Source organism: Struthio camelus, chromosome 13 (assembly GCF_040807025.1).
Source record: "Struthio camelus isolate bStrCam1 chromosome 13, bStrCam1.hap1, whole genome shotgun sequence".
Lineage (NCBI taxonomy): Eukaryota > Metazoa > Chordata > Aves > Struthioniformes > Struthionidae > Struthio > Struthio camelus.
Window position 1 is genome coordinate 382,807 of NC_090954.1, and position 143,356 is coordinate 526,162.

Consider the following 143,356-nt stretch of genomic DNA (forward strand, 5'->3'; position numbering starts at 1 on the left):
CCGCGGCCCCGGCCCTCCCTCTCCCCCGGCGGGTGCCGGCTCCCCGGGCCCAGGCGCCGGCCCCGCCCCGCGCGGCGTCCCGCGCTCCGGGGCCGGTGCGGTGCGGTGCGGTGCGGGCGGGGCGGGGGGCGGCGGCGTTGCCATGGCGGCGGCGCGCGGCGCTGCAGCAGGGGCGGCGCCTGCCGCAGCCCCCGGCCCGGCAGCGCAGGCCTCCGCCGCGGGGAGGCGGCGGGGCGGGCGCGCCCGCCCTCGGCAGCGGCGGCGGCGGCGGCGGCAGCGGGAAGATGGATGCGGCTCGCCCGTCCCTCGCCCTCGGCATCCTCCCCTGGCCGCGGCACGGTGAGCGGCGGCGCCCGGGCGCCTTGTTCCCGCCGCGGCGGCGCGGGGCCGCGGGACAACGCCCGGCGGCGGCGGGAGCGGGACCGGGCCGGGCCGGGAGCGACGGCGGTGGGGATGGCGGAGGCGGTGGGGATGGCGGAGGCGATGGCGGAGGCGATGGCGATGGTGATTTTCCCCCTCCGGAGAGGGAGGGGAGCGGAGGGGAGCGGAGAGGACGGGCGAGGCGCGGCCCAGCCGCTCGCCGGGAGCCCCGCACCATTGTTGTGCGGCGCCGCCCGGCCTCGGCCGCTGCCGGCGGGCGGGGGCTGCGGTCGCGTCCCCCGGGGAGGGGTGTTGGCGGGGCTGCGCCTGGTGCCCCGGCTGCGCGGCCGGCAGGGCCGGGGCTCCGGCCGAGGGCTCCGGCCGAGGGCTCCGGCCGAGGGCAGGCGGTGCCGGCGGCTGGCAAGGCGCTTCCCCGGGGTGTTTCTGCGCCCGGTGCTGCCGCCTGCTCCGCTCTCCGCGCAGCGTCGCGCGAGGTTTCCTCGCCGGGGCCGCCGGGTCCTCCGGAGCCGCCGGGGCTGCCAGGCCACAGGCCCGCCAGCTGCGGCTCTTTGTACAAGCAGCACGTCTCTTACGCACAGCCGTTAACTGATGGAGCATCAGCGGTTTATTCTGAAGTTACCGGTTTCCTCTCCCTCAGTGTCATTACGACTGCTTCGGACAGATCCGGACCATCCGTTTGGGCTGCTTTATGGCATTGAGCACTCGTTTGTAGTCTGTCTCCGTTATTTTACTGTGAAATAAACGTATGAAAGACATTGAGCATACCTTATGGGCTGGGAACATCAAGTTAAACTTTTAAAATGTGTAATTCTTTAACTCTTGCAAGGGAGAAATGCATGAGGTGCATTATTAAGACGTTTGAATTCTGACAGTGTCCTGTGCATCGCTGTAAGGTGACGTGTTGGATTCTCGTTCTCAGTATTGCTCATTTGCTCAGCTTCTACCATGCCTGGTCTAGAAATCTGGATAGCCCATCAGCAGAGCGTGTAGTCTCTCTCAGGCGATAATGCTACGTTTACTGCTTCTGCCCCCATTAGGGTTTTGTTTCTATTGATCTGGCCTTGTGTTCTGTGTATGACTTTCAAATCCTGATCTGCTGTAAACACTTGCTTTGCCGGCGCTTGGTCAGGTTTAGATTCCTGCTTGAGTGAGGTGAATCTCAGCAGTTCTAACAGGTTCCCTGGGAGCGGCCGTGATACTGGTGAAGTCTGAGAATGGTTAGCTGCTATTCTTTGAGGAGCCCCTCAACTATGAGTGCTCTGCCAGTAGATTTGTAGTGTTCGAGCAGCACTGTGGACCAAACAGAAGTGGTCGAGGGAATGGACTTGCAGCCAGTGGCACCTTCACTTTCAGTGAGCAAAATCATGAGAAGGGGCCCCCAAGGAGGCGAGGCTGGGACGTTTCTGTGGGGAGTGCCACAGGAGCTGCCTGGCCAAGGTGCCAGGAGCTGTCGCACACGGTCGTCCCTTGGTCCTCGTCCCTTCCCAGAACTGTGGCAGTGCTGGGGACTGCTGGGGTTCCCTGGTGTCAGAAGAGCTCCTGGATGAAAGGAGCAGGCTGCCAGCGATGGATGCTACCACCTTTCTGACTTGCTGATCTTGGTTTGGCTGTACTATTAGAGCCCAAGGTAGGGGAACGTGACCCTGACCTTGGAGATGAATTTGACCCACGTGTTTGTACAGCACCTGCCCCAATCCTAACTTCAGGCTCTATGATACTACAAATGCTAATAAATTGCCTCAGCCTCCCTTCTGATAGACTTGTCCCTCTCATCTTTCAGTGGCTTTTGATAATCCTTCTCCTCCCAATAGCCACTTCTAACTAAATAACCTTTTGAATAAGATCTTCTGTATCCTACTTACTAGGAATGGAGCGTAACATATGGGGAAAATGTAATTATATGCTAAGGAGGTGATTGGCTGCTGTCATCTATAAATGTATGCGAGGATCTGCTTGACCTTTTATTATCAAGACTTTAGTTTAGCTAGAAAAATGCTGCATGATTTTGCCATCAATACAAAGGATAAGTGATCTCAGAGTGTTCAAGTCAGGCAAATGCTGTGAAACATAACTGGCAAAATGATGCCCAGATTAATTTTCAGTTTTTTTTTTTTCCAGTTTTGATTTCTATTTATCTATTTGATAGACAGTTAATATAATGATTTAAAAAGTTAATGAAAATACTCCTCTGACCATAAAAGGATATTAGGATGGATTCTATTGTATAAAGGCTGGTATATGGGCTGATATAACTCAGGTGTAACTTCAGTGAAGTCAGTAGTCCTAACATGAGTCTTACATGTTTTTATGCTGTAGAAGGGTCTACACCCCCATATTGACACCACAGCCTTTGCACGACTTTAAGCATTTTTTTAAGCCCTGCCTCCTGTGAAATAGGCAAAACAACAGTGGCTGATCAAGGCTTATTCAGCTATTTCTCTACAAATGAAGCTGTTCTGACTGTGTCAGGTGAACCAGGTGACTAGGTGTGCTCAGCCCAAACCACGCCTCTTCAGAGGGGGCCTGCTGACAATGGGGGGGCTCTAGGGATGATGAGAAATGCCAGCACGGCGTTCAAGTGGCAAATGGTATGGGGACTGCTTGACTCATGCACACTGAGAGCTCTGTCTTGCTGGTTCCCTGTTTGTGCGTTACAATCAAGCTGGCCATTTCCACCTCTGCCTGCCCCTCCACATCCTTCAGTAGACGTAGCAGAGTGTTGGGGTTTTTTTTTTCTTTTAACTCCTTTCTTTTCTTCCCACAAAGCTCTTGCCTTGGAACTGAAGCCCACAGGCCCTTTCCTCAAGCGTCAGGGGGAAGAGGAAAGTCAGAGGCTGGCAAATAGGAACTCTGAGCTTGGCAACAGCTTGGCAAATAAGCCCAGATTTCAGCTTGAGTCCAAAAGGACTCATTCTGATGGAGGAATAGAATACTCCAACTCCAATTTACTGTTGGTATAAATAATAGGAGAAATCCAGAGGCCCTAGTTGCAACGACAAACCATTTTTCTGCTGCGCTGAAACCCACAGCGCTGAAGAATTGCCAGCGGCAGGATCTGTCACCGCCGCTTGATTTTAAGAATGCAGAATAGGGCCAGACCATGACTGTGGAGCAAGCAAAATCTGCGAGTAATGTAGGCCACGCTCACATTCTAATGAATTGCATTGGCCATTCCTTACTATGCTTCTCAGGTATTACTTTATTGCTTAAGTGGAAATACTTGTAATTCCAAGTGATGCTTTGTATAAACTCCCTTTTTGTCAGGCTCTGCTTTTGGGCAAGAATATGACCCATTTATAAAAGCAGTATGTATTCTTCTTCTTTTAACTGGAAAGCTATTGAGACTGAAATTCGAGCACAATGTGAGCACTATTAAATAAAAATCAAAGCCAAATTCTTCGATGCTTCCAGGGAAAAGGTCTGCATATAGTAGTGCTAATTGCACCAAAAGGGAAGAGGGAGGGTGTCTTATTTTTGGAGAAACTCTCTAAAAAATACAGCTGTGGCAGACGTGTCACTCTAGAAGCATGGCATCTCTTGAGTCGCCGTGTGTCCTCAGCCACTGGATTGGGGTTTATGTGATCTATTGGTCATTACTTCTCAAATGTGTGCGTCTCAGCAGCTCGTTCTTAGAGGCATTTTCTCTTTGGCTCTACTGATCGTTACTCCCTTTCTCTCATACTGTTTGTTCATGTTCAGCAGCAAATATCCAGCAGGACGTTTTAGGTACAGGTCCATCTTTTGGAGTTTTGTTTAATTAGTAAACATAAGGTGATGCGTTATTAGATCAAAAAAGGTGATTTTTGTCTGATTTTCTGTTATTACTTTATTTGCCAGTAATCATTTTATTGTTTAGTTTTGTTTACGCTTGATGGCTTCTCCAGCCCAAGATTAGGAAGGATTACGTACCTCGTAGAGATTAACAGAAAAAATGTGATAGTTTGTGTTTTGAACGGACATAGGATGCATATCTGTCTCATTAGTATTCAGTACAATTATAATCCTTTTTCACAATAAAGGATTGAGCAGTTGAAATGGTTTGTAAATGATAACTTCTTTTGTTCTTTTTTCAAATCAAACTAAGGGAAGCTGAAGACGTTTACAACTTGGCTTTCACTACTGAGTCATGGTTATTTTGCATTGTGCTCAATATTTGTGCTTTGTATGTGCTTTGCGAAGTTGTGATGCAGCTAAATAGCCCTTATCAGATACCTGGATTTTGGATCACTTTCTAGTCAGTCATTTTCCAACATCTTTTGGGTTCAGTCAGATTTCTCTATAATCTTTGTGCATGGCAGTGCAATGTTAGGTTGCAAGAGTGCAAAACAAATGTTTCAATTCAGGTGAAAATAATTGTTTTAGTTGGGTTTACGAAGATATGTCTGTAATGTGCATTTTTTTTAAATCAATAGCCTGCTCAAATTCCCAGCAGCTAACCTCTTCAAAGTTCTTCTGAAAAAATATATATCACTTGAAGATCTGAACTTTACCAGATTATAACATTCTTATCTTCCCACCTTCAGAGATTGATTCTGTGCTGTTTTCTCTTTAGTTATCATCTACATTTGTGCAAAGCATCTGTGGAATTCTCCATGTCATCAACTCTCAGCTCTCGACATCCAGAATCCATAAGGGTAGAAAAATGTAGTTTGTATGCTACTTTTAGTTTCTGTATCTGTAAGGTCTTTTTGAATTTCTTCAAAAAATGAGAACTAGTAATCTTCTCTTCCCCAACTAATCTCGTTGCTCCAGGAGGAGGGGCTCGAAATAGAAAAATCAACAACATTTTGCAAGATTCATGAGAAGAATGCGTGGACTAGTGACACTGAACACTGTCAGGTTAAAATGAGCGCATTTAGCAGCTTCTTTGTAAATGACAGAAGGGCAGTTTTAGGATCACAGTCTGCCACTTGGGTTTTAAAATATCCAACAAACCTTAAAGAAAAAAACATAATATGTAAGCTTCTTGATTAAAACAGGTTTTCAGTTCATCTCACTAAAATTTATGGTGTTGTATTATTTATTTGCATGCTTTTAGAGGGCTGGTGAGTTAGCTGAGAAAATGTCACACATCCTGGAAGCTTTATAGATTTTAGGACCTGTGTTATTCATCTGGAAGATCATATTTGGACCTCGCAGCCAGTTCCCTATGTTAAATAGTTTGAATCAGCCGCTGTCAGAATAGAAGCAAAATGAACTGATTTGGGTGACCAGCCGCATAGCATAGTTAGACTAGAAATAGGCAAATGAATGCAGCAAATGTAAACAGCTGCATAACGGCAGTCCTCCTGGTTAACTGTTTAACAGACACCAACAAGTAGTGAATAGAGATGAAGACTGGATAAGCCACAATTATATTTCTAACTTTAGATGAAATATAATGCTATGATGAATAATACAGCAGCCTGATGTACCTGGAAAAGTTGTCTAGAGGGAACAGCTGCTATGGTATGCCAGGTCTTCTTTAATGTTAGAATTTGCAAAATCATTTTTAACATAATCTCGAGTTGAATTTATTTTATCAAAAATGACTAATTTGAAGTAGCTGAGAACAGCTGAGGATAAAATGCATGTTGTCTCCTATATACACTTTATGCATCCCTCCCATATACCCCAGGGAGCTAATATCTTTGAGTAACTGTTTGACACCTGTACTCCATTTATCAAACTCCATTTGTTGAATTTTGTTGAAATTGTTTATTATAACATTCTTCAAGTATCTTGGGGAAAGACTTGTTAAACCTTACATTGCATGGGCTGTAGCCAAGAAAAGGTCTAACTAACATAGAAATTAAAACTAAAAAGAAGCAGAAAGTTAGTTGCAGGGTTAAAAGAAATCTTTGTTCATCAGGGAAGGGAGGCTGGGTGAGACAGAACGCTAGAATTTCTACAGCATTTGTACTGAAATCCAGGTATGCTCCAGACAGTTCAAGAAACGAAGGAAGAGAAATAGGTCCTGTGGTTTTGTTGTTTTGTCTGGATTTGGGCATTTGTTGTAGTGAGTGAAGAGCAAGGATGTTGCAATGACTGTGACAAGCTTCTGCCTGTTTCAATAATGGGAAGTGGACTATGAAATCAGGATGTTTGATGCTCTAGAAACCTGAGGCGCCCAAAACAGCGGTGGTGAGTAACTTGTCCTGAGCAACTACAGGAAAAACTGCAGTGGATGCTTGGTGCAAGCGTTATATTGAATCCAAATTCTGTCCTAGCAATTTTGTTAGTAATATTAATAAAATTGAATAGCACTAGGTATAATTAGCTATACAGGTAGATTATCAGAGCAAGAAAGTGAGAATCAAGTCTCCTGGGTTTTGTTTCCTGCACTGATTTGCTAAAATTCACTAAGGTGACTTTCTTTTAAAATTGAGGCAGAAATATTTACCCTATTCATTTCTATGATGTATGTAAAATCCTTAGAACTCTTAACATTACAGGCAATAGAAATTAATTATAATCAGTACTTTATTATTTTGCATGTATTTGGTATACAAATGTTTTAGTGATGATTAAAAAGAAATTTAGAAGAACTTACATTAATAGATAATAGACATTTAATTTCTTCTCATATTTTCATGTGCATGAATGTTACTTTGTTCCTAAAATTCTACTATGCATAGACAAGTCATTGAGATTTTTTAAGCTATATTTATTTGTACTTAAAATTCAAGTTTCCATAAGGTACTGTTTTCTGCCTGTGTGCATCAGTGAGGAACAAACTGAAACGTGGTCATTTTTGGAGAATCGGCTAGGAGAATCTGCTTCATTTTCCTAGGACCCTTAGTAATATCCCCTTCCCATCTCCCCTTCCTGCTTGGAAATTATAATCAATTCCAGAAAAACAACAGTAAAGCATATTTGGGGACAATTGTACTTGAAGAACACTTTGTGATTTGCATCTAAAAGAGCAGTTGTATTATTTACTATTTGGCAGTTTATAACTAAAGGAATGGTCTGTTACTTAATTTGGATATGCCTTTAGAAAAGAACCTGTAATATTAGAGCGTATCCAGTAGTGTTTCAGAGGCACTGATAGCAAATAGACCTCCAGGCAGATTCACTGGTAAGTATTACTGACCTAGTGATATTTAGCCCGTGTTCACAAGGTTCTGTGTTAACAGATCCCTTTTGAATTGCTTCCTGTATTTTTTGTAGGTCACAGCATGACCTACATGTTGCCTTTTTCTTGGAATATGGAACCAGTATCTGCGATCTGTGTGGCAGCCTGTGTTAGGTTGACTCAATGAAGATGTAAACGTTGTGCTTAGAAATTGGTTTGAGTTGATGTACGATAGTTCAATGCCTATTAAAATCTTTCTGGATTAACTGTAAGATTTTTTTTTTTCTGGTTTCAGATGGAGCCGTAATGGAAATCTGTGTGTAGAGATAGTATCCCAAATATTTTATAAATGAGAGATTTTTATTTTTTATGCTTTGCCGTGTCATGTATGAACCAGTATCTCACTGGGGTTAATGGCTGATGTTTCATACTTACACCTTCACCAGCTGAGAGTCCAGCCCATCACCTATTCACGTATGAGGAGAGTGCTGCTGCCCCTGATCCATACTAGCTGATGCTTCTGTTTTTAGAGAAGCACAGTTCCATTGAAAATCATCATGTAAATTTCAGGAGCAGTTTTTAATAGTAAACTGTAAGGATTAATTCTAAATGCAAATAAGTTTATTTGTTGAGGTCTGTTTGTCCCGTATCGGTAGGACTACTGGAGGTCAGGATGTCACTAGGTGGGATGTTTTGGTTTGATATGTTTTATTGGGGACGGGAAGGGAATGACAGTTACACGTCCCTCATCTGATCAATGCACTGATGGAAAAGAAGATTTCTAGTATCACATTTTTGGTGAAAGTCTTGTTATGGACCATTGTTAAAGAGCTCGTAGACTCTAGGGATCTTGAGGGAACCTATCTCTAAACACATGATAAAAGAGTAAGAATCAGAACAATTCAGAAATGGAAAAGACCAACTCTGATAGCAGTTTGTGCAAACGTGAATCATTTGAATGTTTCTAGTGGATGTTGCTTCTAATGTTCAAAAGATCCTTCTTCAGACAATGGCTTCTGTCTTGTAGGCTGCACCTTGCTTCATGCGATTAAGAGTTCTTTGTGCCTCACCGTGATGGCTTCTGAGAGGAGAATTTTTCCTGAATTGCTGCTTGTAGATGCTCAAGGTGGAAGGGGCAGGGGGAGCTCACAGGTTGAAAGGTCTGCGTTTAGGCTCCTCATGCGGGAGTATAGCTGTGAAAGGCAGCTAGCACAAGCATATACATGCTCAGAACAGTTCTTCAAGAGAATGATGGTATTTCCTTGTGAGTTGATCAGCCTTGATCCTCCTGGGAAAAGATCTAGGGTAGGTTGTCTTGTTTTTGAATTCAGACACGGGAGACTATGTGGAGGCTCTAAGGCTGAAGCAGCTCCAAATCAGAAGCTCTGAAAGAAGCTGAATCTAACAAGAAAGCTTGAGCTGGACACAAGTTCTTATTGTTTTCTTCATTATTAATAAAACAAAGCCTCAGAAGTGGCAGCATGTGTGGATTTTATTTCACAGCATGGTGGGATAAACAGGTTAGAGTAGCTCTGTATCTCTAAAATGGCAGTATGAGAACTCTTTTTGCTGTGAATTTTACTGCTTGTGCAAGTGACATGTAACACGGGCTAAAGACAGGCAGTGCTGTCATAATTTTTATTATAAAAAAGTGGAATGCATTTTATCATTCAGGTTTCTGTTGTACATAAATATCCTCTCTGTTATATGAGCAATTATTCATATGACTATAGTAATACTTTTATTTTAGCACCTTTCTTTCAAATACCTTGGTGTCTTTCGGAATATAGTTCAAATATTTAAAAAGAGCTATGGGACTAATCTTACAAAGCTTACTCAGGTGAGACTGTATGTTGATAGGAAGTCAGTGGCTCTGCTCAGATGCACAGAGACTGTGTAAGTTAAAAGAAGAGACTTTCTAGTAACATGACATTTTTTTAAACATTGTTACATCCCAGTGTTCCTGCAGATAATTCAGTTGTTATACAGAAAATCTTGATGCAGCCCAGGTGTCATTCGGTTCATGTGCTGGAATTTGCTTTATCTGCCCAAGCGTAGTAGAACAACTGTCTGCTTATATTGTTCCACTAACTCTACAGAGAAAAACTATGAATTTTAGTTAAATTTTCGTTAAATTTGCAAGTGCCGTTTAAAGAGGGAGATGTTCTTAGTGGTCCTGGGAAGCTGAGGGAACAGCTGTTTTGTTTTTGTGTTACAGGTATTTTGACTCTAAAAGATGATATAGATGGCTAATGGGATTTTCACATACACGTTCACATTCCTGCTGAAAAGCTGCCCCGAAGAGACAAACTGTAATTCATATTGCCTTAGTTGCAGAATTTGGAGTATAATGACGGGAACATTCAGATTCGTTCCCCAGAAAGTGGGAGGAAAGGACAAGGGAGATGTAGGACATGAGAAAGTAGAGAAATGTGTACGTCATGTTCTGCAGTGCCTTGAGGGTGATACAGTGAGAGAAAAAAATACACGTTTTGAATTTGTACTAATAAGAAATCTCAAGAAGATAGTGCTCTGGTCAGAAATAAGATGTTCAAAAAAGAAAAAAATTCAGCATAGAGATCTATATTGTGAAATGCTGGAAGCGAAGCACAGCAGGCCAGAGCACAGCTTTTTCTTATTCACTGTCTAGTATCCTGTCAATATCTATTACCATCAACAGTATTAAGAGTTGAGCTAAAAAGGGTTAAAATAGTGTAATTTAAGTTTCTCTTCCATTTAATAGAAAAAATATTTAAATGTTTGACAGTCTTTAACAGTGAACATAAAATATCCTCCTCTCATTTGGCTAGGCAATGGGTAATCAGAGTTATGGCCTTAGAAAGAAAGAAAAGGAAGTGTTTCCAGGAAATACAAATGTTTCCCTCACATTAAGCTTTTTCTTATTTATTTATTTATATCTCAGTTAAATAAAACTCCTTTTTTCTCGCTTATTAAAATCAAAAGGAAAGAAAGAGGACCTGATGTTATAAATTTTGGGAACTACAGTGTTTCAGGCTGCATGTGTTGTCTTTGGCTGTGTTTTAGTGCCACCCCGCTTGCATAAAATACCCTTACAAAAACATCCTTTTAGTAAATTAAGAATGGGCCTAGAATAGCGCTCAAAGGCAAAGTCACTGAAATGCTTTCTTAGACCCCTATCTTGCAGTGAGCTGGATAGGTTGATGGAATTCATTATTTTCCTGACAAGTCTCCCTTTCTCAAACAGTGTGTCTATACTGTGTCCATGTATTTCTCACCGAAAAATACCGATTCTGGAAAATTTCTAGTTCCTTCCAGGGTAGGGTAGAATTTCATGTTTTCACTTCTCGTTGCGCATCATGTTATGGTAACTGCTAGAAAAAAGATGCATGAAAAGAGACAGATGGTATTTTAGCCACGGAATGCTAGAATATTGGTTTAACAAATCTCTTCAGCTTTGCTGCAGATAACAATAATGCTTCTGTCCCCTTTTCACTGTTACCATGGAGCTACCAGCAACTTGGATAGGATTTTTTGGTTCATATTTTAGAGCAAGGGCCAATGGTAATTTTAGCATGACTGGCCTAGCAGAACCGTATTCCTTGTGTGGAGCCCTGAATCTGAGGGATATTGTGAATTTAGTTCTGCAGATGTTTTGATATTCCTGAAAATTACAGTGGTACTGATTAAAAATCCAAGTATAATACTGTGATTTTTATACAGTCAAAAGCAGGAGATGGTCAAGATTTGTTTTGAAGATCTGTTAATCACCTTTTGGTGGAGTAAAACACACATAAGCTACTAGCATGTGAAATTTATCATGTTCTGGCTATAAAAAGAAATGTAGAACGGAATTGCGCAGATGCATGCACATATTTGGAGCAAGGTCTGAGCTAAGTTTTTGGGTTGTGCTTGGGATGCTGAATTATTATTTCATACTAACATAATGCAAATCTTAGTCACAGTTTCCATTACTTATTTTATTCCATGCATACAGCACAGAATTTAATAATTAGGGCTTGAATTTATTCTGAAGCAAAACAAAGCATAGATGAAACTTGGTAAAGAAATGCCAAAGCAAAAACTTAATTTTGATTTATTCAGATCCTGCAAGCAAAATAAGACAAGCTTTGGAGAGAAAGGGAAATGTGGCCAGTGCTCCCTGTACATCTAACCGGATTTTTGAAGCAATGGGAACTGGCTTATGGGGAAATGTTTATTTCCTGTGAATAGCACTTAAGACCTGATCAACAAATAAGCATAGATCTGATCTAGCCACTATGATGAAATTTTCAGCAGGCAAGCACTGGATTTACTCCCCTAATTCCAAGAGAGTTTCACCATTTTGTAGGAGTAGAGAATGCCTCTCTTAAAATTGTCGCCCTTTATTTGCAGAGATGGTAAAAAACCTTGCGAATCTGGTAAAATGAGGGCCACAAATACTTGCTGAAGATTAGAAACTTCACAGTGGTATTTGCATTGACTTGCATTTTTTAACTTGCACTCAGAACCTGCAAACCCAGGGAAGAACTACTAGCGGCCACAGAGTTTTGTTTGCCTAAAGCTTGCAGAAGAAGCTCTCTCTTTGTCTGGCTTATAAGTGGATATCAGTTTGCATCCCTGAACGGCAGTCAAACCTTCCTAATGTTTGAAAGGCAGAACAGCTTGATTTGGGAATCTCGACTGGGCGTGTTGTAAAGCATGACGTTCTTGGATCTAGAGCCAGAGTTGGGATCCAGCTCCAAGGTGCTTGGATCGGCAGACTTGATTTAGAAGCACCCGTGATGTGAGGGTTACCTAATCTGAATCACATCAACCTTGCCTGGTGGAAAGTTGGGTCAGTAGAGGTCTGACGTTTCATGCTAATCATTAGGCTGGCCGGAGTTCAAATGCTGGCTCTGGGCCCCAAGGAAAATAAGTTCAGACTGATTACAGTTCTTGCTTGTTCATGTAGTTAAAACCACATCACATTGGAGCGAATATCAGCCTGTCCTTGAGTGGGATCAAGTGTGTAGTAGTAGGCTTTGTTAGAGCTGGACCTGAGACCTCTCATGCAGAGCCAACCTGGGAGTGAGTGAGTCTTGACTTGGTTTTTGTCATCCCCTGCCTTCAGAAAGCAGAAAATTGAAGTGTGACTTAAGTTGAAGTATGATCCTTATAGTGAGCTCAGGTGGGGCGAGACCTTTCCTACAGAGGAAAAAATAATCGCTTTCTTTTAATTGCATTTTCAGATGCAGGCAACTTGTTTTGTAATAATAAAATAACTTGACTATGAGACAAGTTCTCTTTAGTAGAACATAGATGAGTGCAGGAATGACGCCCTTCAAGAATTCTAGATGTTCTCTCCCTAATATTTTAGGTGCTATGATATCACAGGAAACTTCCTCCTGAAACTCTGCAGATTTCAGAGAATTCAATCAGAAAATTGACAGTTGATTCATCTGCTCTGTTACAGATGATCAGCTCATCCCTAGAAATCAACAGAGGATATGGGCTATTGCTTGTAGCAACATCCTTTAAAGTATTTTCTCCTTTGTGGTAGGGCTTCTGAGAAAGCTGAATACAGCTCCTGGTCTGCTTGCTTCCATTCTTCATCTTACCATTGTGCAACTGTTCTCTTTGAACCAGAAACTGTTCCCAGCCCTTGGGATTTGTGGAGGGATCTCTGTAGTGATACATGGGTAACTGACTCAATTGAACCAAGAATCAGCCCAGAATAATGTCCCACCTCTGAAATACTGCGAGTATGTAAGCATTCTCAATTGGATATGTCCTGTTTCTCATCGTTCATGAAGCGGTTAATATTAAAAGTGCACTGAGCTAGTAGCTTTTAAATACTTTTGAGTGGTGATTGTCAGTTGTGCTTAACTGTATGATATTTTCTATTATTCTTTTATTTTCTATTATTATTTCATGCGTAGGGGAGCTGAAGCTGACCTTGTCCTCTGCAAACACTGAGTCTGTTGATGTTTCACTTTTTTCTTTTTCATAAGCCTCACAGGATCACGTATGCTGTTATGAATAGTGAGCAGATTTGTACCGAGCGCCTTACCCTGTCGCTAGAAGCGGAACATCAGTGTTCATAGAAATGCAGATGAGGTTCCAAACAGCAGCCTGGATCCAGTGAGATCACGAAATCCAAACTTAGCAAGGAGCCGGTCCATCAATAACTTATGGTGGCAGGGTCCTTTCCAAAGTTAGCATGCAGTGATGATATGGATTGCAATATATCTTTGTGCAATTAGAATCCAAGTTAGTAAGGGGCTGCAGCTTCCTCAGCCTATTCTCTTCATCCATGAGGGACAGAAGTCTTCCTTGCAACTCTGTAGATAAGCCTGCAAAGGGAAGTTGGGGAAATGTGTCCGCTGTTAAGGGTTTTTTTTTCTTTATGCTGTAAAAGCTGTTCTGCAAGGCAACTAATTGACATCAGATCTGGTAAATAAATCTTCAAAAATCCCGTAGGTTTTGTAACCCCCTTACTACAATTTCCAACACAATTTATTTAGTGTTTGGTTTAACCCAGTCATTTGATTTCAACAAAGCTGAAATACTATTTCAACTTAAATAATATGATGTACTGTATAAATCAAAATAGTAATCTCAATAATGATGAATCGATTTTACAATAACAAGACAATTTAATAAGACGGTTTCAATATTGCCAAGAGAGAAATATCAAAGTTTCCATTTCTTTTCTTTTTGTTAGGCATGGAAAATTTGAATTGTCAGGATCTTCCACACTACATAAATCCTATCTTTTTTTTCCATTTAGCCAGCTCTACATTTGGAGACTGTATTGAAATCTTCTTAGATTTGACCCCTTTTCTTCCCTCCCCCATCCTGCAGGACTTTCTCATTTTTAGTGCTGAGAAGGGGAGAGATTTAGAAATTACAGGGAGGGGATTTGTCTTACAGTATTAATCATGATCTGGTCTAGAATTTTGTGCGCTCAGACTGAACAGAGTCAGCCCAATTTTAGGGTGGGATGCAGCCCTGTAGTTAATTGTGTGATATTGTGAACTCATGTGGCTCTATGAACATCTTGATGTATTTTGCAAATAATTAGATCATACTTTCTTTATGGATAACGGTGGGGTCTTAGGGGAACAGGGCAGTAAATAATGTTGCCCAAGAAAACACAACATAGCACTGATAGATGTGGAAAGAATAATATGAGCCTAATGATTCTCGTCACTTTTAGTGATATGACCAAATGTTACACTTTTTTCTACAACATTTCAGTCGTATGACAGGGGACTTCCACGTGGCTTTTAATGTATAAAGAAATACATGCTTGTCTCTTGGTCAACAGTTTGTGTTCCTAATTCTAGCCTGATCTCTGCTTAGCACAACTTGCATCTTTGTTTACTGTACCAAGTCCATTGTCCTTATCTAAACTACTGCTTCCTAAAGTTTTTAAGAATACCTCCTATCTAAAAGGAACTATTATATATAGAACTACTCAATTTTTTTACATGTGCAAAGGTACAAAGATGTCTAATCCTCTTTTGCCCTCCTGGTAACTGGGTGCACTTTCCAATCGCTCAGGAATACATTTCTACCTTCCATGGGCACACAGGCTTCTGAGAAGTCCTAGAAGGGCCTTTATTTGCCATAAAGTCATTTATTGATTATTCATGTTTGAGGTGAGATTCATTGAGAGATTCGAAGGAAGAACAGTTAATAGCTACTCGAGCCATTTATTTTTGTTTTAAAACATCTCTGCCTGTATATAAAACATCATATGTCACTTAGACCTGGTGGAGTACACAACCTACCAAAAGGGCCATGTATTTTCCTTTGCATCTTTAAAAGTGGAGGTATGAAGAGAATGTTTACGGGTGACTGGAGGCCGTCTGTCTATTTCACATCTGTCTATTTCAATGGTACATATGTGGTGTCTAATAATTAATCTCTTAGTTGCCTAATAATGACAATTTCCTCCATGAATTGTAGTTTTATATTTGTTAGCAAAGGTTTTAGTCAGTAAAAAGAAATCAAATCTTAAAACAGAGCTTTGCTATGCCAGAATCATTTGTGTTAGAGATGTGCATAGGCTTAAGATAGTGATGCTGTTAGAAGGAAAAAAAAAAAAAAACCCTCCTGTGGCCCCCCTTTGCAGGTAAGAGGGACAGGAAGTGAAATAATAGCTTTTCATGTGTTGAATATTAAAATAGCTGTCATCAAAAGCCTGGGAAAAGGAGGTATGGGCTGTGGGGAACAGTCAAGGTATTAAGGTATTGGCAAGTAATTGAAACATTTGATCTAGTTCTAGAAAAACATTGCCATACCTGTCACTAAGACTTGGTGGAAGTAATCTATGTAGTGGTAAAGAAAAAAGGGTCAAATGTACCGTTTATAAATGGGAAGTGACAAACTCTATTGCCCGAATTAAGAGTCTGCAAACTTAGTGATTCCACTGGTGAAAAATGCAACACTGCCAAAGAGTTTTTGGGGCAACATGAAAACTTCAGGAAATCTTTTTATAGCTAACCAAAAATAAAAGCCACTGCCTCCAGGTCCAACTTTCCCATCTTATTACTGCAGTTGCATCTTAGCATTGTGGGAGGTGATGAAATTACATGGGGCACATCCTTGTCCTCTTTTTTTGACACCTGGATGTGGTCTTTCATTTCCAAGAAGCAAAATAAAAATCTTTTGAATGGAAGATGAAGAAGGGACAATGAGGATGTAGTACTACTTGTGCTAAAACTATGTCTGAGCACAATTGTTATTATTTTGCTCTGCAAGATTTTGAGCTGTTGCTTTTTGGCAATGTGATCAGTGTTGCATGCACCATGTTTCACTCCAGAAGTGACTATGATAGTGCATAAAGCAATCTGATATGCCTCATAAGACAGAATCCTGGAGTGAAGCAATTAGCCAAAATCCTTTAGTATATGCTTTGTGTGCATACATGCTTTTATTAAAACAAATACTTATTGTAAATGTAAATTATGATCCTGATTGGTTGTCATTTTTTCTTGATACATTTGCAAGGAATAATTGCGATGGATGAACAAGCCCATCCCGTGCAGGATGTATGATAAGGGTAAGATTTATGTATTAGTGAAATGCAGAAGATTACACAATATATAGTAAATAGTGAAATTCATTCTACTTCCAAATGTTCTAACGCTGTAAGCAAGTATGCCAAATTATCCCAGACTATAAAAAAAGTGGGAAATCACTTGTTTGTGTAGCCTGAATTTCAGCAGAACTAATTTATTATGGCATGGTTGCAAACCTACTTGGAAAAGATTTTCAAAGCTTAGATTACGTGCACGTAATGTGCTGCATGTAGAAAGTAATTGGTTGTAGTTTGGAGGATGCAGGAATCTTCAGTGATCTTCATTATTTTGATGAACTGTATGAAATGTCTTTTTAGCTACTTTGGAATGCAAATGAGAATTTGCTGAATAATTCAGGTTGGGACCACTGTGGGAAAGGAGTTCCTTTGACATTTTTCAGCTGAGAACTGCCTTTGGTCACACAAACATAACGTACAGTATTTGTAATCAGCTGTTTGTTATCACACACAAAAACAGCAATGCGGGGTTTCTCAAAAGCAAAATCCAGTCACTGTGGCTACATTCTAGGTTATTTATTTAGCCGAAGCTCTCTTTAACTTCAGAAGAGCAGCAGTTGTTTCACTTTTGCTTTGAATCCAAAGATACTTCATAGACCTCTTAGCTCAGATACCAAGCTCCTTTCCTATCTGGAAAAAAGAATTTCTCTTTTGAAAGGAGACTACTGAGTCTGTTCTCTATCTTCACAATAACACAAGGTGTTTTATCAGATCCAGCTATAACAGTCCTAAATCATCACTTTGAATCCTGGCATAATTATATTCTTCTCCCTCAAAAAAAGCCACTAGTCAACGTTTTTTATTGTACTCTCCAATTCCTATGCTCTGCATAGGAATGTGTGTGCTTTATTCTAAGTTATTTTCATTTGCATTGCAATCTAGTAGACATAGGCGTCTGTGATTACAATATGTCTTCAATCATTCAAGTCTGCAATGAATGATAGTTGGAGATCACAGATGTCTGTCGCAGAGGTGACTCAGGAGAGTTGGGTACTTATGACCATCCTCAGTATACATCTGGAGAAGGAAGATTCCTATATAACAAAGGGGCCTATTCGATTACATTTTAATTTGAACCTAATCTCATATGTAAACTGTGACTAGGCTAAATGATGTTTCTGCGGCCCTCTACTGGGAGAGGTAATTAAGATGTGTAACTGTGAATAAGCTGAATGCTGGTTAACACTACTGAAGAGCGTAGAGCCAAACTACAGCTATGAATTCCCAGCCTCCTGCCTACCACCAGTTGCCGCAGCATTCCAGTATGAGTGTGGCATCATTCAAAGAGCAAGAAAAAACATCAGTGCGTTAATTTATTCGTTCTTCAAGATGAAAGGCACTATGGCTGATTAAGATTCTAAGAGTAGGTTGAATCCTGTTTCATTATTTCCTAAATCCCCAGGCTCAGCTGTAAGTAGCATTTTATCAATTCACTTGGTCTCCTACTTTCAGCTTCTATTGCAATCAGTGGCAAAGTTCTTTTTTATTTTAGCACTGCACGGACATGCTAGTAAACAGTCTCTAACTGAAGGTGCTTTTTCATATTTCGGGTAAGGTTTTTGAACTGCAGCTTGACAGATAAGTGAATAACTACTAGATTAAAACACCTTGTTACAGAAAAGGAAAATGGAGAACTCCTCAGCCCCACAGTTTTTCAGTAGTTCCCTGCAAAGTTGTTTTACACAAGTGTTTTTCTGAGTTTGCTATGTCAGATACTTTTGTTGCAAGGCAGCTCTTGCATAATTAGCAGAATCTTTTTCTTCCTGATATAAATGTACAGAAAAAAGTGTATTTTTCTGTAATGAAGCCTGCTGGGAAATACATTAAAGACAGATTAAGTGACTATGCGTGTTGTTCAGATACATGCTGTGGACAGAAGCGTCGTGGTTTAGCAAAGGGGTAGTTTTTTCAGCCATTTGGAAAATACTTTGTTCACGGTATTGGCAATATGATTTTGAACAAGTCATTAAGATTATTGGGGCAGAGACTCCATCTTAATTTTGTCTCTGTCTTTTCCCTATGTTAGGTATAATCTAGCTGAGGAAGCCTTAATTCTGAGGATTTGGCGGTGTATGAGGTCTCTGGTCTGGATTTGGACTGAAATATTATTGCTGAAACTGGACTGTTTGCTCAGGACTGCAGATCTGAATTCTGCAGGTCATACCTGTACCTCTGTACTAAAAGAACTGATAGTGTATCTTGCTTGTTTTGCCTTGCACTGTTAGTGGCAATTCCATTTTGATTTTCTTGCTAAACAAGGTTTTCAGTTGCTCTGGGCTGTGCAAACAGCGCTCCACAGCTGGAGCATGCCAGGGAATGTGGTATACAGTTTGAAAATGACCCTTAGTATTAAGCTGCTGTCAGAATACCTTGATGGTGTCATTGCCATGCTGTAGAGAACAAAGAGGAGAGAAGGGCCACAAGAAATGCTGTACCTTTGAATGAGGATTTGGTCATGTTCACTGGAACAGTATCAAAATTCTCTCTCGGGTTAAAACACAAAGAAAAGTGAAGTCCCTCTCTCCCCCTCCTCCTATGGCTGCATGCAGGTTTTTGTTGAGTTAAATAGACTTACATATTTGGAGACCTCTTTATTTCTGTTTGAGGACAGAAGATTATGTTTTTGTTTGTGCTTTGTTGCTGAAGTAAGAAAATGCAAGTGAGTGTGCAGCCAGATAGCTAGGGAAATGAGTGTCCATTGAGCAATAATGCAGGAAAGCTTGCATAGCATTTAGCATCAGGGCACTGGTTGTTCCTGCAAACTTCGCCACTGTTGCTGCACGGTCTGCAGTACTCTCTTCTTTCCGGTCTTCATCTTTCAATCCTTTTTCCCTCTCAAAATGGATAAAATAGATCTTTGCCCCATCTCCAAATGTTCTCTCTGCTCGCAGTCACAAATGGTGGAAAAAATGCTGCAATCGGATGAAGAGGAATACAGGGATGATAATGTTGTTTTGTCTAACATCCTGAATTTATTTTATGCCATTCACAGCCAAAGATTAAAAATGCAGGGTTTTATTACGGTATAATCTTGCTATTTTAGAAAGACGTAGGCACTCATTTCTTGCCCTGTGGCAGGTTTTAAGATATTATACCATAAAAGTAAATCCTTGTGATTAACATCTTGCATCACTTGTGCCTTAGATCTAGTGGCCACTGTCTTGCTTTGTTCTGTAGCTAGAAAGCACAGTTTCTTTGGAAGTCTGGTAGCCTTAGAGACTTTTTAGAATTACAAATAGATGGGACTAGGTTCTCACAGAACTGCATCTTTTGTCACTTGAGCATCCAGCCCATGATGTGTAATTGCTAAGACATCAGCTGCTAAAACTCCTCTCAGAGCTGCACTGGAAAAACGAAGTAACTAGACAAAACACTGTGATCTTAATCTGCTGCTGCTGTCTTGATCTTTGCTGGGAACTGAATCCAAGGTGTCTAGTTTTGACACTTGAGCCGTTGAAGTGTAAACCCAGGGATTCATTGTCTGATTATTTATTTTAAAGCTATTTAGGCCATTAAGAATGACAATAGGTTTCATGTACTATTTTTAAAAACCCTTGGATAATTTTCCCTATTTCAAATGGGAGTTAGAGCCTAAGCATTGCGGAGAACTCCTTGCGAATATTTTGGCACATAATTACCTTTATAAATGTGGTCCTACATCCCCATAGATGGTTGCTTTGGAGCTGTTCTCTTCTATTCTCCGTAGATCAGGCACAGAGGGGAAAACATAATATGAACTGAACAGAGTAGGTTATACTCTGTTACATCCTATCAGAGCTAGCAGCGCTCTGATGGATGCGAATTTAAATGTTTTCTGTTTTCCCAGCACTAATGATAAAAAGGTTTTTGTTTTTGTTTTTCCAAGCAATGATAATTTTTTTAAAGGAAAATATTGCAGCTGGGATTTTTGTAGAGCCTAAGGGGCTATTTTCTTAGAGGCCCAAATTCCACTGAGTTATTTGGACACAAAATATGCAGGAGGCGGCGTTCTTGATCTATTTTTTTGGCCCATTTCTATTGTGGGTTAGAAGTCTAGATGATGAAGGAGTCACGGGTCAGTTGATTTTCCTGCCCTTGCAAAAGGCTATTATGAGCTGTTGTTTGGTTTTAGTTTTGCCTTTGCTAGATGCCCGGACTGTGTTCTCTGCAACTTTGACTTGAATGCAGGTTTCCTTGTTCTTCAGAAGGTATGGCAGCATGTGTTTTAATTTGTTCATCATTTTGTCAAGGTTATTCCTGTGCTGAGACGTACTGATTTTGTGTGTGGAGGCCAAACAGCCCAATACTATTATTCAAGAGTGAGTCAAATTTAGACAAGGCTCATGAGACACCTTGCTTGGCTGTAAAGGATTATACTTCATGGATAATGTTTTAAAGGGACTGTAAATGGTCTCTAAATTCAGTGGAAACCGTCATGTTACTGCTTTTCCAAAAAAAAAAAAAAAAAATTACTATTCATGCTTATATTTCTATCTGCTTGCTAAATATAGTTATAAAAACCTGTGTTCTTTGACCTTTATAAAGAATTCCAGCTGGGTTTCAGATGGAGCTCACAGCTATAGTCTTGTGTGTCATGTGCACTGAAACCGAAATCTAAGAAATGGCTTCCAGTGCTGAAGCGGCCAGAGGAACAGACTTAGACATGGCTTCCTTCAGGCTCCGTGACCTCTAAATTCTAAGTGCAGCTTGGATCTGGAATCTTACACTGTTCTCCTTCCTATGTAATGCAAATCAATTCTAATTTGCTGCATCTTTCTAAGAACTCTGAGGCCTTATTTCTCATCTGGCTGTGGTGCGTGGAGGCTTCCTGGGGTATGCGCGCACAGCTGCAAACCATCAACTTGACACAGCTCTGCTGATGGCTTGTAACCGGCTCTGCCGCAGTAACGCTGTTGCCTGTGAACCTTCCTATTCCAGCATGCTCGCGTTAAGAGATGACAAAAGATGTAGACAAAACTACCTGTTTATTTTGAAAACCATTTATTTTTGATACAGGAATAATGCCTTGGAAATAATCTTTGGAGCCTGACCCCTGTGTATTTCCATAGGCCCTTAGGACTCTGCCAAGCAGTCTTATATTGTTCATAATCTCTGGGATAACCTTTGCTGGCTTTGTCTCTCATGCTCAGTAGAAAGCTGGGCTCCAGTGACAGTAGCAGAAAGTGCTGCTCTGTCAGCACAAGAGCCTGCAGAGCTCATTAGTGCTCTCCTGGCCCGATATTTTGAAAAGTCAATTAAAGAAGATAATGAGGTGGATGGTCTCTGAGAAAATCCCCATGTAAGGGTTTGGCCAAGAGCAAGCAGTTGAGAGAGACGGAAAATAAAAAGGGGCCTATCAGATGCACAGAAATATGTTTGTATGAGCTTGAAGATAGCGCCTTTCCTTTAGCCACATCTGAAAACTGCAGCGCGCCTGACTGTAAGCTTTCTTGTTTCGGAAACATGGAACACCAAAGCTCATGTTTGATGGATATATTTCTATGTATATGTGATTAGCAGTTAAACTTTTTGCATATGCTGAGGTTCAGTTTAAAATTCTCTGCCCATCTTCCCCTGTGTCCCTCGGTCATAAACCAGATGTTCTGTAACTCCCTTACAGGCACCAAGCAGGGGTAACGCTGGCCGGTCCGTAGGAGTTGGGGGTAGAAGCATTGCTAGTCCTGGTGTCTCTTTACTTTTTATTTGAAACTGATTCCTCATAAGAAAAAAGATTTTCTCAGAAACCCAAGGAATTCCTGAAATACAGTGACAGGTTCTCCACCTGAGATAAGAGAGGACTTTTAAGTCCCAGAAGTGTCTATTTGTTATAATCTCATTTCTTTTTTTTTTTTTTAAATTATTTGCAAGCAGAAAGTTAGCTTTATACTGATTGATTAAAAATGGAATTTGTTATTTTCCCCCATTATTCTGATTTTGACTTCTCTGAGACCAGGTTTTGCAGGTACACAAGATGTTTCTCTTGCTCTTTAAAACAGCAATACACAAGAGCGATGGGAGCACACATACATTTTGTAATGCACGGTGCATTATGTGCCCTGGGTTCTTGCCTTGGGGCTAGAAAGAGTTGGGAACTGCTGTTTCAAAGGCTTTTTTGAGCAGATGTAGGTTTGGACTCTCAGCAACGTTTTGAAATTTGCAGAAACAAAGAGAAACTACCAAGTAACTACCACCTGCAAAAGGCATAGTCTGAGGTGATGTTATTAGATGTATGTTATGCTTGATTGTGTATAAAATACGGGCCTGTATATCTATCCACATATGCAGTGGTACGTAACATAGTATGTTTACTGAGATAGGAGTAAAACTTCCTTCTGTGCTTATCACTTTGTGTGCGGGTGACCTTGACCCTGTTTGCACCCACAGCCAGCTATGTCTGTCACGTGTAGTATGTTTGTCCTCTACGTGAGGTTCAGTTTTCATGCATAAATGGGGCATCCCATTTCAAACAGATCTTGCATGTGACTCAAGCAAAAAGGTAAATCCATAGTTTGTGAGACAAAAATGGTCTGGCTAGATTCCTTTAGGGTACTTTTATTACAATAAACCAGGATAAAATGGCTAAGATTCTTGCTACGAATAGTCAGAGTCAGAACTGTTACAGCTCCGTAAGAGAGCGATGGCCTTGGCTGTTTTCCTGACACGGCCCCAAGCAATTTCCGTAGTACAAATAGGGGATTGCTTGTCACACGTGCAAACAGGAGCACGTATGCCCACGGCTGCATGTTCGTGCCTCTCTGTACTCGGCTGAACTTCCCCTGCAAAGAGCATGCTGTTTCTTTTGTGTCTTTAATAGCACAAAAACTCACTTCCAGTGAGTCTGGGAAGGTGTTTTCTGGAACTTGTCTTATTCATTATAAGCCAGAACAGAGAAAGGAGCCCGTTTGGAGGCTTCAACACTTGTGACAAAGGCCTTCCCTAAAGACAGATGATTGTTTTGAAATAGCCTGACCCCAACTAGAAGAAGAAAGGGAGAAAAAGTGGACTTTCTATAGCTCATCTTTGGGAGCAAAGTTTAGAGCATATTCCTTTACCGCTTCTGATAACGGTGTTACCTGGTAGTGGGAGTAGATGGTTTTCCTCTATGCTTTTGCTAGCGTATTGCCAGAGTCTTAGAAAGGTTAACCTAGAACGCCACGGCAAAGAGAGCTAGAGCAAACAGCAAATAAATAAATAAAAAGGGAATTTAAAAATGAAAACGTGGAAGTCAGAAAGAAAGTAATAACAGTGGGTGAAGTTTGTAGGAAGGGAGGAAAATAGATGATTAAGGAGACTAGGAAGAAGCTTTCAGTAGATTTGCTCAGCCGGTCGTACTTGTCTTTTTACATTTGATGTTAAAAGATTACAGTGTGCTTTCCTCAAGGCATTTAAGTTTTTTATGGCTTCTTCTGCCAAGGGAGGCAGCACAGTGTTATCTGCACAGTCAGTGCTTGTCATGCTATGAGACTAATATTTGCTCCAGACCTATGAGAGTCCAAACACAAACAAACTTCCTCTGCCTGTTTATATCATGCAGCTAAACTTGAATGGATGTCAAAAGAAGCCTGGGATTCAAATGTGCCTTTTCATACAGCAGCAGTTCTAATTAAGTTTTAGTGTAGCCATGATCTCTTGCTGATAAATTCTCCACAGCCTGTAGCAGTGTATTATTTTTTCTCTGGAGAAGCGTGGCACGTTTTACAGGGAATTTATTTCTATTGAAGCTCCATCTCAACCAAAATGTGCATGGCTTTTTATCTGAGAATTTACTGGATGGATTTTTTTGGTGGGAGGAGCAAAATATAATCTTCCCTGTGAATTCCAAACTGAATTTATTATGCTTTAGGAGTGGGCTTAATCCTGTCATTGTGGATTTAAATCTGTCCACAGGATGAAGATGGAGATATATATGTGTGTGTGTGTGTGTGTGTGCGTGCATACGCATGCATGTGCATATATATACACATGTATATATATATATATATATAAATAAATAAAATATTTTTTAGCCCTTTTGCTTAACCAGATGTTTTCGTGGCTCCAAAGGGCTCCAGCAATAATTCCTACCGACTTTACTGACACATACCAGTAGAGGGCAAAGCTGACAGGAGCTGCTCCCGCTGCTACTGTGCTTGGCAATCATTTGTAGTAAATGATTCTACTGGTCTTTTTCCTTGCAGACATCTGATGGATGCTTCTTGCAATCTCCAAATGGTTGCGTTACCAAATGTACTACCAGAATGTGAAATGATTATTAGGGTTGCATATTTGCACAATCTGGGGATGCTATGATGTTTTTAGTTTCCTTGATTCGATATGTCTAATGACATCAGTATTGTGTGCTGTATACTTGACAGAGAGGGCTGTAAACCACAGCCTGAGTCACACTAAAATCAAGGGAATTAGAGGCATTTATTTATCTAGGGACCTGGAACTGTGTTTCTTCTCCAGCAGACCTAAAATCTAAGGTTTGATGATGCGTACTGCTGAGGACCAGTACATCTCCCTGGCTCCCTCCTTTGGAATTGAGAGTGCTCAGCACAGGACTTGGAAGCAAGGGCTGGGCAGCAGGTGAAAGTAGCTTCCTAACTTGCCTACACTCCCACAGCTCCCACAGCCGACTGCAGGGACAGTGCTCTTCAGTAATATGATTAGTGCCCTGTGGGGAATATGAGGCATTGCAAGATACTAGGGATTTGTATGAAATGTTGTTTCCTTCCTGCAGTCATTAAAGGCCTGTGAGGAAACTTGGTAAAGCAAATACTTGGAATTACTTTCATAAAAAGTTCCAGCTTCCTGCATTAAAAACAGTATGATGGGGAACGGACCGTGCCCTTCCCTCTCAAAGAGTACCCCACCTGGACAGGTGAAAAGGTGCAACCTCCGAAAGACAGTAAAGTAATCCTCTTTGGTTATGCTGGATGCTGCGAAAGTCAGTTTAGGGTGGCTGGATCCTTCCTCTCCCTTCCTCCTCCTCAGGCACTACATAAATCACACTTCTAATGAACTCTTAATCATACCTTTCTCATGCACTTATAAATTTGCTCAAACTAATGCAAAGAGCAGGCAATATTGCCTAAAGGAAGATGTTTGGAATTGCACATGACAAGGAGACTCTCGATGAGACCAGACACCTTGTTGATATAATATATAATATATTCCCCTCCTGCACTGAAAAACTGCCCTTCTTCAAGTACAAGTCCTGCCAGTGTATTCAACCACAGACCACTATCTGTTTGTCTTATAGAGGAGGCTGGCCAGAGGATAAAATTAAAGGCAGCAAAATCAAGGCCATAGACTGTCACGGCAGCTTGTCTTTTTACTTGATAATCATTGCGTGATTTTTTTGGAAGCTGGGCACCCCTGCCCCCAAGTCTGGTTGCCTGTGCCACGTGTTGATCCTAATTGGAATGCTGAATAGCGGAGTGGTAAGAAAATGGAACTCCCCTACTGCCAAAAATACCAGCAGTTTCAAAATCTGTTGTTGTTCTGTTTTGGAACAAAAAGTCCTAAATTACTACAGCATGATAACGCTGAAAGCTTTTCCTTTGAAACACTTTATTTTGCTATTTTTGAAATATTTCATTTTATAAGGTAAAGGTGTTCAAACTGAAAATAAGAACGCATAGTGGAATAACCAAAAATGAATTAAACACATGAATGAGATCTGGGTGAGACATTGTGACATCATCAGCATGGAATGAGAAGGTTGCCAAAAAAACCGTTGCATGGTTTTCCATGAAAAAAATCATTTTATTTAAAAAAAAGAAAAACTTCTCCAACCGGTTCTACCAAATTGTTTCTATGTTGTATATTCTGAACATATTCTAATTAAATGATACTGGATAAGTTGTGTGATCCAAAATTACTTGAAATGAATGGAGACCTCCTTTTTGACTGGATCAGTCTGTTTCCTAAAAAATGCTGTAGTCAACTGAAATTATTTCACTGAACTCACTGACCAGTTTATATTTTTCAAACTATTCCTCTCATTATGACACCTGAAGCCAAATGGAGCTCATCTGTTTTTGAAATTTATTACAGCTCTACAATTATCCAGAGACTCGCAATCTGAAAGGACTAGATCCAATTTGGAGCAACATAAGGCCATTTTATAGTCTTCGTGATTTTGAGGGAAAACCAGATAAAGTCCTTCAGTTTCCGCTATGTGTTCCTTATAGAGGATAGGGTTCAGCAGGATGAAAATAAAGATCAGGTCTGCGTGAACCTCTCTAAACAAAACTTGGCAAGTTTCCAGGGCCACTAGCCGTAACACTTTCGTGGTTTCTGGGGGACTGCATAACGCTTGCAGTGCTCTGCGATTCCCAAGGAAAGATGCAGCAGGACTGTGAATCAGCGGCCAGCTGAGCGCTGCGTTTGTCACTGCTCTGCAGGGCACTGAGCCTTCTTCCTTGGCAGAACGGACAGAAGGCAGATCCCTGCTGCAAGTGGACAGCTCCTGCGGCTGGAGGTAGAGGAAAGTTCTCCTCAAACCTTCCTGGGACTGCTACGTTGAGACGATTAATTCATTTCTCTTTGGTTTTTATTTTACAGGGCAATAGCAGTAATGAGACAAAGTATTTTGCAGATTGAGTTATGACACCCTTGTGTTAGCTAGCTAGTAGACCCCTGCTGACTTTAATTTGAGCAGCATCAGGTTTTAAATCTAAACAACTTTGTGAGGTTCTATTTTGAAATATCTTAATTACATCTACTATTTTCCTTTACTTTTCTTGAACCAATCTAAAGCACTGTGAAAATACTTCACTTTCAAAGAATCATCGAAAAATAACGCTAGGTACAATCTTGAAAAATATAGACCATTTTGTGTTGTACAAGAAACTTGTTTGGAAGAAAGTTAAACTTGAAATTATCCTAATGCTAACAAGGTACATCACTTTATGCTGTTAGTACTCGCATCTGCTAAAAAGGCTGGTTATTGCCCCTCTTCTTCGTTTGGACTGAAGTTCATTGCGTTGCTGGAATGTGACTGTTGGTTATGTTAATTGCCATTAACACAAAATATTAACTTTAAACAACAAAGGCTAAGGTGTATCTAGAAGTAACAGATTGCCAAAAGTGACTTACAGAAGTTACTCAAATTGTACTAAATGCTACTAACCCTGGCCCAATGTCATCTCACCTTCCTAGACTATAATTGACAGTACCAGAACTATTTTTTCTTAAAACAAGTAAATAATAGTTCTAATTCTCTTACCTTTAATTTTACATGTGTTCCTTAATGATTGTTTTTTAGTCTTTGCGTTGAGGGTTATGGTGAGTTGAAGCCCCCCACGAATGCAAATAGGCTTGTCTGTTTGCCAAACCAAGTATGTTTTGATTCTGAAATAGCATCATGGGACACTAAGGGAATTGTGTTTTCCAAAAGGCTTCCTTCTTGTATTTTACTTCCTGTGTTGCATTGTGATTTCTTTTGGGTGAGAGGTGAAGGGTGCCATGGGTGTGGTCTGCCGTGGGATGTGGAGACTGCCTGAGTGACATCCCAGAGAGGAAAACAGTCATGAAGCAACCAAAATCAAGTTCTCCTCCAGAATCATAGTGTTATTTCAAAACTGGAATATTTCAGTCTGGGCATCTGAAAGCTTTTTTGATGGGAAGGAATTCCATGGAAAGAAGAAAACTTTTGCATAAAATATTCACTTAGTCAAATTAAATGGGAATTCCAATGGAAAAAAAAGTTTCTGTCATACATTTTTGACCAACCTCACTCTGTCTATTTAGAGCTGCTCTACGTATCTTTACAGTTGCATATCTCCATGACTCAATGGGAAACTCATTCAAATAGTAGACTCATCAAATCAAAAAGGCTTATCCCTTCTCTCTTCCTTTTTTACTTTAAACCAGCGTCAATCCTTGGTTTAATTATAACTGGTCTAACCAAACCCTCTTTTGCTGTGATCTCAGAAAGAGAGGTTTATCTTTCTTTCAGACAGAGGTGAAAGAGCTTCGTGGTGTAAGGATTGCTTTTGCGTACTGTGCACCTAGCCCAAGATTTTGCACCAGTAAAACTGATTCCACACAGCACTTTTACTTGGGCGATGTGAGAAACTGGCTGAAAATCACCATTATGCTTTTTGGTTTGGTTCTTGAGCATTACCTTAATTTTCTGAGTAGATCTCTTGTTGCATCTAAGAATAAAATTTCTATGCAGGAGGTAAAACTTCCCCTCTGATTTCTATGGTTTAACTGGCATATCTCCAATGACTTCACAGCAATTATTCTATATTACACCAGTGCAGATGTGTCTTGACGTTATTGGAGGCATTTAAAGGGAGCTGCCAAATGCTTTTATTAAAGCAAAAACTGGAAAAATGTTTCTTAAAACCCTGGTATTGGGCAGTGAAAACCACCTTTGCACTGCAGAACAGGTGTGCCCCATGGCTTGCTGTGAAGTCTGGTTCTCTGATCTGCTCTCCAGATCAAGGGACATAGTAGGAGCATGCTGTAGTTCACGTCCAACATATGCAAGGTTTCCTTTCAGTGGAAACTAAGGTGGTGAAGGGATTATGTGATCCATGACCACTGTAGTTCTGTGTGGTAATTCCCATTAGTAGATCATTGCTGGTATAAAAGGATGTTCTTCATTGCAGAACAGAGCTGCAGCCAGTCTCACTAGCTAGAATGCTCTACCTGAAGTTAATTGCACTTGACACCTGAGAAGCAGTTCAGTTCTGGTACCCAGTTCAGAATCTCCTCTGTTAGATAACCTGACAAGGGGTGATGGCTGTGCTGTAACTGGAAGACTTGCCATCTGGTATCTTCCAAGGTGTGCGGGAGCTTTAGAGATGTTTAGGGCCTCCCTGCTGTTGCATTGTGATTTGGGAAATTATCTGTATCTCGTTTCAATTTACAAAACCATCAGGGGACTGATGAGGGCAGTACTGCTCGTGGGAGTATTCCTGTTTCCCAGCTCCATATTTGGGCAAATTGAAACATTTTCTTTGGCTGTTTCTCAGCGACAGTGCTGAAAAGGCAGGTGACAATCAGCAGTAGTTTTAGCAAGAGGAGTATTGAGTCCCTTTAGGATGCACTATCTACTGACTGATAAAGCGCCCTTGTCCATTCATCAATCATTCTGTCACCCTTGTTATCTGTTTCATCCTCATGTCCTACAGATTTTTTTTTTCATTCACCAGGAAACATGCACACAGCTCTGAACTCCTGTTCTGGTAACATTAGTTCCAGCTCTACCACATTCATTCTTTGCAAGCCAGGTAGAGAGAGCGAGTGCCTAAGTTTGCCATGCTTTTATATGGCTCTGGCACTTCCTGGTTCTCGGTTTGTTGTAAGTCAAAAGATTATTATGCAGGTTTCAGTGATTAAATGATGCCTTTTGCTTTCCGGAACAAATCTCCATATTTTGACTGAATATCAGTTGTTTCAAAAGGCAAACTGCACTCCAGAAGTTATTTATTTATTATTAGCAGCGTATCTCTGAGAGCTGGACTTTGCTGGAAAAGCCTGCAGGATAATATTAAACATGACAGTGCTGGTAGAAGCAATGAACCAGGTAGGCTTGGGATGAGGAAGCGGAGGGGAATCATCAGCCAAAAAAATTTTTAAAAAAGCCCAAACTGCAATTATCTTCAATTTCTAAACCACTGAGTTGCTGGTATTTTCTTACAGGAGACTGAGAATCATTTCATGCTTCATATTCCACTTTTTTGTGCGCAGGAGTAGAAGTGTTCTGCTTTGTCTACTAGCCCTTTCCTACTTTCCTTGAAGTATCATCTGCTCAGCTCATGATGAGCTGCTAAGCAGTGCTGTGATCGTTGTCAGTGCTGGAGTTCTGTGCTTAGTGGTCTCAAGGGTTCCTGGAAGACTCCAAAAGAACTGGAAGAGGTGAAGGGAATAGTACGGGCACTGGGATTCAGAGAGGACTGAGGAGGAGAGCGTAGCAAGCAACGAGAACAAAAATGTTGACTAGGCAAAGACTATCTAAAGCCTCATATTTGGACATAAGGTGCTTGAATTACAAATGAGAAGGATACTTCTTACAGTGATTGCAGCAATATGTCTATTTTTTAACTCGGAACATGGTGTACTGTAAATGCAGGTTTATGGTACGGTCCCAGATTCACGGGTGTGCATTTATCCCCCAGGTTCTGATTCTTAGAATTTGATCAATATTCACAAGTTTAGGGTATTCTTCCAGTGAGGAGGAGTCACAAGGTATTCCCAGGGCTTTCTGTTGTTCTTCAACTGTCCCTGCATTATAAAATATCATGTATAGCCACTTCCTTTCCTGAGTACCCTCTTTTGGATGCAACCCGTGCTTCCTATAGTGAATCTTCATTCCCCGCCCTTGAAGCCTCCAGGTGGTGGGGCTTTGTCAGCTAGTCCCCTTCAGTAGTATGTACAGAGAAAGGAAGGAATGGCCTTTAGAGAAGCTGGGAGATTCCAGTGACAGCAAGGGAATCCTAGAGACACTCTATGATCCTTTGTTTGCCCATGATGCCAAGGTGGAGGCTTCTTAAGGGACAGAAAGTCCAAGGGCTCAAATGAGAGCAGAAGTATACTTATGGCCCTGTGCTGTGAGAAGCCTTTTAGGGCAGTGATCTCAAAAAAGGTGCTGGAGCAGGTGAAAGCTGGAGAAGTGAAGGAATTTAATAGAGAAGCACAGAATGCTTTTTAGGAAGAAAATCTAAATAAGGAAGCAAAAATGGAGATGAAATGACTTACAGCATTGTAAGTTTTAAAGATAGATTTCGTTCTGAATTGGAGACTGTGACTCCCACGTTCATTACTGGCTGAGTAAATGTCTGTAAATAGTGTTTTTTCTGATGAACTGTAGAAAACATCTTCTGGAAGAGGAGATAAAAATGAAGCAGTCTGCTCTTTCTGCTCAGTGGAGTACATGCATATATAATGTGTGTGTGCATGCAGCTTCATATACATATTGTATCTACTGTAACATCAGTCTGTTAATGTATTCCAGACCTAATATCATTCCCAGCCAACTGAAATGCTGAGCTGGCATCCTGGGAGGTAATTACTTTATTTTAATAGTCACAGAAGCATGGCACTGGAAGATGGGAAGGACCAATTAGTCTTCTTTCAGCTCTTTTCCCTCTGTGATACTGTTCCTTACCTAGGCTCATAAACATTTCTTTCGTGTCCTCTGTTTCTATTGAAGCATTTTCCCTTGCCAGGAAAGTTTCCTGGAGCCCATCTTGCAGGTAACAGAAATTTTGCCTCAATTCCTTTTTTTTATTTTTTCCTTTGGATGTTTTCTCCCCTAGTCCATCCCTAGTTGATGACTTTTTTTCCCCCACAGTTTTCCCAGAGAGAAGTTTGAAGCCTGATAACAGTAGAGCTGTGGCTGAGCGCTGGCTCCATTTCTGGAAATAGGCAACATCAGGAACCACGAGAACTACCCAGTAAATAGTGCTCCAGGTAATATTTGGGCTGTTGGCAGTTGGTTTCTCTGTGTACATCTCAGAGGCTCGCATCAGTGGGTCAGTTGTAATTTTGGAGGCTTCTTTGAAGGAGCTTTAGAATTGTCATCTCAGCAAAGTATATTTAAGTGTGGAAATAAAGGCAAGAGCTATTTTGAATGCATCTACAGCATTGAACTCTGCATAATGATGCTGTGAGGGAGCCAGTTATAAAAAAATTAGCGTATGCAATAGCCTCCTCCTATGTGTTTCTCTTCTGTGTTACCCTATTTTAGACCATTAGAAAGCAACAAGGCTGGTGGAGTAGCATCAGGGTACTAGAGAGACAGTAGGCTAGAAAACAGGCTCCTTTTCCCCTTTCCACCAAAACAGGGAGTATTGCTTTATTACTTTATTTACTTGATTACATTATTTACTGTTGGAGCATTCCTTGGGATAGCAAAGAACACAAATTCATTTGCATTTTGCAGCTACTGAATTCAGATAAGCCTTACAATTGTTGCAAAAATCCATTTCTAAAAGAAGTGAACAGTGAGTGCTGTGTGATGACGCTGTACATTTTGGCTTGCAAAAATCAGATGTGGAGAGAACTGGTAGCTATACTACAAATTAATGGGGGCCATTCCAATTACCCGGCAACAAAAAAGCAGAACAAAACAGGCTTTTTGGGTTTTATCTTGAGGTACCATATTTCCACATAATTTGTCAAGATACAACTGCAGAAATAGTTGCTACTTCTCTTATTTGTTTCTATATTCATGTGGATACAGACTCAAAAGAGATGTACTTATAGTACTGTTGAATACTTTACTCTTCCTTGAGTCTCAGATGATACAGAGTCGCCTAACCTGCTAGAGTTCTTCCAAACTGTACAAAAACATACACTTTTTTTCCCCGGTTAATTAAATGCAACCTGCTATGCAGGAAACCTGTGGCTGGTCAGGCAACTTAAAGGCCCACTGCTTCTCTGACCTGAATCCTGTTCGCATCCTGAATCACTTCTTTTCCTGAGTTAAGCATGGTTCTGATACAGCAACTTTTCTTCCAAAAACAGGAAACTGAAAGTCCATATTAAATCAGAATAAAACTTTGCGCTTTTCTTGAACTGTTGACTGAAAGACCTTTCAAAGGTGAATATTGCCACAATGAGGAGTGTCTGCATGCATCTTCTTCCTCAAGGGGAGACCTCTGTCTGGGCCTGTGGAGACACTTTAACATTCCGTGTCGGTGCTGGTGTAGCTAGAACTCCTTCCAGCGCATAAATACTGAAGTAGTCTCTCGTATCCTTAGGCTGGTAAACAGTCTCTGGGACAGAAGGCGCAGTAGATACAAAGTAGAATAAGGTGATATGCCTGAGCATTTGTGCAAGGAACTGTGTGGCATCTCCCATAAACTGAAATGTCCCGTTCATGCCAGGGGACACATGCAGTTTGGTAAAGCAAAAAGGAACCATAGGCTTGAGTTCAGGGATTTTAAGAACTGCTGAAGCTTGAGATATATGGTTTTGTTTCAGTCACAAGACTGGGCAGCTACAACAGGCACTGCGTCCTCTTGGTGAAAAAATAGCAACCTGTTCTAGTGAAGGAGGATCATTTGAACTAAAAATTCTGGGTTGCGTTCTTTCCCTGCTCATACAGATACAGTGAAGATGGAGTTATTTCCAGCTGACTTTAGAGGAAGTCAGAATAGCACCTAGCCCTCTCAGTAAGGCTGCTGGTACTCTAAGTGATTATTTTCAGAATTCATCAGCCTTGACAGAGTCCCATTAGAAAGCAAAACATGTCTTTGTCAGCCATTGAATTATCGGAATGAAGGAGTTCTGCTTGCAAAGCACGAGTCATTCCAGAGCTTGGCTCCTTCGGCAGTATGCTTGTTTGGCATACCCCTGCAGTCAGCTTGGAGGGGAAGAGCAAAACCGCTGTGCCTTGTCAAGCTGCAGCTCCTCTGTCCCTCTAAAGCCTCTGCTGATGGAGGCAGATATTTCAGCAGTCAAAGAGCCAGCAACACTCATGGCCATTTATTTGTCTTTAAGCAAGACAGTGCAGCAATATGTCAACACTTGCAGCAAAAGACAGGAGGGCTATTGCCTTAAGCAGGCATTAATAGATGCAACAGGCACCTTCCTTGGGTGACATCTCTCCCAGTTAATGGCAGCACCGCTGCTATCCTGTATTGTGTAGGCTGCTATTCACTTCAAACTCTGCTGGATGCAAGCCTGAAATGTGCCTTCTTTGGTGCAGAGGGCTCTTGTAACAGCTCTTCAGCAGGAGGGCTTAGCCCTAACGTAGTTTTGGCCCATGAGTTCTCCTGCCTGGACTTGTGAGCAGGTGAGCGTGTGTGTGAGAGATGGACTATGATGTGAGCTGACTGGGGCAGCAGTCTGGCCCTATCACGAATGTTCATGATGATGCCGGTCCTTGTCCCTGGACACTACCAGGACAGCATGTGTGCTAGCCATTAACTTACTAGATGTCAGAGTCAAAGTGAGCTGACAGATACATAAGCAGATGTCTTCACGCTGCAAAGTCATTCTCTCCTCTTCCATTACTCATTGCAGTTCTTAGAGCTACAGTTTTCTGTCTGTCTTCATCTCTGAAGAACCTTGTTTTAGTGCAAGTTACAGCACACTTCTTAAAGAGCTGGCTTGAAAAGCAAATTCAGATGGATGGTTTTACTGGGTAACAGCGTTTTCCTCAGAAAAACAGCATTTCTTTGGAGTGTAATTTCTGATACACTTCTCAGTGAGAAAGGCTTGAAAGAGTGTTGATGTTCTTTAAATGAAATGCTTTACCATTTTGAAAAACAAATAATTCAGTAGTTTAGAATACTGGTTTTTCCAGGTCTCACTCTTGAGCTGAAGGGGACTGTGCTTGTCCTCCTGCTTGGGGAAGGTAAAGACCCACTTCCCTTTCTCCTTACCCTTCTGTTCTGTGAGAACTTAAAAGTGAACAAAAGATGCTCTTTTCTTTCCAACAGCGCTCATAAAAACCTTTCTCTACTGGCAGCTGGAGAATGGGGAACGGTATTGTTCCTTCTTGCAGACAGGAGGTGAATGCAGATCTGTAATGGCATCACCTGATTGTTACCAGTTCCTTCACAGACAAACACAGGGTACAAGACATGAGAAAAGGAACAAGTAATGAAACCGGTAATGAAAACAAGGCTCCAGAGCCCCTCATGTAATTGGAAGTGCAACAGGAGAGATACACCTTAGACCTAAAATGACCTACCTAATTTCTTGCCTGCAGAATATTCTTATTTCTTGCTGCAATATTCCTTCATTTTGTAATGTATTTGCTTCTTTTTAAATTTAAAATAGCTACTTCAGCACTTTCCCTCTTTAAATGCTGTGTTTAATGCCAGCAGCCCTGTCTTCACTGACAGTTCTTGTAATAAGCAGTACTTTTGGAACATGCCAAAAGAGGGAGTGAATGCTGACAGAGAAGCAGTTCCCTTTCAGACTTCTCTGGTGCAAATGTTAGCTGGCCTAAGAAACTGGACTACTTGGAAGGAATCTCTTTTCTGTTCTACTATACTTGCTAAAATAACTCTGAAACTTATTGCCAGCTTTTTCTTGTTTAGCAGAGATCCCTATTTGAACTGCTTATATCCCTTTCCAAATTGCCCTGTGAGAGAGATCATTGTCTTGTTATTGGATGTTTACTGCTTGGTTGTGATTGCAGACTACTTATGGTGAGGCAGGATGGATGGGGGAAACACTGCATGTAAATGGCTTTGCAAATTGCTATTGCTCCACATTTTTTCTCCTCAGTGGTATTCAAGAGGCATTTTAGACCACTGAGTGTGGAGTAGAACCATCTGCATCTCTTCTCATTAAGATGATTAGTTCAAGGACAGATGCTTCAATGCTTACCTGTCAAAAGCGAGTGGGTTTTGTGAGACTGGGTAGACAGGTGAGCTCTGGATAGCCAAAATACTTCAGTAGCCCAATTAAAAACATCAGTTTTCCTCCAAGACCTCTGAGGAAACAAGACCTTGAAAAGTTATTTTTAGTGGCCTGTCTCACTCTCAGCTATGGGAAATGGGGTTCAGTTCTGGGAGTCTGTCTGAGGTACACACGAGACACCTGTGGCAGGGCAGGGGTGTTGGTAGGTAGAGTGTGCCGTTAAGGCAAACTTGTAAAGCTTTGCCGAGGCACTTTCCCCATGCAGTTTTGGACTCCACCTGTGCTTATTCTGGAATAATAATGGATTTTTTTGTTTTCCTCCGGTATGACAAACAGAAAATGAAAGAGAGAGGAAAAAACTATTAACATATTCCCTTCTTCTCTTTCTGTAGTCAGAGTTATTACGTGAATGTGATCCTTATTCACAAACCACTGTTGACTCCCTCTGCTGCACTTTTTAAGGCAATTTACTACTTTCAAAAAAAAAAAAATTCACTTCAGCTATGAGCACATTTACAAATGAGGCCCTGACAGTGGGAATGCTTAGTTTGTAAATCCCAAGAGGGCTGAGTCACCAAAAATCTGAACATCTCAGGGCTATTAAAATGTAGGCTTATTGCTTTCAAACTTAAGCGCTGATGAGGAGGAACCAGGAGGAACTTGGGCCCTAAGTTTTCCTTGTGACTCTCGCACAGATCTCTTCAGGGGAAGGTGCAGTGTAGAGGTAAGCAACGCTCAGAGCAAACGGCGTTTGAGTTCTAGCACTGACTGAGTAATCTGCGATGAGTTTCTTCACTTTAAATTTGCTTTTTGTTCTTTGTCTTCTCTTGCTCGAACACCAGCTCGAGAAAAAGACTCCTCTTCCTTCCTCTGTGTTTCTGTACTGCTTATATTTAACAAAGCCTACTGAGATGAATCTATGTTTGCCACCGCTTTGACAATAAGCGAGAAGGAAGTCTTAAGTGCAGCAGATGTTAACATTAAGTCTAGAATGATGTTAATTGCATTTTTAATCCAAATTTTTGTTTCCTTGCATCAGAAGATAACTGCTCATTTGAAAAGTTCCATTTGCACTCCATTTGCATACCCCTAGCCTGATGGCATACCTGGCCTTAGAAAGTTATTCTTAAATTGCAGAAGTGGAAAAAGATGGACACAAGTGCATTAGTTTCACTGTCTCTTTAAACCTTTGAATGAAGACTAGGTGCTTTCCTGGAGGACCTGCGGTAGCCAGGCGTGAGTTACAGGGCCTGATACAGTGCTAACAAGATGGTGTTGCTGGGACTGCTTCCCAGGCAAGCAGAAGAGCAACTGTTAACGGCCTTTGCTCTGGTCTGTTTAGACCAATGCAGAGGTAGGTCAGTCAGAAGCGAGAGGTAATGTAATTTAACACAGAATTTCAGTCTGTACTTCAGTGGCCTCTGTCACTCTTGCATGGGACATGTGGAAGCCCAACTAGCAATGAGTGCTGTTTCTGTCAAAGACCCTATAGCTGAGAGACAGATAACGTTAAAAGCTCTGACAAAAGAGGCATTGTATTAATCGGTAACAGGGATCTGTCTTATTGCCTCTCCTTGTACTAGAGTTCTGGCAGAGCTTGACTCTTGCTCATCATTAATTTCACTTGTTCAAACTGAAAGGTTAGTGCTCTCCTAGGGAGAGCACCTTTTCACCTGCAGTTATTTTGTGACACGTGGGCCCTCACATATTCCAAATCAACCAGAATTAGACCTGTTAAGATCTCTATTTAAGAAGGACACATACTCTTCTGATCCTCTGTTTGTGCTCATTGACTTTGCTGGCTATTTTTACCTGGGTTAAAATCTGTAGGATTTACTCCAATAGTAATTCTGTGTGATTAGTTCAACAAGTAATAAAAACAAAAAAACTAGCTGTTTATTCAGAGTGTAAAGAACCACAAGGACTTGAGTTTATACTGATCATATAGTTCTGCTCATTAATTAGAAACCCCTGTAAGCCAGATAAAATTATCATTACAAACTAGTGAAGAAAGTCACTGTTGGCCAAGGTCACACACTAGTGAGTGGAAGGGATGAGAAAAGAACGTGGAAGTCCTATGTCAGAGTCCTTGCTCTACCCACAAGATCACATTGCGTTCTGTCAGAGCTGTCTTTAACCAGGATCATACTGCAATAGGTTTTCTTAAGTGCTCCTGCAGACAGTCAGTCTCACCACATTGTGATCTGCAGTATATATTCAATATATATTTATACCTATTTTCCTGGAGTAGTCTGGAGCAGAGCTCAACAGCCAAAACGTAGAACTGAATTAATAAAGTACCCTCACTGCAATTCCTCCCCCGGATCTCAATACTTGGATCCAGTAGCCCACACTCTTCTCTTCTGTGAAGTGTAAGTGACTCCTTGCTCATAAGTAGCCACAACTTCTATGTTATGAAAGAGCATCAGTCTATTTCAGATCATACATTCAAGGCTTCTTGGAAGAAAAAGGCTAGAAGCAGCTTAGCAAGAAGGCAGGGAGGCCCTTTTTGAACAGGCAAAGTGTGCCCACCACTGGTAGATCTATCAGTGAGGACTACATCTCCTGATGAGTGCTGTTGCTTGACACTCAACCATGCTGAGTTTCTTTTTACTCTGTAAGTCTGCAGCAGAGTCTCAGGAATGGCCAGAGAGCAATTTTGGAGACTCCCTGCAATGCTCAGCTTTTTAAAGCTCTTCTAAGTGCACTTGTGTGAGCTGCATGAAGACAGGGAGGATACAGAGCGCTGCCCTACAGTGGCGTAGAGAAGCTTCCAAAATGTTTTGAGCATACCGGCCATAAAATAGGATTACGCATAGGCGATCTGGGAGGACGTAGGTGCCTTTTGGAAGCATGTGGTGTCTGTGACATGTTGGAAGATGATGAGACAGATGAAAGCCTCCAAGAAAAGAGAGAGGCTGAGAAGTGGAGTTACAGGTGCAGTCTTTCACTTGAAACTAAATGTAAGTATAAAATTGCAGTCATTGTAAGTTGCGCTCGCCAGCATATTGACGTGTGCTGTACACGCTTCACAAATTGATTTATGGAGAATTCTGCCACAGCCTCTTTTATGATGAGTCATAATGGTAAAAGTGTTGTCAAATTATGAATGCAGCTGAGAAAATTGTGGGCTACTAAAGTGTTTGCTGTAAATCTATCCAGTGTATTCTTTGTTTGAGTTATATTTATACCTCCCCTTCATTTTGAAGATATATTGAAACTCCATCCCAGGACAACATTCTTTGGAGAGTCAATAGAGCAGCAGATTAAACGCAACAAACAAAACCAAATAAATTTGAAGACCTTAATGTTTTATTTGAATATCAGTAGTTTCCTCTTGCTTTTGACCTTCCATATTTGCTTATTCTATTGAGACAATCCTGATATTAAAGTAATATGCTGTATTTTGCCATTTTATAATTACTTCTTAAGTTTACTGACTCTAAGATAGATGCTACTAAGCTAAGGTCCATTAAGCCTTATTGATTGATAAAAATCCATATTATACTGCTGTTCACTAGTGATTATAGTCATGGGACACAGGATGAACGTACACACTAGCTTGCTGCCTGCCAAGCAGTGAATGATCTTCATATGCTTCTTTGAAACTATTCCCAACAAGTGCCAACTCCATTAAGTTCCTCAGAACAGAGTCTGCCTCTGGGAGCTACTCTTAGTTAAGATACTGTCACTTGTGCAGTGATGACGATTGTGTGACAGGACTCTGTTAATATTACGCCGGGATTATCTCCACTATGGTTGTGTGTTCTTATGTATCAGTTTATAATCTGTTTATTTAATAGCCTTGTAGCAGCATAGTTGCAAGTAAGCGAGCTTTGGGGAAAGTTATATTGCCAACTCAGCATGTTAAGGATTGTAAGCACCCTGAGCCCTGGTTGTTAGTACAAATTTCTATTATCTCAGCAGTTCAGCACGTAACAGCTGCCTCTAGAAAAGGCTTTGTATCCCAATACTAAACCTGTGTTTTACATCTACAGAGGAAAAAAATATAAATGCGTATTTGATTAGCTGTTAGGGAGCAAGTTACTCTTTTATAGGAGACTGAGAATGTACTTGTTGCACCCAATTCTACATTTCACCTTTACTTTGTTTTTTCCCTAGCTCAAGTGTGCATGCTCCATTGCTGTTTAGCATAGATTTTCCTTGCTGTACTTCCGGTCTGCTCCTTTGCAGTGGCTATTTGGGTAGCACTGAGACGTTCCATCTGTGGGGCAACGATATGTGTAATCATCTGTCTTTATCCTTTCAAGTCTAACATCCAAGGTATCTCATTTCTGAATGAAAAACATCTGTCTTTTATGAACAGCTGCTTGCCTGCGGGAGGCTGACCTGAGAGCAGGTCATTGCACGACATGAAGTAGTGCTCCCGCCTGTAGGGCTGCGGCTGGTGCCGAGTGCCATCTGCAGCAGTTACTGGTGCACGCGAGCGGGGAGCGCAGCCGCAGCCGATGAGAGCTGCAGCGTGTGCTCAGAGCCTCCCATGCCCTCTGCTCAACGGCCTCCGTGCCAGAGGAGTCTCTGCAAGTGCTTCTGCTTTCAGAGTGGCTGAGGATCTTAAACCACACTGCAAAGAAGCATTTTCCCTGTACAGGGAATCATCTCCCTTTTTAACCTGCTTTGTGCTTACTTCAGATGGCAATGCTGGGATTAAATGACCTGTGCTTTCTCGTCCTGTAGTCTCAGCAACGTTAGACCTTATGGTAAACAAACTTGTATCTTCTTTGTATAGTGCCCCTTTATGAAAAAATGAAAAGGGCCTAGCTGGAATCTCCACTGGTACGCCAAACGCACACACAGAAGTCTGATTGTGCTGGGATCTCCCTTGTAGGTTTTCAGACAAAGATTACAGTGTTTGGAGGAGTGAGCTGTCTTTTATGTCCTGTAACCATGTGAGCTGCTGTGCTGTCATGCTCACTGACAAATAACAGTATATCTTATTTCTCACAGGGCTTCCAAAGCAGCTGAGGACAGGACCTTAAGGACAGTAAGTGCTGAAGTAACTGGCACTGAGAGGAACGGAAAAAGATGGCAGTCCTTATTTGAAAGAATTAAACGCATGGACTCTCACTGATAAGAAACCATGTCAAAAAAAGGACGTAGCAAGGGCGAAAAGCCTGAGGCACTGATTGTTGCCCTACAGGCTGCCAATGAGGAACTCAGGACCAAGCTAACAGACATTCAAATTGAGCTGCATCAGGAGAAATCTAAGGTGAGTGAGGATTTGGTTTTAAAAAACAGTATCTGCACTGAAGGAAAAAAATCACATGGAAAAAACTATATCACAGAAATCAATAAATGCAACACAACTCTTCTCCAGAGCGGTGATCTGATTCTTTCTGCACATACAACATTTTCATACTGTGGATGCCCTGTTGCTTCAGTGGAAAAGCTTTCTTTTTACGGAGGTACAAGTTCAAGAAGCATCTGGCCCTCAAAGGGAGCAGTAATGTCTTTTGTAACGTCTTTGGCCGTGTTCCAGTTAGTGGGTTTCATCCTATCCACTCAAATTGTCTCTAACTATACTATTTTTTTTTAATTTCCAGTGTCTAGAAATTGTGTAGTGTTGCTGTTTTTTGAATGACTGCTTATTTCAGCAAGAGATGCCTTTATTTCAAAGTTGAGTGAAGTGGTCCTTAAATGTATAGCATGACAGTCCGTTTGGACCCTTGTAATCCATCTGCAGTGCAGCCGAACTGTATTTTGTACATTAAGGTATGTATACATTGTTTAAAGCTTGCTCAGGTACCAATGGTCTGCCAGAGTTACCATCTCTGATATCTAAACTTAGTCTAAAGCCAGCTGGGTAACATACACTCAGGGCATAGCCACACCCCTGCCTACAGCATAGACATACCTGTGAAGGTTTGAGATGCCACCCGTGTATTTTAGAAGCCTTTGGCACAACCTCAGGGCTGCAGCTTCAGCTCTTTCCTAGACCTTCTGTTGAAGTCTTCCCACTCTTTTCTTGCATTCTCTCTGCTAGGGGAGCCCTTGTAAAGAACATGAGATCCCTCTGTACTACTTCAGTCTTTTTAACGAGTGAAAAAGGCAACGGGCTGGGTGTTATCCAAATATAAAATACTGGCTGTTTTTCAGGTACTCTGCACATGTCCTGCTCACCTTACATTAAAATGCTTGCAAGCAGGATTCGCTCCTAGTGGTTTCTTATCAAGTGGGCTAGAGACAAGGCTACCTGAAGCCAAGCATCCCCCACCTGCTGCCAGGTGGCAGCCGCGTTTTCAGAGGATGATGTCTATTAATATATTTTTCTCCAGGTAGCTTATAGTTGAAGTCTATCAATCTGGCTCCAATTCCTTTGTAAATAAGCATATACCCTGGGCAAACAAACCCGGATTGACTTGCTTCTAGCTTCCAAATCTGAATAGCCACAAATTCTTCAGCCTCTGGGAAGCCTTTTTAAAAAAAATTATTTCTTTAGGGAAAGGCTTTCATGCCAATATATCAAGGTTAACCATACTGATAATCTCAGACAACCATCAGCCAGTTCAGTATAATTGTAGGAGGAGCCAGAGGAAAGTAAGAGTAGCCAGTTCTGTGTTATCTGATTTTCAGATGATGTCTGCGGGCATTGTTCCCTCACCTACCAATGAAATTTATAGGCATTAATTTACAACCTTTTAAACTGGACAGGATTTGCAAGCTGCAAGAAAACTGACACCATCATGCTTTCAAATTCACTCTGCATCCTTTTCTTTTACAGATGGCTGATGGCAGCCTTGGAAAGCAAAAATGTTTTTCGATTCTTTTGTTTCTTTTTTCTCTGCAAGCTTTGGCATTCGTGTCTTGCACACAGGCAGGGTTTATCTATTCTCCTAAAGAATTATAGGCTTGCTGCCAGAAAGCTGATAACCCAGGGAGTTTCCCTAATGCCTTTCTTTATATTCTGAGTCTTGCTGCTTTTCTTATCACTGCATCTGTGGAATTCTGCTATGGTAGCTGCCAATGCAGATTTTTGTTACTAGTCATCACTTCAAGGATGGCACAAAATAGCAGGAGTTACAAGAGTAGGAAAATCTTGAAAACAAAAAAGAGTTATCTGAAACATATGTAAATGTGCAGGAAGGAGATGAGCAGAACATGAACAAAATGATGAAATTGCTTGAGCTTCAGTAACTTCCAGGTTGCCTGTCCATAAATGCTCGCTACCATACCTGTGACCAAATGGGACTGGTACTCAAGGAATTGTCATTATGGAGTAATGAAGGGCTAAAAACTAGTCTCTGGAAGTAGATCACACTTGTGAATTTGTCTGTGGTTTGGATGCAGAGGAGCAGCCACCGCTGCAAATTTTACTTTGATCTGGAATTTAGATTTTAGGTCTTTCCCTTTTTCCTCTAGGCATAAGCAGGTTCAGAGTGGACGTTTTGGTACAACCTTGTCTCTAAATTCAGGTTAAAAATAGGATGCCAAGCCAGCCAATCACACAATATCAGAAGGAGCTTTAAGAAAGTGTTCATTCCACAGGAGGAGTCAAACAAATAGGATCTCTGGACTTTTCCTGTCTCTGCTAGCAATAAGTTCACTCTTCCAGTGAATCCAAAGAAGGTAGAAGGTAGAAGGTAGAAACCTCCTGAGGCATTATGGTCTTTTATTAAACAGGCCTCTAGTCTGTTTTTTTCAAATGTAGTTATCTCTTCTCTTCTCTTTTTTTTTTTCTCCTCCACAAAGGCTTCTTTCATCCTCCCTTTTTTCCCCATCATAATGATGCAGTATCTACAAGACAGTCTAACATGACTAATGACATTTCAATTATATAAAATAGGCAGCCTGGAAACTAACAGCTATAAAAAACAGGCATCCCAGAGCTCAGCTGGGTTTGTACTCAGGCTCTGGCTGGGTTTAGTCTTCATACTGCACTGTTGTGGATACCCAAACTACGTGAAAGTATTGTCATGCCAAAATAGATCAGTTACCATCATTGCACCTTGTTTTGCAGTGCATCAAGCTTACTTTTTAATGAACAGGAAGAGATATGTTAATGAGAGAAAGAAGGCATTGGGCTTATTTTTAGTCATGAATGTTCAAAGTCAAGGCTGGACTTAGAATGAAAAAGGAGTGAAGGCAAACCAAAAACCTGCCTTAAGGACATAGCTGGGGCTAAGATTAGGTATGGCTTTCTCTTCAAAAGTGTTTGGTGTAATAAGAGCATGTTAATGTCTCGCACAAATCGTATAACTATGACTAAAAGAGATTGCAGTGCACCCTGGCTGCAAAGTCTTTTTGTTGTATCTGACATTTATTATTGCACATATTTTTTTGTATCAATAACTTCCAGAGTCCTTGGGAGAAGTCAGTGGGAGTTGCAAGTGCAGACCACCTTTGAAAAGCATATATTTTTAATACTTTGCTTGGAAAAGTTCTTGTGCATTCCAGAGCCCTATGGAGGAAGTGTTAGGAGAATCTTATAGATTTGTTTTCCATGGAGCCCTCTGAGACAGGTGCATCTCATTTTTAGAATCTATTAATAATCAGAATGACTTTGGTGACTGAAAATGAAGTAGAAGTATGCTTTCAAACTCTTCTTCCTCAGCTCCCCTTGAAGGCTTCTTTTGGGGAAGATATATATGAAACCAGATGGGGATAACGTGAGAGGGGAAAAAACAAGTCAGTCAGCTCTGTACATATAGCTGATATACCCTACCCTCTCTAATTCCTATCTAAGTAATCAATTAGGCCTGCAGGCTAGACCACCTGTGTCTCTTGGAGGACCTTCAGATGACCCATTACTCCTTTTATTCATACTGATTTTTCTTTGCCTTGCTTTTTCCTTTTGAATATGAAAGGTTTGCTCACTCTTGTTCATTCTTTGTGGTCTTCATTTAAAAAGAAATTTACAAGGATATTCTTACAGTCTTTGAAATCCTCCTTTTCTTTTTCACTGTGAATAATAAACCTACTGAGTTTGCTTTGAACTTGAAGCATTTCCTTATCAGTTGTTTTCCTTTGGTGTAGGTTTACCCAGGTTTGTTGTTGTGGGATTGCTCAGGGGTATGAAGTTGCACCTAGAGATATATTAGTGTAAGTGTACTGAAGATTGGTGAGTTGCTCTGTAACTTGGATTCCAGAGTTATGGACAAAGAACTTTAAAAACTGTTTTTGATGAAGAGCAGCAAAGGGCGTATTTTAAGAAAAGCTAGCTGTTCCATAAGTATAATAAGGAATGAAGTGTGTTGTTCTGTAGATTTATGTCCAAGAAGTGACTACAAATGCCAGTTAAAGGCATTTACTTACAGGTAAGAACATCTATAAAAACCAAGATGTTTCCTGGACTTTCACACTTGCACCTTATGTCAGTTGGGATTGCTTAGAGGCACTCACTCTCCCTCCTCTAATTGACTGCCCACGTTGATGAAAGCTATAGGAACCTAGCTATTTCTGAGCCCTCTAATTTTCTGTTAAATTCTGCTGAAATTGACTGATGGGTTAGAGATAATAAACAAATGCACGCATATACAGAGAGTCTTATTTCCTAGGGAAATACTGGAAGTATGTGTGGTGTCACTGCGTGAGGCAGGACATTGGGAGAAGATAGTGATGTTTTGGCTTGAGTAAAGACAGTGTAAAATTATGTACATACTCCAGGATTTGGTGCATATTTTGTTGTAGTGAGGATGGGGGGGAGCATCTAGGGTCTGCAGCAGGGACTTCCTCTATTTAGCATGCCTGTGTGTCTGGGTGGGCTTGTTTTGACAACGTTACATTGGTGACAAGTAACTTTCTTCTCATCTCAACATAGGTTGCTAAACTGGAAAGAGAGAAGACTCAAGAAACTAAGCGGATCCGAGAAGTGGAGCAGCGCAAACAGACCGTGCAGATCACAGAGCTCAAAGCCAAACTCCACGAGGAGAAAATGAAGGAGTTGCAGGCCGTGAGGGAGAACCTCATCAAACAGCATGAGCAGGAAATGACGCGGATGGTGAAAGTGCGAGACAGTGAAATCCAGCGCCTCAAGTCAGCGCTGTGTGCACTGCGGGACGGGAGCAGTGATAAAGTAAGGACAGCGCTGACTATTGAGGCTCGTGAAGAGGCCAGAAAACAGTTTGACTCCGAGCGCCTTAAGCTGTTGCAAGAAATTACTGAACTGAAGTCTGCCAAAAAGCAGGTAGACGAGGCCCTTAATAATATGATCCAAGCTGATAAGATCAAGGCAGGTGATCTTCGGAGTGAGCATCAGTCTCACCAGGAAGCCATCTCTAAGATCAAGTGGGAGAGTGAAAGGGATATCCGCCGCCTGGTTAGTAAGAGTTCCCTGCATCAGAACAGTTCATGTGTCGTCTTATGCTGCAGTCCGTTTGCCTCTTCTGCCTCTTAGGTTTTTTGTACAAACAGAATTCAGCAATGCACCTGAATTTGCAAAAATACTAAAAACTTCTCATTATCATTTCTCAGCAGGAGATAGATTAGAGTCAGTAAGCTAGAGCAACCGCTATGAGGGCTACTAACACCTTTGAGTAAAAAAGTAATTTGTCTAGCCAATAAGGAATTGGCTTGCTGAGATGATAATACATCTGCAGTGCATTGTGTTAGAAAAAGACAACGTTTGCATCTGCATTTGCAGCTTATTAGTTTCTTTAACCTTTATAACGGTATCCTAAACACATTAAACCAGGGCAGGAGGGGAGATATCATTTGTTTTGATCTTGGCATAGCCTTCGGTAATTACTGGGGAAAAAATGAACAAAATAAGGCCCAAATCAGCAGAGGTGTAAGTAGCCATTGTTTGCTGACATCCAAGGAACTGGGCCTGCTTGCAACATTGGAAAGTTTGGCCTGGAAGCTGGAATTCAAGATTTGACAGTTAAGTAAAAGAAATGATGATTTGAACACTGTTAAAAGTGAACATTTCAGTTTGAAGTCTGTGGACTGGAAGTATATTCTTGCATTGCCAAATGATAAATAACATACATAGCACAGACTAGTAGTGGTGGGTTCTTCATAGCTGCCTTCTGAATTTTGATGCTTCCTGTTACTTTGACCCACATTTGCAATTCTGTGTAGCCATGAGGACTAACTACTTTTCTTTTTCCCTGTCTGAAATCCAGGACCAATTTTCAGGATTCTAATATAAAAAGGAAATGCAATGAAACTCAGGATAACACTGAGCCAGCAACTCAGGCTCTATATATCTATTGCATGATTTCGTCTTAAACAACTGATGAAAGGCTTATACAATGGTATTTACATGCGTAAGAGCCATGCACAAGGCCGCAGTTATTTTTATCTGACTTACACAAGTGGTTTACGCTTCCATTGCGTGGCCATCAGAGAGGAGGAAGTTATGCCAGAGTGACATTTGGCTAACAGAGACCAGAGTCTAGTCCCACTCATTTGAAAAAAGCTCTTTTGGGAGGATTTCAGTAAACCTAGAAGGCTGCAAGATCAGAAGGTGTCTTTGGCAGCTTCAGGCAAAATTTAGCATAGATAACATTTTTGTTTTGAGGAAATGATTTTCATCTTTCCCAGATAAAAATACTTTTATTTCCCAAACTGATTTGCAAATTCTGGTTCACTGACTTTTCTTGGCCTCAATGACATTAGCTGCTTTGTACCAGTCTTCATGGTTGCAAGGCTTGTGTGCACTCATCTTACACAAGTTGTAAATAAGAATTTTCCTTCTAGTCATCGCTCCTTAAAGCTGCTGTGAGATGAAATAAGAGGCGCTTCTTTATTGTCTTGGATAGTCCTGGGATATTAGGCAGAAATGAAGTAACAATAAAATGAATTGTCTTGAGTTTTCCAGTCAGCCTTAAAAAAAAATACTGAGTTTGCACAGATTTTCTGTTTGTGAGAGGCAGGTCTGCTAGCTCCACTAGCTACTGCTCTACTAGCAGGAGCTAGTCTAAACTTCTTTGGTCAGAGTTTATACTTAGTTTTCACAAGTATAAATAACTGACCAAAAGGCAATGTGAAAGCCTGAACTCTTTGTCTGATTTTCAGAACTTTGGGTCTCATTCTGCTATGTCTGTTGGGGTTACAAGAGCTAAGCAATTTAGCAAATCATACCATGTTCGGTTCCTGGGCTTCAGTCATCATAGGCTGATGAATCAGATGCTGTGATGGTGTATGGATATGGCTGCAATCTCAAAGTGCATTGTTTTATAACCGTGGTGCAGTATGGTGTAGCAGAGATAAGTGGTGAATATGAGTATTAAGTAAATCACATCCTACTAGATTGGACAAGGGTGAAATGCTGTTACCTTTACAGAGTGCAATTGTTGCCTTGGTGTTTTTCTCATTCAGATGGACGAGATCAAGGCTAAAGACAGGATTATATTTTCCCTGGAGAAAGAACTGGAGACGCAGACAGGCTATGTGCAGAAGCTGCAGCTGCAGAAGGAAGCTCTGGATGAACAGCTCTTCTTGGTGAAGGAGGCAGAGTGTAACATGAGCAGTCCCAAGAGGGAGATCCCAGGAAGGGCCGGAGATGGTTCGGAGCACTGCAGCAGCCCTGTACGCAGGTTTTACTGTCCCTTGCAAAACAGAAACATAGCTATGTTTCTCTTGCTAAATTATTTTCTTGGGCCCTGGGAAAGTGTTCCCACTTTCTTATATACTGTAGAGAAATTATGTCCACAGATTCTTCAGAGAAAAATGCCAGTGGGACAAAGCTACGTAAGGCTGTTTCCTCAGTTGCTATATTAACAAATATACAGCAATATATACAAATACATAACCAGGCCCCTTTGAAAGTATCATTCCCTTAACACAACTCTCCAGATAGCCTACATCCTCAGAAAGAAATGTGCAGAACTGGGAGGCGAAGCAAGGAGGGGCAGGGAGAAGGCTGGGGGAAATCAGGGACCTCTTAGAAGAGTCTCCTCTTTCTTTGTCTTATTCCCCCACATGTACTGGCCTTGCTGTCAGTCACAAGGCATGCAACTCCCCAGGGAGTAAATGTATATATTTCCACATTTGTTGTGATGTTACCATGAATCAGGAATACGAAGATAAATACAATTGATAATGAACGGGCTGTCCTTACTCTTCACCTAACATACTATTTTCAGAGTGGCTCAGAAAATAGAAGTGATGTATAGGAAAAGGCGATAAAAATTAGAATCTTTTAGCTTTTTATCCCCCTCCCCCCCAAAAAAAAGAGAAAATATAAACATGTTTAGTTGATTTTTACCTTTCTTAACAGTTGAAAATTTCTAATCTTAAAATATCCCCTGAACCAGATACTTTCTTCCAAAAAATAATATGTTTTTCCCAAAACACTCAATACTGTAAAAATCCAGAAATATCATTTGTTGATGATGACAACTTCAGATGACTAGTGTGTGGTTTGGAGAATTCTTTTTTTCATTTTTTTCCCAACCATGTATTTTGAAAAGAAACAGTAACTGTGTTATATTGTTACCAATAAACAGGACTTGCGCAGAAACCAGAAGAGGATAGCAGAATTGAATGCCACCATCCGGAAGCTGGAAGACAGGAACACGCTGCTCGTTGATGAACGAAATGAACTGGTGTGTGAGCTTTGCACTGTCAGAGAGAGAAGGTTGGAAGCCTTCGGGAAAGGCAAAAGGAGAAGGCTCCATGGGTGATACAGCCAATGATGAATATGCCTTTTCCACCCATCACGCTAGCAGCTCAGGCGGCTGAGGATGGGTTTTTCTCTAGAATTAGTCTTTTGTGGCAGCTTTGCAGCTGCCTGACTGTGCTCTTGGGTCGCTTTATCTCTGTGTCTCAGTTTTCCCATAGGTAACACCCTCTTTCAGAAACAGATGTGTAGAGTTATGCTTTGAGATTTATTGGTGAAGAAAGTTTATAGAAGCACCAAGCGTTACTATGATTGTTTTGCCAGTTCCATTTGCCACTTTCTTTGCCATTTTACTGGGACAGTGGTCAACAGGGAAGGTAAAAAACTTCTAACAAAGGAGGAAAAAATATCTTTTTTTTTTTTAAATTACTTACAATTATTAATTGTTGTCATCAATCCAGTTGAAGCGCGTCCGAGAAGCTGAAAAACAATGTAAACCTCTCCTGGAAAAGAACAAGTGCCTCACAAAGAGAAATGATGAGCTGATGCAGTCTTTGCAGCGCATGGAAGATAAACTCAAAGCAATCACTAAAGAAAATATAGAAATGGTTGGTATTGAAGAGCAAAGTGAGGATGACTGCATGATGTACATCTGTTTTGGTGGGCATGTCTGCACAGTGTATGCATATAAATACATAGAGAAAGTATGTGTACTATTGATAAGATAAGGCCTGTATATAGTAAGATTTAAGTACTGTAATGCTGTGTATTATGCATACCCATGCAAGATATTTAAGTGAATGCATAACCACAGTCTTTAATACTGTCCCAAAAATTAGATTTATGAGTCTCAGTTATAAAAAATTGTTGTGTCACTGGGTCACGTCCTACTGTGCAGTTTTGCATCTGGAACTCAGAAAGGAAGCTGTTAAGAGCTATGTTTTTAGCCAGCCTCATGTTCATCCTTGAATATATATGTTCTTGGTATGCCTGAAGCACATACAATCTTCCCATAAAACACAAGCATGGTAGATAGCTATTGGAAAGCGAGAAAGGTAGCATGGTGGCTGGGGTCATAAATTTCTCATAACAGTGCTGTGTGAAATGGGGTTAGAGCAGTTCTGTCTGCAGATGCCTCAAATGGAATTGTTCTGAGTCCCTGCATATGCACAAATGTTGCCTTGGCATTAATTTAAAAAAAAAAAAAAAAAGAAAAAAAAAGGAGATGGAAGTCCTGGGTTGCCCAATATAAGCTGGCAGGTGCTGAGAAGACTTCGCCTGCTAGGTGCGTGTGTTACATTTCTGGCTCCCGAGAGCCACTGTCCTCATCTTGAGCGGGCTGGCTGTTTTGCAGCATGGATGCAGCTCTCCCCCTGATTAGATTGAGATTCACTTTGTTGTTAAATGGAAGAAAGGCTTTAGTATTACAAGGTTAATCAACTTTAATACTCTGCAGCTCACACATGCCCAGAAGACAGATAAACTTATCACAGATGTTACAAATCAGAATTCTTCTTGCACAGCTGGGAATACAAATCACAACCCACTGGGCTCTCCCCCAGCAAATAGGAGGAACTTCAAAGTCTCTGTGCATTAGAAACGAGCAGGCAGAACCACCAGTGCATGTGTGCACACGCAGCAAGTTCTAACTTAACTCCCTGATGTTTGCCCTTTGCTGTAGAGATGCCCAGATGATGGCTGTTAACAAGCTGTGGGTGGCTATACTAACTCCTGTGGGCCGTAGCCATGTCCTCTTCCTCTGCCTGGGATGGGATGCATGTCATTCACATGCCTAAAACGTGTGCCTTTCCTCACTTCGTAGCAGGCCGTAGGATGGGTATGAGCAAGTGCATGGGGTCACAGGCGTGGATACTGCCTGCGTACCCTGTTATGTGACTGGGCACGTGGGCGTACGAGCATATGCCCCACACAAGGTGGATGTCCAGATACATTGTGAAGGAAGAGCTGTTCTATGTGACCTTTAAGGGCTGCTGTAGAGGTTGTGGCAATCCACACAATAAATACATTTAAAAAGCTTTGTCATTCTGCATGAAGAGCTAGGCCTGCTACGCAGTGAGGAAAAGCACATGTTGCCTTGCTGTGCTGCTTTTTTATTAGGAAATGCTAGTAGGTATTAATAAAGGTATAAAATTTTTGTAGCTGAAGCATATTTAAAGGGCTACGCAGCTTAAAAGAAAGATAATGCCTGATTTCTAATTGAAAGGTTGTTCCTTTTTTTTAGTAATTGCTGGATCTTATTTTATCTATTTCTTTCTCCTTCTTATCACAGAGAGAAAAAATGACATCACATCCTCCTCTAAAGAAATTAAAATCTCTCAATGACCTGGATCAGGCTAATGAGGAACAAGAAACTGAATTTTTAAAGCTTCAGGTTATAGAACAACAGAACATAATTGACGAGTTAACAAGGGTATGTCCAGAGCACCAGGAATTAGGACCAATTCCTGTGTACAGTTCACCTCTGTTAGTATTTCTTATTATAAACAGAGGTCTGAGGGTTACTATCTTACCTCACTTTTAACCCCTACAAATTTTTAGATGTAGAAGTGTATGGATGCTGTTTATATGATTTCATAAATGTGTTCAACTAATAATTGAATTTCTGATGGCGCAGCAGCCCTGCAATCCTGAGGTGTAACTCTTGTTGTGTGTAAATTAAGCTGTCTCTAAACTCCCTGGGTCAGCTCTAAAAATGAACACAGATTAAGAACCATGGAGCTCAGGAAGATACCTAGATATTCAGAAGGCATGGCTGTGCCGAGCTGTTTTACCATTATAACTAAACTACCATTGGAAAATCCCTTTGTAAGGAGGGATGTAGGACACAGTGCAATATCCTTCATGTACTGGAACAGAGCTTGCTGCTGGGTAATGGATCGCTAGTATTTCAGTCATAGCATTTAATACTAACAATCCCTTTTTCGGCTAACTTTGCAGTATGGTATTGAGGGGAAGGAGAAGGAGACTCCGAAACAGGTTGTTGCCTTTTCTAAGACATCACTTCTAGGACTGCTGAAACCATCACTAATATCATTTAAAGACTTGGAGACAAGAGGCAGCATCACCTCTGCATGGAAGGCAAGCTGTGCGCCTCAGATAAAAACGCCCAAACCAGTTCCCTGTAACAGATCTCCCAGTGATTTTAACAGGAAATTGATCAGCTCGTGGTGTTTGACAGCTTGTCAGGGCAACTATACAACAACTGGGATTTCTTTTCAGATATCCTTTCTTCCCTTCTTCAAATGGTTTTCGACTGATGCAGATACCATGTGAATGACTCCTCCCTTCCACCTGGAGTCAGCTTTCTGTTTGAACATACAAAGAGTCAGTGGAAGCCCAGTGACTTACTTCATCTCTAGATTTGCCTTTCCACAGCTGCATGGAAAAGAAGAGGAACACGAATTTTGACTTCAGTAACTTTTAATCTTGTTTTGCAGGATAGGGAAAAACTCATTCGTCGCAGAAAGCATAAAAGGAGTTCAAAGCCAATTAAGGTAAGAGAAAAAAGTTTTCAGCTTGTAAAAGTGCCAGTAGGCTTTGTAGGAAAATGCACTTTAACAATCTAATTACAGAGATCGTTTTGTATTATAACAAGCTTATTTAGTGATGGGGTTTATAAACGTGTTAGTTTCTTCAGGAAAACTTTTTAGGTGCTCTTTGAGATTCAGTTAAGGGTGCATAACTATTTTATTTTCAGCAAAATGGGGCTTTTTCCCCCCTCTCTAAGAAAGTTATAATCTATATTCAATCTGTTTTCTATAAATACTGGTCTTGAGGCCTAATTACACTGAGATGTATTTGCATTCCTAGAGACTTTCTTATCCATCTTCTGCTGTCTGATTTTCATAGCCCATCTGGGTCAATCCTGCAATTCACACTGAAGCATAGTTCTTATGTTATCTTTTTTCTGCAAGTGGCTCTAGTCCAGTCCCTGGTATAACTTAGAAAAATTTTAAAGCTGAGTGGTCAACAGTGATTCAAATAGCTCTTTTATCAGCTGGATTTAGGGAATGAGTTTGCAACAGCCAGATCTCGTCTCTAGAGAGTGGAGAGACTGGGCAGGAAACAGAGCTTGGTTGCTCTTTGTCCTCTGAGGACATCCCTTGGTAGGTCAGCCATGTTCCGTAAAGTAATGCAATGCTTTCCTAAACACAGAAAAGTTAGGACCAGTAAGTCCTAGGTGTATTCTCACATCTATATGGGTTTGAAGCAATATACAGCAAACAGAACTGAGAGCCAAGGACTAAAGAGTATTTCCATCGTTTAACTTTATTTCTAAGCCAGAAATTGTACCAGGTGGAAAAATATGGCTATTGTCTTCACTTGGAAAAATAATGACCAAAAAAAGATAATATATCCAAAAGTTTCTTGGCATCTTTGGTGTATGTTTTTGCATGATTCAAATTCCAGGTTTAGAAGGTTGTAATCTGACAGCATTGGAAGTTAACAATGTTGCTGTAGTCAGTGGTGTTCTGCTGATTAATTTTTCTAAGCTTGAGGATCTGGCTCAGTCTAAAACTGGGAAAATGTAATGGGAGTAGGAGCATGCTAAGGAAAAGTTGCTGCCCTTGCTTGAAGGCAGAAGAACAGGTTGTTAACCCCAAAGAAGACGTCTGTCAGCATGTAGACTGATCTTCAAAGGTAACCCTAAAGGACTAGAGATGTCTAAGGTGCAGAATAGAGACCCTCATTCTTCTCTCATGGACACTGCTGATATCGCTGAAAATCTCAGCGCTTCTCTACCTGATGCTTCTGTTACTTGGAGTAAGTCAATAAAAGCTATGCTAACACAAAACTAGTATGAAGAAGTGGAGACTTGTATTTTGCACGTCTTCTCGGTACTGTAGTAACTGCCACATGTTGAAAGAGACTGCTCACACTACAGTTTGGTTGCCTATCTGACACCTCACTGTCTCCAATCTAAATAATTGAATTAACCCATCAGATGAAAACTGTGAGTCATGTCCTATGAAAACAGAGCTGCTTGACCTGCAGGTTTGGGTTTCAGGGTACAGGTTTGAGCACTTGGCATATGAATAGTTATGCAGACGAACTGATCAATGAACATTTAAGATGCACTGCCTACAGCATTACTCATGTTCTCCCTCAGCACCAGATCTAGTCTGGGTTTGGTTGGAGATGGTATTTGCAGGGGCAGATCATACCTCTTCTTCCATGTCTGTCTGTCTGGTTTTTTTTTCCTTTGTTTTTTTTAGTATGTAGCAATGCGATTTTGAAGCTGACTAACCTTTTCCCCCTTCAGAAACCATACTATCTGTTTCCGAGGAGATTCAGAAATCACGTGTTTTTCCTTCTTTAGAGACATGTGGTAGATACAGTTTTTGGGTATGATGATGATTCCATGGACTCTGAAACATCCTCCATGGCCTCATATAGAACAGACAGAACACCAGCAACCCCAGATGATGATTTGGATGAGGTACGATATGAGTTCTTCCACACACAGATCCAGTTTTTCAAGAAACTTTGACTTCCAGATTAAGTGGCCAGGCTCTCAAAGACACTCAGGTTTTACTGGAGCATACTGAGTGATGCTTTTCTCTAAGTTTGGCCTCAGTTTTGATTACTGATACGCTAAAATGCCAGCTGGGAGGTTCTTTCAAAATCTAGTCCCTAGAGTCTACAGCTGTGATTTTGTTGCAATTTGAGAGGATTTTTTTTCCTCTCTCCCCTCAAGAAAATCAAACTATCACACTTCTTTTAGCTTGAAGACATATAAGCACGCTATAAATTTTACATTCTTACTACTTCATATTACAGCAATCTCATTTAAAAAGCTGTTTTGAATCAAGACCTGTAAATCAGCTACTGTTTTTAACCAATCACGTTTGCATTCCTTAGCAATGCTCTGGTGTCTGATGCTTAGACATGTCCTTTCTGTTCCCTCAGAGCTTAGCAGCGGAAGAATCAGAGCTGCGGTTTCGACAGCTGACAAAGGAGTACCAGGCCCTGCAGAGAGCTTATGCACTACTGCAGGAGCAGACAGGAGGCATTATAGACGCTGAAAGAGAAGCCAAGGTCAGTATTTGTTCGAGGAGGGGGAAAGCATTTCATTGCTACCAGTGTATGCAGACACCTAAAAGTGACATAAAAGGAAATGGAGTTAAATATCCATAAAACAGAGGGACATCTATTTCACTGATTTGCTGAGTGCATTTAAAGAGACTGATGATTAAGGATGGACAGAATCACTCAACTTACAAGGTGTTGTCCTCCAGCTGAACCTGAAAACTCTGCATTTAAGCAAGCATGCCAAAGCGTGCAATTCTACCACTTGCCACAGATTCACAAGGGATTTCCTGTCTTTTGCTCAGGGATACAGGGGTTTGTAAATGTAAATGGAAGACTGGGCTTTCACAAAGACACATTGTACCATGTTTAGACATACTCACCTGAGTGTTTCTGACAGAGCTGTGAAAATTAAATTCAAATTTGGACATGATGCAGATTACAGTAAACCTTCCAAGGCTAAAAATGTTGTCCCCTTAATCATAGAATTGTTCAGGCTGGAGGAGACCTTAGATGTCTCTAGCCCAACCTCCTGCTCAAAGCAGGGTCAGCTCTGAGCTCACAGGTTGCTCAGCGCTTTGTCCAGTCAGTTCCTGAAAACCTCCAAGGCAGATAGGAGTGCTTCTTTCCTTACCCTGTGCCTGTCTCATCTGCTCAGCACACTCCCTTCAATTAAGGGTCTGCCCCTTGCTAGGTTCTTTAAGCAGAGCCTGTTCTGCTGGATACCTGAGCTTGGTTTTTCTACTCAAATGCGGCACATAGTAATAATAAACTTGATGGGGGGGGGGGGAGGGGGTGTGCATGCGTGTGTGTGTTCATGCTGATTTTTCATACTGTCCCCTTGTGTCATCTTTATGCCAGTCTGTGAAATATCACTGACCCAGAGTCTTCATATTGGTTACTCACTCAGTGGAAATGTTTGCCAGACTCTTTGCTGTGTTTGGTTTCCTTTAACAGTTGTATTTCTCCTTTTGTTACTGTTTAATGCTGTGCCTGACTTCAACAGGCTCAGGAGCAGCTCCAAGCTGAAGTCCAGAGATACAAAGCCAAAATAGAAGATCTGGAGAAAACTTTGGCACAGAAGGGGCAGGTAAGCACTTCTTGTATATATTCTTTTGCTATATTGAGTTTTACTTGCTCTACTCACAATATCCCTGGCACAGTTTCAGTACAGACTTTCACAGGACGCAGTGTAGCTGTTGACTAAATAGGTAGGTCTAAAGAATTTAGAAGCCTTTCTACAACTCGGCTGATTAATAAATTTTCTTTCCTGTAATCCATACTTTGTTGCTCTAGGATTTTAAAGCCTGTATATTGCGGCTTCATTTGTCAGTAAACATGCCAGACCTCGTGGAGTTTGATTATTCTGTAACAGTACTGCTTCATCCAACAGGACTCGCACTGGGTGGAAGACAAGCAGCTTTTCATTAAGAGGAATCAAGAGCTTTTAGACAAGGTACATTCAAAACTTTTGGGTTTTCACTCTGAAGGCTAGTCTGGATCATGCAATACACTGTTTGATATGGGATCTGGCGCTTACAGATGTTGTATTAGGGCAGAACCACATAGATGGATATGAATAGGATAACATATGGATAGACAAGTCCTTTCTAGCTCTGCCTCAGGCAATGCCGATGCTAGCAGTTCCTAGGCTGATTCACCTAGCTCTGCCAATAAACTCCCATCCTGACAGGTGGAAGCTCTGCTGCAGCATTCTATCTTTGAGGTGCAGACAGTTGCCTTCATGCAACGTTATGCTAAAGTCTCTGCTGTTGCTACCCTGGCAGGACATTTTGAATTCTACTTCTGGGTGTGAAATAGCAGTAGGTAAATTACAGGTAAACCCTGTAATACCAGAACCGTTTCAGACTCCCCGTCTATGTACGTTCTATATATTTTTAAGGGTTTATGTCATCTCTAGCTCCAGTGGTATTTGTCTCCTCAGTTGGTGCATTCGGGAACATTACCTCTCTATATATAGATGTGTGTGTATATGTGTATATATGTGTGTGCATTTTGAACATGGAAAATAGGACTAGGAAGGACCTCAGCCTTGCTGGCATATCGCCAGCAGTGGCCATGCATACTACTGCCATCAGCAATAGAGGCCATAACACCCGGTATCCTTCCTTCTTTCACCTCCCCAAACAAGGTGTCTTAGCCTGTGTTTCTCCTCTTCCCTAAACACCCCTTGTAAGCCTCCAGCGCTGTGCCATGCTCCCCCACCTAAACTGCAGCTCCAGCTCTATTCCCTCACCCATGGGTGGCTCATCTGACCTCAGTCTTACCGTGCTCCCTACCTCCCCTTGTCTGGGCCATACTCAGAAAACTTGATTGCAAAATACAGGTCCTGGCACTGGCTGGAGACTTGCAGAAAACAGCAGGCAGAGGAGCTAGTGGGGTTGTTGTCCACAGCAAGCAAGGTAGCCAATTGGCTGATGGGTGTTCTTCACCTCTATCTGCTCATCAACAGAACTACTTGTGTGGATATGCTTGCTGTGTAGTTCACGTGAGTGCTCGCCCAGAGCTGGATGGCTGCTCAGGTAGATGCCTCCAAAGAGACAACAATAGAAACAGCTGTCCCTGCAGAGCAACTGCAGTTCATGTGCTGCACACTGGGAATCTCTAATCTAGCCCAAGCCCTTTTCCAGGGCAGCACCAGCTGTTTCTGCATCTGAGTAAACATCCCGATAGATGTTTATTCAACCTGTTTACAGGGTCCTCCAACAATAGTGTTTCCACAACCCCTCCCCAGACAGACTATTCCAGTGCTTTACAGTGAGAGCAGTGTCTAGTAGCTAACATAGAGTAATCTTATAGTTAACTTGACACTTTTGTAAAGTGCTAACCCTCACTGGGATTGGATTCCTTTAGGAAAACCTCCAGCCAAAGCATTTTATGATATTTAGCAAGTTGATGAGCAGAAGTCTACATGTGAACTAAAGACTCATTGAGGTAACACAGCAAGTATTGAATCATATCTAGAGTTTGGATTTTGCGTTGCCTGTGCTCCCTGAACTGCTATTCACCAAATATTCAATGTTTCTTATAACAGTCACACAGATCTTGAATTTACATATTTCTATTAGATAGAGAAACTGGAAGCAGAAAACAACCGTTTGCAACAGGAGCTGCAGGATGCCCGAGACCAGAATGAGCTGCTGGAGTTCCGCAACCTTGAGCTGGAGGTGACAGATGAGCTCCTTACAGTAGAGTTGGGAGCAGATTAAAATAGTGCACTTGTATGGGACACCAACTTTAATGAAGTGTTTACATCAGCGTCTTAGTGATATAACAGATGAACAAGTCAGGCCTGGTATATCTAGTTAGAGATGGGCTGTGGAAGTGTGTCAGCTCTAATATCCTGGAAATAGTAAGCTCTGTACTTGACTGGTTCACCTCTCATCGAGCCACGCGCCCAGTTTGCATAGATCAGCTTAGCCGATTAACTTCAGTGTGGCTCTGCTAGTATACCACAGCTATGGGTATGGTTTTTCTAACGTTTTGAAGCAATCTGTTGTCATCACGCTCTGTTTTTATTGCAGGCCTGGAGTAAAGATGTCCAGTGTTGGCCAGAATCTATTGAAATTAACAGAAATTAATTAAATTAACCAAATAAGCAAGGCTTATACCCTGTCTTCATGTACCTTGCTCAGGGCTGGATGTTGGTTCACAGCTCAGATCTCCTCTCAGAGTAGGCACCCAGGACTTTTTTTTTTTCGTCCCATGGACTTGAGCAGGTCTTGGAAGAGAAAGAATCTAATAGATCTTACATCTAATAGCTGAAGAGTAGAGCATTCCCCTAGGATGTCAGAGACCCAGGTACAGTTCCCTCCCAAGGTCTGCAAAGCCCCATTCCCCGCCCCTTAAAGTTCTTACTATTAATCTATATACTATACTTGTTCTTTTCAGCAAGGGGTGGTGAGAAGCAAGTTCAAGCTTCACTGACTGAGTGCTGGTGTAAGGAGAAGGACCTCTCTCTAGCCCTGTGGTTGAAGGACTTGCCTAGAACTGTTTGACTGAAGTTTAATTTAGCAGTTATACATGAAATTATGTAAACAATTGTAAGAGGAAATTTAAGTACCATATCTACTGGGGTGAAGGAGTTGCACCTTTCTCCTCTCTGACTCAATAAATCTTGAATTCTTTTCTCTGTGGGGACTTAGCTATGGGAGAAGAGGGGGACTGTCCTACCCAAACCAAAATACATTGGGTGATTAGAGCGCTCTCCGACGCAGGAGAGACACATGCAGAAGTCAGCTCCTTTGGGCTGCAGTAACTGAACCCAGGTCTCTGACACCCCGGAAGAGAGCTCTAACCACCAAAGGGCAGGCATGGCACCTGCTGGGGGAATCTCTGCTGACCCTGGGTGCTCTGCTGGCACCCTTTCAGGACTACAAAAGTCTCTACCTCAGTTTCCTGCCACTAAAGCGAGGACAGGAGATGTTTTATATAGGTGAATGCAGTCTTACTCCTATAGTCTTTAACATTATTATTGCCAACATTAGTATGTGTCAAAACCAACAGTGCCTGCCTGTGTTTCTTTAATACTTGGCCTGGAAATGTCCTAATTTGTTTCTACAGGTTTTAGGTGCTACCACAATACAAACAAATAACAACAGCCACAGAGACTGTGGGCAGATGTCCAGCCTATCTGCCTGCTTCCAAGCACTCACTTTTACAGGCATTAGACATGTTTCCCGTTCAGGAGCTTCCTCGTGATCTGAACACAAATTAACAAAGTTACCTCAGGTGACTGTGGAGATTCCTGAAGCCTAGGTTTGATTCTGTATGTGGCGAGAGGAGGAGTATATCAAACTTGGATTTTTCTCTCTTTAGACTGTTTATCTTTAGTTATGGATTCTTGTTATGAGTCCCAACCAACAAAACCTTCTATCTAATCTGTTCTCTAGTATAAACTGTTCTATTTTTCAGTTGTACTTTTCAGTTGCTGTCTTATGTTCTTGCCATTCAGAGTGGCACACAGAGCCTTTCCTAGCCCTCATGAGTCAGAGTTGTGACAGATTTGTCCCTTATTTGCAAACCTTTCCCACAATTTTAGCTGACAGCTGTGTTTCTGTTTGGTTTGGAACTGAACTTATAGATTCACTTAAATGTTTGTAAAACAAAAATACATTTAAAAGTGAAATTTATTCTTCACTTCTGTGCTCGCCTGAATACCTGAAAGGGATGAGAAGTAACAGCTTTCAAAAATTTTTTTTTTTATTCTTGCCATTGGTCCTTTAAAGCTGGGCAAATATTTGTAGGTTATATCCAGTGAAGGTGTATAAAAATAGCAAATCTAACCAACTTTATTTATTTTTTGAATTTATTACTTTCCACAGATGTTAGAACATATGACTTACCAGGATGAGCAAATGTGTAAGTCTGAGTATCCTAGTAGTCTTAAGTCAAATACCTGCTTCTAAAGGTATTTGCAACAAAATATAGCTGTTCAACACTTCATTAGGGAAATCATTTTAAATGACATGTAAGTCTTAAGCACATGACAAGCTTCCCACAGACAATTTGCAAATAGACATTATCCATCAAATAAGTAGACTACTGCAAAATAATTCACTTAGTTTTAGCATCCTATCCCACTTGATACACTGGAGAATCTATTTGATTTGTCCAATTGTAGTTGATGATGATGTAATTGTTTCTTCTTTTTTTTTTTTTAATAAGAGCTTATGTTTGCAAACCATGATAAAAAAAAAAAAACTGTAGCTATGGCATTTAATGAGCTCTTTACATATCTCATTCGTTCTAACATGTTCTCTGGTGTCTTTTCAAATTACTTTAAGGAAAGAGAGAGACGGTCCCCACCATTTAACCTTCAAATTCACCCATTCTCGGATGGTGTGAGTGCTCTACAGATCTACTGCATGAAGGAGGGGGTTAAGGTAGGTTAGTTTTGTAACACAGCACTTCTTCACAGAGCAGTAATGGATGCTGCCCACGTAACCCATTACATCCATCTCTGCTTGTAACACCACTAAATTTTAAGCATTTAAACTCAGTCTAAGGTGACTGATGACTGATGCAATTGAATTGAACTCCTAGTTCTCACCATAATCGTAAACCCTGGCTCAAAGGCAGCTGAAATTCAGTGTATGACACATTTGCACGAGATAATACAAAATGTTTGGTTCAGTATTGGTCAAAGGAGGGACAAATATTGCAGCTGTGATTAAGTGTGCATGCCCTGCCTTTATTTTATTCTCTCTTTGCAGGATGTCAGCATCCCAGACCTCATAAAGCAGTTGGACATCCTGGGTGATAATGGGGTAAGCAAAAGTGAGAGACGTTTTCCCTATACAAGTTTTATTGCGTACAGTTAGCATAAGTGAAAACTATAACGCTCATGCCTATTTTCTAAGGTATTTGTTGAAAATATGTAATACTAGAATCATTCATTTAAAGAGTGTTTATCTCCAAAAGTTAAGCGTTTGTGAGATTTCAGTAACCAGGGAACTAGTAATAAAGTTCCAGCTTTAACTTCTGTTCTAACAGACTGGGAAAGACTCATGTCTGAGCCAACCACTTTTTTTCTAAGCGGGCATTGCTACCTGCTACCCACTTTAGTCATCCATGTAAAAGAAAATATCCTGTATGTCTGGCCAACATTAAAACGTTTTAAGAAAACTTACAAGAAATAAAAGACAGTGATCGTTTCCTCACTTAATGATGATATAAATTAGCGTTATTTTTAAAAAAGCTTAATGGAAATTCAGCCTTGTAAATCGAGTATAAAGACAGACAAATGTGCCTAATTTTAGTCTAAATTTCTCATAAGATGCAGTGGTATGAAAACATTTATTCAGTACACATCATGCAGAAGGGCAAAAGCAGTGCTCTTTTTACGATGTTAACACACGGAATATTTTGATGGGACTAGGACACCCTACACACACTACAGAGTTCCTCGTAAGCACTCTAGAGCTAATCTATTGTCTGGATAATTTGTATTCATTGACTTCTGCAATTTGTTGGTTTAATGCAAGAAGAATAAGGTCTGGACTTTGAAAAATACTTTCCTCTGGGAAACCACTGCTCTTAGGCTTATTTTTTCTTCCCTCTCTTTCTCCTCTCAGAATTTAAGAAACGAAGAGCAAGTGGCCATAATTCAGGCTTCCACTGTATTGTCCTTGGCAGAAAAGGTAAAATGTGTACTTTTCTCATGTGTTATCTAAGATCTCATCTAACCCTGGAAATTTTCTGCTCTGTAGTTTTCAGTATTGTCAAACTTTCTAGTATAGGAAAAATTATACCAGGAGAGTGGTTCCCCAAATAAGGCAAACTCTACTAGCAGTAGTATTTTATAATACTGCACATCAACCAGAGATTTTGCAATAGAAATACCTTAGTGTAATCACAGTCCCAAACCCCTTGGCTGAAGCAGCAAGAATATTGAATACAACTGGCCCAAGCTATGCAGTCAGAACAGCTGCAAATGCAAAAAGAATGCCAAATGAGACTTGCAATCGTAAACTGATTGAGAAATCACCAGGCATTTAAGCGATAATTAGCAAATGCCTGGAATTTCTAGTCCTGAGATTTCCAAAGCTTCCGAAGGCATCCGTATGCAAAATTTCCACTGAAAATGTGTGTCTAAATTCCTCGTTTTTGGAAGTTAAAAAGAAAAAGGGGGTTGTGTTTTTTGTGGCTCAAACATAGCAGGCAACTATGTCAGCATGGTGACATCCAAGGATTCTACTTAGTCATTCCCCCTATGCTTAGGGAACCACCATCTACCCAGCTAAGCTATTTTCAGATGCTACAGCCTCACAGGCCCTCACTCACAGGATGAAATATTGTGTGCTTTATCATCTTCCAATGATAAAGAAGGGCCCAGAGCTAGCAATAGGTAACTACAAATAGACTGATAAGATGCTGGAGATGTCTGTTTGCCACTGTCTGCACGCCTAGAAAACACAGCAGGTTACAGCTCTCATTGTCTGTCCTCCAGTGGATCCAGCAGATTGAGGGAGCTGAAGCTGCTCTGCACCAGAAGATGATGGAACTGGAAAGTGATATGGTAGGGGAAATTTTTCTGAATACACATTTTAGAAGCAAGCCACTGCGTGTGTTGCATTTACCTGGCGTGCCAAAAGTTCACTAAAAAAAGGTCTCTTGGCAAATTAAGTAAGCAGGCTTCATCTGAGTATTGATGAATCCATAAAATTGTTACTAGTCTGTTTCATATGCAACAGCATAATCACAGAGAAATAGAAATAGTTATTGTCTGAAAACTTTATCTCTTTCCATGAGGACGATCATTTATTATTAACCACAGAGGGCTCAATGGTCGCTCAGTGACTTTCAGACATGAAAAAGACTACACTCTTTGCCTCATAAGATTCACAGTCTAAACATTAGTTGTAGTATCACATTTTATTTGATACCAATAAGTGGGAAACTAATGAATTCTCACTCTGTTTTCTTCCATTACATTTTAAGCCTTGTTGTAAAGGCAAGACATTCACAGCTGAACTGAACTGCAGTAAAGTTAGTACCTTATCCTATTCTTATTGTAGTTAATGGAAATAACATAGAAGATGAACAAGCCTAATTATAAGAGTGGGTAACTGTAGTGGTTTACATTCTGTTCCTATGGTATGTCTATACTCAAGTCAATTCTACTTAGATAAGCTGAGAATGTAAAGCACAGTGGGTTTACATCCCAAATGATGTGGATGTGAATATGCCTTGTTCCGGTTTAGATTATTCTGCTTTCACACTTCTGAAATAAGAGAAACCCCCAAATGAATTGCTTATGCTTCCAAAGGAGATATATTAGAAAACCACACAGAAACACCTACATTACAGTACTGAAATGCCAAACAATATCACTGAAGTCAACAGAGAGATGGTGGATTTAGTTCCATGTAGATCAGATCCTACTGAAGCAAACACAGCTATTTTCCCTTCCTACTTTTCTAGCTGAGTCAGCTAATAACTCTGCAGAGTGTCAGTTGAAGACCAGTTTCCTAGTCCTGCCCAAGTCGGACATCTGTAGTTGATCAAATAACACTTCCCACAGTGTTTTGAGTAACTAATTAATTTTTTTTGTCCAAATGATCCTTCATTGTAGGAGCAATTTTGCAAAATAAAAGGTTATTTGGAGGAAGAATTAGACTACAGGAAGCAAGCTCTTGACCAAGCATACATGGTATGTACAAAGGAAATGCTACAGCACATACTGGCCAGTACTGTGACATGACACAGATTCCTGTAGGATCAGGAAAAGAGAGGTTTCTGTATTTCCTGAGTAATTTTTTTCAATTATGTCTTATTTTTTCCCATTCTGCTAACCTGCTACCATGCAGTCTGCACAGCCTCAACATGACACCTAGCCTTTTCACACCATAAAAAGGCAGGGTCCCCTGAAGTCAGAAACTCTTTTGTCAGTTAGAAGCAGATGTTGTTCATTAAGGTCAGCTTGTCCAACTGGAGTCAGTGCAACCAGTTGGAGCACAGATCTGGAATCTTAGATGGCCCATTTAGCACATGTTGTAGCAAGAGGACAATGTGCCACAAATAGCAAGAGCTTCTGTTATAAGACACTGGCATATCAAAGAGGACTGCACATCGGTCTGATAAGTGCATGTGCAAGTTCAGCATGTTTAATTTGTCAGTTAATAAGAGTACTCATTGATTAGCAGGATTAAGAGCATTGTAGTCTGACATGCTGACCTTCAATCTTTCTTCTCTTGGTTTTTAAGAGTGGGTCAAAATTTTAGAATTGGCAAAATATTCATCTTTTTCTAATTGCAATTATAAAATAGGTATGAAAACTTCATCCAGCTCCTGATCATCTCTGTAACTGCTTTAAAAAAAGTCAATGAGGGATTTCAGTGAAAATTAATATTGAAATATCATAAAAATAAAAGCCCAAATATTTTTTTGTGAAAATATTGAACCATTTTTCATGAGTTCTGCTTCTCACATTTTTGCACGCTTGAGCATAGGGACCATCTCTCGTGCAGGTGCCTGAATGTGCCACTAAACCCCCTCCCCCCCCCATCCCCGCAATGTTTTATAGAATGTTCTCTCTAATTGACTTTTGACTTTTTGCATTGACCAGAGGATCCAGGAGCTTGAAGCCACCTTGTACAATGCTTTGCAGCAAGAAACAGTGATAAAGTTTGGGGAACTGCTCACTGAAAAACAGCAGGAAGAGCTGAGGACAGCAGTAGAAAAACTAAGACGTCAGATGCTGAGGAAAAGCAGAGAATACGATTGCCAGATTCTTCAGGAGAGGATGGAGCTGCTCCAGCAGGCTCATCAGGTAAGACACAGGAACCAAACACATGTGGCTCTATTCAGTTTTGTTGTATAAAAACATAAGCTGAGGTCAAACTTAGGCAAGCTTCAGGTTCGTGAGTGAGCCTGGCATCTGGTTTCTTGAGTTATCTTATACGTTGTGTCTTTACTGTGCGCACAACTACACGCAATAGTATGGTGAATTGTTTTGGTGTATTTTGACTCTTAAAATTCCAAACCAAATAAATTTCGTCCAGAATTCTATCTGCGTGAATCCAGCTTTGTAATACAAATGGTCATCCCCTAGTTATTGGTACAGGAGGAACTGTACGAAGGCCTCTGGCTCATGTTACATAGGCGAGCTGTCTGGTTTTCCAGATGAGCTGCTCTGTCCCTCATAAAGTGGGCATTTGTTGTTTTATCACTGAGATATACTACTACATTTCACATTCAAAGACCAGTGTTTGCTGCTGTGCAAGCTGTGAAGTCCCAAAGCAAAATGGCAAACAATCGCAATATGCTCATTAACGTGATAGCTGTAAAATGAAACAAAATCTACTCCCCTGTGCTTTATGGGAATAAGAGAAAGAGCATGCACAGTGGTTAGGGTTTCTGATTCAGACGTGAAGATGTAGTTTTCAGAGTCTTGCCTGATTCTGAGTTGGAGATTTGAAACTGGTCCACCTTATTTCAGGTAAGTGCCCTTTTTTGCCAGGCCTTTGTGGAGTGAAGAACTTTATGATTTCAGCAATGACCGTTGCCTTGATTAATGCTGCCAAAGGAGTTCTGACTTCTTTGAAAAACTCTTACCCCACCTCTGTTGCAGATAGGGTTGGGAAAGGATGAGAGGCAACGAAGGGAAAAGGTAGTGTTTGAAGGCTGCCATCTGCTAGTTCTCTGATCTCCAGACAGTTAGGAAGATGATCACAGGAATGCCATCTACCCTCCAGATACCAGGTGCTCCAGGTGTCTCCTGGTTTGCCCCTCTGGCTTTCTGCTGTGTGCTGGCCTACAAACTTATTCCCTGACTAAAGAGAGGAAAGACAGAGATTCATAGCCTTATTTTTCATAGTTAGTAATTCTATCTCCGACTCTGTGGGATCTTTTTTCCCAAAATGCCATAAATTTAATTCATGTTACGTCATTTTTAATAGTACCTGGCTCTGTTTAAAATACACCTTGGCAACAAATTACATCTTTCTAGCTCACCACAGAATCAATATTTTCATAGTACCATATACATTTATCTTTTCAGATCTAGTATATAATACTTTAATTCTCTTTCAACACATCAAACTGTAAAAAATCATAATGAATCATGACATAATTCTAAAGAGTGCAACTGTGATGTAATAGTATTTACCTCCAGACTTTATGCTTTCCATCTCTTTACCTTATGATTAATATCAAAGCAGAAACGTGGAACAGATCCTGTATTGTTATAAGTAAGAACAGTTCTGACTTCAGTTTAATTTCTAGCATTTGAGGATGCAATCAAATATATGCAACAGCATATTTGCGCAGTGGTACATGAGATAAAGTTGAGGCTAGGGAGGGCTAGTGGATGGACTAGTGGTAGTGTACAAGATGATCTCTGCCAAATGAATGGATCTGTTCATGTCTAGGCTTTTAGTACTTGGTACACTGAGTTCAGCAGAGCAAGTCTATTAAGAACTTGGTCTAGATGTTTTCTTTTCTAATTTCCAGAGGATCCGAGATTTAGAAGATAAAACTGACATCCAAAAGAGACAAATCAAGGACCTGGAGGAAAAGGTTAGTTCTACTATGTTTCTGAAGCAAACTGATCGGTTTTCCTGAGAGTCGTGACCTAATTTTTTTCAACTACTTACCTTCTTTGTTTAGCTGAATCAGTTGGACCCTGTTAGTGTCTTTCTACTGTGCTTTCTTTTCAATTTGTGACTTCCGTTATATCCAGACTTTAATCTTAGAGTCCTCTCCACAACAATCTATGTTTCATTTTAGGGAATAAATAATTACATGATTAACACTTTTAATTACAATGGATGATATTGGACTAAATGATGAAGCCTTTATTTGGTTGTTACATGCTGTCTTGGTAGACAATACTTCCATTAAAGCCAAGGCGAGGCTAGCAAGCAGGAAGGACAGAATGAAACTGAGTGAAGATTTGAAGGCTGCCCTTACTTGGCAGGACTAAGGAACTCAGGTTGTGATGCTGTCCTCTTTATTGAAGCTTGCAATTTTGCATTGACTATGCATTTGGAGTACAGTACAAAATTTTGTCTATAAATGGAAGTATCCAAGAACTATATACATATATTCTTATATATATTATGTATGTATGCGTATATATATTTTTGTACTTTTGCAGAGCTGGGCTATATTTTTTTTGTGAGTAAGGCCTGCTCTATCATATAAAGTTTTTATAATTTTAGGTAGGTTAGGTAGCACTGCTGGAAAAAAAAAATCACAGCATGGATCCAAAATAAAACCTTAGCATCCTTTCTAGAAATACCAGACTTCCACTGCTGGTATAAGATATATCTCCAGGGAGCACTTTGCCAATATAGTTATATGCGTAGATATCTACATATATATATAATATGAAATACTGGCTATGTTAATACAATGACAGTAATGCCAATGAGTCCTTTGAGTTAGTATATATGTTCCTACAGTGCAACATGTGGGCTTAATCTAAAACTTGATACACATCTTCCTTTCCGCTTTTCTGCCAAAATTCTAGTGATGCTAGGACTTAAGTGTCTTTCTCTCTAATACATATAACTTGGAAATACATGAGATCATAATGCGTGATGAAAATCAGAAACAAATTAAAACTAGTGCCATAATAACAAATATGAGACCTTTTTTGGTCAATTTTCAAAAGAGCTTTCAACTGACAAAAATTCACATCCCAGAAGAAGATGCATTCATGATTGAAATGAAGCCTCCAAAAATTGATTATTCAGTATTTAATGGTTAGAGTTTGACATTATGCATTATTCCCAGGCTATTGCCAGCATGGTTTGAAGGCAGTGTTTTTGAACCCACCTAAAAACTGACCCGTGCTATGTTTGACATCCAGCTTTGTGATTTTGAGCCACCAATCGTGGGTCACAATGACAAATATACCTCAGGCTTTCAAAATGGTGCTGATTGAAATTAATCACCAAAATTAATGTACAAATGGGATCTGTTTGTTTTCTAAGCCTGGGAGATGGTTTGGCACTTACGGAAGCAGCTAGGGAAATAGAGTGTTCTCTGAATACATAATTATTTTAATTGTCCTGCAGAGTACAAAAAGAACTAATCCTGACACTTACAACACCATGACATCTTGTTTTTACACTGTCTTCTTTTTCTTCTGCAGTTTCTATTTCTATTCTTGTTCTTCTCTCTTGCCTTTATTCTTTGGCCTTGATGTCAATGTGCCTCTTGGAAAGGTAAGACTACTTTGTTTATTTCCTCGAGGCTAGTGCTTCTTGCACAGACCTGAGGATCAGATCCTTGTGTGTTATGTTATGTATATCTGGAGAATTCAGCTGATCAGTGTCATTTTGCAGTAGTTCACAATGGAGGGAGGTCACTGCTGAGCTCACACAGGACTTACAACCAGACCAATGCTGTCCAGCATACCTATCAGTGAATTGACAAAGTTTTCTGATGATCCTAAGCTGTTCAGAACTGTAAAAATAAAAGCTAACTAGAATTTCCCAGTATCAAGCAGTCAAGAGAATTGCAGATGAAATTCAGTATTGATGTTTGCAAAGTGATACAACTGGGAAAAAGTTTCAAATCTCAACTTTGTACACCTCACAATGGGCTCTGAACTGACCGCTACCACTCAGATCAGGAGGTTATAATAGATAAAGCTATAAAAACAGCAGGGTAGTGCCCAGAACTAGGAAAGGTACAAAGAAGGGCAAGGAAAGGTGATGAGCTGCTGAGGGAGAGAGGGAGAGGGAGAGGGAGAGGGAGACTTCTTGGGCTCAGAAAGAGGAACATTATTAAAGGGAGGTGTGAGAGAGAGAGAGAAAATTCATCAGTGGAATAGAATGGCTGAACAGATTGCTATTGTTCACTATCTCCTCCAGTACAAGCGATTATCATGTAATAACTTTGAAACAACAAAAAGTGGTAGTTAATGATGTAGTATATGAAGAAATCTTGGCTACAGCATGCTTAGTGGCTGGAAGTTCAGACTTTTAGAAAGCAATGGGAAGGTGGGGAAATAAATCGGGCAACTATGATGTGCTTTGCCTTATGTTTTTCCCTCCATGCCTGGCCACTTTCAGAGCCAGGACGCTCAGCTAAGTGGATCTTTTATCTGATCCACTATAAATGAGGTAGACCATGTTCTTGAGTCTAAATACAACATTATTCAGGCAGAGCAGAATTTTCTGATTAGGGTACAGACCCATAGCATTAAATTTCTCACCATAACTCTTGGTTCTGGTTTGGGCTATGTCAATAAATAAGCTTCTCTGCCCTGCACTTGGGACAAGCTGAGAACAAAGCTCTGTGTGTGAAGATGTTTTACCATGCCCTTCCACCATTTTTATTAGCTTAGCACTTGTTTCCAGACGCAATTCAAGATATTGGTCATAACTAAGTGTCATTGGTCCTTTTTTTTTTTTTTAATTAAAAAAAGAAAAAAGGAAAAGCCCCCTACTTTGTGCTTCGTTTCAGCTAGATTGAGGCTTTTTTTCCTACAGTTTTGTGTTGATGGAGAGACAGCTTTTAATTAGCTATGGCAACTGGAATCCACTGCTTCCCAGGCTGGACAGACCTATAAATGAATGTTTTCATGGGCTTAGCCAGCAGTATATGCAGGGGTTGGGCTGAACAGGGAATGAGCCAAAGGAAAGAAGGGGTGGTGGGGTTGACAGATCAGTGATCATGGCTCTTGTAAACAATTGCCAATCTCATAATAGAGTTGCCACTATTTAAAACATACCACCTTGATCTAATGAATGTTATTTTAAAGAGGTTGAGTCATGACTGCACACTGAGTAATAAAGTTTCTGAAGTAGGATTTCTGGGAATGATGACACAGCACAGCAGTTGGGAGTTATTTTGAGTAGCCATAACTAGTGAAAATTTGATTTTTACAGTTTTCTGCTCACTCATAGTGGAAAAAAGATTGGAAGGTTTTCTGAAACAGACAAATTAGGTATAGGCTAATTTTCAAAGTACAATGTATGATCTGATAGTGACATTTCCTAGAACCTGTCTCTGTTAGTTCTTCCCGTTTGCTTATAGTGTTGTCCTTTTTCTGATGGTGCAGTTTCAGAATTTTTAGGAGCTCATACACCCTAGTTTTGCCAGTGCTAATATTGGCTATGGTGGAAGAAATAATAAGAAACCCAAAAATCTTGACCTCAGTTCTTTGAAAAGGTACCTTGTAAGAAATCCCTTGCTCAGTTTAGGTCCCTTGATTAAAATGCATTCATGACATTAAACTACTGAACAATCTTTCCTAATCCCATCTCTTTTAAGATAGAGCCCAGCAGAGTCCTTGCAGGTAGAGCATGCAAGTTGGGAGTGTGCAAATTACAATTTTCATCAACGCTAGAATTCATCAGGAAATGCTGCCTTTCTGATGTTTTGTTGTTTTTTTAGTTTTGAAAAAAATATTTTTTCAAAAGTTAAAAAAGACCAAAAAAAACCCAAACCTCAGCGTATGGCAGATGCAAATGCCAAAAAGATCCAAAAATATAGATAAAAATAATTTGTGTTAATAAATATGATATTTTCATTAGAAAGTGAAAAGATAGTTTGCATGAAAACTTTCATCCACCTGTAATTGGACCTAAAACAGGGAAAACCCTAGTTCCAGGGCAAAATGGTCTGTGTATACTTCATGAGACTGTATGCATGTTTTTGGTATGCCAATGAGGAAGAGAAAGGAAGGGAAGCTAGAAGTTACAGACATAACATAGATGAATCACTTGGGCTGGTTTTTCAGGAATTGCAGGGATATACTAGTATCTTTTGAAATAAGTACTTCTGAAAATAGAGAAATCTCTACCATTTTGAGATAAGAATTCCAGTACTGCTGCTTAATTCTGTCTTGGAGCCTGTGAAAATATCTAAAGTGCCATAAAGCTGCCCTAAGTGTCTGCATGCGAAGAAAAAGTCTTCAACGGGTATTTGTGTGCATCAGTTCCACAGTGATTTTCAGATTGGTGTCTTAACAGCTTTGTAATTATTTTAGCAATGTATTCAAAGGCAGACTGAATCCCGTCTTGCAGAGGAGCCATCCTTTATCTCTGTTCAAAAGCAAGAGGGGGGAAAAGCAGACATATGCAAGGAGAAAAATCAAGAACATTAAAAAAAAAATACAACACAACCTCCACATTTGCTGATTTCATTTATGCCTTTTTAGCCTATTTCGAAGGCAGGTATTGTCTGGTCAGAGAAAGCTGATGAGGGGTTTATGTCAGATCTCTACGTTCCTCCTATACATCAAGCAGATGATTATTATTTGCATGCAGTGATTTTTCCACCTGCAAGTAGCTGCTGGGTCACATCTCTAGCACAAGCTTTCTGCTCATTTGATGCATTGGGTTGACTCCTTGTTTGTGCATTCATTCAGCAGGACTAATAGTCAAAGGAAACTAAATCATTTTTCTGCCCCCCTCTAGGACTGGCTGGACTATAATAGCCCCAGTGGAAACAGAGCAACACTGAGGCTGATTTCATTGCTGAGGTCATTAGCACTATGCCACTGAGACATGACTTCACTCATCCCTCTCCACACACACCTCCTTCACCAAATTTTCTGCTTGTTTTAAACAATACCTGAGATTTGCGTGTGTAAATCCCTTTGGTGCAACTTCACTGAGACCAGGAAAGCTGCTCTGCCTACAGCACCAGCATGAGAAGAATGTCACTCACTGGATTTACTGTTGCTCTGCAGAGGTTGGCCCAGGAAGGTCTAGTTCACAAGACCCTTGCCTCTCTACTCCCACAGAGAGGAAGAGAAGCGTCAGAGAGAAGTGAAGTGTAGTTTACAGGCCTGGAGAGCCTGCAGATGTGTTCTGCCATTTCTAGCATCACCCAGCAGATGAATGAAGCTCCTTTCATCATTTAAGGGCTCATTCTTTTGCTGTTTTCACACTCTGCTTGCATATTTTGCTATGAACGTCAGATAGGGAACAAGAAGACGGATTCCTATAAGCTGAAAGGCAGAGGAAATAGCCAGGCCAGTAGTGCAGATGTAGTGATGTAGAGAACGGGAAGTCGACTATGAGAATGGAAAAACCTTAAAGGGGAGTATGAACTCAGTGCTTTTCACAGCAACGCAGGTCCTCTGGAACTCACTTGCTCTGTTAACGTAGCTGCAGCAGACACAGCATCACAGCAAGCCTCCTATCTGCAGAATGTTTTACCAAGGCACATCACTCTACAAGTGCAAAGCACCAAATCTTGTAACCTGTCTATCAGTTCCTCAAAAGCAATACGATAATACAGGCAGTCGTTAGCTGTTCTTCCTCTGTCTGGTCCCAGTCTTCACTCACTCAGTTTTGCTTCATGAGAACCTTACCTCGCAAGACCTGAGGGGAAGGCTCAAGACAGAAGCAGGTTCGGAATGGCAATTGGCAAGATTGAGAGAAATTTTAGGAAAGTCATATTTTTCTGAGGCTGGAACACACAGAATCAGAGAGAGTAACTAACCAACGTTGTTTTATGTTTCCCAATCACTTTAAAATCCACCTGCATACCTATGTGACTTTGACATTTGAAGTAACACAGCAAGGGTGAGCATGGCAGGGGGAGTGTGCCATCAACATTTCTGCTTCTTAGAACTACTGACAGTGCATAGGATCGGGGGGAATGTTAAAAAATTGCTTTAATTCCTCTGGACACCAGTTTACTTTGCTAGCCTTATCATGAGAGACTTCAAATAGTTCCCTTGATATAAACAAGAACACCACAGTGCATGCTTGAAATGCACCTAGGGAACCATTTGATGACAAAAAGTGTTTATTTTTGTTCATCCCTTGCTGCAGTTCATGCTTTCTCAACCTTTTATTTAGCTGAGGACAAGCCATGATGCAATCACAGATGATGCTTTCTGGCTTCTTTCTCTCACAGGTTTGGTACAGCACTCACTGCTGTATTTTTCAGATAAGGAAGGACAAGCATTTGAAACACAGAAAGAGTGGGTGAATGAAACCATGTGCAAAAAAATTTAGCATCCATACCAGAACTCTCTATTTATATGTGATTTTCCTCTCCGAGGGTTTTTTTCTGTACTTGTGTGTATCCATGTTCATGTAAACACTTATTTATGATCACACAGGGAAATCTGATTTGTATGGATTTTGCACTCAGTAAAATTTATCATGTAGACTTGAGCAGTGAGAGAGCAGAGAAAAGATATACCTTTTTTTTTTTTTTTCCGGGTTTCAAACCCAAAAACCTAAAATTCTTTTCTGTATGCAGGAAGGGCTTCCTCCGAAGGGAACCAGTCTGCGCTTGCCTCATTGTTGGCGTTGATGAAAGTTCTGGGGTTGAAACTGCGAGCACGTCACCTGCTGTCGTGTCTCCTGTCACGGCTGAATTTTAGGCAGCTTCTTGAAACTGACAGTTTTCCATGGGCCAGGGTATAAATATTCATCTGAAAATACCTGTGGAAATTTTTATGGACCAGAGGGATATATCTTGCAGTGTTCAAATGGAGAGGCCTGGCTCGTGCTTAAATTCATAACTAAGTCCTTGCCAAAATACCCAGAATTTTCACAAATGCCTTTCACACAGACAAACAGGAACAGTCTGTCCAGTTAGCTGATATTTATAAGAACAGATCTCTTCAGTTGTCTCATTAATAGACTCCATCCTCTCAGATAGATAGGCAGGTAGAGGAACTTACCAATTATCTGATATAGATGTTGTTGTTCTTTTTATTTTTAGAGTGCCAGACCACACAGATAAGTCCTTAGAAAGGCAAATGCTTCCAACTCCCCCCCGATGAAGAGAACGTTGTTTACACTTATTTAAAAAAACCACAAATGAACAACCTGTAGCCAAGACTGCAACCACCTTATATTTTAAAGCCATCACTCAAGATTTGTTACTTGACAGTTCCTATCTAAAGCTATGATATATGCTGCATTTAATGAAATTCTACATGTCAAAATTAAAAAATGGGGAAGAAAAATAAATGGTGAACGTACATCACTTAGGAAAAACTTAAAGGGAATCAGCGAGGAACCACTTTCAGCTGATCAAGTCAAAGTGTGTCTTGGGCATGGAACCAAAGTTACCACAGAAAATCTATCCCTGCCATGCAGGGCGGTCATTTTAAATGTCACGCTGTCCTCCCATGGACGGATCAAAATAGCAGGACAGAGCAGGAGAAACACTTTACAAACTGTGAGGAGGTACCGACAGTAAAACATTCAGTTTCAATAGTCTGGCTTTCTTGCTACAGGGACGCTTCCTCTCTTTTGGCCTTACGCTCAGGAACAATGACAGCTGCAATGTGGGGGGAAAAAAGGAAAAAAAAAAAAAAAATCTGGTTTATGGCACGATGGCAGGACCGGGCACCATGTTTTGCATTTGAGATCATACCGGAGCACCACTCCACGCGGCAAAGGAAGGGAAGAAGCAGGTGTCTGGCTTAAGGAGGATTTCTGACAGAGCTGTAGCCTTATCTCTCTTCACACTCCCTCCGTGAAGACCAGCCCGTCCATTGTCAGATACTTTTCATACTCTTTAAAAACTGCTGCAGAGATAGCAACGACCATACTTGGTTTCACCATTTGAATAATATACTGTGGATCACTGGACTGGGCCTACAGAGTGGCTTCTGGGAAGGAAAAAAACGTGTTGGAGGGCAAGAGAAAAAATACCTAACCTCAGTGCCCGTATGATCTGATCCACAAAGCATCAGCTTCCAAATATTTTGTCTCAACCTGGATGCTACTGAACAGAGGAACCCTTACAAGCATTTTGGTTTGGCTTGTCAAACTGATTTTGTTAGCTGGCTTACTAACCAATGACACATAAACCAAAAATGGGGGAAAACTGTGCGAAATTCATCCTCGTTAGAAGTGTGAATATGTACCACTACTCTGTTTAGATTTTTCCACCATTAAGAGTAACTAGAAGGAGTTTGCATTTCCAAGCATTGCTCACCTCTCTGGCCTGGGACTCGGTCTGATGCAAGGAAGCAGAGCACCATCACAGCTGCAGCCTTATTAGAATCAGTAAGAAACAAACCTTGAGGATTGTCAACACCTGCAACAAATATTGAGAAAAGAAGTTCCTACATCTGCTGGGAGCAAACCAGCTGCATTCAGCTTCCCTTATCAATGTGCTGTATGAGCTAGGCAAGATACTGTACTCAACTGTGTCTCTGTTTTCATTTCCCTGCAAATGGAGTCTTGTCTGTTTAAACTTCAGGTTCCTGTAGCAAGGTTCATTGTTGAGCTGTGTCTTGCACAATGGAGGTCTTAATTTTATCTGGGATTAAAATGGAATTTGTTAGAAAAGAGAAAACTAAGGGCCAGAATACAGCCTGCGCATTACTTAAACCTTCAGAACAGGGCTCACGTGTACCAGCAGCTTATGCACACAGACCTTCATATCAGAAGCTTTAAGAGCGCTTTACAGACATAGTCTCTTTTGTTTGCTTTTTTATTTTTACAGATGAAGCAACTGAGACACAAAGCAGCGAAGTAACTTGCCACAATGGCTCAGCAGGTCAAAGGCAGTTCCTGGACCATAGCAGGGATGAAGTTCATCTAGTATAGAGGGTGCCTGTCCCTCACAGATATTTTTTGGTCAGAATATCTTTTAATCGTTAGTGTCCAGTCACCCAAGTGGATTGCAATGCTGGGCTCCGTTTCGCCACAGAGACCCCCGACATCCTCATTTCTTGCATGCCAGGAGGTTGTGCTGAGCCTTGCATCGAAGTTTAGAAGCTATTAGCAAATGATTTTTTTCTCTCCTTAAAATTAATTTAAATTACAAAATGACTGCAACTTCTAGAAGCAGTCTGTTTTAGCCGAGGGGTTTATGCCTTCTGCACCAGCTGTAGGTTATGTTAAATGAATTCAGGTCCATTGCATGCTCTTTGTTCAAATTCTGTCTCCCCACTCTGTGCACAAGGCTGGGCCAGACCTACCACAGGTGCTCTGCGAGGGTGCTGCTAGCAGTTCAGCCCTGAAGCTTTGGAGTCAGGCCCTTTGAGAGTCTCCCCACACACCTGTGACGTGTTCAGATCACTAAGCAGCTTATGCATAAAAGAAATACCTGTTTCAGGCAATCATAGAGAAGGTTCATGGCATAGATAAAAATGTCTAATTTCATGACACACCTGACTAGTTTTGTGGCTGGCTTCATCAGTTAGGCCCTCTGAACCGTGCTGTGCACATCTTCCTCTCGTTTCTCTTTTTTGCCCTGTTTCCCCTTCTTTATTCTTATATATACATAGTCCTACCTATGCATGCAGGTGCTCCGTTTCCAAAGGCTCCAGAGCTGGCAGACAATTCACAGCTTACCTTGGTGTGACTTGTAAAGGGTCTGCAGACTTTTAAAGATTGCTGGATTTCCTCTGGAGGTCTGAACGACAGCTGCTTTACTCTCCTTGCAGCATAACACAAGCCATGCCTAAAACACACTTGCTGATGTGATTAATACAAACTTTCTACTGTCAGCTAGATCAAAATGAGTTCGATGTTTGTGGGTGTATATATATATATACACATATATACATATATATATATCCCTATTGTATATAGTAAATCACTGCTATAGCATATGAAAGTGTACTTCCAATCTAGGCATGAGGAACTGAACCTAGAATTGCTTAGCTGCCCCAACTGGTACACTCCTCATTAGTTTAGTTTTACATCTTATGGGCAACTAGATTTTGGTTCTGGTTTTTGGAGTTCTGTTTTTAGCTGTTCCCTGTCTGGAAGCTGTTTATCCAGGGCTTTCTGTTGTTCCTGACATTCAGTGACGCAAAGTATTGAGACTCCTCCCTCAAATTAGTCACTGCAGCCAACCTCCCCTCCTCGAAACCAACCAGCAAAAAAGATCAATTTATCCTAGCTTTTGAGGACTGCAGCGTAGCCCTGGGTTCCTCCACTCCCTCTGCCCTAGCCTGCAGCAGGAGCACCGCGCTCCAGGCTGCTGACACCATCAAAGCAGTAGATGAGGCACATACATGTGGCAAGTTGGCTTGAACAAAATTTGACTTGCCATTTTTTTCTCCACTGATCGAGTCAGGAGACTTTACCAGTGGGTCAGACCTTCTAATTTAAGCACTTCAGATGAAGGTCTAGTTAGGGGAGATGAATTCAGGCAATAGGGTTAGCAAAAGGAAAAAAAAGGCCTTCTGGCAGTATTATAAGGCTGGCTCACAGCCCCATCTGCTCTTATTGACATGCCATGGGGACGCAGCACTTAGGTTTTTCTTTTTTTTTTTTGTACGTGTGCTGCATTTCCAGCGCCCTGCCCTAACCTCAGTGGGGAAGATCCTCTGAACCCCCAGAGCGGGCCGTTCGGCGGCATCTCCTGAGGACGGACGAGGCCAGGCTTTCCTGCTTGCTGGGGCAGCTTCAAATACAGCCACACACTTGCTGGTGACTCAAAGGCTTCCTCCCCCCTCCCGTCTTTCCTCACATCAGCACCTGTGTGTTTTTTATTTATATATACATATATATATGTATATGTGTGTGTGTGTGTGTGTGTAAATATACATGCATACATGCATATTTTTTTGTTGTTGTTGTTGTTCCCAAATTTTTTGGTGTGTATTCCAAAAAAGAATTGTAAAGATTTGGCAGAATGACCCTTTGATAAACACTGGACATGTATCTGTACTATATGTATTAACGTGTAGAAGAGAATCCTTATTGTATGTAAAGTTTTATGAATGGTTATTTTTTAATTTATGTATTTAATATAGGATTCAATGACCTCTGGTGTTTTAGTTTGTATAAAAAAATAAAACAGCAACCTTTTTAAAAAAACCAAAAATCTCACTTTACATTCACGGAGATACTCAGCGTCTGTCTGGAATCTGTTTATGGGTGCCATCTTGAGGCTGAGCAACTCAGACCGTTAAGGCACATCTTCCTTGTTCGCTCTCTCCCTCTGACATGCTTTCATGGAGGGGAAGACTGGAGAGGCTGGGCCATAATATAACATATTCTGGGTCATAATTCTGTAAAAAAAAGTTTTTGCATCAGTCTGTCCTTCAGTGGGCATCCTGAGGTAATTAGTTGGTAAGGGAAAGGCAGTTCAATTTTCCCAGCATGGGCCCAAATCTGAATTTATTGGCTTTTTGATAGGCCTGCCCAGCAAATACAAGCAAAGAAAACAAACCAAAAAAAATCCCTTCTTCTTTTCCCAGGTGTTGGGGGAGGGTTTGTGTTTATTGGGGGGGGGCCCTTATTAAGCTGTAGACTCTTGCTCCAATTTTTGAAAAAAAGGGCCTCATAATCTCTTTACTCACTGTGCTCAGTCACCCAACGCTCTCTAGCGCTGGTGCTTGCCTCTAGGCCCCTCTGCCTGCGTGGACGAGGGCCAGCTCCATTAACGCTGCTGAGACGCTGCACAAGCACAGCCTGATAGCCTGCACACAAACCTCATGTGTTCAACAGCAGGGCCTGCTATATGAATAAAGCAGGTAAAAGCCATAGTGCAACTATCCCCTCCAGCACTTGAGCCCAGCACACTTCACTGCCAGGAGCCGCGGGCTGGGCAGGTGAGGAGCCCGGGGTCCCGGTGCTCTGTCTCCTCGGGGAGCCCCAGCGTCCCTCTCCCGAGGGTCTCGGGTGCCCTCGCCTGAGCCCCCCGCTGGAGCCCTCCAGCTCACCCGAACCTGGGAAGCCGCGACACTTCACGGTTTTTGCTGCCTCTGGATTCATGCCGCCTCGGGAGAGCCAGGAGGCAGCTTGCTTAGGGCAGCGGAGCAGCCTGCTGCGCTTGTGGCAACTGCATGGTTGCGCCTGCTGGTGGCACATCTGCAAGGCAGCATTGCTCTATTAGATGTGTTTTTAATCCAAAAAATAAAACATTTTGTTTTGACATATAATTTCTGTCTGCAGTGTCTTCAGAAACATTCGTACAAGCAATCATTCATCAGAATTATGCCTGTTTTAAGTGGATGTTTTCTTCTGGTAATGTCATTTCTCCCCCCTTAATGGATGAACATACATCTTGCACTCAGAGTTGAACACTCCCAACTCAGGTGTTTCTATTCTACTATGAATATCTCTTGCAAAAATGTCTATTTTTGCAACACCTCAGCCGTTAAAATCAAAAGAAAGAAATTGATGAGGAAATAAATGCAAGGTGGCACAAATAGAGCTGAAAAGCAAGTTTCCATAAAATTTAAGCAAACTATTTTAGAAGAATGTTTCATAGTAACTAATCAAATTCAAAAAATACACTACCTAAACCAGTAATAGCAGTGATGAAAAACAGAAATGTCTGGGGTTTTTGCCAGACTTCACCATCCTTAGGTACCGATAATATTTTCCATTGTAATTCCCAAGCGCGAAACGTATTTTCTTTGCAGGTAATGCTCCTTGAAAGCCTTTAGACACTTTCCTCCTAGGCAAATCTATGCAAGATCTCCAGGTTAAAATGAACTTTAGAGCTGGTCATATTGATCAGAGTGTGACTTGTATATTAGAGAACAAAGTTATTGTTGGGGACTGTATCACAAGCAGAGGAGAAGAAGAGCTACCCAACTGGCTAAACAGAGCTCTTGAGAATACGAACTAGGTCTGTCAGGCAAAAAAGAGAATGAGTCTGAAATTCATGCTTTTTTTTCTTGCTTCGCGGAGTATTACTCAAAAGTACCAAATACGCCAGGAAAACAAAAAAAACCTTCTGCTTAAAATATATATTGAATCATTTTCTACCGTTATCTACCAAATTAATGCAAACTTACCTTCTTTGGGAGATATAAGAACAACAGACCAGAACACTAAATTGACCTCCATTACTTTTAACCCTTAGACCCTTGAGATCTCCCAGAGTGCCCATTTGGGAAATATGGCTTATGATTTTTCATGAGTATTTACCACCAGAGGAAATTGAGCAACTGTGGTTGCTGAACTCTTTTATGAGCATTTGAAGCATTACCTTATATCTTTGCATCTATCCAAGCATTCAGGAGAAGCAGGAAATGTCTCCTCCACCCTTTCCAAGGGATGCTGGGGCAAAGTCCTTTTGCCTTCTTTGGAACAAAGCTTTGCTATAATTAAGCCCTGATCTGCAAAGTCAGACAAGACAACTCAGAAAGAGAAAAAAGCCTTTCCCAGACAGTTTTATTCTCCAGCTTTCACAGCAGGAACATGGAGAATAAGAGAAGCGGTCAAAGCTCAAGCTAGAGGAAGTGCTGTGAACTCAGCAGCTACGGCAGTCCACACCAGGGCCCCATCTAGCACCAGTCATCTCCTACCTCTTTCCTACTTCTACAGCATCCCTGGTCCAAACCATCAGCTTTTTGCTGTTTCCTTCTGAGCTGCAGGGACTTTGACTCACTGCTTAAGCCTTTTTCCACCTGACTAGAGGTTTCCGTTGTAAGAAATGCAAGGTCTCACAGCAGGTCTGCAGGTGGCCACACAGCAGTACTGGCACCTCGCTGCTCTCCGGAAGAAGCCTAAAGCCACACAAGGTATCAAAGGACAGCTTACTCCTTCCACGGATTTGGCTATTTAAATAAAACATCTGTCAGACAGGAGACCCTCACTAGCCAGGATGTTCTTGCTAAGACAACTGTTCTCTGAAACACTGCCTTTTGCCAGAGCTGATGCCCCAGCACCTGCTCAGAAGAGCTAAACTGCGGCAGTGAAGACATCCTGCAGCCAGCTGGGGTGCCGCCTTGCCAGCGCGCGCTGTGGGAGCCGGACGTCGTCGAGGGAAGTTTGCTGATACCACCCTCACGCTGGTGGGGTTTCACACCTCCCCTTGCTCCGGAGAGCAGACAGGGCTCGTCCCACTTCGGCTGAGGTTTTTGCTTTGCTGAGAAGAATCTTGCTGCTCTGAACTGGGGCAGAGCAAACAACAGTGCTGCTATTGCGTTTGTTGTCAGAGAGACAAAATATTATTCAGCTCTTCTTGGGAAGCCAGTAATCCCAGCAGCGAAAGAGAACGCAACCTTGGAAGCTGTGCACCCTACAAAAAAGACCTTATGGAAGGAACTTGCCAAGGAAAGTCTTAGAGGGGAAATGGAAAGCACATTTTGAAAGTACAAAGTGTTGGTCATGTATTTACACCCATCCCATCTCTTTACACTCAAATCCCCAACAAATCTAAGCTACAAAAGAACGTTTTCTTGCAACAGACTAGCCCGATACATTAATGTCTTGTTTATTTTAAATAACAATATCTTCCCTATGATCCACTGCAACTTATGTCTTTAAAGTGTTGTTAAGACATTAAAACATATTAAATGGGTCCAAGACACAAAAACTGTTATCGAGATTTATATCTCTACTAGTGTAGAGGTCAAAAATTTGTATCCAGCCCCCTTACATAAATATCTTCAAATAATGAATGAAGCAAAGAACTTGAGCCAGACGTTCTCCTTTTCTTTGGTTATAACTACCTGAAGGGCATTCAGTATTAAAATGCACTGATTTGGAATTAAATCACAGGGAATTACGCATATAAATCCATTGCAGGACTTGTGGAACAAGCTCGGCTTGCTTTGCATAGCAAAACCAGTGTCGTGAGGGCACAGAACAGGGCTGTTAGCATCTGTGTATTGTGCAGTATGAATAGATATATCGAGGTAGATAAACACTACTGAGAGAGAGGGACTTCTTTTGGCTAAAGGACAAAGCTGGCAGAAGACAGCGTGGATGTGAACCAGCTTGGTCTGTTAGAAGTCAGAGGCCGTTTCGCAGCTGGCCGCCTGCTGCCCCCTCTCCAGCCGGAGCAGCGCGATCCCGGCGGTCTCCCGGCGGGGGCATCGGGAGCCGCAGGACGAGCGGCGGAAACGCCTGCTGTTGTCCGGCTCCCGCGCCGCGCGTCGCTCGTCTGCACCCAGGAGGCGATCGATCGCTGAACCGGCCGCGATGGCTTCAGGAGGGGCCGGGCCTTGCTCTGCCCCGTCGCACGGGCACGCGGGGCGACACGCTGCCTGCTGCAGAGAGCCGCTTCGCTTCCCTGGACCTTCTCACCTAAAGTACTAGCAGTGTGCGAACTGCATGAAAAGCGCCAGTTCTGGCTTCTTGCTGTAGCTGCCACAGAAACTTGGCCAAACGCTGCCCCCCGCGAAGGCGCCGTCCGCAGCCTCCCGGCCCCGTGCTGCGAGCGCCGCGTGCAGCTCCGGCGTCTGCAGCGCCAGGACACGTCCTTGCTCTCAGACGCGCCGCAGAAAGGCTCTTGCTGGGCAGCTGCCCGCCTACCGGCCTAGGAGTTTCATTTACTCTTTTAAAACTAGGCAATAAAATCAGAACTGCAATTCGGGCAGACTGCAGCTTATTGGGCCGGGTGCTGCCGGGAGGCCGGGGCTGAGCTCCCGCTGGCGTCGGTCAGGGCGGCGCTGAAGAGGGGGCGACGCACCGCGGCGCAGCCGGCCGCCCGCGCCCGCCGGCGCCTCCGCGGCCCCGAGACCGGCCCCGCCGGAGCCACCGCCCAGCGCCCACCCCGCGGCTCCGCGGCAGCAGCCGCCAAGCCAGGCCTGCGGCGCCGCCAGCCGAAACCGCCCCCGGCCCGCGAGCCCGGTGCGAGCCCGGCCCGCCCGCCGGCAAGCGTCGCCCCGCGCCTGCGGCCCGCCGCCCCGGCCCGCGCGCCCTGCAGACGAGCCCCGCGGCCCGTCCGCGCCTGCGCCCTCCGAGAACAACAGCCAAAACGGTTCCTGATATTCCACAGCAAAATTAACTCTAATTGCATTGGACAGAAAATGAACCACGTCCAACATGGGGAAATTCTCACAAGTGGAATTAATTCGTGCTTTGTTAGGAAAACCATAAATAGTACAACATTCAGTTTGTGTTTAAAATAGTCTATCGTCTAGAGGAATCAAGAAATCGAAATCGTACTGCTTCCACGAATGCAGGTCTCGCCCCGCCTGATAACATACAGGCGTCGCTGTATGACCGCCGTCAGCCTGTACCGCGTCTCCTCTCGCTACCGGCGGCAGAGTAATTTTTCCGCGGGTGGGTGTCTTTGCTGCCAGAAAGTCCATGAGCTCCTTCACGAATAAGGCTGCGATTACTTGTGAAATGCACAGATGCAGAGCCACACAGATATCAATTCATTCGAAAATCCCCAAGTGCTTTAGGTGCTTTTTTAGGTGAAGGCTGGGCTTATAATTCACTGCGTATTAAAACACATTCTCTTCAGTATTTGAGGAAGGCAAATATGTAAGAACATAGTATATTCAAAGCATCATGAACTAGGATAAGTAGTAAATATTGAAATATCTATTTTACAGCATTTGCCTGGCTGGGTGAAATGGGTTTTTTGAGTAGCTAATCTGCTGAAGGGAAAGGCACAAGACTGGGACCTCTAAGGGCAGGATGCCCAAGGCAAGAAAGCGTGCCACTGACTACCCGGGTGAAGGTCCTGCACCCTGTAGCGACCTCTGAAGCGTCCTGACGAGCTGGGTTAAAGCTCTTTGCTGGGGCCCTCGGTGAGGGGACTTGCTCCACGGACGCCCACGAGTCATATTTGGTCTGTGAATAAAGAGCGTCCAGAGCTCTCTAAACCAGTCACGCAAACACGCGTGCTTATTAGATCGACCTGCAGGGGCTTGGGGAGAACGAACAGTCAGAAAACAAGGTGGCTTGCAGAAGGAATCTGAATGGTTAAAAAAAACATCGCATAGCTTCATCTGGTTTCTTTTAGACCCATAAAGCAGAGTTGCTGAGTTATTGCATTCTTGTTTGATGTCTTACACGAAATCATATTATTAAGTCCAGAGACACAGCTGACTTTTCTCCGCTCCCTGGTTAGCATTTCCCCGTTGCTGCAGCAACGGCCACCAACCGTCTGGCCAACCTCTGAGACCTGGCGTGCTCGTAGCGGCGATGCGCCCCGCTGCTTGGAGAGCACCACGGCTGCTCCGGCACCGACTCCGCGGGCGCCAGGAACCGCGGGAGCCCCCGCAGGGCTCAGCCGGGAGAAAGGACAAGAATGTGGACAAGACAGTGAGCAGAGTAAGGGAAATCCGCAGCATAACCGCGGGTAAGACGTAACGGTGCCAGCACAGACCCCCTCCCAAAAGGCCTACATGGCAACACAAATGTTTCCCAGAATGAGACTATTACCTGGTGATCAACCTCTCTGCAGGTCCGTCCGAAGCTGGATGAGTGCTTTGTTAGCGCTGGTGTCCCTCAGTGTGCAGAACAAGTCAGTAGAAGACTATTTCCACCGCCTTTAAGCCAGGAGCAACTGCTTAAATGAGTGTTGCCGCTCCTGATTCACAGAGGCGCAGCAGAGGTGAAGGTCCGGCCAAGGCAGGCTGAAAACCGACGCTAAAGCACTGCTGCTTGAGCCCTAGGCTGGCGGGCTGCAGGGTCCGGCCGCCACCGCCAGCTGGGCGCTGCCCGTGTCGGGCGCTGCAGTTTCTGAGTGCGAGAAATCTGTGACTTTACTCATCTAGCCCAATAATGGAACAGGAAAAGTGTACTCACCTCATACATCCAGTTCAAAACATGACCATGAGAGCCAAGGAAATCTTGAGCAGATCTGGAAAAAAAAAAAAGTCACAATAACTTTTTAGTGAAAATTTTAGCAGAAATGTGAAGACTGACTACAAAAAAAATCTATGAAAGGCAAAACTTGCCAATGTTCAACTTTGACAATTGTAAAATGTTGACTGAAATGTTGGAAATCTGACGTTAGTTTGGCAGCTGTGAAGGAAAATCACTAAAAATTGTCCTGTAATTGGTTTCCTAACAATTTTTTAAATATATAGCTCAATATTTATCATAAAGAAATGCAACATAATGAGCAATAAAAGTAGTTAAAGTAAAGCCTTCTCTGCTCAGGAGAAACAAAACCTCGATGAAGGTTAGCAGTCCAACCAAGGAATGGGACAAACCATCTCTCATGGCAGTGGCACGCAGCACTCCCCTTGCTCTCTGATTTTTCCCACTTTTTCAGGGCATTAGCACGTGGCCTGCCATATGGCAGATACGTGGCTCAGCCCACACTAGAGAGGTGAGTTCGTGAGCAGCTTCCCTCCTGCAGTCGGCCACGCAGCGATGATCTAACCGCCCCAGAATGCCTTTGAACCGTGAACGTGTGGCCTGGTGCCCATCCACAAAAGGCAGAGAAGTCTTCTCGTTTGGAGGACGCATAATCCTTTGCATGAGCTCAGTTCTGAAATACTTCAGCTCACTATCCAGCAACTACACCCAAGTGCAAAACTCCGGCTAAAGCCTTCTAGCACTAGTTTTTGGAGGGGAAGATGGTTCTGTCTGTTGCCCAAGATCCAGCATCAGTCTGAGCCTCTTTGACAATGCTTGTGTGCATAAATTTGCAACTTGACTTTCTAGGACTTTCAAACTAGTCACTTTTCACCTGTGCCAGCTTCTCCTAAAGAATTAGTCTAGAAATAAACATCCAGAGTACCCAAGGCTAGTGACCTAAGAAGAAACACACTCTTCTAGATAGTTATGGAAAGCTATCAAAAGAAAAGAAATTTCCTCCTAGCATAATGCAATTCTGTTTCAGGAATATGAGTCAGCAGTTGCAAGATTTTGAGACTTAACATGAAAATTTTCTGAAGACTGTTTTTCAGACACACACACACACACACACACACACACACACACACAACCCCCAATCCCCCACCTCCCCACACTATATAATATATTTAGCCCTAACTTTGTGTGCAGTCACAGTCTTATGAGTATCAATAAGGTGTATAATGTTTAAAATACTTAAGCATTTTGCTAAATGCACATCTTAATGAGACCTTTTGAAGACCATACAAGTAATCTTTACAGGAAATCCTTATGAGACTTCTGTATATTTTAAATAAATCTTTAAGGTAATACGTTAGAGCTATTCTTCATGTTTAGCCTTTGCCACACATTACAGAGTATCCTGTGGTTGCTCACCCTGGCTGCAACCCGTTGTCTTACGCCTCCCGTGCATCAGACGTTCCCCTTGAAATAAGACAATAGCCCCTCAGGCTACGATTGAACCTGGTCCAAGTCATGGCAGGATCATCATGGCCTGAATCACTCCTCGAGGATGCAGCTGGCAGGCAGAAATTCTTGGTGTGTTTATTCACTGTGGTCTTGATTCAGGCATCGTTATAACTGCAAAACGTCTCTGGCTGGGCTACGCATCTGCTCATTAGTGGCTGCTGCTTCCCAGATGCTTTAAAGGCTCAGGTCTTGAGCAGACTATTTCCTTTACAAACAAACTGCAAAATAAATTCAGACGTGATCATATAATAGTGACTCGTTTACTTTTTATTTCTTTATACGAACCCTCATTTGGTTTTGTGCTTTCAGAGATTTAAACGGGGAAGCTTCTGGATGTCTTTTGTTTGTGCATTCCTTGTCTGTCTTCAACCATCCCAGAAATTCAGTAATGTTAACCTGACACAAAACATATTTTATGAAACAAGATTATTGTTCTGCTTTGCATGGTCCAAGGAAAACATAATGAGCTTCGCTTCCTGCAGACGGATAGAGGGGGTCTGAGAGCAGCCTCTTCCCCCTCGGTGGGGAACCCACTGACCTTCCAAAGCCCTAGCCGGCAATAAACAACATTTTTCAACAGTAGTTGCCGAGTTAGGGATCTGAACTCCTGTCCAGGCACAAATGAAGTACAACTGGATGGTTTTTAGGATTAATGAAGAGCATACACTGAAAAAGCAAAAGGGAAATTGGCAGCATTTAGCACACAAGAAAATCAAGCTGTTTTCATTAGGTACCTAAACAAGATGTTTATGAATGAAACCTGAGCAAATCCTACATGAGCTTTCTGACAGGTAATACTGACCGCAATCATCTCTTCATATGAAAAAGAAAACAACCTTCAATAGTTAGATAGTTTGGATTCCTTTGTATGAGAAACAGGGAGCTTTAAAGTGGCCAGCCCTCAAAAACGCCTCTTCAAGCCCTAGGTAAACCAGCCAGTACAGGTGCAGTTGTTTAACTGATACGGGCTGTGAAGAGTTCATGCGTCCTTGTGCGGCTAGAAAGGCAAGTCTCTACTCTTACCTTCTCAAGAGAGCGCACTGAAACTTCCAGGGCTCACCGTGGCATCCTTTGGGTGTTAATGAGTTAGCCTAGGTACTGAATGAAGGAGCCAAATATTTTAATGAGTGACAGTTACCTAGCCTAAGCCTGTAGGAACACACCCATGGATACCGCACGTATGTGCATTTGAGCATCCGCGCGTGTATGTGTTTGACACGCACACGCGCGCGCGCGCACACACACGCACACACACGCACCCCTCACTTCCATATGAAATAGTGGAATGATAAAAAGAAAACACAGCTAAGCAGAAGGACCACGCTGAAAAAGTAATGTCTTGAATTCTCTCAAAGCTTTCACACATTTAAATTCCTGGAGCTTTTAACTCTGAAGCAATAAATTTGAAACTAAAATAACTTTTCAGTTTGAAATTTATAAACCTGGCAATTACAGGTCTGAAATTCTTAAGATTGTATGTTTTATGAGATGCAAGAAAACAATAGTAGTTAAGGCACTGGCACATCTGGGATGTAGACTGATTTCAAACTCAAACAGTCAAAGTTTATCATGAACTGAGAGACAACATAAATATGCTTTCACAGGGAAATGACTAATATGCTGCCTTTTAAAATGCTCCAATCCAAAATGCCTCACGGTGTGTTGAAGGTTCACATCCATCTGAAATTCACACCTTGCCCATGCTCCACTAAAGGCTCATATCCAAACACTGCAGTTTGGATACTAGGTTATATCCTTTCCAGCAAGCGTGCCCATCTCTTTGTCTGTTCATCTGTGTCTCTCTCTTTCCTTTTTATTTTTTCAAACGTAGTAATTCACAGAGTGATGACGCTCAGCACAATGGTATTTTTGTGGTGCGTGATCCACCGTTGAACAGGAACAAGCCTGTGGTGCAATCAGTCACTTTAATATTCATTCTTTCCCTGCACGCTGCAGTTGGTGTTATACTCACAAGCCAATGGTTTAGAAGTAAAAGCAGCTGAGACGACATAACCGAGCAAGAATCTTGGAAAAGCCCCTTCAGACAGAAAAAAGGAGTGTATGGACATGCAATATGAAGAGAAAACATTAATGTTGTTTTCGTGTCTGTGCAGCATAGAGATGCTGTAAGGCCAGAGGACACCGCACCCCTCTAAGCTGCTCTTCCAAGACTGTTGGAGCTTCCTGCTGTCTGGCACTTTACGCTGGCGTTTATACCCGGGCAGCGGGTGGAAGGGAGCGTCTTCCTCCCCTGCGAACACTTCGCGCTTCCTTCTGCAGTGGGAAACAACACAGAACCAGGCCCTGAGACAGAACAATATCCCGAAATGAACAGGTAATACCTGTGGCTGCCGCTTCTAGCCTTTGATATTGGCTGCTAAATTTAGCCCTAGATGTGCTAACATTCAGGAGCAATTTGATACTGAAGTGCCTCTTGCCATCACAGAGAAAGAAATGAACAACTACACGAAGTAGAAAATGCAAAAAATAAAGCGTTTTTGACGAATAATATATTACCTCCTTTCTTACCCCCCCTAGAGCAAAAGCTACTAAGAGCTTTGATGTTTGATCCTGGAAGCGTAACCCTGCATGCATGTCCTGCTTGGTTCGGGGTTTGCTGCATAGACCTTGTCCAGCCCAGCGGGCCGGATCCACAGCAGCTGTGGACACCGCAGTCCAGCTGGGAAGCTTTCCCGGTCAGGTAAGACGATCCTGTTTCCCCGGCAAACAGGAATCCCCTGGCTGGTCTGAATTTGGCACAACCTGTTCTCCCCCTGATCTTAGGGTACATCATGGGCTTGATATTGAACTTGATGAATGTGGCAGGATTTTGTCTGGGCTAAGTCCACAGTTTTCAGAGGACTTCTTCCAGATGTATTTCAGTGCAGCTGGATTTGGATTCTGGACTTCTGGCAGAGTCTTGGGTTCCATGTGAGTAGCTGAAAGTGAGTTTAGGGAACAACTCCTTCCAAGCCCACTTGCAGAGAAGGGCAGGATGTGTTCTGGTGATGGATTTTTTTTTGGTACTGCAGAAGTCTTTTTCTACTGTTCCTCAAAAGGGATATTCCATAAGCTGTGTTCACTTTTCTCTAGGACATACTCAGCAAGCAGCATAGATGGTCATTGTCTATTCATATCTACTGTTAACATCTCTGTTGAAGATGCAGCCCACTATAATGGCTACAGGATAATTTGGCACTAATTCCAAGGGGAAATGACGTGGAACAGCGAATACAGACTGAACACAAATACTAGTATAACAAGATATGACAGAGGTGGGGCTTGCTGGGGCTGGATCTGCTGAAAGGCTCGTCTTTACTGCTTTACTTTCTTTATCCTCAGTAAAACTTGCCCCCTTCTTTGCCCAGCAATGCAGGGTATAACTCTCAAGGCGTTTCCTGAAATCCCCTGAGCTCATTCATTTCTTGCCTGTCTCTTCCCACTGCATCTCAGAGCCTCAGTTGCAGGGCTTGACTGAGGGAGTGTTTGCCAAAACCATGGAAAAACAGTAAACGTTTTAGGTCCTTTATAATACATGGCAAGCCAGATTCTGACTTCATCTGCACCAGTTTTTCAGAAACGTATCTCCACTGAGCTGCGTTCCAGTTTACTCCAGATTTACCCCAGCCATGTTAAAATAAGAATGTGATAAAACCAACCCTCCTAGCTGAGTGGAATGCAGCAAGATGAAACCATTGTTATTACATTGGCTACTGCTGACAGCAAACAGCAGTCAGCAGTGGAAATGGAAGTAAAATTCTGACCGTTACGTTTCAGAACTCCCACGACCTTCTCAAGTTAGTCCCTAAGCGAAACACCAGTATCCCCTTTCGTCTTGGCCCTGCCGCAAGGAAAACAGACTTCGGGCTGATGCGGGTCCTGTTAGGAGCCCATTTTGCAAGGGCAGCGGGAGAAGAGCGGCGCCACGATCTGGTCAGACCAGACCTGGCGCTTGTCCTTCGCTCGCTGTGTCAGACTGCAGGAACGGCTGCCCCTGCAAGGCAGACAGCATGTCTATTCGACAAGCCAGATCCCTGGCAAAGCGCCTGCCAAGACAGACAGCTATCTCAGGCACTTCCATCACGCCATGCCTAGAGGCCTCAGTGCCCTGCTGCCGCCACCACCCCTCTGCAGGACGAGGCCCCAAGACCGTAATCCCATCATGCCCTTGCCTTTGCGCTGCCTGCGCAGCACGAACATGCAATGCCCCGGAGTGGGAAACCAAACCACAAAACAGTAAATGACTCTCTCATAAAAATTCAAAACCCACTTAAAGTCCCTAGTATTTATCTTTCCCAGACCCCTTCTGTGGTTCCTAACAAAGCGTCATGTGAACAGGGCCAGAGAATAAGGGTCTCGATTGCACCGCCAGGCTGGGCACGGCGAGGGGACAAGCAGAGCGCTCGCTCTCCGTGCCCAACGCTTGTCCTGCTCCGAGCAGCTCCCCTTCCCGGTCAGCATGACGAAGGAGGTCCAGCGCAGCAATGGCGTCTGCCATGCGCCTTACCCGACCGGCGCACTGACTGTCCACAGGCTCCACCCCGGGGCCAGGGGCCGAGGCTGGAGAGCAATGGGCAATCAGGAGCCCCATGCAGGGGGAGAAGACACCTGCAGGGTTTGTCCACGGTGCTGTCACAGGCTCTAAACTGCGCCTGGGGCGCTCGCCGGTCTCCTGACACTCTGCAACTGTCACATGGAATGTGCTAATTACATTAGTGCAAATCATTTTCATAATGTATTTTGGCCATTACCTACCTGGTTAGGATTAAATAAGTATATTAAAGCTGAAAGCAACTGTAGCTTAAAATGAATCCTCAGAGCTGTCTGCTTACCTGAAAATACATGCCTTGGAAAACTTCTAGAGGACTTCCAACTGATCAGAGGGTGACATGACTGAGGTCTAAGGATCGAACAAAAGGATCTTTGCATTTGGCCTCTTTTTCTGTTCTCTCTGATGCATAAAACTTCCAAAGACACTGCTTCAGTTTACAGTAACATGCACAAAAAGGTACTGTTTTGTTGGAATACCTCTCTCCTGCGGTGTCTGCCTTCAGCAAATGGAGATTTCAGCCAGGACTCGGGTTCATTCTCTGGCCAACAAGCATAAACATCTCTCTCATGATTGCTTCTCCCACTCTGCTTTCAGACAGATGGAAGACAAAACCTGAGCTGTTAGTATGAGACTCCCTTGTGTGGTCTGGAAAGAGAGAGAAATGCTTTCAAACTTTCTTCCTGACTAGCAGCGCTCTGACCTTTACAACACCTTCCTTGCTCAGTACCCGTCATGGTGGTACACTAAGTCCTCTTCAGATGCTCCACTGTGATGGGACCTGAATCCCTTGCCTTTCATGTGTCAGGCACTTTGCACCACTGAGATAAAAAGAGGTAGGAAATATGGAAGCTTTTGATCACGTAACTTGGGAAGGCAGATGCCAGAAGAGAGGTGTTTTGTTTGTTGCTGTATGCTGCGTGCACCGGCAAGCAGCTGTCATGGGAAAACAGCCTCTGGGACTGGCAGGGGCGTCCCAGAAGGGCTGCGTGGGATCAAAGCTCCTCGCAGCCGACCTGCCACGGAGCTCGGACAAAGCTTGGAGCAGGTCAAAACGGTGGGATTTCCCACAGCAGGTTTCAGGCACGCTTGGCCGCACTGTGCAGCTGACTTCTGTCCTCCGTACTTCTGCAGAGCCGCTTTCTCCCCCTCCCAAATCTCCTTGCTGTGAGATGAACATCTGCAAGCGACTGCCAAAGAGAGAAATGGAATTTCCTGCCTCTCCGAAAACAGCAACTGTGATCTGTGCATAAAAATGCTCATCCATGTGTTGCATCGCAAGCAGTTTGAGCGCTTGTGCCTCCCATATGGGGCGGCTGGGCTTGCAGCCCATCATCCTGTCTGAGGAGATACAGACAAGTGACTCAAGCAAATTCACCCGTGAGTCAGCAGCAGCGCTGAAAACCCAGGAACAAAACTGATGTCTAGCTGAGTTGACAGGAGTTTTGCCTTAGACTTTAGCTGAATCTGCATTTAGCTTCTAAGAGCCTGACTGCCTGTTCTGTGCTTCCGTTCTGTCAGGCGACCTTGCCATGTCCCACACATTAATACAAAAGTGGCATTCCCCGATCTGCTGCCTGCACAACGCTCCTTTGCAAGCCATGCCGTGTGCAAGAGTCCCATTCTCTCCTGCTACAAGGATTTACCAAATAACACAAATTCCTTCCATTACACAAAAGGGAAAAACCTGTCAGCATCCAGGGAATCAGTCATCGGGGAACTGGTTCCTCTCTGCTGATCGTGCTGAAACAAGCTGCCTGGCAAGACTGCCTTCTGCATGTGCTCCACACACTGCTGGCCAGTCACTTGCGTTTCCAAGTAAAGTTCATCCAAGTAAGTTCATGACTCACCAGGGAGTGAAGCAGTGCTAGAGCTATCCATTGCTCCTCCAGGATAGGAAGGCTTTGCTCAGTTACTGCTAGTGACTCACCTTGGGCTAACGCTGAGCCAGGGTGCAGGACTGACTCCGTGGTGGGCAGACTGCCAGCAGTCTTGCTCTTTGAAATACACGCCGCTGCCACACAGCATGCAGCACGTTCATCTCTCTTGGCATAATACGGACCATGATGCCAAGTTAGGAGAGTCTGCCTTTGCACATTATCAGATAACAACCAGCACAGTCATTTCTCATCCGAGTTAACAAGCAGTCCTGCTCACTGCAAGCACAGATTCTAGTTCCTGCAAGACATTACTCACTCCAGTTTGCAGAATATGGTTTTCCTCCAAAATGCTGGCAATTGTACTCAGTTGCTGGATTGACAGCCAAGCAGACTGGGGTCCTGCAGTACTTACACAGCTAAGACACTTGCTGAAGTCAACAGTACCAGAGGCTATAGTGCCATGACGGAAAACGTGCACAAACGACAGCCCTGCCTACTTCACTAGCCTGGCCAAAATACATTTCAGCACTTGCTTCCTCAGATTCACAAAAACCATGTACATAGATATGCCCAGTATCTTTAAATCCACTATAATTCTATTCTCTTGATATCTAATTAGTGATTATGGGCATGTAACCACTGATTATCTCCAGATACACTACCATTTTTTGCTATAGAGCATCAGCGTACTCTCCTGAAGCTACAAACAAGGCTATGGGAGGGGAGGCTGAAGAAAAGCCTGCTTTAGGCCTGGAAGGATTTATTAGATCAAGTGCAACACCATGAGAACAGAAAAATTTCAGCCTAGTCCCCAAATTTCTGTCTAGGAACAAAAGCAGCAACAGGAAGAAGGAGCTGATGATCCGTAGGTTGCACTGGGAAGGGAGTGAATCACAGCAGGCAGACTGCTGTTAAAAGCAAGTCAGCGTTGGCTGTCACGTGGAAGGCAAAAGGAAGAGCCCTCAAGTGAGAACGGCCGAGCTGGACCGCACAGATCGGGGGCAGGTCCTCGGAGGTGGCATCCCGGAGGCAGGGAACAAGCAGTACAGGCGGAAAGAGACTGACTTAGGGGAGCGGGACGGAGCCCTGAGGAGCTAGGCTGACTGCTCTTGCTGAACTGAGTTCTCCATAAGTCTGGTGGAATTTTTACAGTTTTGAACTGATCCAGAATGTGATTTTCTTCTTACATAAATTCACCTAATCCAGGCACTAAGGGCCCACTCCACACCAAGCCAGACAGCTGTTGCAGTGGCTACAATCTCACCCCTCCTGACTGTGATCATGAAAATGCCTACTGACCTGCTACCTACGGAAGATGTCTACAGTTTTACTTGCCAGTTCTGGAGGTCTGGAGTTCCATTTCTGGACTGGTCTTGAACTATCTCCATCTTGACACAAGGTGACCAGCTGGAGCTCACCTGGTATGTAGAACCTGCTGGACTGCCAGGTGTTTCTCCTCACTGGTTCTGGCAGGTCCAGATAACTATGTGGACTCTACCCATTTTGAAATATTTCAGATTTTGAACTGACCCTGGACTGATCTGTACTTCTGAATCTCTTAAAATCATTACTTCAGTTGCCTTGTGAGAGCTATACCTCTGGCACCCTTTGTCTCCTGCAACCTCATAATTCAGTGACTCAGTTAGTTGGCATCTGATTGTGATGCCTGCAGCATCATGAGAGTCCTTCTGCATTAAGGAAGGGGTAGTCCTTCCATAAGGGACAAGGAGAGGGAGAGGTCTCCTGTTCCACAATTATCATTTGTTAACATTTCAACCATCAGCTCATTTCAGGAAAAAAACATATGTTGAAATGTTGGAATTTCCCCCAGATTTTGCTCAACACTAAACAAATCTGAGAATAAAAAGCATCAATCTATTTCAGAAATATTCTTGGAATAGCCTAGCACAGACTTTTATAAATGCATTCCAACTAGCATTCTCTGTGAAGCCCGTTAGCATGGAAGGCTCCAAAAGCACATTACAATCAATCCGCATGTGTTGCTAGAAGTTACACCCTCTAACAATGCAACAGCGTTTTGCAATAGAAATGAACATGCTATGAGCACACCTTCCCTTGTGGCTTTGACATGAAGTACTGAACAGGCTTTTGACAGGGTAAAATTGATGTTCTTTATAGCTCTGCAGGGGTTTGGCTTTGGTAAGGAATTTCACTAAAGCCACCACAGTACTGTATAGCAGCCTGTCAGATGGCACCTGTGCCTATGGTGAAATCTTTCCCCCATACCGGCTATAAAGGAGACAGAGGAGAACAGAGTCAAGTCCGGCTCTTTCACTATTTCTTCTGTCCTTAGCCTGACTTTTCCTGAAGCACACGAAATGCAGTGCTGGAGGCTGTCCTGACATTGCCACAAGAATGAATCAGCAAAACAATTCTGTTTATCTGGACACTCTCCTAAAACAGGAAATCCTAGTAAATACAGCCTGCAGAGGAAGAGAAGGCACTTGTAACTTTGCATGAGAAAAGATAACTTCAGCTAATCTCATCATTGTTACTGATCATGCGTGTAATAAAGGAATTCAATTTTATCAAACTTTTTTTGGAAAATTCCCTGTAGGAAGCAGATGGGAATGAAGGGAGCAGAGTTATCCTGCCACCACCACTGCCCAGCTGCTTCTCGTTGCTTCTCTGGCTGAACCTACAGACCACGGCAGCTCACGAGCTATGAAACCAGATGTGCATCTATCATGCTAACGAAGTTACACCATCATTATGTCCCTTTCATGGACAGTTACAAAAATCTGCTGCCTCCAGGCCCACAGGAAAACCGGTGTAAAACCATTTTATATTGATTGGACATCAAGGGAGGAAATGTCCTCACTCAGGACGTGACTCTCGTGCTTGAGCTTGTGGGAGTTGGTGAAGGGGAGGGGGGTCAAATCTCAGCTAAGGCCAACAGCTGATTTCTTTCAAATAACATGATGTGCTTTGAGCCTAACGAGTGCTGTGTGTGATAACAGCTATGGAGACAGAGACGCTCCCTTCCTACCCCTCGTGTCTTCCTGAGTAACTCCAGAAAGAAAAACAAGAATAAAAAGCTGGACAGTGAATATTGTGGATTTCTGGCCTGCCAAAGCCCTTCTGTTTCTCTGGGGTGAGAGGGTGAGACCAGCTGATGGGCAATGCTGGAAATTTCTAGAAGGGATCCAGTTCCTGCAAAGCCAGCTGGGCTCCTCCGAGCTGCCTGGACCTCGGCTGCTGCTTGGTGGACAGGGAACACGCCCCAGCACACGAACACACGAACGTTAGCTGGTGACGGCACGTCGGCGTGACCGGCTGCTTTGGAAGACTCCTCCGAACGAGGCCCCTAGAAATACCGAGCGACAGCCACAGCCCCCTGCACCCTGTCCTGCGAAAACGGGCCCGGCGGTGGCGGCGGCGGCCCCGGGGTGGCCGAGACCTTTGTGCCGGCATCCCCGCGGCACGGCAGGATGGCTGCCGGGAGCTGCACACCTCCCGGTCACCTGCTGCCTCCCTCCGCGTTTCGGCTGGAGCTTCGGAAAACCAGACCCAGCGCCCCGACCCGCAACGGAGCAGAAACCTTCACATCCAACCGCGCGGCCGAGCCAAGGCGCGCCTCGGCCGGCAGCAGGACAGGCGTCCCGGGGTCTGCTTGCACCCTGAGTGGGCTCCAGCTCCACGGAAGAGCCGTGCAGCCGAGAGCCTTCGGCGGAGAGCAGCCCCGCGGCAGGGCGCTCCGCACCGGGGCGCGGGTGGACCTCGGCCACCAGGGCTGGCCACACAAGCGATGCCCGCGCGCCCGCAGCTGCCCGTGTGCCCACGCGGGCCGAGGCCTCGCTATGCTCATGAGACACGGGAAACAAGGTGAGATCTGAACTTCCTGATGTGGTGAGCAGCTTCCAGCGGCACAAGTAATATTTATGCGGACAGGAACCCACCGCTTGGGACATTGCTCCTTCTTTTTTTAAATCATATTCTGTTTTTATTATAGGCAAAATCAGTTGGGTAGAGCACCTGGGAGTCACCAGCACAAACATTTGCCAACAGCAGGTGCACAGTTTACCCTGTTAAGCAACAAGCTGAAAATGAGTTGGCAAAAACACGAGAAAACACCCAACGGAGAACCATGTGTCTTGGCAGCGGTCAGCAAGATGACCTAGCGTGACTTCTCCGTCAATACCTTCTCTGTTCGGATGGTTCACTGGGCAGTCCTGATTCCCCTGCAGGCATCTGAAGGATGACTCTCCCAGCAAGCAGGCAGCCCCCCCGAAAAGTGCTCGTGAAAGTTTCACTGGGCACCATGCTCTCACCGGCTCCTCGGTGGATGGGTTGGTCGTCACTGTGACCCCGCGATCCCCCCGCGAAGCCACTAACGGGACAACAGAGGAAACCAGCAAGGGTCTGAGCGCACAGGATTAGCACGTGCCCACCCCGGACAGGGCGATTATGTCCCATCTCATTAACTAATCCCTTTGCAGAAAGGGATTTGGCTAAAGAGTGCTGCCCGGAAGGCTGCTCCGCTCCCCCCATTCATAACTAGTATGGTTCGCCCACTGACATGACTAGTTTCCATTTCTGAGTGCTGCTTAATGAAAACACCGCTCTTAGTCAACTAGAAAGACATGCTCTAATTAGCAGTAAATTAGAAGCTTGCCACGCCAAAACATCATTTCCCACAAAAATAAATGCTGTTTCCTAGAGGTGGAATACTAGCCTATTACTGTTCTTTGAAGACATGAGCACCAATGCCCATCTGGCTGGCTCAGCTCAGACTCCTGAACCATGAGGGACAGATACTCTTGTTTGGTGGTCAAGAAATCAATGCAATTATTGACCCAAGGAAATGCTCTGCAGGGCTGATGTGTTGGTTCTGATAGGATCTACTGCAGCACCAAAATAACTGAGTTCACACGCCTGCCAGCTCCAGACTCCCAGGCTCAGACAAGCAAGACGCCCTTCCAGTGGAAACCCCTCCCCGATCTCTATCTCTCCAGCTACTTTGCACAGACAAGCGTGAGGAGACCAGGTTTGCCAGCAGCTTTTGGAGATGCACTGCTCATGACTTTGCATAAAAAGCACTTTTGTCAACTAGCATATAACATGCAATTTAAAGAAGAGAAAATGTGCTTAAGTACAGGACATGGGCATTTAACCATTGTATAATTAAAAGTTTCAAACGTCTGGTCTGAGACACAGATACACAGAAATATGAATAACACATTTTGCTGGGCCCAAAAGAAAGGCTATTGCAGTGAACACATACTGAATCCCAACTTTAATTTTCATGGTATTTGTAACAAAAATAATCTTAAAAGTGAATGGCAATTTGATCTAAAAACAAGTGCAGTAGAAGGCAGAGAAATAAAATGGAGAACAGTCTCTTACACATACAGTGAAGACTTTCCATTAAAGGTCAAATTTTAATGGCTTCATTTCTTAGAACAGCCTCCATACTCCTTTACCAGTGCTGATAACTTCTGTGCGACCATGTATGCAGCAAGATACTAGAAAAGATAAACATAAGAATCAAGATTTAAATAAATATTGTTATTAAAGACTGTACAATGCTGGAACTTTTGCAGAACGAGACGAAAGCCAGGCCCTGTTCCAAGGAAACTGCACAGCCATGTGGAGAGGTCCCAGCCAAAATAAAGGGTTCATTCTGCCTTCAGGGTGGTCAGTGCACAAAGCCGTCTGGCAGTCCGTGGCTGACAAGCACGCTTTTCATCCTGAGAGGGGGTCACTCCTCAAGTGCTGTTACTTGGCAAATACCTGGCAGGGGGCCGCGCTCACTGCCTGAAGCATCCTCACCACCGGCCTCCAAAGGAGATACCAGCAGATGTGTCAAACCTCCCCTTTCCTAGAGGCAGAAGCTGGCTGAGATGGTTCTCAACTTCTGCTCAACAGAGCCGACCTGCAGCAGGGAGTGGATAAATTCGTTCACATCAGGGACGTCCTTGCTAGAGTAAAGACAATCAGAGAGGGAGGAGGCTAATAGTGCGGCAGGGACAGCGCTCCCTTTACATCCCTTATCTGCTCTCCTCCTCAACATTGTGCCAGACAGCATGGCAAAAGGACCCCCTCGCTGTTTTATAAGGACAAATCCGACCTGCCCAATAAAAAACAGAATGACACCAAAGAATATAAATCTGAACTAGAAACTAACTGCTCTTGAACTTGTCTTTCCTGTCCAGCATTGTATAGGCAGCGTACAGACATCCAGAGCCATGGCCCAGCCTCTTGTCTTCTCACATCTAGACAGTCACCATGTCTCACTCACTAGTCTTCGTTATTATAATGATATTCATGCCCAAATTCAGAAGTTCCTTCAATCGCAGCTGTCACAGAAATGTTAAGGTCTTATCAAAAGAATTATTTATTCAGGCTTGCTGAAAATTTGTTCAGGGAACCGAGGCTTCCAGCAGTAGCAACACTCTTGTTAACACAGTAATAGTAACACGCTGCCATCTGAACTTGCAGACGGAGTACGTCAAACCTCATAGGTTCCTATGAACCTGGTAAGTACGACTGCCCCTGCTATTTTGGATATACAACAAGATGCGATGGACACATCTTTGGATATGTAAGCCAGCAGACACAACTCCTGGTTTACCGTCACGAGCGTTACTCCCGATGCACGGTCCCCGTTCTAGTTAATCATGTGTCATATGGACCCCTTTAATGAGTGCCGTCCGGATCATCCCAGCTGGACGTTGCCCAGGAGAGCTGGCGGGCAGCCGTTTCGCATGCATCTGTTTGGACAGGACTCGTGGTCTCCCTGGGAAGCCTCCGGGTACAGAGGGAGCGGGCTTGCTGAGGGAGCACTGCAGTGACAGAGGTCACGGTGCAGCAAACTTGTTCTGCTTATTTGAAGCAATACTGCCTTCCCGAACTACCAGGCACTGCTGCAGACACCAGCAGTCGACGGAGAGTCCATAAGAAAATAGCCAAAAATTCGGGGTCCTGTAGATTGTTCTGCTTATGTGGAGAAAAAGGGGACCGAGTCATCTAGAGCAGTACCAGCCCAGTTGCAAAAGCAGACCGCCTCCGTGAGCGCAAAGGGAAGGAAACCATCCCCAAGCGCTTCCTGCCTCTGCCCGCCAGCGCCCCGCGCGCTCGGCGGCCTCGCTGCCCCGCCACGGCCCAGGCCGCCTGCGAGCTTGTCCGCAAGCGAGACCTCCGGTCCGCTTCACGGGGCAGTCGTCACGGAAAGGGCGGGAACAGGTGTCATTGACAACATCTGGTGATGCAGACGCTGGTGTGAGAGACCACCTGGGCCCTGGCGCGACAGCGGGTCCCTGTAGAGACACCGGCGCTTGGGAAAATAATTGTGAACGAAAACGCTGTGGCAGGGCCGGCCGGCGGGGCGCAGGCTGGGCCCGGGCTGCCCCGGCCTTCAGGCCGCCGCGCTCCCGGAGCGAGGCGCCGCGGGAGCCGGTGCAAGGGGCTGCCTGTGCGGGGCCAGCTGTGTGCGGCCAGCTGTGCGGGTCTGGTTGTGCGGGGCCGGCTGTGCGGGGCCGGTTGTGCGGGGCCGGTTGTGCGGGACCAGCTGTGCGGGGCTGGCTGCGTGGGGCCAGCTGTGTGTGCCCAGCTGTGCAGGACGGGCTGTGCATGCCCGCCTGTGCGGGGCCGGCTGTGGGGCCGGCTGTGTGTGGCTGGCTGTGCGGGGCCGGTTGTGGGGCCGGCTGTGGGGCCGGCTGTGTGTGGCTGGCTGTGCGGGGCCGGTTGTGGGGCCGGCTGTCCCGGGGGCAGGCTGCGGTGCGCCCCGCCCGGCTCCGCCCCCGTCCCGAGCCCCCCGCCCGGCTCCGCCCCCGTCCCGCCCGGCTCCGCCCCCGTCCCGAGCCCCCCGCCCGGCTCCGCCCCCGTCCCGCCCGGCTCCGCCCCCGTCCCGCTCGGCTCCGCCCCCGTCCCGAGCCCTCCGCAACGGCCGGCTCCGCCCCCGTCCCGCCCGGCTCCGCCCCCGTCCCGAGCCCCCCGCAACGGCCGGCTCCGCCCCCGTCCCGAGCCCCCTGCCCCCGCCCCGCCCGCCCCCGTCCGGCTCCGCCCCCCGCCCCGCCCCGCCGCCCCAAGCACCACGCCCCGCCCCGCCCGCCTGGGCCGGCTCCGCCCCCCGCCCCGCCCCGGCCGGCGCCCCCGGCCCCCTGGCTGGCGCCGCCCCGCGGCCCCGGCCCGTCCCGTCGCGGCCCGTCGCGGCCCCCGGCGCGGGCGGCGGGAGCGGGCGCGGGCGGCGGGATGGCGGCGGGCGGGCGGCGCGGCGGCGAGGAGCTGCCCGTGTACCTGGCGCGGCCGGGGACGGCGGCGGCGCCCCGGCAGAAGCGCGGCGGGCTCTTCTGCAGCGTCGAGGGCGCCTTCGAGAGCAAGACGCTGGACTTCGGGGCGCTGCGCGTGGGGCAGCGCCGCGCCCCGCCGCCCGGCCCCGGCCCCCAGCCCGGCCCCGACCCCGGCCCCGGCCCCCAGCCCGCCGCCCAGCCCCGCGACGACGCCGCCGCCGCCGAGGAGCCGCTCCAGAGCCGGGGCCCCGGCGACCGCCAGGTACCGCCGGGCCGGGCCGGGCGCGAGGGGCCGAGCGCGAGCGCGAGGGGCTGAGCGTGAGGGGCTGAGCGTGAGCGTGAGGGGCTGAGCGTGAGCGTGAGGGGGTGAGCGTGAGGGGGTGAGCGTGAGGGGGTGAGCGTGAGGGGGTGAGCGTGAGGGGGTGAGCGTGAGCGTGAGGGGGTGAGCGTGAGCGTGAGGGGCTGAGCGTGAGGGGCTGAGCGTGAGGGGCTGAGTGCGAGCGCGAGGGGCCGAGCGTGAGGGGCTGAGTGCGAGTGTGAGTGTGAGCGTGAGGGGCTGAGCGTGAGGGGCCGAGTGCGAGCGTGAGGGGCCGAGCGTGAGGGGCCGAGCGTGAGGGGCCGAGCGTGAGGGGCTGAGTGCGAGTGTGAGTGCGAGCGTGAGGGGCTGAGCGCGAGGGGCTGAGCGCGAGGGGCTGAGCGCGAGGGGCTGAGCGCGAGGGGCTGAGCGTGAGCGTGAGGGGCCGAGCGTGAGGGGCCGAGCGTGAGGGGCCGAGCGTGAGGGGCCGAGTGCGAGTGTGAGTGCGAGCGCGAGGGGCCGAGCGCGAGGGGCCGAGCGCGAGGGGCCGAGCGCGAGCGCGAGGGGCCGAGCGCGAGCGTGAGGGGCTGAGTGTGAGCGCGAGCGTGAGGGGCTGAGCGTGAGGGGCTGAGTGTGAGTGCGAGCGTGAGGGGCTGAGTGCGAGCGTGAGGGGCTGAGTGCGAGCGTGAGGGGCTGAGTGCAAGTGCGAGCGGCCAAGTGCGAGCGTGAGGGGCCGAGTGTGAGTGCGAGCGCGAGGGGGTGAGGGGCCAGGTGCGAGGGGGTGAGTGTGAGTGAGGGAGCGAGCGTGAGGGGCAAATATGAGTGGGGATGAAGGTGGGGTGGGGTGAGTGTGAGTGGGGGTGTGTGAGGGTGAGTGTGAGCTGGGGTGAGGGGCGTGTGGGACAGCACAGGGGCAAGTGTGCGTGTGCGAGTGCGCGACCGCGCGCCTGAGTGGGCTTGGGAACGCTGGGTGGCGTGCGCGGGGGTGCGGGTGTGCGTGCGGGCGCGGGAGGGGAGTGTGCGGGTGCTGGGGCGAGCAGGGGTGGCTGTGGGTGCGTGCGTGCATTATGGGCCAGGTGTCCTGGTGCCGTTCCGCTCCCCGTGGGACGGGGTCCGCCTCTGCTGCGGGCTGGGGTGGCAGGCAGTGCGGTGGGGTCCGCGGTGGGGAGCGCGGTGGGGAGCACGGCTGGGTCCACGGGGTCCGTGGTGGGGAGCGCGGCTGGGTCCACGGGGTCCATGGCGGGGCCCGCGGTGAGGAGCGCGGCGGGGTCCATGGGGCCCACGGTGTCTCTGTGCCCTGTCCCGCCGTCCCAAGCAGAGCGGGCTGGGGCGCTCCTGCCCTCCCGCATGAGGGACCCCTGGGCGAGCTCTCCCCATCCAGCCGCTGCGCTCTGGCTGCAGGGGGGCTCGGGCTCAGGGCAATGCTCTTGGCCAGGAGTTAAGATTTGGCAGTGGACAAATGTTGTTGCGTCTCGGAGGTTTGTTCCCGTTTGGGCCTCGCTTGCAAAGACAGATGAGGAGCGTGTAATTGCCACCCGTCGTTGTGATAAATAATAACTTGCAGTGGAAGTCTATTGCTCAGAACTGCAGACTGTGCAGACTGCAGCTGGAGTTCAGGCTGTGGGTTTTTTCATGCTAGCTCTGGTTAACCAGGAGGAGGATCTACAGTGTCCTCCTGTGTTTCTTTAATGGAAGGAAAGAAGGGGAAAGAAGGCCTTCCTGTCATCTTGTAGTACACAGAGCTCCTGCCTGCAAAATGGGATGTCAGCAATTCTTGGAACTAGAAGCAGAGTATCTGTTCTGCGTTACCAAGAATGGTAAAGGTGCGTGTCAGAATAGCTGACTCTTTTTTGCTACAGTTGGCCCTTTTATACTTTTATGAAAGGACGTCTTGTTTCCCCTATGCTTTTCTCCCTCTAAAAAGGGGTTTTGGAGTTGCTACTCCAAAACAGACTGGTTCTGATCCTGCTTTGGCACAAATCAGAAGTACTATAGCCGAAGCTGGTGATTCACATGGATCTGGAAGTGGCATCACCGAAGGCAGCATCAGGCACAAAGTTTCTAAAGTTATACTAAACTCAGAACTATTAAAAAGATATTCTGTCCTGCTCAGCAGTGTAGATTCGTCTGTCAGCAGTTGAGATTGCTTGCGTTTTTGGTTCTGATCCCGTTTATGCCAGCGTGACTTTGGCAGGAAGTGCATTAAGTTAACAGTACTGAGTAAGTCCTTCAGTTTGCGTTTTGGTGGGCTTACTGCTTGTTTGCAGATGAGGCAAGTGAGGCCATTCGCTGGCCTGTTGGTCAGTGAGTTTATTTGGGGCTGAACTTTTTAGTAGTCTTACAGGCGTTGGTTTCAAGGGCGAATGGGGCAAACAAATAAAGCACATTTTTAAAAACGGAAGCAAAAATCGCTTAAGGTAAATAGCTAGTCTGCAGTTTAGCCTGAAGAAGGTATGTAGTTGTCTAAGGGTTCTGCATATGCCCCAGTTCATGTCCAGATTACTAACCTTGATGAACTGAAGACATTTATGTTCTGGAGGACTAACCTCACAAGTTAGAGCCTGATGGGGGCAGAAGCAGTGCAGTGCAGAGGCCCTAATGACTTGGGCTGTCCTAATTTGTATGAAACCCATCAGGCTTTCTTCAAGGTCTCCTATTCTCTGTAGGAACTTCCAGCTGGACAACTCTTACTCCTTCAGTCTCTGCTTTTTGGTTCCTTGTTGGCACAATATTTGGTTCCTGTTCTTGAGCCTTGCACCTTTTGCAGGCCATTTTAGAGAGTTGGGAACAAAATTAACATTATTCCTATGAATACCAGCCTTGGCCATATGGTTTGAATTGCAGCTGCAGAACTGACCACTGCATTATCAATATTTGCTCCTGCTTGTTGGAGAAGAAACAGAAACTGAGACAGTCTGTCTGCAGACTTTGCTCTGGGCTCTTCTTTATTAGCAGTACCAAAAATTCAAAACAGTCTCGTTCCTTGTTAAGGTCTTGTCTAGACCCTTGTCTTCAGGGTTTTGTAGCTGAGGTTTTCCTTCAACAACTCCTCTCTTCCCAGTGATTCCGACTCTGAGATTTCTTCCTCTCAGGCCTTCCATCTGACAGGCATTGGCAACCATCCCCTTTTTATCTGCAGTTCTTGTCTAAGAAGGCGAGAAGCTTCATGTATGAATGTTCTGTGCCTGCACGATTAGGACAAATCATATGACTTAGTGCTACAACTTTGATGTTGAGAAGGGTCCCAGAGTACAACAGGCCTGACAGGAAATGCCAATCTGGCATACTGAGCCGCGCTGCGGCAGGTTAGTGTGAGTGTCTACCACCACAAAGAGTTTGCTGTGTTGAGCCCTTTGCAGACTCGGAGTGCACAAGGGCTCCTTTGTCAAGACAGATTGAACTTCTCTGAATAATTTTACAGATTAAGAAACAGACAGAGAGAGAGGTTAAGTGATCTACCCTTGGCCACGCAACTATTTATTGGGAAAGCTGAGAGTAAAAGACTTGTCAGTTCTTAATCCTATACACAGCAGACAGAATTGCATCCCCTAATTTTGCAGTGATCAGATTATTGGAAATACAAGACACCAACACACATTTTTTTGTAATAGCATTAATTAAAATTAAAGCATCGCTATTTCTGCAGGAAGACAATTGCAATATCTAATGCCCTGTGATAACGTGTCATGCCATACAACCTGTTGTGTGTATATGTATAATACAGGCCTAGGTAGATGTTTCAATCTCGCTTTATTACAGAGTCTACTACAAGTACAAAAACGAAGCAGTGGATTCAGCCACAGTGAAACGATACTGTTATTCTGCTACAAGTGTGTGTTTAAGAGCAGTTAGGTGTCTTGCCTTTCCTTCATCGATGTGAGTTTGAGCTTTACCAGTTGATTTGGGGATAAGAAAGGTAACTGGTCGCTCAGGCTAGAGAGTCAGAGGTGACTTAGATATGCTCTTGGCTGTGGAAGCTGGTGTGTACCTATGAGGAAAAATGAGCTTTCTAGATTCATCCCAGCTACCTGGTTCCAGTGCAGGACTACTCCAAGGAAGAGAAGTGCTTTTTCTCTGGTAAAACCAGGAGGCCACTTTGCTTGGTACAAGGATCTACCTCAAGGGTTACCATTGCAGAGCACTTGAGATTTGGATGAACACTGTTAGGGGCATGATTCTGCTAACTAAAGTATTCGTAAAGACCTTGTTTGGCGAGCACAGTTCAGTTCAGTGCAGGTTTCTATAAATAGTAGCCTACGTGGACTACACCCTTCTGAATTTTTCTAAGGTTTTTCTTAAGCACTGCCATACTTTTTGTCTAACCAGAGTGGATTATGTCACTTATTTTACTATACTGAAGTGAAAGAGTGTTTCTCTGCATCTCCTATGCAACACCCTCTGAACCCCTGTGGTAAGGACTAAGAATTTATAAATAGATAGCACAACACTTCACTGCTTGCCTTCAGCTGGGCACCTGTGGAGGCAAGGTGGTTTTAAGAAGAGAAAAAGTGAGCTTTATAAGGTAAAGGGACTCCTCAGTGCTCTCTGTCTAGTGAAGATGATGAAACAGAATGGTATAGTAGCCTCTTCCATGTACCTTCTTGCTGCTCAGCCATATAGATTCCTTGGTTTCTCATCCCTTTGTTCAACAAAACAGACCAGAAACACTTGGCCTGTTAAACTTATCCTCAGACTTTTTGTCCCATCCTGCTGCATGGTTCTGTAGTGAAGTCGTCATTTCCAAGGCAACTGGCTGTAGTCCCACAAACATGGGATTACAACTTCACCACAGGCTGAGGCAACTCTGTCAGCGAGGCTGCATGGGAGAAGGCTCCCACCCTCCAGCAGAAGCCAGTGGTGTTGGGCGAACGCCCACTAAGCTAAAAAGGGCCTGGGGTCCCTCCCCTTCAGAAAACCCGTTGATGCCAGTCATTTGCTTTTCCCTGGAGATAGCCAGCATCGCATGGGCCCCTCCAACATCCAACTCTGGGATACCATACAGATCTAGTGTATGATAAATCCCAGAATGACTTATAAGGCTGGGTTAGAGAAGGAAGCTTGAACTAACTCTGTTCACTCTTTTTTTTTTTTCCCCTCTTTCTGACACTCATGAAATTTTTTACAACTTCAGTCTTCAGCTTTTGTATTTCCATTGCCAGTGGTTTATAGCAGAAACAGCAAGCCAACAGCAGTCTTTTCCTTACCAGCGAACTTGGCATGATCTAACAATTGCAGTTGTGCACTGCCTTTCAGCACAGTTTAATATCTTGCATCTATACAAGGAATCATAAAGCACTTTGATAGTGTTAAATCATAACCTCAGTATAACCCCACACAGAGAGAGCTGAGGAAGGGGATTTGCTTTGGTTTTGCATTTTTTTTTAACGGAAGGATTTTGAGTTATGTTACTTCCGGGATTACTACAGACAATGGGAGCAAACCCAGGCCACTGGGCTAGTTTGTGCGATACAGATGCAACAGTGAAACCTATGTTATAATTCATGGAGTATCATGCTAAATACACTGATTTTTGTTGAAAAGATCCTGCACGTTTTTGTTTTTTTAGATAAATCTAATATCTGATGCACAACAGTAAGTAGTCAACATTTTGGCTGTTCATGCTAGGATGTAGATACTTGCCAGCAGTTATGCAAAACTATGAAGTGTGATAAACCATCTGCCATGTGTAAAAAGACGCAGATATTGGACTTCCTGGGAGTTGCTCATTTAGGGTTAGTTTTCTGAAGAATTTGGGGTCTCAGCTGGAGTTCCTCCTTGCTGCAGAAAGCTTTAGTTTTACTAAAAAACGCATCCTAATACTGAAATAGCTGGATTTATCACTGAAATCCTTTAAGTGATTTATCCTTGTGGAGATGGTCCTTGTCTTCCTTCTGTCCACATCCTTAGCTGTAGGTCCTCAGCCCTGTGCAAACCAGCTGACCCAGAAGGTGTGGAGATGCAGTCTGAGCAGGGAACTGATCAGGACACATGGGCACCTGGAGCATCTAACCAGAGCATCCACAGGGCACTGGGGCAGCACACTGAACTCACACAGCTGAGGCTTTGGAAGAACACTGACTGTTGTACTGGGTGGTGTATTCCTGAAAACGTCAGACTGTTCATGGAAGAACTGAGGTCTTTATAGAACTTTTATTAAGGAAAGAAACATAGTTTTGTAGTCAAGTGTAAAAAAGATGGATTGGTTGATCGCTCAGTCCTACATTGATTCAGCCTGTTCTCAGCCTTCTTGAAGCAAATAATTTTCAGCTGGAACAAGAGGAAAGGTAACCCTGTCAAAAAAGTTGTATCTGGCTTACCCTTCCCTACTGTATGTATTGTTGCTGACAGGAGGGAGAGAGTAGAGACATGCAGCCTGAGGTTGGAAGAGGCAAAGATTGCTCTGCTCAGCAGCTGTATGGACTTAGGTCAGCTGAAACTGATCGTGAAATATTTGACACCACGATCTCAGAGGGTGAGGACAGTGGAAAAAATAGCTCATTCCTGTAGGTAAAAGAGGCGACCCTTGTTTTAAAACTGCATATTGTTTTTGAGGTTGATGGAAAGCACAGTAAGACACGCGTGTGTAATATTGCCTGATGCTGCATCAGGAAAAGTCTGTTTTCATGAGTAGCTTCCAGAATAGTTGGAATTGTTTCTCTCTTGACCAGAGACCTGCAGTGGACTAGTGTGGTACTTAGGTGGGAGATGCAACAAGAACACCTACAATAGGATGTGTCTTCAGTGATTCGGTAGCTCTGCTCGCTCTTCTGAAGTGGCTCTGGATGATGAAGCCCAGCATGATACAAGGAGCCTGCTGGCTTTAGGGTGAGATGCAAAACGCAGGCCTAATTCCCAAGCATTTGTGCTCATGATAGATCCTAAGACCTTTCCTGCATAAAAATGACTCACGGTCTGTTTCACTGGCCTGGACAGATGAGCAGGGCACAGGCAGAGCTGGGCTGGGCTCTTCCGGTACCTGCTGGGGTGTTCCCCGTGGTGCTGTGGCTGCAGTCCCAGCACCATCCCCACCTGCCCTGCTGCTCTCCATAGGGCAGCCCCTGGCCGGGACTGCCCTGGGCTGGCCCCGTGGTGCGAGTGTGGCCTGGCTGCACGCCTGGGCCAGCGTCTTCTCCTCCTTTGCCAGGGCTCAGAGCTGGTTGCTGCAGGCAGTCACTGACCGAGCGCCCGGCTGTAACAGCCGCGACGGTCTGGGCCTGGCTGTGTGTGCGCTGGATGAGACCTCCTCCTGCAGGTGTCGTGGAGATCAGTTAAAACATGCAGAATATGGCTTAGTTAAAACTCTAAGAATGCAGCGTGGGGTGGTGGCCCCGAACAGGCCAGGAGAAGGGTTGAAGGGGGCCTACCACGTCCTACTCCTGCCCTCCTCCTCTTCTCACAGAAGTAGCAGCAAGCATGATATTTAAAGCAGGATGTTTATTACTGTAAAAGCAGAAACAGAACTGCAAGCTAGGTTTTCCCAGAAAAAAACATCAGCAGTTTGAATTAAGAAGGAGCAGGCAGGAAATAGAAATGGAAAAGTTCCATGAAACCCAAAGCAGGAAAATACCAGATGCAAGTACAAAGAGATAACCAGGAAGCTATCTGGTCTCCGTTTGCTGGAGCTTGCTGCGTGCATCAGATGAGATGCAGCTAGTGGGCTGGAGTGCACCCCAGGCAGGAGGGTGTTGACCAGCCATCTGGAAATCTACAATGTTTCTTCAAGAGCCAGCTCCCACCCTATTTAAGATTCCTGATATGTGAGATGAGGTCATTCTTCAGAAGAGCAGATGCATGCAGAGTTGGCCTCTCTTCACTGAATCAGCTAGCCAGGCTCTTAGTGAGACCACTCTACTGGTCCGTTCCCCTGGCTGCCCCAATGCTGCTCTGCAGGAGATGCCCTGAACCTGAGCCAAAGGCCAGATTCACCCTCTGCTGAACCTGCTTGGGAGCTTGTGGGACCAGCATTGGGAACTGGGCGGGAGGGAAGAGAGGGGACGTTAGCTGCACCCTCTGCTTTATAGCACACTGTGTTTACCTGCGTTCTGGTCTGTCTATCCCTTCCACCTTTGCGGTCAGCCCTGTGACTGACACCTAGTGGATAGAACAGCCAGAGCCCTTCAAGAACAAGGTGGTGTGGGTATGAAATAAAGCACGCTTAGTCACTGTGCCCATGTGGCTGAAGGTCTTCAAAAAGTCCTTTCAGAAGGGTGGCTTCCTACAGCCTCTTCTGGGATTCCTAGTCTGGGTCTTTGAATCAGAAGCTGGAAGAAACATAGAGCTTCTTAATGCAGCAACCCCATCACTTCAACAACGCCAGGCTTTTGTCTTGCTGGGAGCAGGGGAAAGAGATGGAAGAGGGCAAAGGGAGAGCCACCAGTAGGAGAGGGCTGGACGTATTCTGATGTGACAGGTCTGTGTCCCCTCTGTCATTTTTGCATTTGCTGAAACAAGGCAGTTTGCAGAAAGCTGCACAGCACATTCCCCTGTGTGAGGGGTAGTTCTTATGTCTCGGTGGCTTTCTGTTCCAGTGGTGGCCGTTTGCAGCCAAATTTGCTGCTGGAATCTGGGGCAGGTGGGTGGTTACTTAAATAGGCATCAGGACGTTCCAACAATACATGGTCAGCATCATCATGGAGTGGTCACTGGGGAGCATCCTGGCAGGCAACATCTAATTGATCAAAATATTTTGGGAGTCAAATTGTAGATCCAGTCACATGGATATTTTTTCTTGTTCTTGCAAATTCATGTGAATTTCCTTGAAATGCCCATTTTAGGAAAGAGGGAAAATGGTGAAAAAATTCTGAAATGTAGCTAAACATTTTGAGATTTTTTCAAAGCAAACCCTACTGCTTTTTCATTTTGAAGAGTCTTTATTGTGTTAGAAATTCCTTTAAGCATGTTTTATGAATACAAGTGAAAGTGTTAAATGCAAACTTTAGTACGTTTTGAAACGTTCTGGTTTGGCCACAGCAAAATAGTTTACTCTATCCAAAGTAATATTTTCCTTTTCCTTTTTTTATCTAAGATGTCAATGTCTCCAACAAGACAGAACAATCCCAACTCTGCTTATCCACAAGGTGGGAGGACATTTGTCTCTGGCAAACATTAAGCGTCTCACTGGCAGTGTGGATTGGGCTTTTGGGGACTTTCGTTTCCTAACATGTTATCTTGCCAGCAGAGAGGGAGCTTTCAAGACACAAATATTCCAAAAGGTTAAGAGGAAATCGTAGGCTGTAGCTTGGATTTTTTTTTAATTTCACTTAGTAGTGACTGCTGTTCTCTTCTTGTGCAAGGCCAGTTCCGAAATGATTCCCTCCTTATCTGCCTCATGTCAGTCTTCCCTATGGCGAAGTGTGCAAGAGTTTCAGTGGCCTCTTTCAGTCTTTCTTGCCTTTGCAGGAAGATTATGCTCACAGTCCTGCATGCCCACTAGGTGAGGCTGCTGGCCAGCCTCCATCCCCCTCCACACTGGAAGGGTGGATCAGTTCAGTCCAGAAGAAAGTCGTTCTCCCTTTTGTGAAGGGAGTTGACTTTGAAATGGTCTAATCCTCTTTGTAACCTATCAGCTTGGGCACAAACACTGAGGCATGAACTTAAAAATGAACTAGGAAGTTAATGATGCAGTTTCATATGAAAATGTGTGGGCCTTAAAGGGAGGGCATATGAGTTGTCTAGTGGGAAGCTGTATGCATCTGCATTAGAAACAGCTCTCTCCTGAAGCATTATTAATGATCTGGAAGGGAGATACACAGCATGTTAATGCCATTTTCAGATAACAGTGATATTATGACTGTCAGCTTTGGGGAGCGATGATACTGAAGAGGTCTTGAGGACTCAGAGATACGAGCTGGAAGTGACAAAATGAGATTCAACCTGGAAAAGTGCAAGCAAAGAGAACTGGGAAAAATAATCCAAAATGCGGATACAGAATTCTTAGCAAACACTAACTCCGTAACAGCTCTGGTGAGAGGGAGAGTTGAGTATCTGAGCATTCACCCATCCGTGTTGTGGAGAGAAGGGTGTGAGCTGAGGTTCCAGGAAGGGAGAGGCATTGTCCTGAGTCCAATATGTGCAGGATGAATCTTCACTTCAGTTCCAAAGAAACAGTGGTGAATGGGCCAGTTATGTAAGGAGATCAGCAAAGGTGATTAAAAGGTCAGAGTATTGATCTGATCAATACAGCTATTGATGGGAGTTAGTGGGGCAAACTTTTTACTGGTGTCAACCATACCAGTGGCCAGCTGGATCAAGACGGAGTGAATTCTGCTCAGGAGATGTCATAGCCACGTGAGGCGGAAACAAGAAGATCTGTTTGGGAGTTGCAAGAACATGGGAGGAGGAGAATAAAGGAGAAATGCAGCATGTGGAAACATGCTCTGAGAGCCTGCTGTCATTCTCAGGCATACTGGAGTTCTTAAGCACAGGAATTATCAAAATAAAGTCAGTGGTGTTATTGGAGAATGAAATCTTAAGTGCGTTGCCCAGGACGCCTCAACTCCTTATAGAGTGGAATTAAAACGTACCAGAGGTACGCAGTGCTTCTGGTTGGTTTTGGAATCAAAAAACACAGCAATGGGATCGGCTAGTTTCTAATCTGACTGAATGTATCTTTAACTGTTAAGACTAAAGAAAATAGCCTATAGACAGAAGTCACTAGTTCATATCCCCGGGTACTTGAGATGCCGCTATTTATATCCAGGATCCACAGAACAGCTTTACTATTGCCTCTCCAAACCTGAACTCCTCCCTCTCCTGCACTGCTTGCCATCTACCCTTTCTTTCCCTTCCTGCCTCTGCTGAGTCAGTGTGCCTTGTCGTTACAAATGGCATCAAAGCAAGGAGGTTTGATGATGAGAACAAGCAGCGCGAGACCCAGAGAAGTCATTTAACTCATGGCCTAGGCAGGGTGTGTGGCCTGCCCCAGAGGTGGTCTGGGTGGGTGCACAGCTTGCCACTGGACGGTCAGCCGCAGTACCCAGGACAGCCACCACAGAAGCCAGCCAGGGCTGCATTTCTGTTGTTACCTCTGCCAAGAGGAGGATGAGGGAATACGTTAAACTTCTTCCGCCAGGGAACAGTTGCTATGGTTGGATGGAGAAAATGGGAGGAAGAAACAAAAAACAAACATGCCGGCTGCCTTCCTGGAGACAGGGCTGAGAAGATGGAAAATATAACTGGAGCAATTGGCTTGTTTGGCTGGCCTGGCTAATGGCTGCAAGTCACGGCCAGCAGCATCTTTCTCATCTCTGCTGGGAATAGCTGAGTTTCATTTTACAGCAAGCGGATTTGGATCCAAATAACCTGTGTTTGCATTCATCTGGGAGGGAGAAAGAAATGGTGCTGAGCAGAGAGCTCAGATGCTCTCTCTGTTCATTGCTGTGCATGTAAGAGGAAACGAGATAGGTGTCTACTCATGAACTTGTGCTGGCCCTTCCGCACGGTGAGGGAATTGAGTCATTGCAGTGGAAATCCAGATGCTCTTACTGAGCCAAAGTTCCCTCTGTGGAGGGAGTTAAGTGCGAAATAGAAGTGATCTCCCTTTGGGTTTGGCTCTAGTGTTTTGCCAAAGACGAGCGTTAGTGGTGAGTGGTCTGCCTTGGCCCAGGTGCAGTATAGCAGGAGGGGAGGGGCCCAGGTCTTGCCAGGGTCACAGCAGGAAGAAGCATCCCTGGTGGGCGAGCCCTGTGGGCCGTCCCGCGTGATGTGCACCGTCGACCCCGTTACAGCAGATACTGCAGTATTCAGATACTTCACTGTCCCATCTCAGGTGCTGGTGTGCCTGCAGGCATTGCTGTGGAGACTGCAGGATGTGTCGGGTTGTATCATAAAATGCGGCAGTGAGAAGGATGGCATTGTCAGTTTGCCGTGTGTGCCTATGTCTCCAGCCCTGCTGATGTGTGCCAGGCCTCAAGAATATTGAAATTGGTTAAAAAAAAATGAGATTTACAAACGAGTAAGGCATGCTCTGCTCTCTTTGTTTTGCAGCAGCTGTGATCACTAAGAACATCCTACTTTGCTCTTGTTTCTGTGACTGCCAGACAGCCCAGGGGCTAGAGCTGTAGGGAAAGCTTTAAGGAATCGCTAGGCCTGTTGCGGACAAACATGTTCTTGTGCCTCATACTACAGAATTTAGAAAGTTTTTCTTCATAGTTGTCTTAAAATTTCATTTGTTGCACTTGGCTTTCATTTTTAAAAAGCAAATAAAAAAATCTTCCCCTAAGCCTCCATTCAGCTCCTAGTTCTCCTGGTTGCAGACTAAAACTTGAAAATTTAGCTTGAGTATCTGTAAGGATGCAGTAACCAGAAAGCAGAGAAGGGGAAGCAGAATGATGCCAGTCTTAGATTTTTTGCTAGGAAGAGATAAAGTGAGTTCACACTGCACAACAGGGCTTCATAGAACACAAGTGGAGAAAGGAAAAAACATATTGCACCTATCACATCACAGTGAAATAACTGAACCTAATGAAAATCCTGTTTCTCAACATACATGTTCAAGAAGTGAGGAAGGACCTGAATTTGGCTCAAACTTGCCAGTCATGCCAGAGTGATTTATGAGGGAGTGGGGAGAGAGGCCGAGGGGACTGAACTAGCACCATCGGATGCAGCACGTGCTCTGGTCACGTACTGGGAGAAACGCCATGCCACAGCGCCGTCCCTTCCTGTGTCACCGTCACAGCTGCGTTCACCTGCCATGCGGCAGAAGTTTGGATCTGCTCGTGATTGAGGTTTGGGTCCATTGGTGGTTTCCAACATCTGGTTTTCTCTGGGATCTCAAGTTTCTTGGTGGCGCGTGCAGGGAGCTGCAAGAGCCTGCCGGCTATAGCCAGCCACAGCCGGGGGCACCTTCGGTGCTGGAGCCACCTGTGCAGGAAGGGAGCTCTGGCTCTCCTGGCCTTTGCCAATTAGAGGAGTGGTGCCTCTTGGCTCCTAGCAGTCCCCTGGCCAGCAATATTACTGTATCTCTGCCAGGGCATGCAGCTAGGCTGCACAGCCCTGCGAGATCAGCAAGGCCTCGTATCCTTGCAGAGCTTCTTTTCTGCATGGGCTTTTTGCTGTGACAGCACTGCAGCCTGCAGCAGGGCCTTCAAGTCACAGCTGTAGACTGGGAGCTGTTTTTAAGCATTTGTTTCATGCCCTGGATCACCAGCCATTTAGCTGAGAGCCTCCTTGTTTAGTGTTGCTGGTGAATGCTCCCCACGCTCAGCATAAATCGAGCTGTATCGCCTTTCTGTGAGGAGGCTGCAGGGCCCGGGCTTCCCATGCTGGAGGGTGGAGAAGGTGTGTCATGGGACTGTGGTCCTCATGTTGGGCAGGAGGCAGCACTTGTCCCCAGCCAGGCTGGGCTGTGGGTGGCTGACTCCCCATGGAGGGCCTGAGCACCCACTGCCGCCGTTGCACTGCTTGTGCTGGGCAGCCCTTGCCTTCTGGCGTCGGGGAGAGAGAGGGTGGTGGAAGGGGCCGGCGCTGGCCCTGGGGCTGGCAGGCTCGGGCCGCTGAGGCGGGCTGGCCCAGCTCGCGGCTGACATCCTGTGGCAGAAGCATCCGTGCCTGGCGCCTGCTCACGGGCGCAGGGCATCCCTGCCGGGCAGAGAGGAGCGCGTCTCCTCGCTGCGAATTGGACGTCTCCCCGAGCACCCTCGTTTTCCCCCGCGGATCTGGCGGCGTGCTCTGCTGCTTCTTATTCTTCCCTGAATTGCTGCCTTAGTTTGGGTCCCACTTCTGCAGTCAAGTTTTAACCACTTGTCCCCCCACTCAGCCCTTTGCAGATTAAATATTTGTTGCCGCATACTCTTCTGTTCTGCAAACCCAGTGCCAGCTTTTTACTCTGTTGTGTTTCTGGCCTGTCCCCCTTTTTCCTCATGTAATTCCTGCAGTGAGCGTGAAAGCTCTCTGAGGGGCATCGTTTCCCCAGCCCTTCCCTCCCTTCCCCCTGTCCCCCAGAAAGGCTGTGTTCTTCAATGCAGGGTCGGGGGGCTGCTGGGGGGTATGAGGGGGAACAGCTTTAAACGCCATGGCCCTGGGAAGCAGCAATTTGTGAGTATTTCCGGTTATCTCTGCCCTGGGGAGAGCTGTGCCCTCTATACTGGCCCCGGGCGGCGCTCGACCCGCAGCCGGCGCGCAGAGCCCCTTCGCCGAGCTGTGCTCGGCGCGATCCCCGCGGCGGCAGGCTGCCGGGAGCCCCTGCCGCACCGGGTGAGCCGGCGGTGGCTCCGGAGGAGGAGGGGGCCGCCTGCCCCGGGGGCTGCAGCGGCTCGCCTGAGCCTCTCCCTGCGAGCGCCGGTGGGTGCTCCCTGCTCGGCTCTCGTCTTCCCGCTGGGCTGGCTCTTCCAAGGTTCGCTGGGCTGGCTCTTCCAAGGTTCGCTGGGCTGGCAGCGGCAGAAGGAAGGCTTGAGTGGGGAAGGCAGGCAGGGAGCAGAAGCCAGAGGGCTGTTGGGGGAGAGTGAGAGAGGGGCAGGGAATCGTTAGTATGCATAGTCAATAATAAAACCAAGGCATGCGTCCTGATTTGCTGTGCTCTCCTCCTTTCTGTCATGTTTTCGAAGGGAGGAGCCGGGGAGAGGCGGTTATCCGCCAGAGCTGGCACCGGTGAAACTTCTCACCCACAGGCGCTGCTGAAGTTAGCAGGATCGCTAAGCCGAGCGAGTGGCTTCAGCAGCCCAGAGACTCCTGCAGCCTGCCGCACAGCGGGGGCCAGCTACCGCAGAGGCCTCAGGGGTGTCAGCTGCCCTTCCTGCTCCTGCTCTTGGCCTTGTTCAGTAAGTGGACCCAGTCCTAGGAAAGGAAAAGCACTTGCTGAGTCAGCCTGAGTCAAGAGCAATTCATTGCTCTGCAGGATCAGGCTGTAATTGAATTAAGTGGGCTTGAAGCAGCAGTTGCTCACAGGCACATAGGAGCTTATTCCATTTGTCATGTTTGGTTTCACCCTCATTTGTTTCTGGCAAAGGGAAAAAATAACTGTGGTACTTTGTCCGCTAGAGGCCTTCCCTCCACCAGTGCCATGGGGTGCAAGAGCTGTTTTGGGGGGTGCAAGACTCTCCTGCTTTGATACAAGGGTAGGTCAGTCTTCTGCACTGTGGAGCTTTGTTCAGCTCTCAGGCACCTCGAGATCCTGTTCTGACTGGAAACCTTAGGGGACGTTTGTAAAAGCACCTCGCGTGGGAAATTACACCCCCTTGTGTGCAGTGAGAGATACAGTTAGGAGTCAAAGGCAGATTTGCTTTCAGGAAGGCTGTATTCTTAAAGGATTTAGGCCTAAGGCTATGAGCTGATTTTCCACAGGGAGTTGGGCGCCTAGGTAAATCCATGCCCAAGAGTTTAGGCCACTTTTGAAGAGAGGAATTAGGTCTTGCTGTGATTAGATGTTTTTGGAATATGAAGTCCTGTCTCCAAGTAATTCATGGAAATTCAAGGTGCTTTTTTTTTTCCCTCTCTCTCTCTCTCTCTTTTTTTTTTCTTTTAAGGATAATCTAAGTAAAGCCTGGCTGGCCTTTCCAGATAAAACATAGTTATATGGCTGTGTATGCACTGAATTGATCTGCTAGGGAGTTGTTGCTTACAGTCTGTGGGAATGAGCCCTGTCGCAGGCAGATGCCCTTGGGAAAGCTGGCACCTGGTGGTGGTCTGGACCCCTCTGTCTAGTACAGCTCTCCCGGTGTGGGCAGGGCGTGCTTTCCTGAGCTGCACCCCCACTGTGCCTCCAAACACTGGCTATCCAGAGGTGGACTTACTCTGGAGAAATGAGGATCTGGTCACCACTAAGTCTGTTGAGCGTTGAGCCTCTTGGCTGCAACTGCTGGCAAAAGCCCTTGATGAATGCTGCGTTAACATCCCCACCTACCTCTCTTCCCACCCTCTCTCCCTTTCTGGCCAGTGCAGTGTTTCAGCCACTTGAATGGGAAGAAAATTGCTGTGAATTCCTTACTGTGATCTATAACTGTAGAGTAAGATTACCTCGAGCTTTAAGAAGGGAGGGCAAAGTGAGAAGTTTGAGAAATTAGGAGGATTCCTTTGTCTCTAAATTATGATACATCCTAATATAACATAACAGTGGTTTTCAGTTTCTGGATCCTTAAAAATTTCCAGCGGAGATTGGGAATCTTGAGTAGTAGATTAAAGCAAACTGGTAGTAGACCTGTTCTTGTCTGTTGCCTCTTGGGGACAGCTTAGGGGTATTCTGCCAAACCTCTAGTTGTCAACAAACTACAGGTTGGAAATTGATGTTTTTAAAGAGACTTTTTCTCAGCATTTGTCATGGGCACGCTGGGATAGCTCTGGGCCCCTGATGCTCAAGGGCAGTCTCTTCCAAGGATTTCTTCTCTTCCAAAGCCTTCATTAAGTTCCATTAAGCATAATCTCAGACAGGCCCTGGTGCTGGTTTGCAGGGATTTTGTGGATGGCATAATCTGTAGCCTCAGAACAGTACAAAGAAAGGAATGCAGTTCTAAAATTACCCTGGCTTCTGCTAATCCTTAATAAGGCTACAAATAAATTCTGGCTTGAATAATTACCTAACTTTATGTCAGTTTGGGCAGGTGATTGAAATCAGTATTGATCGTTTTGCTCAAGAAATGTGTAATCCAGTTGGAGTGGATTAGCAGTAATGCCCAGTACTTTTAACATGATGGTTCCTTGAAAACATTAAGTTTAGTTTGTTTCCTGCTATACATCTGCTGATTTCTCCCCTCATTTCCACTACCAAAGCCCCAAAATATATTCTAGCCAGGAGAAAACTCGGTGGAGTTGCTCTGCTGTGGAAAACTTGTCACTGCCCCTACCTGCCTCATACAACATAGAGAATGCCTCCTGCTCCCTCCTGGCAGACCTCTCGTGCCTCCGACGTGCACAGCTGAGTTTCAAATTCCTCCCCCTTCATGCAAGCTCCAGAGTGTGAGTTCGAAAGGCTGCAGAGCTCTCTGTTGCCTCTGGGAGATGGTGTAAATGCTGGGAACGGTGTGAATGCGAGTATGATTGTTAGTGTCTTTCAGTAACTGGGCCACTGGGCTCTCTTCCCAGTTTCCTCCAGCTCAGGCTCTCAAGTTGAACAGCAGCAGTTGGGAGAGCTGGAGCCAACAGTACTGACAGCACAGTATCTTGATCATCAAACACTTGTGAGCACTCACCATGGGGAGCTGGACTCCCCCACGGAGGTGACCCCCATGGACCTCAGTGGGGAGGGGACAGAGTGCAGAGAAAGAGCCACAGCTCTGGGTCAGCAACCCACTTCTTCCGGGGACTCCACACACACAGACACAAGAAGAGCTTGTCTAAAGGCCTGTGTGTGATGGTTCCTAGTGTGCTGGAGTAGGAAAGGGAAGGGCTGGCTGTGTATTGCAGGTAACCAACCTCTGGAGACAGTGTCCCACCAGATGTTCCGTCTGGAGAGAGTGCACCAGGAATGATGTGTCCATCTCTGGGTTCCTTGCACCCCAAGGTGGCTCAGCCCCTGAAAGCCTGACTGCTGAGAGAGAAGAGGGAGTAGTTTTATGCGAAGAATACTTATACGGTGGGGAGGAGACTGCATGGGCAGGGATGGGCTGTGCTGGCAGGTCAGCTGAACATTATGGCATTTGAGCTCTGATTTGTTCCGTAACTGGTTATGTACACTGTACCTCAGTTGTGCCTGCCTATAAAAGAGCTACTGATCACAGAAATATAGGACTCATAGTACCTATTTTCATCCTTTGCACTGGAGGAGGGTCAGTAGCATCCTGGTCTTTACAGGATCATTTGTTTTGATGACAAATTCCTTGCAGCAGCAACTGCCTTTTGCTCTGTTCAGACCAGTGGCATTCCTTGCCATGCTTCTGTCAACCATGCTGGTTGTCTACAAACATCCAATGCCGTGTTATTCCTCCAGGTTTTTCTGAGTAGCTTATGAGCTGTAAGGATGTTGCTATCTTTAAATAACTTTCGGACGGACTTCTTGTTGAGGATGTTTTGAAGCATGTGAGCAACCCCTCTCTGACTGCACCTGGAAGAGAAAAAACATCTCTGTCCATTTTGAATGTTTTGGGCACAGAGCAGCATGGTTTACCTTGTATTTGTGTGAGTGTCACATAGCAACCAGGAGAGAAGATCCCTTTAAAAGAGCGAACTGGTTCTGAAGTCACTATGGCTGGCCAGCATCCAAGGATCTGATGCAAACTGGGCTCTTGAAACTGTCAGGTGCTCAAGTCAGCAGCATCTGTCTGCATGGTCATCGATCCTTTATTAACTAATTAACTCCTGCTTTTTTTTTTTTTTTTCCTTACTGACACCAGGCAAAATAACATAGTACCACCAAGCACGGTGATACTCTCCCACTTTTTGGAAAATGGGTGAGCAAGTTTCAGGAGGTTTGGGGATAGGGGCTGAGGGTCTGTCACATTGCAGCCCCAGCCAGCCTAATCTCACCAGAGACTGGAACCTGTCCTGGGAGCATCACAGCACTGTGGCAAGAACAGTACAGTTGGGCACCTTATGTCCTCCTGAGTCCCTCTGGGGACGCAGAGGCTCCAGCACAGCCCTGCTCCCTCCCGTCCCTTTCTGGTGCTGGCACGCACCTCGCTGCCCTCAGGATGACGCTCTGCTTGTGCCCGCCCGCCAGGGAAGGGGGGGCTCTCGGCCCTTCTCCCGCTGGCTGCTGGTGCAGGCAGGCTCGGGGCAGCGCCGCTGTAGTTGTGGGAAGGGAGGCTGGAGCAGAGCTTTGGAGGCAGCCGTCCAGCAGGGCTAGGCTGCCCATACAATTTTACAGATACTCGAGCAGGGCTGGCAGTAATAAGTAGAGTTTTGAGAAGCTGCTGATCTTTGCTTTAGGCTGATGAAGGCTTGTTGGATTCAGAATAAATATATATCTAGTAAAACATTACGAGAGCTTCAGCTGAAGCACAGACAGAATAACAAATTCTCCGCGTAATAAAAGCTTTGGGCTGGATTACTGAGCCAGTAGAAACATCAAAGCTTGTGGTAAGGGAGGGCTGCTATACCAATCTATAGACTTAAACCCTTCAACAAGCAGCGATTATGTAATTAGTGCTGGTTGCGCGACGCTCTGCTGAACCCCTGCAGCAGCGTACGGCTCCGGCAGTCGGACTGCGATCATCCCCGCTGCCCGGTGGGGTTTTGCAGCGTTCAAGGTTGGGTGCAGCGCAGGGACCCCTTTCGAAGGCTGTTTTGCTCAGGCGCCCAGCGGTAAGCAGAGTGCCCCGAGGGCCCTAGCTACTGCAGACAGACGTAGGTTCTGGGTAGGTTCTGGTTTGGAAAACGAAACAAAGGAAGGGTTGAGAGGTGACATCCAGGTCACGTGGTGTGTTTTTCTAGCAGAAGCATCAGACTGACAACGCCTGTGCCAGGTTTAGCTGTAAGATTTGGCTATTAACGCTGTTAACTGTTGTCCAGCAGCAGGATCTGTTGGAAGATAGATCTCCGGTGCTGTGCTCCAGCGGAGCGTGGCAGAGCACCAGCGCACCACGGTGGGGCACAGCACTTGGAGGGCCTGGGCTCTGCATGGTGCTCAGTGTCTAGTACCTGGTGCGTGGTGAGCAGTGCCCGGTGCCCGTGGGCGGTGCGTGATGCCTGGTACCTGATAGCTGGTACCGGTGCGCAGTGCGCAGCGCCTGGTACCCGCTGGGCCGTGACCAGTGCACCGTGTGATCAGTCCGTGTGTGGTGCCTGCTGCTCGGCACCCTGTGAGCAGTGAGTGGTACCCAGCGCGTGGTGCCTGGTACCTGGTGCGGGGTGAGCAGTGCTGGTGCGCGGGGTCCTGGCGTGCGGCGCCCCCGGTGCGCGGTGCACAGTGCATGGTGCCTAGTACCCGCTGTGCACGGTGCCTGGTGTCCCCCAGTGCTGTGGTGCTCGGTGCCCCCCGGTGCCCCCCAGTGCCCCCGGTTCTCGGTGCTCCGCGGTGCCCCCTGGTGCTCGTTGACCCCGGTGCCCCTCGGTGCCCCCCAGTGCCCCTGGTGCTCGGTGCCCCCGTTGACTCCGGTGCCCCCCGGTGCTCGGTGCCCCCGTTGACCCCGGTGCCCCCCAGTGCCCCTGGTGCTCGGTGCCCCCGTTGACTCCGGTGCCCCCCGGTGCTCGGTGCCCCCGTTGACCCCGGTGCCCCTCGGTGCCCCCCAGTGCCCCTGGTGCTCGGTGCCCCCGTTGACTCCGGTGCCCCCCGGTGCTCGGTGCCCCCGTTGACCCCGGTGCCCCCCAGTGCCCCTGGTGCTCGGTGCCCCCGTTGACTCCGGTGCCCCCCGGTGCTCGGTGCCCCCGTAGACCCCGGTGCCCCTCGGTGCCCCGGCGCGCGGCGCTCTCCGCGGGCGCCCCCTGGCGGGGCGGGGCGGGGCGGGGCGGGGCGGGGCGTGTCCGCCCGCGGGTGGCGGCGGCGGCGGCGGCGGCGGCTTTGTGCGGAGCGGGAACCGGAGCCGGAGCCGGAGCGGGCGGCGAGGCCGGGCGGCGGCGGCGGCACCATGTCGTACCAGGGCAAGAAGAACATCCCGCACATCACGGTCAGTGCCCGCCGCCGCCGCCGCCTTTGTGCGGCCGCCGGGCAGCGCGGGCCGGGAGCGGGGCGCGGCCAGGGAGGACACCCCCCCCCCCCGCGGTGGGTCCGTCCCCGGCAGCCCCCCCCCGCGGTGGGTCCATCCCCCGGCAGCCCCCCACCCCAGGCAGCCCCCCCCGCGGTGGTAGTGGGGTCCTTCCCCAGGCAGCCCCCCCCCGCAGTGGGGTCCGTCGCCTGGCCGCCCCCCCCCCCCCCCCCGCAGTGGGTCCATCCCCTGACCACCCCCCCCCCCCCGCAGTGGGGTCCATCCCCGGCCGCCCCCTGCGGGAGCAGTCCCCCCCACCCCCCCGCAGTGGGGTCCATCCCCTGACCACCCCCCCCCGCAGTGTGTCCATCCCCTGACCATCCCCCCCCGCAGTGGGGTCCATCCCCGGCCGCCCCCTGCGGGAGCAGCCCCCCCCCACCCCCCTGCAGTGGGGTCCATCCCCTGACCACCCCCCCCCGCAGTGGGGTCCATCCCCTGACCACCCCCCCCCCCCACAGTGGATCCATCCCCTGACCATCCCCCCCCCGCAGTGGGGTCCATCCCCGGCCGCCCCCTGCGGGAGCAGCCCCCCCCACCCCCCCGCAGTGGGGTCCATCCCCAGCCGCCCTCCCGGCCGCCCCCTGCGGGAGCAGCCCCCCCCTGCAGTGGGTGCATCCCTGGCCGCCCGGAGCGAGGGTGCGGGGAGAGGTGCGGTCTGGTCTGGGCGTTGGGCGCAGCCGGTGCTGCCCTACGAGCGCGCCCCCGTAGACGGTCGTGGCCCCTGCTGCAGCACAGCTACGCTGTTTGGTGCGTTGAAGCGCGCGAGCCTGCCCGCGCTCCGATCCCTATTGTTCTTGGTCTGCGACAGGAACGGGGCTGCCGGGCGGGCCGTCGCACCGGGAGCAGAGAGCAGCCACGGGCGCGTTGCAGCCCGGCAGCGGCGGCGGCGTCTCCTGCCGCGTCTGTAGGCAAATGCCATCGGCCGGCTGCGGGCCGCTCCCTGCCCGGTGCTGCGGTCCCTGGCTGGCGCGGCACCGCAGGGCGACCGCACCTGCGGCGGGGACGCGCGCCTCCGCACCACCTCCAGCGCCGGAGGGAGCCGGGAGAAGCCCAGCTCCCTTCCGTGCCCCTCTGGGCTTGTCTTTCTATAGGGTTTCCACGCGCCGGTCCGGCCTGCACCCTCCTCTGCGGGGTGCAGCTGCTCTCTCCCTCGCTGGGTTAAGGTGGCTGGGTGTGTTTTTTCTGGGAAGGTGATCAGGACTTCTATCTTGCTGATGGCTTTCCTCAGACTTAGCCTAGCTCTTGATTTTCTTCCAAAAATGGTTATGGTGTCTAGGACAAAAAGGAAGAACAAAGCACTCAAGCTTAATTATTCTCTTTAATGTATGGATGTGAGCAAAATGCTCCCAAAGAAGCACAAATATCATTGACCAGTATAAAGAGAAATCCTTCTGTCATCCCAGCTGATTCAGTTCCTTTAATTAGCAGCATTACCTCTTCACAATTTTTACCTTTTCTGTATCCTTAGAGCACCACAGTGATAACATTACTTCTGTAGGTGGAATTTCTCCCATTCCCTGGGTCTTTTTATACAAGGACCTTTATAATACAGCTATGTGGAGCCCGTTCCCACTCCTCTGGAATCCAGCAGGGACTTTCTGACTTCAGTGCTAACAAAATCTCGCACATTGCTTTATTTTTCCCACTGTTAAATCCTTTCGTCAGCTACTAAAGCTCAAAATGCTGTGGTTGAGCGGTGTCCTTGTAGCTGGCGCTACAGGTGGTTGTGGTCCGTGACTTCGGCGGCTCTGCGATGACGCTCCGGAACTCGCTCGCCCTGTTGTTCCGCAGCATCGTGCGTCCTGCCTTTGGTTGGGTGGAGGCGATTCCTCCGAAGTTCTGGGCAAATGACCCGTATGGCCTGCAGCCATGCCTTGAGCTCCGGAGGAGGCAATAAAGAACTGAGGTTGTGGTTTGGGTATTCTTGTCTTTTTCTAATAGTATGTCAGAAAGAAAATGTCAGCTGCAGTGTCTTCCCTAGAAGTAAGCCCCTTCAGTCCCTTTTGGCAGACTGTGGTTCCCTTGGGTATTGTTTTGGTTGTTTATTCCTCAGATTTCCATCCTAGTATCTGTTCTTGTGCATCAGGCTGCATAGCAACTTCCGTGGATGGCAGATTGTCGACTAAGCTGCACTTGTTAGAAGAGCGAATTGGGGATTGTATTGTGCCGTTAGGCTATAGGATATCTCAGAGGCCTTTTAAAGCATCAGAGCTGAGGTGTCAGGAGTATGAGGGGACACCGAGAATTACAGGAGCCTGTTTGTGCTGGGACACAAGCATAGAGGACTGAGCCACGTGAGCACAGGGAGTAGTGCCTTCATTGCCTCTGTAACCAAGCAGCAGGCAGGTTTGGCTTTTGTGAAGGATGTATTGGAAATCTGAGTATTTTTGCTTCCCGACAGCTATTGTTTGAACTGTCTAGTGTGATTCTGGAGATGCACACTCTCCTCCTACTTCTTTCCATGCACAACAGAGCTGCAGTCAGAATTCATAGTAACTGTCTGACAGAGATCTGTAGAACATCAGAATTTGCCTGATGGATCAGTTTGCAGCAATTTCTAGTCTTTTCTGGGAAAGCCATTCTAGTGGAGAATACAGGAGTATGACGGAGGGGTGCATGTGTTTGTGGAGATATACAGGTGTGGGAATCATTCCCAGCCTGAATGGGGAATACCTGATCAAAACATAGGTGTGACAGTATGACAGGCAAGCCAATGGAGGAGGACTTGGAAGGCTGGGCGTATCTGATGCCATGTGGGCAGGACACAGGGGAACGGAGGGGAGGGGAGCTGATAATCTTTTGGTTTTGTCAGATTGACTACTTAACCACCTTGAGTCCAGGAGTGTTGCTCTTCACCGTGCCTTAGGTGGTCAGAGCGCATCAGACTGGCAAATGCGGTGTTGCTTTCCAGAAGCGTGCTGATGCTTGGGTGCTCAGCTCTGGAGAAAAGTCATAGCAAACCTTACGTTTTATTGAGAGACTTATTAGCTCATTTTCTTCGGTTGTGAGATATAATCAAAATAATTTCCTCTCCTGCTGTCCGCGTTATGTTTTCCTATCCCTGCAGAAAGAGAAGCGAAGGATTGAAGTGGGGAAGTGGCTTGCCCTGGTTTCACAATATAACTGTTAACAGAGCTTTTGGTTGAATCAGAATCTCCTGGTCTTTGTGCTTTGATCACAGAAAACCTTCCCCATCCCAGATAGATTAGGGTTCCCAAATCTTTTCGTGGTGTGGGCTATGCCCATCTCTTTCAACCGCCTCATCACAGCCCACAGGTATCGTTACTGTGGTATCTCTGACGCCTATAAAGCAACAAGGTCTGCACAGGGATGGCTGGCATCTCGTATCAGGTACGAGTGGGGAGGAAAGCCTCAATCATGTGTCAATACAGACTTCGGTAAACCGGCAGCCGTTAGCGTAGTGTTCCTTACCACGCAGACCGTGGGGAGTGAGTGAGTGTAGTTAAAGACCAGCCATCTCTGTATTTCCAGCCTGGGGCCTTTCCACGCTGCGTGTAATGCATTAGCGAGAGCTCTGTATAAGGAAGAGTCATCCAGCGACTGATGAAAGAGTGCTGCAATTGTCTCTTTTACGAGGGAAAGAGCGGTGAAACCACACACCTGCTCCCGTGCAACACTAATTACACCCTTGTGCCTTGTGAACAAGGTGAGCGCTATTCTTGGCTGGACCTGGCTGCCTTCTGGAAGCGACTGCCTCCCTTTCCCCTTGCAACATTACACCGAGAAATGTTCAGACAACCCCCGATATTTTGGGATCTCAAATGATCAGATGATACTTAAGAGCGGCAGGAGCATAGCGTGGGCGTGAGGGAATGGGTGATAGTTTTGAAAGCTTCTTGTAATTCATCCCAGATGCCAATGGGAAGAGGAACACAGAAGGTTGAGTACGAAGAGCTGCCCTGGGGCAGAGGTGTTGGGACTGGTGGTGCTCACACCAGGTTTTGGCAGAGTTGTGCTTGAAGGAAGCTTCCTGGCATGGCCTTGTGGGGAAGTACCCAGTCTGCTCGCAGTGGTTAATGACACAGCCTGACACGGGCTGGCAGGGGACTGGGTGGGTGCAGAGAAGCACAGACAGCTCTGGCAAGGGAAACAGTGCGTTTATTGTAATCCGAGGCTGCTCCGGAGGAACATGCTGCAGAAGCCTGTCTATTAGTCGGACTTGTTTCCTCATAACAGTTTCATTCTCTTCCTCTCTCCTCCTCCTCCCCTTTACATCTGGATGTATCCTTGGACAATGCCAGAGCCTGTAAATGTGATGTCATTTGGATTTTATTTTGTTTTGTTCCTTGCAGTTAATAGGTAGGAGCTAATGCAGCCCTTCTCTCCTAGTGCGAACAGAGGAGAGCGTTTGGCAGCCAGGCGTGAGGAAGATCCCGAGACAGAGCCCGATCCCCTTGAACGGAGATCTCATTCATGCTCCAGCCATAGCAATTTAATTTGTACACTAACAGAGTTAGCACTGAGCAGCCCTTTGCATCTGCCACAAAATGGCCATTTGTGTTTGTGTGCAGACATGTTTTCCTAGTTCATATCGACAGTTTATTCAGTAATTGTCAGGTATGACCGTCTCCGGCTCCCTGTGCCACTTGGGCCTGTTGCCCTTTGCTTCCTCTGGTCTGAGGAGCTGGCGGGGGGGGGGGGGGGGAGAGGCAGGGCAGCATCAACAGCATTTGCTGGTGTTTCTGCACGGTAGCAAGAATGAATCCCAGGGGCCAACTGGGAAAGCAAGTCAGGTGAGGTTTACAAGGTAGGGATAAGACAAAAATCAGAGGCCCAACCATGCTGTTGGATCTGGGCAGGTAGACTTATTTTCCTGCTTTGTAGGCTTGGTGAAACCAAGGAGGAACTGCCAGGGCATAGGTTATACGGGAGATATATGGGAGAGCTTTTATGTACACTTGGCTGGGATGTAAAACAAGGGTCTCCTTCCCTGTGTTTCTAACCGTGGCCCTGATTTGCTATAACTAAGGAACGAACACCTGGTAATAGATATTGGCAGGATTGAGCCTTAGGTACCAACTCAAGCAGAAATGGAGAGGTGGCATTTCTTTGCTTCCACTTTTTCTGCCTCTTTTTGTCTCACTGGACCTGTGAAATAAACCTAGCAGGTGTCTGTGTCAGTATCTGGATCTTATGCCCCAGCTCAAGGCAGCTGTGCTTTGAGTGTGGGATGCTGCAGGAGTTTTTCTTGGGTAAAGTGCAGAAATGCAGAATCAAATAAAAGGTTCTCTTTGGATTGTATTTTGTAAAAGTTGTCCTCCTTAATGGAAAAAAAAAATTACATGACAAATACTCAGAATAAAGTTATGTAAAACTTAGCCAAAAGAATTTGGTGTTTGTCGCCTTTTTTTTTTTTTATAAGTGTCTATTTTTGTTCTGTCTCTTTTGCAAAATGCTGTTAGGAGCTGAGCACTAAACACACTGCTCTTTCTCCCCTTACCTGCATGATTCTTTTGTTTAGAAAACTCTAGATTCCTTCTGCTCCTTGCCCATGTGCAGCCTGTAGCTGAGACATTTGTCTAGCAAGCTGTCTTCAGCTCGTGGATCCACACAGCAGAAGCAGCAACCCCCCTGTGCAGAGCAGGGAGCAGATACTTCTTCTGTATCCTAGCGGTGTCTGTCCCACAGGGCTTTGCCAGTAGTTTCAGTGGGCCTTAGAAGCTTCGAGTGTTTTTTTAGGGAACTGTAGATGTGGGACTGACTGCCCTTTCCTTTTGCTCCTTACTAACAAGCGATAGCCATGAGGCTTTTATTACACTTCTTATCAATGAATCTGTCCTCCTTTCTTAGGTTCTACGAACAGATTGAACATTGGCACTGGGAATTTGGATAGTTCAGCCCAAAGGGCTGTTTATACTGTTTATTCCTGGCAAATTACTTAATACAAAAAACTGGGTCTTCCTGTGGAAGTTTGCAGTGTGTTTCAAGGTTCTGCACTCTGTTGGAGAACTTGGGAGAACAATGTCTCCATCAGGTGTGAGACTTGTGTGAGCACGGCGAGGAAAGAGCAATCACACGTTTAAACTGTTAACCTGTATTTTTATGAACAGGATTCATCCATGGTCCCAGAAGGCTTCTGGGAGAGGGATTATTCCTGATACTGTTGCATGGTAATTTCTATCTACATTTCTTGCAGTGTTGCTTAAATGCTGTTCACTTGCATCTATAGGAGCTGTGGCTCAGTTATCTTCCCCCTGTGATTTACAGTCTATAAACAACTGGCTGCAGTTACACTTTATACTTCTAGGGTTTTTTGAACTTAAAATGACATTGTTATTAGTGAGACAACATTTAGATAGATGCAAAACAAAGGAGCCCCTAAGTACCTTGTGCCAGGGAGGGAGAGAAAAAGTGGCTCGTCGACAGCATCCGTTTCCATTCAGAGATGGTTCAGGGTCCCGAGGGTCCCAAAGCCGAGGGCCCCTGGCTCCGTGTGTGTGCACATCTGAGAGATGCACGGCGCTGGCTGTGAGAGTCGGCCCTAAAACCCAAGATGCTGAGGCCAGCGTGTGCCCAGCTGTGCTCCTACCTTTATTATAAATCAGGACAACATATGCAAATGAAAGACGCTAATGATTTAGTAAGGGTCTAGCTGGGGCTAGTGTCTCTTCTCAGGGGTTGTGATCTGTTAAAAAGTCAGTGTTTGGAGCTGCACAGGGAGGTCTGCAGGCGGTAACGTGTCCCTGCTTCCAGAGCCATCCCGCGACGCGAGCTGCTCTGCCGGACCCCTGCGTCTGGCGCCTGTCGGCAGAGCAGGGGAGCTGAGCTCTGGGTCTGTTTGTGGGGGGAGGACCGTGGCTAGGACAGGAAGAGGGTGACAGCTTTAGCTGTTTGTTTTTCCTGGTAGGAAGGAGGTTAAGTTCCTGATCTGTGTTAAGCTGTGCTGAGTGGGGAAGGTAAGTCTCAGTTGCTGGGACTCAAGTCACTGGTCGTCAGCATAAGGGTGCAAAAGCCCTTGCATGCTAGGTGAGAAGAGATCGTGACTAATTCCTGAGACCTCTTTCCTGTGTACCAGGACTAAGATGCAGTCTAGGTTAAGAGCACAACCCATTACAGTCCTTCTCCACCCATTTTCTTTGTCTCAACAGTATGTGAATGAGAGTGCCATAAAAACACACATAGGTCTCAGGGCTTTGGTGGTTTTAAGCTGCAGCAACATGAGGGGATTCTCTCGCATCCTACTTTTACCTGGATCTGGGTTGCAAATTACCATCACTATGGTGATATTTTCATAATTAACCCCAGGGGCAGTGGATAAGAAGAACAAACCCAGTTCCTTGCAGAGGAATTAACTGTGCAAGAGCATTCACAGAGTGAGCCTGACAGGTGAGCCCTGCTGAAGGCTGCAGTCACTTTGGTCTGGGGTCTGGCTGTGGAAGGGAGCTTGCACCACCCGCAGATGCCCTAGGCTGCAGGTACCCGAGGGGGCTGAGAGGAAAGTAAGGGAAGCTTGAAAGCTGGTGGATTGTCAGAGGTGTCAGAAAGACTCTGTGTTCTCTGGAACAGGAAAAACAACTCATGCCACTGGAATACCCGGCAGCCACGGGTGAGGTCAGGCTGTGTGCCCCTGTGCTACCTGCCGCTGGTTTTCAGACTTGTGCAGAGGGAGGTAGAATGGCAGGGCCCCAGCCTTCAAATTCCTCTTGTCTCGGCCCCAGAAGCTTCCCGTTTAAGCCATGCTGATTGCGGGCTGATTGATGTAGGAAGTTCTCTTCACTTAATCCACCCATGTGCAGTCCCTGCCCAGCCAATGTCACTTACTGAGTGAGTGCTCTGCAGTCAGGAGGTTCTTCTCCTTTGGGATGGCTAATTCCTGGGTCACATCCCATTTCCCCAGTGAACACAGAAGTTTTATCGCCACTGTTTCATATGCTGCACTGAAGTCAATTCTGTCTTAGCCAATCTGTGCTGCAGAGTTCCCTTAGCTTCGTATGTTGTGCCTTCACTGTCTCTCTGCTGTCTGCAGTAGCATAGTAAATTAGTCCAAAGCGAACTGAGTTTATAAGCCTATGCAATATTAGAAGTCCTGTTTTAAAAAGACCTTTGAACATGTTTGTCAGAGCTGTACAAAGCCTATAAAACCCCTGCCCCAAACATGCATTAGTAAGTCATTTGTTCTCAGAGGCTCAAAATTGCTGAAAAGGTTTGGTATTTCCAAATGAAGTCTCAGATCTTACTGGTTTTGCCTTAATTTTGCTACCTAAGACAGTAGCTATTCTTATCCCCTTAGCATATGCTGGGCTGCCCACCTCCAAAAGCATGAACACAGGAAGAAAGATAAGAACAATTCTAGTCTGGTCGTTCCTCCTTTGTCTTGTCGGGGAGCAGCCGGGCTGTGCTGCTTTGGAGGAAGCTACTGGTCTTTTACATCGTTAGACAGAAGAACAGAGGAGGTGATAAGTGGTGAGACAGGAACACAGCTTGGTACCCCTTCATGTAAGTCTATGAAGTCGTAAAGCACCATTATCCAGGTGGGACCACTCTGAGTATTGTATGGGAAGGACAGATTCCAACAGCAGGTGCATCATCTTCAGGGCTGCCAGTAAGTGTCTGTTTTTAATTGGGAAATTTCCAAGAAAGGTGCTGTACTAGCAGGTAAGAAGTGCGTGAAATGCATGTATTGCCTACTACTGATACCTGCTTTATTTTTGTCCCTTCACAGAGTGATCGTCTCCTTATTAAAGGAGGGAGAATAGTCAACGATGACCAGTCGTTCTATGCTGATATTTACATGGAAGATGGTCTCATAAAGTAAGCAAGCATGAGATTTACATAGCGTATTATCTCCATCTCACGTTAACTCAGCTTCAGATTGGACGGTTATTGGCTTTTTTGTGGATGTGGTCTGTACCCAACTTGCCAACTGGTAAAACTTCATAGTTTTACCTAGCCCACTCTGATTAGAGGCTCAGCTCTCTGCAATGTGTGTGGGCACGTATATGATTGCGTGACATGTTTATACAGTAATTCTAGTGACTGAATGGCAGTTAGGCTGGGGATTTCATGACACAACATCCATTGTACAGCAAAGTTGTGTCTAATTGCACCAGGAACAAAATTTATCTTTGGCTGCTGTTTTGCCCCAGGTTAACAGTGTCAGCAGGAATGACACTACACGAGATTCCATTTGTTAGCACTAACAAGAGCAGTGCTGTGCTTCGGGTCCTCTACATCTTTGAGATTTTTGGGGAATTGCAGGCAAACCTCTGAGCCTCCTAGGCTTCTGCGTTTGTTACAGAGGTGCAGTAATAACTCCACTGTTTAAAGGCTGCAGTTCAAATGTGGCAAATACATTGCATTGGAACCAGCTCCAAGTTGGGTGAATTGAAAGAACCGTGATCGTGTATGGCAGGGGAACTTGAAAAAGCATTGCCTGTTCTGTGGTAAAAGGAAAATATTCAGCTTTCCCAAGATAGAATTTTTAAAAAGTTCAAAAGTAGAGATATAATTTTCAAGAAGAGGGATTGTATTTTTATGCGGCCGTTTTAACTCAGGGGCCAAGAGCAGTCTTAATAGACTAGTACTAGCACCGGGGCAGGGATCAGAGCCAGCTTCAGGTCTTGCTGTGGCACAGATATTTTTTGTATCCTTGGGCAAATCACTTCGCCTCATCTGCAACTTGGCGGTCACAGAATTTAATTGCCTTGGAGATGAAATACACTCATCAGTGAATTCTTGTAAGGATACAGTGAGCAGTTTGAATCCTTTGGTGATGGAATCATCTTAATAAAAAAGATGGAAAGAGCTGCTGGTTGTTGTTATGAGGACATTACAGCAAGCAGTTCTGTGAACATTTGGTATTCTAAGGAAAAAAAACCTGTAGGTTGGCTAAGGTTGAATGAAATGTGGAAATATAGTATACTCCTCATTTACCTCCCTAGTATGCGAAGGAAATCAGAAATTCCCCCTAAAACCAATTTGTCTTTTATCTTGATTTATCAAGGAAGACTGAGGAAGGCTTGATGAAAATAGGATTTCTGAAAGAAGAGATTTGAAGGCTGAGCACTACATATGGGCAGATAAAGGGATTGAGGTGTGGGGGATTTTTGAGTGAAAGAAGTCCTGAGATTCAGGTGACCTGGCCAGCAGGAGAACTGGATATGTCCAGGGAGGAGAATGTCATGTGGTAGAACATCACAAACTCTAGAGGACTATAAATTAGGGTATTTTAAGTTATGAGTACATATATAATGAAACATTTCAGGTTTGCTGTTCTCCGAAGATATTTATAGGTACTTAGGATTTTAGCTGCCTTCACTACAGCATGGCCCTGCTGATAGCAAAGAGGTCCTTCAGGTGCATGAAGGACAGAACATGAAAGGGAAGGTCCTGGAGCAGGAAATTGTCTTTCTGTGCTCTTCTGGAAGAGAGTGAGCACAGTGCTTCCAGGTTGTGCAGTGAGCCCCTAAATGTGGCAGCCAGCTGTGTCCATGCACTTTGTGAACTTCTTGTCAGCTCCCCAGAAGGAGGCTTTCCTTTGCCCTCGGGACTTAGTGCTGTGGATGGAATTACAAAACCCTGACAGGCCCTGGGCTGGCCTAGCAGCTGGGCGTTATGCTGGGAAATCATCTTTCTCTGTACATAAGCCTCAGACTTGAGCCTTACTTAAGGTGGGCAGGAGGCCGGGGGAAGGGGAGATATGAGGGATGCGGTTTACTGGAAGCAGGGCTGATGTGAGGGATTTAATGAACATCCACCCTGGGCAAACAGGTAGAACTGTTACACTGGTAAAACTTCTGGGGATTTCTGACTCTTGAGTCAATGGGGCATGAAGTGTCCTAGGAAGTTTCTTATAATACGCTGCAGAAATTTGCATGCCCATCAGATCACACACCCCAGCTACCCCAACCCAACGCCTGCCCCAGACAGCAGGTGCCATCACAGCCACCACTAAAGCAGTTTGACAGATGGTAGCCTGCCCCAGACTATGCAAATTGTAGTTTTAAGCAGGCAGGAGGATCCTGCGTTTTGCTGCACAGTGGCTTCACTGTGTTGGTACCTGCAAGCCAAGGTATGGGAATGGGAAGGAGTAGGGCATGGGCCGGGTAGGGGGAGTTGGCCTTGGGTGCTCCCTAGCTGAACTGTTGCTTGATCATGTTGTGGCTGGTTTTCCTTTGCGTGTAGCTTACCTTCTTGATGTGATCTCATCAGGCAAATTGGAGACAATCTGATTGTCCCTGGAGGGGTCAAAACCATAGAAGCCAATGGGAAGATGGTGATCCCTGGAGGAATTGATGTCCACACTCACCTGCAGATGCCGTACAAGGGGATGACAGCTGTGGACGATTTCTTCCAAGGGACAAAAGCAGCCCTGGCTGGTGGAACTACTATGATCAGTGAGTGCAGCAGGCAGGTTGTGACAACCCCCAGCGGGCTAATGTGTTTTTGAGGGCAGTTAAAGCACTGCTGCATTCAGTACTCTAAATTTGCAGGAGATCTGTTTGATGTTGGCTTCTGCAGCTTGCAGTGGTTTTTTTCAATTATTTTAAGAAGTTGAAGAAAGAGAGTACAGTCCAAGAAGGGTGTGTTGAACTTCCTACTTGGGGCAGTGGGAACGGACAGAAAGACAAATGACAAGAAGGAGCTAGGGGAAAGTTTGGAGGAAGGAGGAAGATGCTCAACAGCTGTCTGTGGTTCTGACTCTGTGGAGGAGGCACATGTCACAGACAATTGGGAACATGAACATATCTGAGATTTGGAAAAAATAGGGGGGAGGGTTGAGAAGGGGAGCCCCTCTGGGAGCTCAGAAACTTGCAAGCAAATCCCTGAGATCTGAGCGCCATCTCAGCACTGTGACCATGCAGAGACCCAATCCAGGATGCTTACTCTCCTTGCCAGGCCATCCCGCTTTTCTCCCTGCCTTGCTGGCATCTCGGATGGAAAAGGGCTCGGAAGAAAAAAATGCAGCCAAGTGTGCCGCTCTTGCTTTTGCTACCAGCAAATTGTGGCAAGGCAGGTCTGGCTGGAGCAGAACGCTGGTATCTTTTCATCCATCTGAAGTAAAGAGGGAGGGCTCTGAAGGTGAATTTTCTTGACCAATGGATGAAACATGCCTTTGGGTTCACTAAAACATGAAAAAACTCAGTGCATCAGCCCTCTTCTGCTTGAGTATTGGGTAACAGTAAACCACGGGGTGTGATAAAGGGCACCTGGAAAGCTCTTTTGGAGGGGCTGAGGAATGAAGGTCCAAATTTTGTTGTCTTACTAGAGTGATGCCTGGGGAAGGAGACAAGGTGTGCATCAGAATAACAGTGCAAATGTGGGCCAGCTTTGCCAATGCTCGATATTGCTTTTGTTAGCCCTGATCCAAATACTTTTTGCACTGCATTTTGGAGGTGCTTCTATTTTGAGCTGGGGAAGGCATTTGCAATAAAACCCCAATCCAAATGGAACTCCTTGATCTTAAGGGTTTTTGTTGTTGTTGTTGCGCTCTTGAAATGTTGCCTAGTTGGTTCTTTTTCTGTTTGTTTTTCTTACTGTTGTTTGTTTTAAAGATCCATGAGACCGTGCTCATCTTTTCAGTGCTCTGGCCCTGCTGAGTACAAACAGGGGCTGATGTATGAGTCCAGGGTAGCAGCAAGTGCAGTTTGCCTCCATTTTACATGGTTTTACACTTCAGCTCACTGCAGACTGGAGACTGAAGAGCAGGATGAGTCTTTGGGACTCTTTAGTGATACTGAAGTGCTGGGGAAGGAGATTTGCACGGGGCTCTTTGCCCCAGCTTCAGATCCTGCGTTCTGCAGTGTTCCAGCGTCTGCAGCCACTGATGCCCCTGAGAACCTCAAGAAGGAACAATGACATAACGTATTTTTCTGTTAAATAAAAATAGGGCAGCGTGCTCAGATGACTCCAAGCAGAGGAGCAGAGCGATGCCCCAGCATCCTGCACCGCTCAGAGAAATAAATAGTTCTAACTAAAAAGGAAAGGGAATTCTAGGTTCTTCCCTGGAGAATGCCACAGATGTGCATTGGTTTATTATCCAGATTTTACTGCCTGTGCAGTGGTCACAGTTGTCTGCACTTTGCAGAGTTTCTAGGATGCAAGAGCAGTTGTTGATCCCTTCTGTAAAGGACTGGGTTTCTTGCCCTCCCCTCACTGTTTCTCCTTATTCTGTGGGCCAAAAAAAAGAAACAGTTATGTAAAATGCACTGCAGCAGGGTGTGAGGATTACATCATGGGCAATAAAAGGTGCATTAGTGTTGCAGTGTGGGAGGACAGTACGTTTTAATGGGGTGGAAGTAGGGGTGAGGAAGGACAAGGCCCTTCAGCTTTCAGCTGATTTCTCAGCAGAAGTCTGAAAAAGCCCCTGGTGCTATGCCAAAGGCTGTTAAGGAAATGCACAGAGCCTTTACTTTCCGATAATATACTTGGAAGAGTCCAAGCAAATCATGGAGGTGGCGGGGGACCTCTTCAGAGCTGCCTCGATGTTTTATTTCGCCCATGATATGTGGCAGCTCAGAAAACAAGTCTGAGACCTTGGAGGTGCCTTGTGACTTGTGGGGAGGCAGTGGGGTCTGCATCAGGGGGCAGGCTAACTGGCAGAGCTGGTGGCCACCGGGGCCGGGAGCACCCTTCCTGATGCCTCTGCTGTGCCCTCTCCAGTGGACCACGTGTTCCCAGAGCCCGAGTCCAGCCTGGCGGACGCCTACGAGAAGTGGCGGGAGTGGGCTGATGGCAAGGCCTGCTGCGACTACTCCCTGCATGTGGACATCACCCACTGGAACGACAGCGTCAAGCAGGAAATGCAGACGATGGTCAAGGAAAAAGGTTTGCTGTGTGTCGGAGCAGGGAGGTGCTGCGCCCCACCGTCACACATGGGTGTCGTCTGCCCCCACCCCTGGGCTCACCGACCTGGTGGCAGCATGGCAGGGTCCATGCAGCGCTGTGGATGGTGCACAAGGCAGGGTTGTGTCCCAGCCTGCCGGTGTCTCGCTGTCAGCTTAAGCAGAGCTGCATCTTCCTTGTCACCTGTTAACTGCAAGGATGGTCCTTGGTGGAGGGAGGGGGAGGCTGAGAGGGTTATTTCGCTGTATTTGTGAAGTATTTGCACTCCTGAGACAAAAGTCAAAATATTGTTACAAAACATAAGAATTCTTGGCATTTTATGAATGAATTTCACAAAAATTGGACGTGTGAGTACTTTGGAGAATCTCAGAGCTCAGATTATTAGTGAGCACAAGTCTTGCTCAGACCCTCAGCACAAAGGTGTAAGAGTGTAGAGAGCGGTAAGTGAAGAAAGTACAAATATCTGGGACCATGCTCATCCAGGGAAAAGCCCACTGGTCCCAAGTGTCATCTGCTCATAACCTTCCACGTCGGTGGTCCCTTCCTCACAGGGACCTGCTGTGGGCTCTCTGCTCTGTCCTTACGGGGTGCAAAGCTGAGACTGCTGCAGCCCGGTAGCAGATAGTGGTTTTGCTTTCTTTCATCCTCTTGTTTGTGAATATCTGCTGGGATCCTCCATGGAGAGTGAGTGTCCTGAAGATAAACTAACGGGGAAAGCAAACCAAAACAGACAACCTTCTGCCTGACCTCCTGCTCTTGCCAAAGGCTCCCATTCCATTAGGTTTGAGTAATTCTCACATGCCTTGGATGTATTTGGGAAGAGAGAGAGAGAGCACTGTTTGCTCACTTCTTTTTTTCCCCTCTCTGCTTGTCCCCTAGGAGTTAACTCCTTCATGGTTTATATGGCCTACAAGGATTTGTACCAGATGTCAAACACAGAGGTAAGAGCTCCATTATCACTTTGGTTGCGTTTTAGTAGAGCAGTAGCTGGAAAAACAGCAGTAATACTGAATAACCGTAATATAGAGAGGAGATTCAGTCCACATAGCTTTTGTAGGAGGCTTGCAGCCACTGCTCCTTTCATCCTTGCTCTCTTCAGGCTTGTGGCACAACCATGAGTCCAGTTTATCAGCCACATGCAGCAGTGTAACTGAACTTCCACCATGAAGATGGTGGCAAGCAGAGAGTTGGATATGAGATTACAAAGAGCATCAGTGGGTGCAGGTGGCTTTCCGAAAGCACCATGCAGCATGACCACAGATTGTGGTCTTTGTGTGGCTGAATCCTTCCTTTCCACGCTGCCCCCTCCCTGCAGGCTGCCAACGTTTTCTCTTGAAAGTTATATTGTGGAGATCTTTAAGGTCATGCAGAAGCCAGGGGAACGGGTCTGTGTAGTAATCACTTTTTCTTGTCTCCCTTGTAGTTGTATGAAATATTCAGCTGCCTGGGAGAGCTGGGTGCCATAGCTCAAGTTCATGCTGAAAATGGGGATATAATTGCACAGGTAATTACTATTCTGGTTATGCAGGGACTGAAAATCTAGCCCAAGCAGACAGATTTGATGCAATGTATTAGCAAAGGACACTAAAGCTGCCTGGGCATCTTTTGAAAGATGATCTCTTTGATGCTGCTTGACAGTGATATTAGATTTACAGAAGTTTTCTGCTGTGAAGTATCTGGTGGGAATTGTGGTAAGGCGGTTGCAAGACATTTAAGCTCAGTTCTTCCGGGCGTTCATCTGCATTTTGACATTGAAACACCAGGAGTCAATTTCTCTATGTTTTGTTTCTCTGGAACAATGGAATCAGAGCCCATTTCGTACAAACACAACACACAACCTAAAGAAATCAAAAGGTCACGTGTTTTGGAGCATATGATTCTTCTGTTATCACGGACATTATGATTTTCTTTACTATAAAGACGGTAAAAATTCAAATTATTTAAGGGTATATCAGATACAGCCAAGCATTTCAACTTTTTTAAAAACAAAAGTACAATGAAACTGAAGATCAATGAAAATATTTCTATGACATTTAAAAGAAAAAAAAAACATTGGCAATAGTTTTCTCCTTAAGTAGGCAGTTTCTTGCAGAGTTAGAAAGACAGGCTTTTACAGATGAACTCAAAACAGATACCAAACATCCTTTTTTCCCCCTAAATTCTCACAATTTTTTTCAAATTATCCAAGCTACTCCTTGCGCATCATCAGGAAAAAAAAAGCTTAATTTACATTCTTTATTTTTACCAACTTTGTAGAATTTCCTTCTCACAATAGGAGATACTTTTTTGATTCAGCTTTGGCTGAATCAGTCCAAGTTGTCACTTTTTTTAAAAAGAGCTTTAGGAAATTAATTCATTAAGCAGCATCATGTTTGAAGAACTTTTCTGCCAGAATACAGGAAATATAAAATAGCTGAGTTTAAAAGAAGCACAAGATAATTTGGGAATGTGTTTTTTATAAAGCTTTTGCAGCTTTATGAATGAAATGAGTGAGAAAAGAGATTTGAAACCTCCGTGTCCTGGAAAAGCAGCATCTTCTCCCTGCTAGAGCTTTACCTCATCTCAAAGCAATGTGTGAGAGCTGAGATAGATGCAAGGATTGCACGCTGCTTCCCATCAGGTTACAGTGGGTTTGCACAGCAGCAGCCAGTTGCTAGTGTTTCCTTGGAATTGCTCACTTTTGACTGGTTGCCCTTTGAAAACTGCTGCAGCTTTACTCTTGCTTCCTCCAAACAGCAGCGGAGTTGTGCTACTGCTGGGCACCAGCCTCTCATGCAGGGTGGCAACACCAGATTGCTGCTCCACGGTGTCAATTTTCAGCAAAATCGTGCTCATTTTGCTGAGACTCGATTCAATTGCCATCTGTAATTTGATGCCTTTGGCTGTATGTGGCCTTTTTATTTTTGGAGGGGCTGAGATGATTTCTCAGGAAACCTTTGAACGTTTTATTCCTGAAGAGGAAAGCCAGGGGCGCAAAGAGAGAGTTGGGCTGCGAAGTGTTGGCTGCCGTTGGGGCGCGAGGCGGTTCGAGAGCAGGTCCTTAGGAGCGGCCCTGTCCCAAAGGAGGCCTGACCTGGGCTCGTCCTGCATGGGAGCAGCTTTTCCATCCTCAGACTTCTCGGTGCCAGTGTTGTGTGGAGGCCGTTTGTTTTTGTGCCAGACGTGTTGTCGCCAGCAATAGCTACTCTCACCCCTATCAGGAAAAGATTAATATTTTCCATCTGGATGAGCTTCTCATATTTTCGTATTAGCTTCTGTGAGGCTCAAAGAAACTCTGTTGCAGCTTTTGGGCAATAAACAAGAGACATTTTACTTACTTCTGGATAAAAACAAAGCTCATTTATCTTCCTTTGCTAAATGCTGGATCTAGTAGACAGCTCAGTTCAGTGTAAGAAAAGCTGAAACACTGCATTAGCGATTACTCTAATGGAACAGAATAGGCCATTGAGTATGGTATGTTCACTCTAGCAGCTCTTTTTCAATACAGAGAGACAAAGACCTCTGCATTGCACGTGATCAGTTCAGAGAGTTTAAATGTATTTGAAAAGTGTTGCAGCAAGAGAAGAACTTTCTCTCTGCTATAAGCAGGCAGTCAGCTAATGGAGCTGGATTTGCAAGGGAATTGTTATGAAAAGATGCTGTGTAGAGTTCAATTGGGTAGGTGTGTTGGTCTACTGTGTTAAAGTTGGTACTGGATGAGATAAAGTCCAAATACGTCAATGTTTGTTAAGGCTGGGGAAGACATTGCTCAGTTATGGTCTGTAACTACTTATCTCTTCCTGTCTCTTTTCGTATTCTTGGGAGATGAAGGAGTGTGAATTAAGAGGTCAGTCTTTGAGCATCCTTTCAGACTACAAGAATTGACTTTTATTTGGACTTTTTAGGGTCCCACTGCCCAATCTGATGGCTGTTTCACATGAAAACAAAGAGTGATCAAAGGAACGGTCTTGGCTAGAGGTTATCTCTTATTTCAGCTGTCTACTCACAAGACACCCCAAAGCTATTAGATTTACTGGCACTTCACAGCCCTGGAAACTGCTTCCTTCTGATTGGACTGATTGAAACAGAACATTACAAACCGGTGAGGGGTTCAGAGTACTGTTAGATTAGACTGCGGACATGAAGCTTCTAGTCATCAGCTTGGTGGCTGTTCCCAGGAGGAAGAGTTGAGGATGTGTCTTCTCTGTTCCCAATTTCAGTCCCTTTGACTTTCAATGTTGTTTCTCCAGAGCAGTCAGTGTGTTTCTCCAGAGCTCAATCAACCTAGGAGAGGCAGTTGTAGGGGAAGAGATGTCGGCAGAAATAGTAGTAGTAGTGCAAGTAGTGCAAGACCTGAACAGAAATAGGACCTGAGCAGGAAGACTCCAGACCTGACACTCTGCGGGGTGAAGAGCAAGACTCGAAAATAATGTTGTCCAGCCTTTGCCTAGCATTTGCATTGCAGCAGAGAAAGTGTCAGAGGAGGCAATGCACACCAGTTGCACCCTGTGCAATCTCATCCTTCAGTACACTCTTAAAGAGTGTACTGAAGTGCTGTGCACGTATTTGTTATCATTGCTGGGGTTACACAGTCCTGGCACAGACTGATGGCTTTATTTAATGCCAGTAACATGCTCAGTACTCTACAGCACACAAGAAAAAGCACATTTAAAAAATCTTGCTTGCAGGCTTACTATTACTGTTGCTGTGCATTTGCTTCACACCTTATGGCAATGCTTGGAGAGTTCTTGGCCTGTTGTGCAACTGTCCGTAGCTTCTGCAGATCAAGGGTCAGGTAGCAGGTGGAGAGCAAACACGTACATTGCCACAAGGGCGGTGACAGCACTTGGATAGGGGTGTGAGAGCTAGAAAGATCCCTGAGTACCGAGGTCCAGGTATGCCATGAAGTCCCTCTGCATTTTTCTTTTGACCTCTGTCTAAGAGAGCTCTTTGAAATGAGGATGTCTGAGAGAAGAATACCTCTAAGGTACAGTAGAAGGGAGGTATGCAGGTCATTACTCAAACACACAGAAAAATTATCTGTGGTCCTTATTTATAACATCAAAATGTTTGGGTTATTGTTAATACAGAAACCAACTTCCCACACCTGCAACTTCTATATATTTTGATACAGGACAGGATTTAGCACTTGCTGAAACCTGATTAAGTAGCAGCGGTGGGGGCACAGAAGCATCCTTGGGGGGAGAATTTTTGAGTTTTATTAGCTTTGACTTTTTTTTTTCTTGGTAGTTTCTACTAGGACTACTTGCATTTTGGAAGAGGAGCCAGGGAGGGCCTGGGAAAGGGACAGTAAATGTATCAAGTGCTGTTAATGGAGCTGGGGAGTTTTGAACCCTTTTGCCTTCATTCTGTGCTTGTTTCAGAGAGGATCTTCTAGTCAATGTCAAAGCTCCCTCCAAACACTCCTATTTCCTCCTTCTCACTGTTTGTTTCCCTTGAACTCTGTGACCTCTCAGAAAGCATGGATTGTTCACCATGTACACTAGGTCCTCAGGTTGTAGGTGGAGGGTGGTCCTCGGGGCGGTGCTCGACACTGGAGGGATCTGCTTTTCTCTGTGGTGACTAGACTCAGAGTCTGGTAACATCCCTCTGTCCTTTCAATGTTCTAGGAACAAACCAGGATGTTGGAGATGGGAATAACCGGTCCTGAGGGCCATGTGCTGAGCAGACCCGAGGAGGTAAGACACAGAAGTCTGTTCCAGCCTTGTTGCACTGAAGCACTTTCCCCACAAGTCATAGAAGGGCTTTGTGTAATGGCGCCGAATAGGGATCTGTGTATGCATGTGCATAGAGGTAAATAGGTAAATATAAATATATATAAATACACCCCCCCCAACACACACACACACGTGTGTATGTATCCATATGTACATGTATATATCCATTTACCCATATATCCAAGGCAGTATTGTCTTGTTCATCACCAGCTCAGGAGAGAGAGAGGTGCACTTTGGTGATGAAATTTTTCAAGTTTTGCTTGAGTTTCCTATCAGAGACAAGGGCTTCCGAGTCTTCAGGAGATTAAATCATCAGTAAAAATTTCTGTACGGGCATAGCAGCATTTAGGGCTGGTTACTGGGCAATCACTTTGTATAGATGTTTCCACTGATGTAAAAGGCCTGAGAAGAATCAAATGATGAGTGTTAGTCCCTCTAAAAATTACCCATTCATGTCTTTCAGAGCACAAACAGAGATTCCAGCCTCTCAATCTAATCTCTGCTTAAGGTCTAAAGTGTGTTAAAATCAGACAGACAAAGCCATTGGTGGAAGGAGTGGGAGGGAAGGAGAGAGGGAATTTCCTGGTTACAAATCATTGTCAAGACGCTAATTAGATTACTTCTAATTTTAGCTCACTGGGTATTTTTCTGTTTGGCTCGTTAATGTGAGTTGAGTCTACTTTTAGGGTTTGGGTTTTTTTTTTTTTTTTTTGAAATGTCAGCTTGAGATAGCTCCCTGCTCAGAACTGTTTTTAACTTACCCCAGCACATGAAAGAAGGAAGCAATAGGAAATTTGTACAATAGCAAAGCTCTGCGTAGAGGAGCACAGGGACAGATTTGTACTTCGTGGTCTAGTGGAAATAGAATCAGCTGGCTTAAATTAACAGTACGAGGAGATGATTGTATTATGCCTGGTAACAATGTATGGAGTCTAGTAAAATACAGAGCTTATTCTCCTCGGAGTATGAGACAGTAAACTATTTTCCTGCACAGTGAAAAGACTCAATGTAAAATACAGTTGACCGGATTCCCTCTGTGTGTAAACTGACATTGATTTTTATGGCTCTAGACCTTTTGCCGCTAGCTGGCAAGCTAATGCGCAATTATGGGATACTGTGATTGTGCCAGAATTTGAGAACTGTCCTATTATCATAAGACAGGCACTGCGGTTCCTGCCAAAGCCGATAAAGGATTGTTGAGTGCTTGATCTCGAAATGCCATTAAAGCATAAAGCAGCTGAGAACAGTGCAAGAAGGCTCTAGCTATAGTCTGTGCAGCCAAATCCAGATCTTACTGCCTTTGAAAATAGACAGTGTCCCTATTCCAGAACATCCTTACCTAGGAAAACGTTAGAGGACGCTGACATGCAATGACACTGTCACCCTCCACAAAACCTGTAGGTTGAATCAGCTGCAGGATGGCAGAAGATTCAGAGGGTGGCTCCAGAGCTCAGTGAGTGTGCTCTGTCTCAAAGTGACCTTGGTGGGGGGGTTAAAGACGTGCTCTTGTATCAGGTCATGGTGA

At 45.0% G+C, this 143,356-nt stretch overlaps 2 protein-coding genes across 15 annotated transcripts in view; both read left to right on the forward strand.

Annotated features, from left to right (window-relative positions):
- The first annotated feature begins 217 nt into the window (after positions 1-217).
- JAKMIP2 (janus kinase and microtubule interacting protein 2) lies at positions 218-78,619 on the forward strand. 11 transcript variants are annotated; one of them, XM_068959548.1, is made up of 22 exons: positions 221-339; positions 40,776-41,037; positions 45,586-46,083; positions 48,090-48,299; positions 49,220-49,318; positions 49,794-49,940; positions 51,623-51,763; positions 52,791-52,847; positions 54,674-54,793; positions 55,264-55,392; positions 56,390-56,473; positions 56,777-56,839; positions 58,473-58,571; positions 61,191-61,289; positions 61,620-61,673; positions 62,481-62,546; positions 63,356-63,424; positions 64,481-64,558; positions 65,474-65,677; positions 67,360-67,425; positions 69,008-69,080; positions 76,297-76,381. In XM_068959548.1, exons 2-21 carry the CDS (start codon positions 40,909-40,911, stop codon positions 69,056-69,058), a joined length of 2,463 nt encoding a protein of 820 aa, XP_068815649.1. In that variant the 5' UTR covers positions 221-339; positions 40,776-40,908; the 3' UTR covers positions 69,059-69,080; positions 76,297-76,381. The 11 variants fall into 11 exon arrangements, with proteins under 11 accessions (XP_068815652.1, XP_068815649.1, XP_068815648.1 ...); XM_068959547.1 differs by lacking the exon at positions 76,297-76,381 and adding an exon at positions 74,557-74,672; XM_068959550.1 differs by lacking the exon at positions 76,297-76,381 and adding an exon at positions 74,089-74,151.
- A 22,794-nt stretch (positions 78,620-101,413) lies between these two features.
- DPYSL3 (dihydropyrimidinase like 3) overlaps positions 101,414-143,356 on the forward strand; it is a 52,518-nt gene continuing 10,575 nt past the window's right edge. The window contains exons 1-7 of one of the 4 annotated variants that reach the window (XM_068959611.1): positions 101,414-101,726; positions 130,992-131,080; positions 133,481-133,665; positions 135,932-136,096; positions 136,994-137,055; positions 137,538-137,618; positions 141,724-141,792. In XM_068959611.1, coding sequence (XP_068815712.1) covers positions 101,427-101,726; positions 130,992-131,080; positions 133,481-133,665; positions 135,932-136,096; positions 136,994-137,055; positions 137,538-137,618; positions 141,724-141,792 — 951 coding nt within the window. In that variant the 5' untranslated portion in view covers positions 101,414-101,426. Of the gene's footprint in view, positions 101,727-116,347; positions 116,516-122,074; positions 122,231-128,421; positions 128,440-130,991; positions 131,081-133,480; positions 133,666-135,931; positions 136,097-136,993; positions 137,056-137,537; positions 137,619-141,723; positions 141,793-143,356 lie in introns of those variants that run through there. The other 3 variants (XM_068959613.1, XM_068959612.1, XM_009678594.2) reach the window with 3 other exon arrangements.

What these genes read in the sequence shown, in the direction of transcription:
- JAKMIP2 (XM_068959546.1), top strand. Translation starts at nt 40,909, where the DNA reads ATGTCAAAAAAAGGACGTAGCAAGGGCGAAAAGCCTGAGGCACTGATT. An exon ending in TTGATGAACGAAATGAACTG is followed by an intron (nt 49,319 to 49,793) that starts GTGTGTGAGCTT and finishes TCATCAATCCAG; the next exon opens with TTGAAGCGCGTCCGAGAAGC. An exon ending in TAATTGACGAGTTAACAAGG is followed by an intron (nt 51,764 to 52,790) that starts GTATGTCCAGAG and finishes CTTGTTTTGCAG; the next exon opens with GATAGGGAAAAACTCATTCG.